Source organism: Aptenodytes patagonicus, chromosome 14 (assembly GCF_965638725.1).
Source record: "Aptenodytes patagonicus chromosome 14, bAptPat1.pri.cur, whole genome shotgun sequence".
In the NCBI taxonomy this organism is placed as follows: domain Eukaryota; kingdom Metazoa; phylum Chordata; class Aves; order Sphenisciformes; family Spheniscidae; genus Aptenodytes; species Aptenodytes patagonicus.
The window spans coordinates 17,393,896-17,499,195 of NC_134962.1; the positions used below are offsets into that span (position 1 = coordinate 17,393,896).

Below are 105,300 nucleotides of genomic sequence, written 5' to 3' on the forward strand. Positions count from 1 at the left end.
GGGGGATGCCCGCACCGTGACGGAGGAGGAAGGATGAGCAGTCTCACCGTCGGCTAGGGAATGAATTCTTTTTTGTTTGCTTGTAAGTGCACGAATTAAGAGTCGCGGGTTGTAAGTTATGAAACCTCAAGGCTTGAGTGGTGAATAAGTGAATTCACGTAATAGACTAGTCCGGGCAAAGGGGACTGAGCCCTGTTTGTCGTGTGTGTTTGTTGTGTTTCTTCATGAGCTCATGAAATAAAGTTCCATTCACAGAGTATGCCGTCCTGTAAACGGGACGTTTTCTCTCCCATGCCAGTTTTTCTTCAACTGCTTGCAAGTCTGTCCCGTTCATGCTGCAAAACAGGGAGAAAAAGAGCCCACAATTCCATCTCTGTATGCTTGGTTTTCGTACTAGCTTTGAACTCCTGCTCCAGTGGCAGTCAAGGGCTGACGTTTGAGCTTTTAGCAGGAAGTTCTAGCTGTTCAGTTGGTTTCCCCGTGCGACGGACCTTTCCTACTGTCGCTGCCGTCCCACCCTTCTTGCCCCAGCGTCCCCATACCCCCCCCACGCGAGGCTCCGTTTCCTCCCGCGCCTTCTCTCCCAGACGCTACAGGGAGCGCTTTTTGCCCCCAACGTTCTCCCGGGCCGTTAACAGTCCCTGAGCAGAACTCGCTGGAGCAAAGCGCTGCCGGGGCGGCCTCTCCCCCGCGGCAGCACCGCAGCCCGGCGCGGCACCGTCAGCGAGGAGCGAGAAGGGAACCGCTGCCCCAGAGCGGCCCGAGCGAGCCCGGCTCTCCCGCCCCGCGGCCCGGCTCCCGGCCGCGCCCGGCGGGCAGGGTGAGCCGCTGCGCCCGCCCCGGCAGGCGCCAGGCCGCGGCCCGGGGCCGCCTGAGCGCGGTCCGCCGGGGCAGGCCGCGGAGCAGCCCCCGACGCGGGGCCCGTCAGGCGGCGGAGCCCCGCGGGCGGCGGGCCCGGCTGGAGAGCGGGGGCATGGCGGCGCGGAGCCAGGCCTCCCTGCGGCGCCGGCTGCAGAGCTCGCAGGAGGCGCAGCACCGCCAAGCGGTGCTGGTGCGGAAGCTGCAGGCGAAGGTGAGGAGCGGGGGCGCCTGCCCGGGGGGAGCTGCCCGGGGCCGGGCCGCGGTGGCGGGGCCGGGCCGCCCGCGCCGCGCGGAGAGGGGACTCGGCGGCGGAGATCTCGGGGGGCGAACGCGCGGCCCCAACGGGGCCCTCCCCGGAGCTGCTGCGGGCGGGACGGCGCCGAGCCCGGAGCTCGGGGGAGGCGCCGGGGGCCGCCCGGCTCCGCCCGGCCCGGCCCGGCCCGGCCCGGCCCGGCGTGCTGGGCGCCTCGCCCTGCCGCTGTCACCCCCCCGAGCCTCTCGTTGGGTCTTTTTCGCACTTGGGTAAAGATGCCTGGCTTGCAAACGCCTTTGTTTGGCCCCGTTAGCAGGGGGCTGTCCCAGAGGTAGGGCTCGAGCCGGCGGGGGTGGTTTTGGGCGGCCCCGGGCAGAGGCAGGCAGCTCTGAGCAGTGGCTGAGCAGGACTGTGGTCAGAACTAACTTCACCTGCTCAATATTGAAAAGCGATTTTGAAAAGTCATTTCTCTAGCTGCAGGGACCCACTGGGCTTTTAGCCCGTTGGAAATACTCATTTGGGGTACGTGGTGGCCATAGGCCGGGCATGGCTGGCTAAGTCTGTCTCATCATTCTGCTTGCCATCGCTGTCTTAGGATGAGCAGATAGTACTATGTGTGAAAGAAACCCTGTCTCACTTTCTTTAATACTAGGGAAAGTGAAGCTTCCCTATACCGTAAGGACTTCTTGTGGACTGTATCAGCAGCACTGTGAAATGTACTGTGCTTGGGCTGTAAAGACTTAGAGAAAAGCTAATGCAGGAGGAGCCGAGCCTCTTACAAGCTGCATTGGCTCATCTTCATTCTGTCTGTCCATCTAGGTGCTGCAGTACCGGACTTGGTGTCGAGAGTTGGAGCAGCAAGTGGAAGCAGGAGGGGTGAGTGTGTGCGGGTTGCTACCTAAAGACAGTGTATGTAGCATTCGTTAACGCAGACAAAGAAAAGCTCCCCAAAGCAATGACAGAGGAAGACAAGATTTTGCTACCTGAGGGTAGCATATATCTTTATGGGAAAGGTGGTACGACACTGCAAAGACACCACTGCAAGGACACATATATATAATCACAAAGCAAATACAATAACCAACAACCTTTCAGCTCACAGTCCTATACTCAGTCCTACATACCACCTTTAAAGAAGCGCTGTAAGTTTGCCCGTCCGTGTTTTGTCCGGTTGCCATTCTTAGAGCAGCCAGGAGTCCCAGAAATGCCAGTCCAGACAACGCTATCAAGAAGGATTTCAGTTTTGTGAAAGAGTGCTTTATTGCTGGAGTAACATTTTGTCCTAGGTCTCAGGAGAGGGCTGTACTGCCTGTTACATTATATGGCTGTCTCCGAAAAAGAATCGGTTGAAACGTAGCATTTTGGAAGGCAAGAATGCTGGCGTTCAACATACAGAGCTGGCTCTGTGCTTTTCTTTCTGCTTCACGGCTAAAGTAGACCTAGGAAACGAAGGGCAGGAGAGCATTCCCAGGCTCCAAGTCGAAGTGAGCGCTTGCGGTCATGAGCCTAGGATACCTAGGTGTGAGAGTGCAACAGTGGGAGACTGAGGAGAGCTGCTCACATTGAGTAACACCCTTCCCCTCCCTTCCTCTCCCTAGTCACGACACTGTTGTGCCTGGAAGAAGCCACGAGCTCCTGAGATACCCAACAAATGGAGGGGAAAGCGATGGATGCTAACAGTAGTGAAGGGAACACAAGAATTTGACTAAACATTTCCTTTCTTCTTAAGGGATCCCTTCCAGGCAGGTGGGAAGCCACAGAAGACCACAGCCTGGAGAAAGCACTGCTTCAGGTGGAAGAGGAGCAGCAAAGGTACCCGGAAGAAGCGTTCCCTCGTACTTGGTATCCTGGATGCTCATGGAAGTGAGGGAGAACCTGTCAGTGCTACCTAGCCTCCCCGAGGGAAGCGGCTGGCCAAGCTGCTTTGAAAGGAGAGAGGTCCACAATCTGTTTTCTGTGGTGCAGTAATAGTGTTGTGTGCTGAATGGCTCTGTTTTGAGCGGGGGGTTATTCCGGGTGACCTCCAACGGTCCCTTTCCAGCCTAAATTATTCCGTGGCTCAGTAGGTGAGCGACTCAGGACAATGCTAGAGAAAGGTGACGCATCCGGAGATCAGCAGCAGGAAGGGGAGGCAAGACGTTCACTGTGGGCATCATCAGCGTTGACGAGGAAGGGGAAACCAAAATTGTAGATGGAAGTTGAAGGCTTAAAGCAAAGAGAAGCAAATGAGTTTGCCATGACAGAGAGATCTTAGTTAATCCTAGAAAGCACTTCTACTGCCTCTCAGTTTGACAACAAAGTCAGTGTTGAGGGAGCTGGAAAATCACGGGGATGCTGCTTGTGGATAGCAGTTGTTCAGTGACCTGATTGCTGTTTCTCCCTTTCCAAGGTGTGAGAATCTGGCAGAAGTGAACGCTCTCCTGCGGGAGCACCTCGATAGAGCGAATGAGGTTAATTCAGCTCTTAAAGAAGATGTTGGAAAGCTGACGGCGGACTGGATGAGGGCCCGTCAGGAGCTGGAATTGAAGGAGAGTGAATGGCGCAACGAACGTGAGGTAGGGATAGGCTACAGGAACGTCAGATGTGCTGCCAGGGTGGAGTGAGAATGCATTTTATTTCTGGCACAGAGAACTTGCTGTGTGAAGTTGTGGCTCTGTTGAGGATGTATTGGTGTTGACGGGCAGAAGGCAGTGGTGTGAGATGGAGGAGTGTCAGCAAATTGTGGTGATGGAAGATGCCCACCTGCTGTGACCATACTGCTCGGTCTTAAAGGCAAACGCTTGCTGTTGCTGGGCACTGCAGGGCAGTCACACAGGACCGCTCATCTTTTTAATAGTTCTTAAATCTCCGTCTAGAGCAGTGGAGACCGGAGAGGTCTGTGTGTTTTCGGATTCAGAGTAGCCAACCGAAGAACAAGACAGGCCTCCCTTACCAGCGGCCTGCTGTAAGCAAATCTGACACTGGTCTTGGAGGGGCTTGTTTTTGTCTTCCTCCACCAAGACTGTTAGACACCTCTGCAAGGCGAGGGGATGAATCATGATCAGTTTGCTCTGCTGATATCCACTCCTGCAGGAGAAGCGTGGATGTTCCCTTCTTCGAAGTCAGGTGGCAGGTCTACTGAGGATGCTTCTGTGGTGCCTCTTCAGCCCTTGATGCCCCTGTTGCAATAGTTATTAAAGGAGACCTGGTGACGGTGGTTGTACTCTCTCCTATCTGAAAGACTTGTACAGTGACAGTGAAGGCTCAGTTGGCATTTCTTTCTGTCTTTGCATGTTTAGCTTTATGACAACTGCTTGAGGGGTGAACATAACCGTCTACTCAGCCTGTGGCGTCAGGTGGTAACCTTCCGCCATCATTTCCTGGGAATGAAGACTGCCACTGACCGGTGAGTAGAAGTTAAGGCTAGATGTCTTGCAGACAAAAGTGTAGCTTCCCTTCACACCCGCTTTTTGAGCCTCGATGTTACGTTAGTTGCGGCTAACGGTATGATTTCTCCTTTGACAGTCTGAAGCAATGCCGTTAAGCATGCTTTAGGCTATTTTCAGAATCATTTTGTTTGATGCTGGTTTTCAGATAAAACTGTGGGGCTTGGGCTATAATCAATGCAGGGGCCCTAAACAGATGAACTTGACTATGGTGATGTTTGGGCGTATTGACACAGACACGGGCATATATGGAGACATTGGAAGCGACTCACCAAAGCTATGCGTGCAGCGTGTAGAGCAGTCCATTTAAAAGAATGACTGAAATCTGCCTTAAGTCTCACGGAGTTTCTTTTCCCACTGCTCCTGATGGGAAGATCACTCCTGAATATATCTATTATTTTTCTTCTCATTTCCAGCTTACATTTATTCTGGTCAGTTTGTATCCGCTTATTCCTGTACCAGCATCGTTGAGAGAAAGAATCGCTCCTCCACCCTGTTACTGCGTTTATCCAATTTATTTTGCTTCGTTTGATACCTCTTTTTGTGATTGTTTTCTTGTTCTTGGGCTCTCTGAGGTTCCTTTCTCACAGTTGCCTTCTACACAAGCAAAAATAGTGTAGCCTTAATAGTACCTTCTTCTGGTGTCAGCTTGCAATTTCAAACTCTGGGTTACTGTCAGCCGTTTACCTTATTTGATTATAAGCTTTCCTTAATGTGAGAGTGTGCCTGACCTACTATTTAATTCTTGTATTGTTTGTGGGTTTTGTTACAACATTCTAGGCTTATTCTTACACCACCTTCCTGAAACGTTTATTATGTAGCTATTGTCACGAGCCTCTTAGCAGTGCAAGTGCTGATAATAATGGGTCGCTTAGGGCTGATCCCTTAGGTGTAAAAGCCGGGGACCTTGGTAAAATTCCTTACATCTGTTAATGATAATTAGAGTATGTTGATAAGAGAGAGCAGGAGCAACAATTAGTAAGAGTAATTAGAGGACCTTGAAGCCTTCTGGCTGTGCCATACATGTCTTCTTATCTCTGAGGAGAAAACAGGCTCATTCCTCAGCTACCCAGTAGACTCATTGCTCAACTGTCAAGATGAGTCCTGATCCCAAAGTGTCAGATGAATGACAAAGATGTCATCTTTCCTGCCAGCTTTTACTGTTGCGCAATTACGTGCTTCAGAAGTGAGTCAGCTGATAAAGATGGTGGTGTGAAGATTAGCTCTCTCTTTATTCTTCTTCAGAGATTTGTCAGAGCTGAAGGCAGAGCAAATGAGGCTTTCTGGAGCTATACTTGTAAACTGCTCCCGTCTAAACTCTGGCATACACCTCTGGGAGTCCATCGCTCTGGGCAGACCTGTCCTGAAGGATCAGGCACAGCAGCAAGCGGAACAGGAAATAAGCCAGAAGACTCAGGAAGTGATGTGCTTACAAGTCAGGGGGGACCTGGAGAAGAAGGAGCTTCAGGACAGGTAAAGGTGTTTTAAACTTTGCTGTTACCAACAACGTCTTTTGTGGCTGCTTCCTGGATTCTTAGATGGGCTGTGTTCACATTTAAAGCACACCCATTCTGCACAGCCCTGTTTCTGTCCCCAGTCAAACCACTGCCTTCAACAGAAAGGGTAGAAAAAACCGTCTGACTGACTGAGTAAGACAAGACTGGAAAAGAGATTGCATATTACAATGTTTTTGCTGTTAACTGGTTCTCGGTGAGAAATTAAGACCAGTATAAAGGGAGCTCTGTCTCTTGTACAGCCCTTTTGCTATCCAGAACTGTGCTAAAGGGAGTTGGGAGGAATTTGCCCAGGGCCATCATAAGCAATGTAGCACCTCTGTACTGACAAGTCCTCCTTGCAAGACTGAGTGCGGAAGGCCTTTGGGGCAAGAAGTGCCATTTTGCAGCATCAGGCTTTTTAACCTGTAGAGATGAACGCTGCCTTTGCTGTATTTTCTGGGTTGAACTTTCTCTGCTATGCTTCTGGGAGCTGCGTAGCTCTTTAACAGGTGATGGTGTGCAATGCTTTTGGAATGGCACGTGGACCTTCTCTTCTCAGGGTGATGGAGCTCTCGGCCTTGCTTGTACAGCCTCAGAAGCAGAACGAGGAGAAGGAGAAGACCGTGAAAACGCTTAACGACACTGTCGAGATTCTAGTATGTTTTACCTTTACCTGGGAGATAGCCCAGTGTTTGCTCTCCAGCCTTAGCACAAAGAGGTGTGGCTTGCTCAAGAGAAGGAGCGGTAAAGATGCTAGCTGTATGGGAACATCGGGCGCACTGCCAAAATATTCCCTGTGTGTTTGGCACACGTGGAGTCAGTCCAGGTGCAGGCAGTGGCAGGGGAGCTGCAGACAATTCAGGTGTCTTCCTCAGGGGGGTTGCACCAATGCAACCAATTCTGCCTGTGACTTTAAGTCTCTCGGGATCAAGGTTCCTTGGAATGGACGGCTTCATAGCAGCCTATAAAAACTAGCTGTTGGTCTTTCTCTTCTTAGTTTTAGCAAAGAAGAAATTGAATAGATATGGGAAGGAATACACTGGAATCACCAGGGCTGAGGCTTATCGGCGTGACAATGCTACTGAGGATGGGAATGCTACAGAGGGGAGCAGCTCTTCCCTGCCCACCCTTTCCTTATTCTGTTCTCAGGAAGCAAGTTGGTTAGAGAAAGAATATGAAGCTGCATTGACTACGAGAGCCAAAGAAGAGAATCTTTCCCTCCAGAAGCTGATAAAAGACATAACTGAGGTGAGTACAGAGTTGGGACCACATCCCCGTAAATTTGACTTAAAAGTACTTGAGGAAGGCAACAGACTAACCCAGGGAACAGATAGAGATGTTGATTACTGTCTATGTTAACTGCTACTGGCTGTCTAATTTTTATACCACTTTTCTGACATAAAACCTGTTATAACTTCCGAGTTGGCTGTCCTGTGACACTTCAGCTGAGTCGCTAGAACTTTCAGTGCCTTTGCCTTCGGCGTCCCGCTAAGGTCTCTCTTGGACTGTGCTTTCTGAGTTGGCTACGTGACATTTGTATTCCAGTGTTGCTTGGAGGCTTCCCGCACCCTCCTTGAGCAATGACGCTGTTGTTCTTCAGATTTTTATAAAAGGTCACTGACTCAATCGATGCACTTGCCAGCTCTGCTCCTTCACTCTACATTCACTGACCCCAGAATCGCAACTGGTCTAAGTGTTTAGGGGTAGCTTTAACTTAGTCCTAAACTTCGCTCTGTGGAGGGGGGCTTAGTCGTCAGATCTTTTACGCAGCCTCTCACAAAGTCAGTTCTTTCCCCTTAGTTAGTCATTTTTATCCTCTTGTGCTACTGCTCAGAGTAATTATAAACATTAGCTTTTTCACTGCTGTTTTCCAGTAGTCATCAGCTTCCTTCTTCCCTGGGCAGCGTTACTGTTTCCTTTCATTGCTGTTTCCCGTGTTGATCTGGTGCTTGTGTATGTGGCTCTAACAAGCTGACGGAGACCAAAATCATTCCTGAGAGCTTCAAGAAACTGAGCGTTCAGGCAGCCTCCAGCCACTTCACACTTGTTTCTTCGTGTTTATAGTAGCTGTATTCAGAAACCCAACCCCTGGAGTACTTGTGGCCACGGGGACAAAACTTCTTTGTTGACTGAAGAAATGAGAGAATTGAGTTTTTAACGACTCCAGGGTGAAGTGGGGGGAAAAGGAGAAATAGATAAAGAAAACCAAGAGTAACAGCTTGATGTGGGCTTTCAGGTGGTGTTAGATGACAGTGACAGCACGGTCAGCATTATCTGCACTGACAGTTCCCAGCATGCAGAGTCCAGCAACGTCCTCCCTTGTCTGAGCTCCGTTGATGCAGAGCATGCCTTTGTATTGGTTCAGGAAGCACTGGCAAGGAGGCGAGGAGCAAGGCAGGTGAGAATTTCTGCTTGTCTTCACCACTGGCCACAGGCTCAGCTGCTAATGCCTCACTTAGCTTGAAACCTTTCCGTTTCCTTAGCCAGTTTCTTTCTAGCCTTCCCACTCTTGGTACCGTATTGCCTTGCCAGTCTCGCCAGCTCTGTGTCCTAGTGCTTTTCTCTCCTTGATCCCCACCCCCTCATCACAGCTTTTGCCTTCAGGTGAGCTGTCTCTCTGCTTGCTTCTTCTCCCAGCTACCTGGAGCCATCTTCCCTGCTTCTTATTGCTTGTTTGTGCTCTTTCCCTGCCCATTCCTTGCAGGCCCTAAAAGAAGAGCTTTCGGCCAGGCAGGACTCTATCAATTTCCTGCAGCACCAGCACAGGCAGCAGGAAGAGCAGTGCAGGAAGCTGCAGCAAAGGCTTGAGCAACTGGAGGAGGAATGCAAGACGTCCAGCAGCCACCGGCAGCACCTCCACTCTCTGGTAGAAGCACTCAGAAGGTGAGTGTTTCCTCCTTCTCCTGCGTTCTAGAGGCAATCTGCTTCCAGTTCTGGGAGTTCAGCGGCGTTATGGGCAAAGAACTCGCCTGCCCTACCACGTGTATGCCTCTGTTGGGCACTTTAGCATCCTCCTGTCGCTGCTTTTCATGCTCTGTTGTGAATCCTAAGGCTGTCTTGGCGATACAGAGCGGTGTTGGAATACAGGACGCCTCCCTCTCAACATGCTGCATCTGTGAATTCCGTTCTTTCCTAGCCGCCGCTTCTCACTGAACGAAGGCAAAAGCCTGCTTTCCTTTCTCTTTCCCTCTTCAGTTGCCTTGTGAGGGGAAGAGCAAGTTCTTCTTTACCGTGCTCCCCACAACTCCATCCTGGAATGACGAAAATGGGGCCCGTGACTCTTCAGGCCTCTTCATTCTTCTAACTGAGCCTTGTCTCTGCAGTGACTGTGCAAACCTCGAGAAAACCAGGGAAGAGCTACAGCACCAGCTTGAAGTAACGGAGCAAGAAGCCTCGCGTCTGCGTCAAAGTAACACTGAACTGCAGCTGAAGGAAGATTCGGCGCAGGGGGAGAAGGTGGAGCAGCAACGGACGATGGAGAGAGCGCGTCGTGACCAGGAGCTCCTGTGAGCGTTAAAGCTTTCTCTGGGCAGGGGTGGGCGTTGCTGGACTTTAGGAGGCCCACTGTAAAAGAATGAATTCTGCATGCTCATCATTTGTAGCATAGAAAGGTGAAGGGAGCACGTGGGCAGGTCTGGCTACCTACTGACCTACAGCATAGCTGCCTCCTTGTACTTTCTTTATGACCCTTTAAAAAAAGCATTCCAAACCCGACCGGAGTAGTTGATGACAGGCATAAGCGGAAACAAGAGAGGTTTGGACTGGATTTCAGGAGAACAAAAAATTGAACCATGAAGGCAATCATGCAGCAGAACAGGTTGCTCAGAGAGGTTGTGCAGATTCCATCCCTGGAAATTTGGAAGACCCAACTGGATAGAGCCTTGAGCAACCTGGACTGATCCCACAGCCGACCCCAGCTGCTTTGAGCTGAAGACTGGGCTAGAGGCGTCCTGGGGTCCCTGCCAGCCTGAATCATCCTGTGATCCTATGGTTATTGCATTGGAAATTCACGCACATCTCCTCCCCCAGTAGATTGCAGGCTCTGTCATTGTTTCGCTGCTGAAGGCAAGAGCAATTGTGGGAATATTAATCTGGACTTAAAAAGTCTGTCTTACCCAAAGAACAACTTTGGAAAGTCTTGTATCCGATGTACCAAAAAGGAGAGAGAGAACCATCAGGCAGGAAGCCGTTCAGTTGAGAGTACCTGAACTTTTTGGAAACGTTCTGTGATTTCTGGAAGCTTGTTTCACTTTCTCAATGACGAATGTTTCACCTGCATCAATGACAGAGAGTGATGCAGCTCTAGTCAGGAAATTGCAGCATTCTTTAGGTGTAAATAGAAAGCTGTTGGAAATCATTCTAACTGTCATATCTGGGACATAGTATGTGCTCTTGGTTTTGGAAATGAGAATGTTTTTACATTAAAAGCTTGTTTGTCTTTCCCCTTCTCATAGACTGAAGGACTTGGCTGCACTTGAAGGAAAACATTCACTATTACAGAGTGAGTTGGTAGCCGCGAGAGAGACACTGGAGGAATCGCACCTTCAGAGGGATCTGCTGAAGCAAGAGAAACATGAGCTTGCCATGGCACTGGAGAAGGTGTGGTCACCTTATTCCTAGGTAGCACCTGTGGGAGAGGGAGTTGTGATAGCAGGACCACCACAGATGCTGTTTCTGGCAGTAGAAGACAGGGAAAATGTTGTCCTCCTTCTTGGAAAATGGTGATCAGACCACACAGGCTCTTTGGGGTAGTTAGTCCCCACGTGCTTACTGGGAGCGCGGAACTGGGAGTATGTCAGAGACACACAGGGGATGTGGAGTTGCTGCTTGAAGTCAGGGGTTTTCCTGCCTTTGTTGTCATGCTGTTCTTTTGTCTCTCCAGGCAGAGCGGTCGGTAGCAGAGTTGACAGGGGCTCAGAATAAGCTGAGTGCTGAAATAGCTGAACTACGTGTTGCAACAGCGAACACGAGCGGTATCAATGAAGCTCTTGCACTGGATAAAGCGCAACTGAACAAACTTGTGCTGCAGGTGAGCAGAGTTGCCAAAGATCTTGCCAGGTGTTCGTCTCCAGCTGCTGCTTCTGCTCAGGCTTCTTGCCTTCCGACAGTATGACTGACTGAGTATGGAAATGTTGGTCTTTTTCCTGTCCGAGCCAAACCTTCTTCATAGTAACTCTTACTGTATTTTATTTCCTCTGTGCCTCTGTGATTGTAGCTGGAGCAAGAGAATGAAGTTCTGTCAGGAAAAGTGGACGGGATGGAGAGAGCAAAGATCTCTGACCAGGAGAAGCTGAACTTGTGTAGAAGAACAAATGAAGAGCTCTGTGCCGAGAAAGCCCACCTGGAGCAGCTGCTGAAGAAAGCAGAGGAGCAACAGGAGGGGCTGCGGGTACAGCTGACGGTACTGGCAGAGGAGAAGGAAGAAACCCAAGAGAAACTCAGTCAGGTGAGACCAAAACCGTGGTGCTTCTGGGTGGGCATTTGGCTGCTTGGCTCAGTGAAGCTGTTATCTGTTGGATTCTGCAGTGTTTTTGTCAAGGAGACGCTTGGTAGTGCTGGAGGTCAGAAGGCTTTGTTTGCTTCTTTTTGGAAACGTGTTGATGGCCTTCAGAGCTGTTCTGCAATTCTCCGAGCTGTCCTCTGCTTCTACAGATTCTTTTGATCCACCTGTCTGTGTTGGTCTCTTTTTTGGCTTTTGATAAGCTGCAGAGAGATGATTGTGTTGCCCGTGAATCTGAGCGGGGCTACTGCTCTCACATGTGGCAAAAGAAACAAACTGTGTAGCTCTGAATCCTTTTTCTGAGGCAAGAACAGGGCTGCATGTTTCTATTTATGCTTTTTGTTGTGAAGTCTGCAACTTTCAAAACTCCCATTTGTTTGAGCCTAGAGAGCGGGACAAAGCTGCAAGTCAGTGTCTGCTGTCTTGTATTGCTAAGAATGGGAATGACATCTTGAAATTGTTGAAATTGTATTTTAAGACATACATGCAACTTTGTGGCTGGAAAGCTGCCTGGGGGAAAAGACCTGGGGGTGTTGGTCAACAGCCGGCTGACTATGAGCCGGTAGTGTGCCCAGGTGGCCAAGAAGGCCAATGGCATCCTGGCTTGGATCAGAAATAGCGTGGCCAGCAGGACTAGGGAAGTGATCGTCCCCGTGTACGCGGGGCGCTGGTGAGGCCGCACCTCGAATACTGTGTTCAGTTTTGGGTCCCTCACTGCAAGAAAGACATTGAGGTCTGGAGCGTGTCCAGAGAAGGGCAACGAAGCTGGTGAAGGGTCTAGAGCACAAGTCTTCTGAGGAGCGGCTGAGGGCACTGGGGTTGTTTAGCCTGGAGAAAAGGAGGCTCAGGGGAGACCTTATCGCTCTCTACAACTACCTGAAAGGAGGTTGTAGCGAGGTGGGGGTCGGTCTCTTCTCCCAAGTAACAAGCGACAGGACGAGAGGCAATGGCCTCAAGTTGCGCCAGGGGAGGTTTAGACTGGATATTCGGAAATATTTCTTCACCGAAAGGCTTATCAAGCGTTGGAACAGGCTGCCCAGGGAAGTGGTTGAGTCCCCATCCCTGGAGGTATTTAAAAGACATGTAGATGTGGCGCTTAGGGACATGGTTTAGTGGTGGACTTGGCAGTGTTAGGTTTACGGTTGGACTCGATGATCTTAAAGGTCTTTTCCAACCTAGACGATTCTATGATTCTATGAATTGTTAGAGCCTCTTTAGGCTTTGAGGAAGAAGATGAGAAATAGGTGATCGCGCAAGACTCTTCACGCTGGACTAACTGATTTCGGTACCCTGGCAAAAGAGCTGGGGAGGATCATGTCACTGTAGGAGACTAGGGAGTTTGTCATCATTTAAATGTCAGTTTCATAATGTACAATCTTGGGTATTATGGGATAACTTTGAGAGAATTGTTTGTTTCTGATGGTCTGTTCTCTGTTAGATAGTCTTAGTTTTGGAGTACGTGGTATGTTTGGCAAATGCACAGCAGAGGTGTTATACTGAAGAAAGGAGCTAAAAAATCATGGTTAATCTTCAAGCTTGAATACCAGCAAGGTATATTAGACACCTTCTTTGTGTAAGACAAGTAAACAGTATTGTTGACATGAACTACTGTACAAACAGAGTCTACCATCTCTCTGGCCACGTCAGCCAGACTTTCATAAATCACTAAATGACACTGCTGACCGCAAGGGCTGTTTCCCTGCCAAGCGTCACCTCATTGCATCCAACTGCTTTACACGCTGCAGTAGGTGACACTTTGATCTTTTTTTTTCTAGAAGGAGAAACCATGTGTGTTTTCACTTTCTTCAGCGAGCAAAGTTGCTTTTGCTCAGCCTTTCCTGAAAATTTCCAGCACTGGAATAGATTCTAATAGAGTTTTAGTTTGCAAGGTTCTGGAGTTCTGGAAAAGGCAGTATTTTTGCATGAAAACACGTAGTCCGGGGTATGTACGTTTGTCGTGAAGGAGCTGTCTGGTCCCAGGCAACCCAGTATGGCCTTACTCATCACTGTCAAGTTAACAGTGCCAGTGCCTTTTGGCAGCCCAGGGTATTAGCGCGGTATACAGCAGGTGCTCTTAAGCTTTCAGCCCACAGTACAGGAGCTCTTTCTCCTCGAGCTGATTCAGAAGTGGCACTGGCTGGCTCTGCAGAGAACTCCAGAGAAAGGCCTCTAACTGTATTTTGTCCCGCTTTCAGGTTTACCGCCAGCAAGAGTCGGCTAGCAGTGGTCTGGAGCAGTTGCGCCAGGAGTCCTCTCGCCAAGGGCATGCACTGGCCAAGGTGTCCAAAGAGAAGGAATTGCTGGTGCGTGAGAAGGCTGCCCTAGAGGTGCGACTGGCAGCCATGGAGCAGGACAGACGAGGCCTTTCAGAGCAGCTGGCAGAGGCCAGGTAAAGGCAGGGAGGACACCCTAGGCAGGACCTTATTCAATGTCTGTAGTTATAAAGGTGGTAATCGTTGCATGAGGATTTATTGCATCCTGTGTGCTTTTCAGATGTTTTCACCTTCCATGGACAGAAAATGGAAGAATCTCGAGGGGGAAAAAAAAAAGTATACCTTGATTTGAATGTTATTTTTCTGACAGGTAAAGCTAGCAAAGCTCTCCTGAGCCTTGCGCTCATGTTTATGCCCCGTTGCACATTCCTGTGTGAAGTCCAAAGCCAGCCAACTTGGCTCTGAATTGAGTAATCGTTAAACCATGCAGATGTTTCCTGAAACCTGAAGTTTCTCCCTGGTTTTGGTTTCTTGTTCTGCATTTGAACATAGATCTTTCCTTGTCAAGAGGTTTGACATGGGATCGTCAGAATTCAAGGCTATTACATACGGACGTTGTGAGGAGGACACTGCCATTTAGGGTGAAGCTCGAGGCTCACGCTGAAAATCTCGAGGGCCTTCTGTTTCTAAGCTAACTCTTGTTAAGTGTGGTGCAGGACCTCGAGTTGGTTACACCAGCAGCAGGGAAACCTCTTGTGAATTCTCGACAGTCTTCGGGGATTCTTGCCCATCACTGATGTCTGGGTCCTGTACTCCTCACCACGTGTCGTTTAGAGACAGATGCCATGGCGAAGTTATACAGGGAAGGAACAAGATTCTCTGCTTCTGCTGTATCAGGTTTCTAAGACCAAATGTGACAAGTTCTGCTTTTCCAAAAAGAAGAAAAAAAGCATCGAGACGTTTGTCCTCCTCTTAGGTGTTTTTTAGAAGACTCCTGAACTTGCAGAGCTGTACAAATGATGTTTCACAGATTGTTTGGCATGCTTCTTGACTTTTACACTTTACCACTCCAGAGTATGTTGTTAGCGAGGCTGATAAACACCATTTTGACTCAGTGTGTTTCCTGAGAGCTGCTGCTTCTTCTGAGCTCCAGCTTCTCTTATTTGATCCAGCTGAATTATGTTTGGTCAATTACTGGGCTGTTATTAAGTGATTAGATGTTCAGTTCCTTTTTTTTTTAGAAAAAAGAGGGATCAATTATTTTGTTAGAAAGAGATAAACTAGTTATGAAGAACCTTTGGCAATAGATAACGAAAAAATCAGCAACTATTCTTGCCAGATGTTGTTCTCAAGAGCCTTTTGTTGTCACGGTTTTGGACTCTACCTTTTCTGTTCTGTTTTAGAGACTGACTTCTATTTGTCCTTAAAACGGGGCACATTTACCTTGGACTGCCAGAGATGGGCGTAATCAGAAATAGTGCTTGTTCTCCTTCTTGCAGATAGAGCCTCCATTGTCCATCAAAGCAGGGAAATCCTTCTGTTGTGGGTTTTATTGTTGTACCACTCAGGTGCCCCTTTACCTTGAAGGATGTTATCCTGGTTGCATGCCTGTACTCGGGAGGCAGCGCTGTGTATTGTAGGAACGTGGCACACAGGACGCTGTGTTAGGTCAGGGAGGTAACTGCAGCTCCTGGTTCCAGAATCCTGTGTGTCATACGCACCAGTTGGTTGAAGTCTATGGATGTAACAATTTGCATCTGCAGTACTACAACTTCCCTTTTAAAGAGCGACAAGTCATTTGGGCTACTGCTTACTTAGTTAGCAACGCTTAAACAAAGGGAGCAAGTGTTTCTCTTGAACTTCCAGCAGTTTAAACTAAAGGATACCTGTCTCTCCCTTCATATAGTTCCTGTTCAGATAAAATCTCGTTCTGATTTCTTCCAAATGCTGCTACAAGCATGAGACTTTACCCTCTCATCTGATGTATTTCTGGAGTCCCTTTTAAATATAGGGAGTCTGGAAAATTACCTACCTATACCTACAGTATGAACAGCACTAAAAAGTCACGAGTCAGCCGGGGAAATACTCTTGTTCTGTCCCCCTGCAGAGCAACTTGGAAGGGCTGAGGAGATAAGGGCTGTGAGCAGAGGCTGGGCTTTTCCTTGCTGGCACAGACTTTGTGGGCACAGCTACTTGTGTGTCACAGCAATTTAAGATTTGGCTGTTGAGATCAAATTCGGCTGGGCTTTCTGTGTTATGCTAGGTCATGAAGAAAGCCTGGACATTCCCTCGGAGGGGCCCGCATTGCTATTTTAAACGGTAGAAATATGTTTTCTGTATACAAGTTTCCGTGCAACCCATTTTCCGTACTCAGGTGTAGGGATCTTGAACGACTTCTTACTGGAATAACTCCCTGTGGGCGTCAGGAGCAAGAAACTCATTTCCCTCCGTATTCACAACTTGCAGGTCAGTGAAGGAGACCCTGGAATCCAGCCTGTTTGAGGCTCAGCAGCACTTATCGCAGCTGGAGATCGCCAGGAGTCAGCTTGAAATCCAACTTCACACAGTCACGCAGGCCAAGGAGGTGATACAAGGTGAGAGCCTCCTGCGCTTTGTTTCTGGTGATCCCCCTACCTAGGGAAGGTGGTATAAAAAATAGCTCTCTGTCCGCAGTGCTTCTGAGGAGTGAAGGAGATGGAGGCAGATCCCTCCTGCACTGAAATTCAAACGGCTTAAGGTCAGTAAAGTCAGAACCATTGTTTGTGTAGACTCTGAATCTTGCCATTTGTCGTGTTTGCAGGGGAAGTGAAGTGCCTTCAATGTGAGCTGGAAGCAGAGAGATCTCTCGTGAAGCAGGAACGGGAAAACATGGCGCAACAGCTCTTGCGGACAGAACAGCAGTATAACAGTACCCTCAAACTTTGCGAAACTGATCATGAAGTGGAAATAAACAAGCTCCTGCAAGACCTGGTAGGAAACAATATGCTTCTGAATTCTTCAAGCAAGCTTTGTGGGCTGACTTTAGAAGACGACTAGCCCGAGCGTGTGAAATGGCAGCAATCCTCTGTCATAGGCCACACGTTGGTAGGCCAGGCAGCAGAGCCAATGGCTCGTACTTGAAGGCACGTGAAGACCCACAGGACTATGCTGGGACAGTAAATGCAGCCACAGATGCAGTGTGGGCCTAAGACGAGTTCAACAGAAGGTTGGACGGTCCCCACCCAAAGCGTGGCAGCCAAGGGGTAGGATCTTACCAGACTCCCGTCTACCATGAAGTAGACTCCTAACATTGCTGCCAACTGCAGTCACGGAAACTTTGTTCCTTTCTTTCTGTCCTTTCACGGTTGACAGAGGTATTATCTTTGGGCTTGAAGCTTATGGAACAGGCCCCTTGTTCCTGGTACTTCAGTTCGTGGCCTGTCTTGTGACTAGGGCATCAGGGTACTGGTCTCTTCCTCACCCTGCAGTCCATCTGCACCTTTTCACTGATGAAAAGGGAGGTGAGCTTTGAAAATAGAGACTCTGAGAATAGATAGAAATCCTGAGGAGAGAGGTGCTAGGAAACAGGCAGCCATCAGAGAGGGGAAGGTAACATCTCCTTCTCTTCCACCTGCTGACCCTCCTTTTAAGTTCCTTGACAGGACACAATATATGGAGGGCACAAAGCCGCCACTGTGCACTGTTCAGGTCGGGGGTTGTGGGGGAGGGATGAAGCTTCACATTTTTTTGAGGAGCTTGGCTGGGACTTCATCTTGAAGTCTTTTCCTCCACTCATCAGGCAAGCGAGCGGGAAGGGCACCATTCAGAGCTGCAGGAGATGCTGGAGCAATGGGAAAAGGAGAAGGCAGAGACAGGAAGGGAGCACGAGAAGAAGCTGTTTGATATGAAGCAGAAAGTTGCTACCGTGCACGCTCAACAAGAAGAGGAACGAACCAGAGTCGAAAACGCCAAGCAAGAGGTAAAGGCTGTGAAAGGAGAATTTGTGTGGTTCTTTGCAAAGCTAGAGCTGTGGGAGATGACTGGATATCGGGCTGTGTGGAGCATGCCCTACATGTTTTCTACATTGAATTTGGTGAGGTGAAAGGCGTGCAGGGCTACCTTTGGGACTAGGAATGAGACCTCTCATAGGAAGCCAGGCAGAAATGTCACCTTTCATTTTAGATTTTTGTGCTGCTATTGTATTCTGGTTTTTCTAAGAGTTACCTCAGAGTATCTTCACTGTTCTCTTAACGGTCTTCTTTTGACGTTTACTGATACGTGTTTATAGCCTTAACTCCATTAAAGACCAAACTGAGTTTGTAGGACTGAATCCCCATGAGGATGGGCTTTTTGTTTGGGGAGGACGGGGAGGGGCGCAGCAGGATTGTTGACAAAAGAAAAATCTTTTTAAAGACTCCTCTGAAATATTTCTGGGCAGTAAAACAGAGGTGTCTTCCGGGCTGTGTTTTAAGTCACTTGCTGGTAAGCTATTTTGTGCCCAGGTCTCCTGTGCCAGAGCAACCCTGCGATACGCTGAGAGTCCTCCTTGTGTCCTACCCAAAGTCCTCTTTATGGAGGCTGCCTAGGGACAGCAGTACCCCCAGCTGTGTCTACAGGTATTGAAATGACAGGGCGGCGCTCAGAGATGACAGTGTGTCCCTGTACTGTCAGTACTTCTTTGGTAAAGTCTACTGAATACCTTAAAACCGAAGTAATTTTCACCAAACCTCACTCAGAGTACATGAGTTTTCTGAAAGAGCTGCTAGCTTCAGCCCTCTGGCAGCCTTGTGTTTTCTCTACCGCTAAGTAGGTGCAGAAGTCGCTACTGAAAGACAAACAGGACACAGCGCAGGACGAGGGATACCCTCACCAGCAAGGCGAGACACTTGAGAACTGCCACACATTCTCCTGTTAGATGACTAAGAGTTTGTTGGAGATTCAGTCGCAGATGGACCGTGGATGGACCATGTTTATACTGCCAATCTCACTTAGGAAGCTGTGTCTCCAAGTGGGCAGATAATGACCTAGGAGACCAGCAGCACAGTGCTTTGAGACCGTGTGAGCCCATGGGTCTTTGAGTCTTGCCACACAAATTTTGTATGGGAAGTTTAAACCCGTCTTCTCTTTGTTTCTGTGCAGGTCCTGCTAGAAAAGGAGCGTGAGAAGAATGCTTTATTAGAGACGCTACTCCAAACGCAGGGAGAGCTAACAGAAGCCTGCCAGCAGCTAGAGCAGCTCAGGCAGGACCTGAAAAAGCAGCAAGAGAATGGGCAGGTAAGTCGTTGACTAGTAGGGTAGGTTGAAAGAACAGGCAGTTGGCAATTGGACGTAAGCTGAGAGAGAGGCTGAGGGCCAGGTAACAGAGTGAGGGCAGTAACAAGGAAATAAAACCTAAGTCCTGGGACTGAGGAGGCAAGGACTACTGCAGGCACTGAAAGCACAGAGCCTGGTAAGCTCCAGAGATCAGCAACAGGAAGGGTGGGTTACAGTGGAACCAGAGCTGGGTAGAAAAGCAGAAAGAAGTGGCTGAATGAATGTGATTTTGAGACAGAAAGAGGAAAAAGCTGAACCCGATGGCAGGTCCCAGTAACTTGCTCTCCGTTTGTGTTTACAGAACATCACAGAAAAGCTGCAAGCAGAGCTGCAGCAAACTCGGAGTAAGATCAAGGCAGTGGAGAAGAGGCACAAGGAAGAAATCAAAACCATCAAAGAGGAAAAGAATGTTCTTCTTCAGCAGAGGGATGCTCTGCAAAAACAGGTGACTGAGACAGCAGTAGATACTCTGGTCATCAAACAGGCGGTCTCTCCCCTTCTTGCCTTTCCATTGCAGAGCAGGCTGATGGGGTAGTCCCTCTGACTGCCATCATACTGTGGTCTCCAGCTCAGCTGGTCTGAAGGAGGCTTACTGGTCAGCTGAATCTCAGCTGCTGCCCTGGCCAGATGGGCTGCTCCTTTTGCCTGTTTGCCAGCAATCATCAGAGTGGATTTCTGCTGGCCTGTTACTGCTAGCCTTGTTTTTTAAGGTGGTTTTTCAGATGAACATGGTGACGCACTTAGATTGTTAAACAAGCTGGCTGTATCCATTGTGAATCTGGTACTCTCACGATAGGGTGAAATTTAAAGTTGTCCTTTCCCTTTCCTCACAGTATATGATATGGCTGACGGCGACAAGCTGTAGTCTTTGACTGCTTTGTTATGTTTTACTTGAGGTGGAAGAGTTGACGTCTCAGCTAGCAGCCTCCGAAGGGTCTCTAAAGGAGGAGGCTATGACTCTACATCAAGAGGTGGCGTCTTTGGAAAGGAAACTCGAGAGCACTGAGAAGCAAAGAAAGGATGTCCTGGTGAGGCTGGCAGATGCTGTGAAGGGCCATTTCTTACATATTTTTTGGCCTTCTGTTAGTCATTCTAAGGAGCAACTTTTTTTTGTGGTTTAACTTTTCCAATTGCATTCTCCTGAATAAGTAGGAAAAGATGCCGTAGTCATATACGACTCAGTTACGAATCAGGGTGCTTATTTTCCTCAATTCTGAAGGTTTCTGCCCTTGAAGCTTTAGTCAAAGTAATTTTCAAACTTGTCTCTATTTACATTGCATGGTTTGGGCAATTATTTGTGTCCAAAATTTCTAAACACCTGGATCTGGAAAAAGGGGTGAGAAGACAAAGTTTGCTAATAATAGAAAGCTGTTCAACATTGCCCGTCTGAGAGCAGACAGCGGGGGGAAAAATGAGACATTTGAGAAACAAAAGTGCTGATCCAGCTAAATATGTATGTCTGCAAGGGGAAAACTAGTCCTGATTTGAAACACGGAATGACAGACTGTGACCTGACCATTACTCCTTCGAGAGGGGGACAGTGGCCTTCTAGAGGATGGCACCACGAAAATTCTACGCAGTAGAGGTCCAGGGGGGGAAGTAAATGAAACGTTGGGGTTGTTCTCAAAGAAAAAAAAGGGAAATCACATGTTGGGGTTGTTCTCTCTTCCCTTCCTAATAGAGAGAACATCATCGTGCCACTGCCTAAATCATGCTTAGTCTGGACTTGAAATCCTGGCTGCAGTTCTGGCAGCTCCTCCCCAAAAGAACACCCTAGAGCCAGCAGAGGTTCAGCGAAGGGCAAAAGGGAAGATGGGACCGGCTGAGTAAGCTGGGAAAGACGCAGCCTAAAGAGTGGCGCAGGAAAGGTCTACAACATCCTGAGAGGCAGGGAGAGAGGGGGCAGCGGTCGTTCACTCTCTTGTCCAAGAGATGAACGAGAGCCATCTGATGAAGGTAGTGAGAGCCACGCTGCAAGCAAATGACAGGAGGTGGTATATTTACAGCAGAGCAGACCTGTTGAACTCCTTGACGAAGGGTGTTGTAAATACAGCAGGTCTATATGGGGTCAGGAGGAGACTGAGAAAGTTCTCACAAGCTGGAACAGTGCTGGGGTTGGGGAGGGGAGGTATCACGTAAGTCCACCCAACTCTTAGGCTTTCTTCCCTGGGTGTGCACTTACAGGCACCGTTACATACGGGAGACTAGCCTAGACAGTTGAGCCAGTGCAGCTGTTCCTACATGGTCGGTATTTTCCCACTCCTCCATTTACAATGACTCCAAAAATCAGTTATGGACAGAGTTTGATAGATACAGTACAGTTCTCAAATCTTTTTTGAGTGACAGTAGAAAATTTACATCGAACAGGGAAACCAACTGGAGAGCTCGAATTTTCTACTAAAAGCTCCAACTTCAGCCCTTGACTGCCACTGGAGCAGGAGTTCCAATCTAGTATGACAACCAAACATATATAGATGGAATTATTGAACCTCTTCCTCCCTGTTCTGCAGCATGACCGGGACAGACTGCAAGCACTTAAAGAAAAACTGGTATGGGAGAGAAGACTCCTTCAGGAATCAGTCACAGCCTCCGAGACCCGAGCAAATACAGCAACAGATATGAATCACTGCCTTGAACAAGAACTCCAAACTACACTGTCTATCTTAAAAATTAAAAATGAGGAAGTGGAAACGCAGTGGGAGAAAATCCAGACGCTACAGAAAGAGGCAGCAGAGGTAAAAGCTTTGCAGGAGAATCTCACTCGTATGACTGCCATCCTGTCAGAGAGGGAGGGAGAAATGAAGTTATACCAGGAACAGATGAGAATGCTGGAAAAGCAGAAAGAAATGCATAAAACTACTCTCGATCAGGGTATTAAGGACATAACAGAGAAAGAACAGAAGACAGGATCCCAGCAAGAACAGATACAGGAGCTGGAGAAGCAGCAAGAAAAACAAAGGATTGCTGTAAGCAAAATGAACAAAGACCTGGAAGAGAGAGACCGGGAGATCAGATCCCAGCGAGAACAGATACGGGAGCTGGAGAAGCAGCGAGAAATGCAGAGGACTGCTGTCAGCAAGATGAGCAAGGCGCTGGAGGAGAGGGACCAGGAGATCAAATTCCAGGAGGGGAAGATAACGATTCTGGAACAACACGGTACCTCACAAGTGAGAAATCTGCTCGTGGATCTTGATCATATGAAAGGGAACTTGAAGGAGAAAAACATAGAGCTTATGTCTCTGACCCAGCAGATCCAAGAACTGGAAAAGGAGAGAGAACAGGTGAAATCTCTGCACGCAAGCCTTGAACACCTGAGGGCAGTTCTTAAGGACAGAGAGAGTGAGTGTGCTTCTCAAAGGGAGCAGTTCAGGCTCTTCCAGCAGTACAAGGATCAGCGAGAGGGGCACCTGCAAGAGCTTCATGGTAAAGTAGAAAAGATGACACTTGCTTTATCTAAAAAAGATCAAGAGCTTGAGTCACAACAAAAGCAAATCCAGGAAGCTGAAGAAGTCATGGAAATGCAGTTAAGAACTGTCCGTGACCAACTGGAGCAGACCTTAGAAACCTTGAAAGAAAAGGACAGGCTCATAGACATCCAAAAGCAACAAACACGGAACTATGAGGAAAAAACAGAAGAACGGATGAATGTCTTACAGAGAGACTTAGAACACGCTAAGGCAATACTGAAAGAAAAGGATTTCATGATTGAATCTCAGAAGGAAGTGATTGAGACCTTCCAAAACCAAGAACAGGACTCTGCACAGCAGAAGGAAATTCTGCATCATCTTCAAGTGGCACTAAAGGAACAAGAGCAAGAAATTTTATCCCTTAGAAAACAATGTGAGGCATGCAAGGAAAAGGAGGAGAAGCGTGAAGCTGAGCAAACAAATCTTCAAGCAACAAAACTGACTCTGAAAGAAAGAGAAGAAAAGATAGAGGCTCTGGAGGAGGCTATCTCTAAGCTTCAAGAGCAAAAGGAGGAGGCAGCGATGCAGACTAAAGCCATACTGCAAAAACTAGAATATGCTGAACCTTCTCGAGAAGCTAGAGATCAAGAGAGGGTGTCTTTGCAAGAGCATGCCCAGGACCTTCGAGAGCAGAAGGAGTTAGAAGGCAAGCAGGCCAAGAGCCTACAGCAGGATCTAGACGAAATGAGCCACGCAGTGAAGAACCACCGCTTGGAGTGCCTCAGGCAGACAGAGCAAATGAACACGTTCCAGCCTGGTGAAGAAAGCATGAAAGTAGCACTAACATCATGCCAGAAGCAAGTGAATCTGCTTGAGGAAGCGGTGAGGAAGAGAGATGAAGACAATGAAACTCTTCTGCAAAAACTCCAGCGCCAAGAAGAAGAACTGAAGACCTTGCAGAATCTCCAGCTTAGGCTAACCAAGAAGAATGAAGAGGTTAGACACCACAGAGAGCAAGAGAAGCTCCTGGAAGCAGCCTTGCCTGAGAGGGAACGAGAGACCAAGGCTCAAGGTGGGCAAGAAGAGTTAGAAGAGGAAATAAGAGGTCTTCGGGAAGATCTCCAGCACGTTCGGCAGACTCTGACAAAGAAGGATGCAGAGATCAAGTACCAGAGAGGCAGAGTCAGGTATTTAGAGGAGACTCTGACAGGCAGAGAACAGGAGCTTAGGAGGCAGAGTGAACTCCTGAAACAACTAACATCAGCTTTGCGATGGGAAGATGAAGGCGAGACCCTAAAGAAACAAATCCAGAAACTCCAGAACTGGGAGGCAGAGGAAGCAGAGAAGAGGAAAGTTCTCCAGGAGAGAGACCGTCTCTTGAAAAGGCAGGAGGAGCTAACCCAGCAGCTGGAAGATGAGAGGAAAGCAAAGGGGGAAGAATTGGAGCGTGTGGTGGCTATTTTGAAGCGGAATGAAAGCGGAGAAATCGAATGGAAAGAGAAGGCACAAGCACTGACTCTTGCCCTTACCAGGAGTGAAATGGCCAATGGGACTCCGAGGGAAGAAATAGCCATCCTGCAGAGTATGGTTTCAGAGAGGGACAAGGACCGGTTTCATCTTCAGGTAGGCACTGTGGCTGATCATCAGTCAACTAAAATGTCTGTGAAGGATTCTAAAGACGTTTTCCATAAAGATATGGGAATATATATTCCCATACATATATGACCTGCTTGGCCAAAGAAACCACGATTGCGGCCAGCAGGCTTGCCTGTCTTTCTAGCTCCGTCCAGAGCCCATTCACCTGCCAGAATGTTTTCTGTCAAGCCCAGAACTACTGGAAGAGCTACAGAGCTTGCCGTTAAAATTAAAGCAAGTCCAAAGGTTGGGGGTGGGTAATTGGTTCTCTCCTATCTAGGCAAGCTTAGCCAACGTCTCGCGGTTAGGATTTGGCATGGAAAGGAAAGGGCACAGTTGACCAGACTAATGCACTAAACTTAGTAGAATTTTGTAACGATGGCTGAACAGCAGCTGCACTGATGGCGCTTAGAGGATGCTTTCAGAGACGTCGATTTCTGAGGTACAGCTTTTCCGGTGTATTGAAAAGAATGGAATTCGTACCGTTGCCTGATGAGGTTAAAGGCTTCACTGCACATGCAGGATGTACTTGTGCCGCAGTCCAAAAAGCACGAAGGCAAAGTTGTGTGGATTTCTCCAAGGTGATCTGACTCGGGTACTGCTAGTGGAACAGCTGCAACAGCCTGTGCTGCAAACTTGCCTGGGACTCTGCCAATACTTTTAGCATTACGTTAGTCCACAGGCATGTAGAAACTGCTACTAATAAAATACTGTATTTATGCACTATACAGTTGTACATGACTTGAGAAATATTACTGCCAGCCTGATCAGGATGATGACGGGTATTGTGATCTGTTGATGGGAAGCAGACAAGGGCAGGGAGCATGAAAACAATGGGAGATTGCAGTTGCATCCGTATAGATCAGGTATGCAACAGCATTAGATCAGGTAATGCGCTTGCATCCGTATAGATCGGTATAGTGCTGATATCAAGACTACATTTATAGATGCTGTCAGAGAGCGCTTCAAGGAGCACTTGATGAACTCATCAAGAAACCCACGAGGGGGGAGGTGGCTCTTGACTAGGTTCAGAGCAGTGCACAGGGCTTGGTTGATAATGGGATTTTTTCAAAGAGCAGTTCTGTAATGATGATGTAACAGGTAAAGGGAATAGAGAACAAAACCTTGGCATTTTATCACTGCAGAAACGCATGCTTCACCCACATGTTGTTTGGTTGTCCGAGGACAGAGCGTAGAACTACAGATAGGAGGATATACAGTGAAGGTCAAAGAGGATGACCAAAGATGTTAGATAGCTTCCCTAAGAGCAACATGTCGATGTGGAAGTCTTCATGACGGACAAGAAATGGCTGAGAGAGAGGGAGCTGGAAATACTACAGACCTTTGTGAAAGCATGAAGTGGCTGAATAGGAAACGAATGTTTCCAGTCTCTCTCGGGAGGAGAAGAAGGGACTTGGCACTGTCCATTCCTGAGTCCGGTCACTCTCCCCGACGTGTTGGTTCTGGCCCTCCTAACCTTTATGTGGCACCAGCTCACGTAATCTCCTCTCTGAACACCCAGCAGGCTATCGCAGAAGGGGAGCAGCTATCGTGGCTCTCGGAGAAGAGACTCCTGTCGCAGCGGCTGGAATGTCTGCAGCGAGCAGTTGCAAGGCTGGAACATGAGAAGACGGAGCTGAAGCAACTCAACGCTGAGCTCAGGAGGACTCTTGAGCAGGTAAAACAGGCTCTCATTGCCTCTGCAAAGCCTCACGGTCCTCTGGAACACAACACGTTTCCACAGGCAGCCCTTCGGGGTCCTCTGTTTGTCTCCTTCCCTCTCCCACTTTCCCCTGTGGACACACACTTTTGTATTCTCTCTCTCTTCTGGCACCCCGCTGCCTTCACAAAGGCACATTCACTCCGGAACCACCCTTCTTGCCCCAGCGTCCCCGTACACACCCATTTGACTCTCTTGTGTCAGGAACTGTTTCCTCTTGCGCTTTCTCTTCCATAGTCTACATCGAGTGCTTTTTGCCGCCAACGTTCTCTGGTGCAATTAACGGTCTCTGAGCAGACATCTCCTTGCCATGACGTCCAGAGGTCCTTTTGCTCCTTGTTTGGTGGCAGGTTTCTGTGACCCTTTCTCCTGTCCAACGTGCAGGTGGAACGCGAACGGAGGAGACTGAAGAGAGATCACGGTGGTCGGTCACTGCCAGATGCATGCGGCTTTTCTCTCTCTGAGTCTGACCAGCACAAGATGCCTGCTTCTAGACAGGTGAGAACAGAATCTTACTTGGTGGGAGGAGGCTCTGGCCACACGGAGCAACGATGGCAAATCCCAGTGGCAGCAGCCCCCCAGTATAGACCTAATAGAAGTCAAATATAGACCATGGCCCTGACCAAACTGGAGGCAAAAAAAAGAAATCCTTGCATTTTCTTCACAGGAGGAGTCTCACGCTCGCTGCAGTCGATTAGCTGAGTTACAGAACCAGGTGAGGAGTAGGAAAGCTCTCATCAAAAGCCACTGTGGCTGTACTGATGGGCACAACTTTGCATGATGCCACAGCCCAAGTTTTGTTTGGCTGTCAGGAAGTGAGTACACCAGGCAGTGTCTACACCAGGTAGTACCAGTTAGACACACCTCTTGGCCACGGCCAAACAACATCATTCACCTAGGTCTAGTCTCTGACTTGCCTAAAGGGCAAGTGGGAGAAGGATTGGAGGAAATTCAGAAAACTGGCACTTGCCTGAAAGTAGAGACTATTCTAAGGATGTTCCCCTTGAGCTTACTCATCTTGTTGACTGTTTCCATTTTCCCTTGACTCCGTTAACAGTGGAGCTTGCATCATATCAGAGCTCCGGGGATCTGAGGCAGTGCCAGAGCTTATAGCCTTCAGGCAATCGTTAGTGTCATACTGCTATGCTGTGCTAATCGTGATCCCAGTATCGGACCGAGTCAGAGACCTAAGCACTGTATGGACATGGGTTTTGTCAGTGCAAGAACGTACATTCCAGCTACTGAAGCCTATTGCATCCTTTGACAGTGGTCTTGGCAGTAGCAGCAGTCGCCAGACGTCTCTTCCGTGTACTTTTATGGGTCTGGTACACCCTGGTCTCCCTGAGGAGGCGAATCTTCACAGGCGCTCAGGGCGAAATGCATATAATATTTGTATCGGTAGACTACATGATGCTTAGCTCCGGCAAGTGAGCTGAGAATACTGCTGAAGCCATCAAGGTATATCTTAAGGATGTTTTCACCAGGAAGCCTCAGTGTCCGAAGTTCTGTTGCTACAGATAACTAACTGAACCCCCTTCCCCTTGTGACTGACTGTTGCGTCTGCCTGCACCGTGGACCCACTTCAGCAGTTCAGCAGGAAAACGGAGGTGCTCTGCTCAAAGAATAGTCCTCACCTGGCTGGTTAGGGCACTCCTCTGGGCCTGGGAAACAGCAGAACTGGAACTTGATCTCCCACTTCCTGGGAGATGCTCGTAGCAGCAGCTGGCCACTTCTCCCACTCATACCTCTGGGTTACCTACCAGAGCGTGGGAGGGTTTTTCAGGCTTGCAAGCCCAGTTTCACAAAGGTGCCCTTATTATTTCAGACAGAAGGTCAGATCTGTCCCTCTCTTCAGTGGTGGTGGTCCCCAGCCTATGCACAGAGTTTGTTGTGAAGTCCCTTTGATGTCTTACTTTCCATGTGCATCTCCTCCACTCCAGAGCAGGCAGAGGGCAACATGCCAGAGCTGCTGTGGCTGCACTGCACTGCAAACCTAACAGGAGGTGAGAGCAGCTGGGTCTCTCCCACCAAAAAGCCCAGCAGGCAGAGCTCCGTGTTGTCAGGAAAGAATAGAATCTGAGGAGTTTCAAGGCCTCAGCAGTCCTGTAAGGCTCATTTCCCCCCTGGGCTTTGTTCATCAGGTTATGCTCTGCTCCTCTGTGAAATGCTCTGAAGTTAGGAAAAATGAGAGTCTGCTCCCTTTTCATGTGCTAGCTGTCACGTTTTTAAGCTGGATCGCAACAGAACAGTTCTTCAGTACCTTGTGTAACCAGTAGCCCTCCTGCTGAGGAAAAAGCACGTGGAACTAAGGTGTCGGTAGCCCGAATCTCTCTTTTGAGAAAAAGAGTTGGGTTACTAAACCCTGTAGGAACCTCTCTCCTTAATATACATGTAATGTCTCGGTGTTGTACACGTGAATGGTATGCCAGAAAGAAACTCGGAACTGTTGATAATCTGAGTTTGGTTCAGGGTGACTCTGGGAACCTGTTACTTCCCATTCCACAACGACAAAGTGTTTGTCAGGGCTGGAGTTAGCGGGTGCGTCTTCCCCGACGTCCGCAGATGGTCCTAACAGCGTGGGCTTGCCTGAGCTCGGCCTTTTGCCTCTTTCAGGTGTCCCTTCTGCAGACGCAGCTGGCACAGGAGCGAAAATACAAGCAGGACTATATTGAGTGCTGCGCCAAGACTAGCCAGGAGCTGTCAGACCTTCACCAAGAGCTGTCTTACTCCTTAGCAGCTGTGGTCAGGGAGCCCAGAGCTGCTGTTCTGGAAGCAGAGACTCGGAAGCTGGATCGGTCTCTGAACCTTCATTTCCTGTAGAGGAACAGCTGCAGCATCACGGGGCTCCTGTCTTGTGCCCTTCCCGGAAATGTATTATGTTTTGCTGTGGGAAATGGGGGCGCATTTGTTCTGTTTGCATTTGGAAGCATTTCCTAGCGGCAGTGATTTTTAAGATTTTTTTAAATAAAAGCAGTTTTGCAGGATCGCACTATTTCAGTAAGAAAAAGCAAGTGGTAGGTATATATGTGGCTTAGGAAAAGATTATACTAGTTGTTTACGTGCGCAAGTAAGCTATTACGAGCTGTTGTCTGATTTAACCTCTCGAGTTCATAGCCGGTCCCTGTGATGACAGAGGGAAAAGGAGGTGTTAACAAAATGAAGGGGTGAAGAGTACACGCCAGGGATCGAAGGTGGGGCAAGAGAGTGGGTTTTCCTTCCTTCCTTCCTTCCCTCCTTCCTTCTTTCCTTCTTTCCTTCCTTCCCTTCTTCCCTCCTTCCTTCCTCACAGAAAGCGCCGGTACTCTCCCGAGATGATTTGCTTTCCGCTTTGTTGCTGCAACAGCCAGCCTGAGGGAGAGCTCGGTGGTTCTCAAAAGGACATTAGTAACAAACTCCAGACCTTCCAAAGACGGAGGCAATGGATGGGGCGGGGAGGATGTCAAACCAAGTGAAAAGTGCTCTCTGCCCGCAGCTTCGCCTGGGTGTCACGCCCTTTCCAGCTAACCGATGTCGGCACAGTCAGCGTCTCTCGGGTGTCCTTCAGAGGCCTGGGGGCCGTTGCCAGGGAGGGTCAGAAGAGGGCGGGGCGGCAGCGAGGACCTTCCCGCCCCGGAGGAGACCGGGAGCCCCAGCCCCTTGGCCGGCTTCGGGCGGGGGCGGTGCCGGCCCAGCGCCTGAAGGCGGGTTTGGTTCCGGGCCGCACGGCACCATGGACTCGCTGTGGCGGTTGAAGCGGTTCGATGCCTTCCCCAAGGCCCTGGAAGACTTTTGGGTCAGGACGTGCGGGGGCGCGCTGGGTGAGCGGGCGCGCTGAGGGCGGCCGGGGGCCGGCGGGCGGGCCCGGGCCTTGCTGTGGGGCGGTGGCCGGCCAGGGGACCTTGTGGGCCGGCGCTCGGCGGCAGGGGGCAGCGGCTCGGGGTGGCGGCGGGCGGGCTGAGGCGGGGCTGAGGCGAGACGGGCGGGCGGCCGCGACCGGCGGGGCTGACGGCGGTTCTCGCCTCCCCGGCAGTGAGGGTTGTCAGCGGGCTCATCATGGTGGTGCCTTTGTTCTCGGACCTGCAGTACTACCTCACCAAAGAGGCGAGTAGCGGCGGCGGGGTGGGCCCGGTCCACTGGTGCTGCCTCCTGCCCGCGGTGCCCCAGTGGAGAGGCGGCCCTGCGGCCCGGGGCGGCCTGCCGTGCCTCCGCACCCCCGCCGAGCTCCCGCCTCCTCCTCCGGGCTGGCCACGCAGCAGCTTCACCGGCTGCGGATCTGTTGGGGTTTTTTTGTTTGCCCCGGCTGGTCGCCTTGACGATGGGAGCGGGCTGCCCTCCCCCGAAAGCCGCTTGGCGCAAAGGTTGGCTTGCGGCCTCCTGTAGCGCTGTCGCAGGAGAGCGTCTCAAGATCTCTTCTTGCTGTCTCCGCCGTCTACAAGCAGGCAATACGAAGAAAAGAAAGCAACCGCAGGAACCCCCGTCCCCACCCCAAATTTTAAGATTCCCAAATTACTCTCTTTTTTTGAAGTCTTACAAATGGCAAGTGCTTAGCTACCATGGAAGGTGTGGGAGGCAGCAGCAGCTCAGGTGTCTCGCAAATCCCACCTCTTAAAAGTCAGCTCGTGAGGCAGAGCAGTCGAGGGAAAGAGGCCCTTTGATTTCCTTCCAAGTGAAACAGGAGACTCTGTTTTTTCTTTGTTCCTAGGTTCATCCGGAATTGTACGTTGGCAAATCAAGGGGAGAGAAACTGAAGGTCGACCTAGATGTTATTTTTCCACGTACGCCTTGTGCTTGTGAGTCAGACTTCTGAATATTTGGGATAACTTTCATCCTTGCCGAGGGCCCGAGAGGCTCCGCGTGCCTGGTGCTTCCGAGTGCTGCACTGCTGCTTGGGCCACGGACAGGGAGGCATTGGTGATCCCTTGAGGTTAGGCAGTGATTCCAGCCAGGCCCGCTGGGCGCTTAAACCAGCGCTTCCAGCCAGGCAGTAGTATTTTTCTAGATTATAAATGAGGATAAGCTATAAACCCACTTACACTTCTGTATGGTGTTGTACTTTGTCAGAGGGCGCAGTAATACTGAAAAAGCTGACACGGAGTTCACTTGGGACTCAAGATTTGACTGTATTGTTGTTGGAAAGCTTTAGTCTCCTTTGGAAGTTACTGGACAAGGGATAGCTCTTCTGTGATTTTTGTGCTTAAATTCTGACTGTAATGCCAATGGCACGTGGTAACCTTTCTCCAAAATTTTTAAAATCAGAATGAGCGTTAATAATCTGATTAGCTTTTAACTAAATTCAAAATAAAGTTGCAGGATGAAGCGATTGAAAATTGTGCAAATCTTACTGTGTATTACTGCTGTGCACGTTGTCCGACTGTCCACCAATCTGCCCTCCCTCTTGTTCTGTTGTAGTAATTCCTTTGGGTAATGCATTGGGCTCTAAATGTAGTGAGTCTGACTTCCTTCTGACCACCCAAGAGATTGCTGGTCTTTGCCTTCTTCGCATTTAAAAGGGCGTGGGAAGGCCGGAGAGACTGGAAGCCTCTGCTGTTTTGTGCAGAGAAGCTGTGAGTCTTACAAGAGAGCGTGTAGCCAGCAAGTGCATCGTGGCGCTTCGACACCAGGCCGAGACCACAGACCTTCTCAATCTTCTTTGTGAAAAGGGATCACGAGGAAATGTGCTGATGTTGAAGGGGGAAGGGTGAGGGGGTAGAGGTGGGAGGCAGCTTTCAACCAATTTTAAGCTTAACTCCTGAAGCGGTGTTTGTGAAAATGGTTATGGGCTTTGAGGGGTTGGGTTTTGGTTTTTTGCCTTACATGTGTTTACCTTTCAGGGTAATGATTTCTGTGGCAGCTGGAAACAGTCCTTCCTGTACACCAAACCAAACCCCGTATTTGGAGGGATCATTTAGGGTGCTGCAATGTGCATCTTACTCCCCATACGTCACTTGGCCCCAGCCATACACACTCTTCCAGTTTGGCACGTTCTTATCTCCCCTGGCTGAAAAGATCACTGGTTGAAGGCTTCCTCAGCCTGCCTCGGGCCATAACAAATGTGCGTTTATAGACCACTTCCCTTGCTCGTGGGTTTCAGATTTGAGCATCGATGCCACGGACGTAGCAGGGGAGCAGCAGCTGGATGTGGAGCACAATCTGTTTAAGCAACGTTTGGATAAAGCTGGCAATCGTGCGACTCCAGAGGCCGAGAGACACAGTAAGACGCTATTCTGCCTTTCTTGGATGGATGCTCTGGTAGTCTTCCCATCACTGTATGCCCGTTCTGACTTTCACGGGAACGAGTGACAGCTGAAAAGCATTTAAACACCATAAACTCTTGAAGAGTTTATAGCACCCAAATCTTTTAAGCTGGCGGATCAGACAAACTCCTATTACGCTTGCTACTTTTGCGAGGCAAATCTTTGCCTAGTCCCTCTGAAATTATGACAGGGACTCATGGGTGCGTTTCAGGAGTAAAGCTGCTGAGTTATTAGCGGTCTTTTATGACTAGAAATCAAGCAGCTGTTCTGGCAAAACTTGGCTTTGGTTGTATCTTTAAATCACAGTGGGCTGACAAACGGGACGACGTGGTTAGAGGAAAGAGCCTCTCTCCAGGGAAGGCTCCAGTGACTCGACCCTTAAGCCTAAACTTGCACCTTACTGCATTTACTTTGTGTGTGGTAATGCATACCTGATAAATACATTTTAGTGGATTTATCGGTTGCGAGTTGTAGTAAGTGGTCCTTGGCTACATAAACCTCTCCTCTACATTATTTGCGTATTATGACTCATTGTTGTACTTCGATACAAACGATTCTGGCAAAGTGTTGCAGTCTAACAGTAATACTGTCCTGACTTTTCCTTTCCAAAACATGAGCTCCTTATTACCTTTTCTGGGAGAGAGTGTAGTTCTGTGTATCAGCATAAACTAAATGTTTTGATTTGTATCACTCGGATTTAACTTTTCTGTTGTTGAAGTTGAAAGGCTAAACTAAGCCAAGAGCTGAACAATACCCGTAGGTACGCGGGTTTCTCCAGTTGTCATGGGAATGTGGTGATAGTGTTCTTACTGCTGTGTCACTTGGCAGCCTTTCTGTATTCACAGGTTGTGGCATTACAGATTTAATGTCTGGGCACAAAAACTATCTAAAATTTTGTGTAACAGGTCCTGTATCAGTCGCGATGTGCTGATTGGGTCTACTTTAGACAATGTTTTAACAAAGCCTTTATGCAAGTAACATCTGGTCGATGCTCCAGGAAGGCTTACAGATAGCCAGTTCTTTCTGTGGAGGGTGTTCTTGAGATGACAAACGCTACTCTGTTAATTGGTCTTATTTGACACCTCAGCAGGCTCTATGCCTACCATTTCAGGTGGGCTTTGGGTGCGGGATGCACAGCTTCAACACAAAATCGTTGCATTCATGTGTAGAACAGTTATTGTGCGTAGAACAAAACAAGAGTACAAGACAGCATTTCTAGACATGCCTCATCACTTTGAATCCTCTTTTGTCTTAGAGCTGGGGAAAGAAGAAGGAGAAGAAGTGTTTGATCCAAATTCTTGGGATGCTGATTGTTGCGAGGGCTGTTATGGGGCAGAGTCAGAGGACATTCGGTAACCTTTACACCTTTTCATATCTTCTTAGCACTTGAATTTGCACTGTTATGTTGCATGCACCTTTTTCTTTTTTTTTTCAAATGTCTGCGAAGGTCTGTGCAACGAAATCCTCCCGGGCACGTGTTCAGAGAATGATGAGAACTGTTGTGGTTTCGGTATGTCTTTGGAAGCTGCACTCGTGATTGTTAAGAACGTGCAGTGCAGAGTTAGGTTGTCTACATTGTCTACGTGCCTGTTTAATAAGGGCAGTGCAAATTGCACTGCCTTTGCAGTAGCACAAAGATTGTATCTCAGGACACTGTATCTTTTCTGGGATTATATGGTGTCCAGAGGGGAGCTGTGTAAATTATTTCACTGTTACGTGAGCTGTCTTGGAATAAAACCTGGTTATGGCCTTGCCTTCTCACTCCTGCTGCAGGCTCTGCATCCTTACAGGAGCAAAGACCAGACATTCATCGCTCACACAAACAACGGGTGTCGCTTGGTGTTTCTCATTTGTCCTACCTGCAAATTCCTCTAAGAATGGATCTGTGATAGTCCATAGGTTCTGGACTATCCTTCACTGCTATTGTCTCTTTAGTAACTTGGTCTATCCTGTCTGTCAAGTTGGGTCCTTCCCCAGAGGTGTTTCCATCTTGAGGGATTCATGATTCCAGCCTCCAACTTCTTGTTTGGCCCAGCAAAACACGGAACCGAGAAAGAAAACTGGTTTTTCCAGTGACCAAGGTGTTATCCAGAGGTAGAAAAGTAAGGAAGAAAGTTTGCCATTAACCCTCCCTCCCATTTTGACGGTCTTGGCCTAAAAACAGAGAAAAGGAGGAACAGAAACAGGCAGATGCTTTGTTCACACGGGGAGTTCCAAACTACTCGGAACTGTGGGACACTGATGTCGTTTTTGGAGCAAATTTCTTTGCCAAGGAGTGATGTGACTGTCTAAATGGACAGGCAGAGCCCTTTTCAGACTCAAGAACTGCATTCAAACAGCTTGCATCCTCATGCCAAACTCTCGAAAAGTACATCAAGAAGCTTGAGCTCCTTCAGGAGCATTAGACCAGCTTTCAAGGTCCAGTCCCTGATGTTTGCTTTATTGCTTTGTTGAAGAAGAATCCGCCAAGGATTCAAGTCCTGAGCTGGAGCATCTCTTTCTAGCGATAGAGATGGTAAGATGGTGCTTGTGCTTTTGCAGGTGTTGTAATACTTGTGACGACGTCAGAGAAGCATACAGGCGGCGAGGCTGGGCCTTCAAGAAGCCGGATACCATAGAGCAGTGCAAGAGGGAAGGGTTTAGCCAGCAAATGCAAGAGCAGAAGAACGAGGGCTGCCAGGTGTATGGTTTCCTAGAGGTCAACAAGGTGAGAGATGGGTTTTGCTGTAAACGTGCTGCATGATGGTGAGGACTGTGAAAAGGCAGAGTTCCTCTCCTTTTCCAGCTTTAGGTGTTCACGGCACTGTAATATGATAACCCCTGGCCTCAGCAGGGTACTTGTGCCTGTAAGGGGGTTCAATAGGAGAGTCAGGAAAAGCAGCGGGAAGGGGATAATCCTGTGTTTCGTTGTGCGGGCTGGTAGGAAGCACGCTGGCTGGAGAAGCTTAGTTTTTCCTGCCGTCCAGCTAGTGAGTCTTTTTGCCAAGGTTTCTGGAGGAGGAGAGGCAGCTTCTTTGAGGTTAGATTGTCCCACCTGCCCGTCTAGTCTTAAAACAGAGGCCACCAGTGGATGCTGGAGATAACAGTAGTCAACAGCTTGCCAGCAGAGGTGCTGGAGGGAGTGAAATGTTATCTTCTTTAGAAAAACAGTGGAAGCAAGACTATTTGAGTTGGTTGTCAAAGCTGGAAATGCTCAGAGGAGTGTTTTTTTTGCAACTGGTGTATGGAACAGTAGTAGGAGGTATACCAAATAACTATGTAACTACCCTGTCATTTGAAGGGTTACTAAACCCAGAACACTTGGACGTGCAAATTACGTACCCAGGTACCTTCTAGAAGTCAGGCCCAGGCTAATTTTTTTTTTTTAATTCAAGCTCTGTTTTTTTTACATATTTGTGTACTCTTCCTGGAGACTACAGTCTTTATTTCTGGAAAGTCAACCTTTTACTCACGAAGCCAGACACTGTGATTTGAGCATTATCATGGGTACCAAACCGTTATGGGACCCTCTGTCACAAAGCGTGATGAGCACGAAAGATTCCAAGGGGAATGCTGGAGGTAGCAAGGGTCCAAGGGTGGGTGTCACTGGGGAAATTTTTGGGGACCATGGTTATGCACTCGGAATTCTGCACATCTCCATTCTCATCAGGTCTGCAGTTAACACAAGCAATAGGTTTGCACGGACATTGAATGCCTCACGTAGCACGTGAGTTTGGGCCATTCAGATCTTCCAGGGGAGAGCGTGTATGATTGCTAGTAGGCGTCAGTGAGGATTGGCACCTAATATCCGTATCCCTTTCAAATTCCAGGATGAAGTTTGAACAACCTTTTTCTTTTTGGGTTTGGTTTGGTTTTGTTGGCTTAGTGCTTTATTTTTGCATGCAGCTTATTTTCACGGATGTATACACTGGATCACGGTTGTGTATTGTATTAAGGGTTTTTTTTTACCCTGCTCACTCTCCCCCTCAATTACTTTCTCCACTCCTTTTCCGTGATACTGTTTTGTATTTCCTGCAGCAACAGTCAGTTCCCTCCCAGTAGAGTTAATTCCTCCTTCTTCCCATTTTTATGTCCACTAAAATAATTTGCATAAAACAGTTATTATCAACATCAGTATGTAGTTATGGCTTTCCACATGACTGCCTGTGAGGAACAGGGGAAATTCATACCTCTTTTAGGACAACATCTGCTGATATTGTCACCTATGAAAATGAGTTGCTTGGTGTCTGTCTTGTTTAAACAAAAATCTAAAAATCCAAGCACCAGCACGACTGCTTTAGTTATATAGATTGAGACCTTTTAATGAAGGACTACTATCTCCTGCAGGTAGCTGGAAATTTCCACTTTGCACCGGGAAAAAGTTTCCAACGGTCTCATGTACATGGTATTTTCTTTTCCTTTTTATTGTGGCCTTTAGCTTCCAAGCGTATCTGACCGTTTTCTTTGAATATCTTTGCATTGCTATCCATAACAGTAGCAGGACTGCTTCAGTGGGGAGGACGTTGTTGAAGTTTTGTTACAGAGGTTTAGAACCATCGTGAACAAATAGGAAACCGGTTTCTGGAGGTGCCGCCGCGCGGGTGTGGGAGAACTTGGAGGAGAATGAGAGACTGCCCAGAAACGGTCTCACTTGTTCCATAAAACTTTGCTGCTCTGTTGTAAAACGACCTCGAGTAAGGTGTTCAGTCCAGGACCTGAATATCAGTATCTCTGGAAGGGATATTTTGGAGAGTATCTCAGGAGAATTTTAAAGCAGTTCAGAACTTCTCAGAGTAACGTGTAAGTTGTAAGGGACTTCCGCAAGCATCTATATAAATGCACAGTGGCCAGAGTAATAGTGGTAGTTTATGCCTTGTATCTTTAACGGGAACTTGATTAAAAAGACTTGTGGTTTAATGGAATGTTTGCAGTTCCCTTGATCAAGTCTTTGAAGCGTGAAGTTTGTAGTAAAGGCTTCAGAAAGAGCTTTAGTTTCAGCCTGATTTTTTTCCCCTTCCTCTCACTCACTCCAGTTTAACATGTACCACTGAGGCAAAGGTCGGGAGGAGAATGTGAATGTGCTTTGTGAGAGTAGCTGGTGTATTTGGAGAAAAACTAGCAAGCTTTTGAGCAGTTTCTAAAGATGAAATGAAGAAGCACTGTTGTGCAAAAACCTTGCCTGCTTTTCCCCACAGTATTAGTTGTCCTAATGAAATATTTCACTCCTTCCCGCAGAACTTGCTTTATGTGCTTAAACTAGCATGACAACAGCAACCTTACTACAGCCAGGATTTACAACTTCACAGCATGTATCTACGTTAACGAGAAGCATCTCTGCATTGCACCTGTTCTCTGCAATAGGCGTGAATGCAAGCTGGCCGTCCTGAGAGCAAGTACTTTGTGTACATGGAGGAGGGGGTGAGGTCAGGATAGCTCTCTAATTGCGTGTGCCCCGGAAGTCTTGCACAACTGAATTGAAAAATGAAGGGCTTACACTGGGGAAAATACAGGTAAAAACCAGAAGGGACTATATAGTAACTGCAGACCTTTTGGAGGCAGAGTTAGGAATATTAGTGTTTTGAGGACAGTGAAAAGGAGCAGGAGGAGGGATGATGGGCAGACAAACTTTCCGCTTTCTGGGAATTCTGTCACGTTAAATAGTGAGGAATAAAGGCTCCTAATACTTTTCTCCATGTGCAACTGTTTTCGGCTCTCGGGATCTCCGGCATCTGTTACGGTCTATTGAGAGTCCTCAGTGGCTCTCTTTTCAGGTACTTTTCCCATCTCGCCATGAACCCATGTAAACAGTTTGCATTTACAACACCCTGTTGCAAGGCGTTCAGCAGGCCTGCTCTGCTGTAAGAAAAAACACCTCCCCTCCCTTGCTTGCTCCCATTAGCTGTATCTGATGGCCCTTGTTCCTCTGTTGGAAAAGAGTGAATGGTCGCTGCCCGGGCTCTCTCCCTGCCTCTCAGGATGTCGTAGACGTTTCCTGGGCCAGCCTACAGGCCATGCCTTTCCCCCGCTGAAGAGTCCCAGCTTACGCAGATGGTCCTTTGTGGAAGCCATTTGACCCCTGAGCTTCCTTGCTAGATTTCTCTGAACCTCTTTCAGTTCAGCTCTGTCTGGAGGTACAAGACTGCACCCAGGATTAAGATCCAGGCTAAGCATGATGTAGGCAGTGGCATAATGATTTTCTTCCTTTTGTTCTCTCTTGCTTTCCTAGTTATTTGTAACATTTGATCCCCCCTCCCCCCCCCCCCCCCCCCCCGCTTTTTTTGTTTTGTCCAACCTTTTCCTGGGCAATGTTTTCATGGCACCAACCAACAACCGAGGAGTCTTCCCTGACCCCCGAGGGAAATGGACAGCTCAGAGCCTGGTCTTTTTTTTGTACGTGAAGCTGAGACTGTTTTCTGCCTCAGTATAACCTTTCCTCGTAATCTTTTTTTTTTTTTTTTTTTTAATTTACAGAAAGAAGGCCTGAGAAAGGGAAGGTGAAGGAGCAGGGGAAAGTGTCCGCCCCCATCTCCCCCACAGATTGGTTCCCCGAGGAGAAAAGGTAAAAGGTGTAATTATTAATAGTTTCCGAAAAGTGGCTCCTGAGGTACGGAGATGACGGCAATGCCGAGTCCAAGTGTATGAAAGTACAAATACAAAAATCAGTCTCACGACCAAAAATCTTATCACATCATAAACCAGTAGTGTTACGCAGTGCAGCAAAATGATATCCTTGACCCAGCTCCCAGAGGTGATAAACAGCCCAACAGGGAACATATACAGCAAGTAAGGTGTTACATAACACAACTTGGAGAGCAAGCACGACAACTTTGAGAGTAAATCAATCAACATTGTGACCAATGGCGACCGTTAAACCAAGGTAATGAATGCTTATAACAAGTTTGCCTTAACACGCTCTGGTCTGTCATTATTTCAGTCCTTCGTGCCCCACGTTGGGCGCCAAAAGGACTGTTGTGGTTTAACCCGGCAGGCAGCTAAACACCACACAGCCGTTCGCTCACTGCCCCCCACCCAGTGGCATCAGGGAGAGAATCGGGAATAAGAAGTAAAATTCACGGGTTGAGATAAAGACGTTTAACAGGACAGAAAAGGAAGGGAAAATAATGATAATGATAATAATGATAAAAGAGTATACAAAATAAGTGATGCATAATGCAGTTGCTCACCACCCGCCGACCGATGCCCAGCCAGTTCCCGAGCAGCAGTCGCCGCCCCCCGGCTAACTCCCCCCAGTTTATATACATCACATGGTATGGAATATCCCTTTGGCCAGTTTGGGTCAGCTGTCCTGGCTGTGCCCCCTCCCAGCTTCTCACTGGCAGGGCATGAGAAGCTGAAAAGTCCTTGACTAGTGTAAGCACTACTTAGCAACAACTAAAACATCGGCGTGTTATCAACATTATTCTCATCCTAAATCCAAAACGCAGCACTGTACCAGCCACTAGGAAGAAAATTAACTCTATCGCAGCTGAAACCAGGACACCCCTTTAGTTACAGATAAAGATCTTGACCAGTATTGGTCAAAGCTCTGTGAGCTCCCCTGGAAGTATCCCGTTTGGATGATAATTCCACATAAGAACGTCTGTGCATGTGATTTTTGATCCCTTTAATAAGGTCTACGTTAATGCTCAGTCCTATTAATACGCTTAACAGAATGTCACGCAGGATAAAGTTGAAAGTCTAAGAGAAGACTGAATATTCCAAACTGTTATCATCATAAACCACATTAACGTTCCAATAAAAATAATAATTTCACTAGACCTATTTGGCACAAAGCTGTGATGACTCACAGTATTTTTGCTCCTGCCTTCTATTCCCTACTGACTTGAATCGGTAGAGAATGGGGGGGTGAGCAAGAATGTCAGTACTACGGAAAGTTCCCTTGCACCCCTCTCCTTGCCTCATGTTGGAGTAGCTGTACCACGTTTGTACAACTGATGGTTAGTCGCGAGTCCGTACTTATGGTGCTATTCAAATACTGAAGCTAGCACACCAGCCTTTCAGTTTCTTGCGCTGTTACTCTCTCCTTATCCTGAGGGTTACTGTTGTTTAATAGATCTCCAGCTAGGGAATCTGCACAGGCGTCTTTGTGACAGTGCGAAGGGTCCTATTCAGAAGCACTTTGTAAATGTGACCGTAAATGTAACTCTGATCTGAGCTTCTGAACTTTTGCCGTGTGCTTGGTGTTAACATCTTCAAAACTGTAACTTCTCTCCTGGGTAGAAGCAAGTTGAAATTGCTTTTTTCAGAAAGTAGAATAAGAAGTAAGAGGAGACACGGGGCTAACACACATGCAAACCAGAACCAGCACTGCATAAGGTGCAATTATATTTCTGTTTAGTTATGTTAGCTTTAGTTGCGTGTAGCTCAGTCTTCGTGTCCTTTTTATTTTGTTTGAGTAGCTGCCCTAGGATAGATGTGTCCCGGAGGAAGTCTTATTTTTCAGGGATTATTCATTTCTTGTTGGGGCTTCCTTTTCCATACACAGTTCTCTCTCCTTGCCTATGCTTGTGTTCTTGCATACTCATATTTTGTCCCCAGAAATCATTTGCCTGAAATAATGCTTTATAGATTCTAATACTCATCATAAGGTGAGGTTTGACAGCACCAGCTGAATGTGAGAGGAATACAGGTAAAAGGCAGGGAGCAGCCTCGCCCAGAGGAGTTCATCCCATTTCTCACATCCATGAGCCTTGATTCTTTGTCTTTGGCTTGGCAGAAGTCCTTCCATTAAGACAGAGAAGACCAGAGGTCCTGTTTAGACTAGGAAAAAAAAGATGGAAGTTACATACAAGTTTGCTAACATTAACTAAATTCAGTTACCTTCCTAATCAGGAGAATGCTAATGGGTAGCCACCGAAATCAGATTATCAGCAATTGCTCTCCAATTTTTTTCACTTTTAAATACTGTGCGAGTGGGTAAGCCTCGTGAAGGTCCTTCTTAAGAGTTACTGAACGTCAGGTTTTCTTAGTTACCAACCACGTTTGGATATTCTGAGTTATTTATTGGCAATATGGTACGTATATGTGTTTTAAGGCAGACCCGTATATTGACTAATGGGAATCAAAGTTTTGAAACAGGTAGCCTATGAATCTCATGCTCGTAAGAGATGCAAGTGTGTTATCTCATTGTAGGGTAACATCTGCTGAAGTAAGATTCAAACCGCATTTCATTTGTGTTTGGCATTCTAAATGTCCTCAGGGTTTTTCATAGAAAATCAAGCCCCTAAGATCTCAGGCTTTCTCAGAAAAAAATGCATTACCCAAATCTTATGTGACCCCAGAATTATTTCTTAAATATCCTTATACCATGGTAATCTTTACGCCCAAAGGACCTCTGATGGTCTCCTGATAATCTTTTTTTTGCAAAGTGTCGGACATTTCACTTGTTTTAACACACGTTCTCCTCCCTGTCTTTATGCAATATTCATGTGTCTGAAGGAACAAGAAACACTGGAAATGCTGAAAAACTGAAACTGTGTTTAAAAAAAAAAAAAGTTTGTCCACTTGTAAGAAAAAAGTTATTTTGTCCTTTCTACTTTTTGTTTCTGCCTGCATGAATGTTAAATCCCCGTGAGATTTATTTCGCTTCACTTACTGTTGTTTGCGTGGATGTTTTTCTATGCTTTTATGTAACCTTTGGTCTCATGTTCTTTTGATGTTGGTTCTGTATTTATACATATGTACCCATCCTAGATGAAAGTTGTTGTGCACAGTCATTAAATACGAATTTGCTTTCCTTTTGGTTTGTCATAATCCCCAGGCCCGGAAGGAAACGTAATTTGGAAACTGAGGGAGGGTGTTTTTCTGTCTTTAGATAACTGAAGAGAAAGGTCAGGCTCTGCTGGGTTAATTCAATTTTTATCCATCCATATTGACAGTTCCAGTATACCTAACTGGAAGACTCAAGAATTGATAATGTTTGACTCCTGTTGTGTCTATAAAAGACAGACTTCTACTGTGCTTTCCCTCTTGGCTGGTTCCTGAGTAAGGAGATGCTGTGTTCTTCTCAGCTGACCATTGGAGGCTGAGCACTTTATTACTAGAGGTATTTCTGCAGCACAGACTTTGCTCATATTTTATCTCAGTTCTCGTCATTATTAGATGTTTTAGAATGTGTTGCTATTCATTCCTCATCTCAGGTCACAGAAATTGTTCTCTTTTGTCTCTCCAGGCAGAGCGGTCGGTAGCAGAGTTGACAGGGGCTCAGCTTATTAGCTGAGTGCTGAAATAGCTGAACTACGTGTTGCAACAGCGAACACGAGCGGTATCAGTGAAGCTCTTGCACTGGATAAAGCGCAACTGAACAAACTTGTGCTGCAGGTGAGCAGAGTTGCCAAAGATCTTGCCAGGTGTTCGTCTCCAGCTGCTGCTTCTGCTCAGGCTTCTTGCCTTCCGACAGTATGACTGACTGAGTATGGAAATGTTGGTCTTTTTCCTGTCCAAGCCAAACCTTCTTCATAGTAACTCTTACTGTATTTTATTTCCTCTGTGCCTCTGTGATTGTAGCTGGAGCAAGAGAATGAAGTTCTGTCAGGAAAAGTGGACGGGATGGAGAGAGCAAAGATCTCTGACCAGGAGAAGCTGAACTTGTGTAGAAGAACAAATGAAGAGCTCTGTGCCGAGAAAGCCCACCTGGAGCAGCTGCTGAAGAAAGCAGAGGAGCAACAGGACATCATTGCAAGGAGATTTCTGCTCAGAGCCTGAGCAGTGTTTTGGAGAAATAAGTGTATTGAAGAAATAAAACCAGACAACAAGTCTTTGTATACAGTACAGAAACTGACAGGAACAACCTAATGTGGAGGGCTGTGTGGAGACTGACGAGGCATGCTGTGATGGAGTGCTTTGGAAAAGGAAGACATTTTACCTGCTCCTCAGGTTCACCTCAGGTTCACCGTAGGCTTTTCCAGGCCTACGACTCACCCCATCCACACAAGCCAGCACCGGTTTTGTCCCACCTTCTGCTGCTTCTGCTGGGGAACCTGCTGGTGAACGCTGTCCTCTGCACTTTTATCTTACTTCAGGACTCGTGCTTGAAGCAAGCCCCCTGCCACAGTTCACCTGGTACAGCAGGTCCCCGACTTGGCTCCTGCTGAGGCCTTTTGTTGTACGCTGGTCCTGTTACCTCAGGTCATCGCTTCTGGGGGATCTGGCAGTTGAATGCAACGGCTGTCTCTCAGGAGACTGATGGTCCAGAGATATTAGTGCCAAGTTAACGTTCAGAGACCGATCCAGCTTCCGAGTCTCTGCTTCCAGAACAGCAGCTCTGGGCTCCCTGACCACAGCTGCTAACGAGTAAGACAGCTCTTGGTGAAGGTCTGACAGCTCCTGGCTGGTCTTGGCACAGCACTCAATATAGCCCTGCTTGTATTTTCGCTCCTGTGCGAACCTCCTGACAACCCTCACTGCCGGGGAGGCGAGAACTGCCGTCAGCCCCGCCGGTCGCGGCCGCCCGCCCGTCTCGCCTCAGCCCCGCCTCAGCCCGCCCGCCGCCACCCCGAGCCGCTGCCCCCCGCCGCCGAGCGCCGGCCCACAAGGTCCCCTGGCCGGCCACCGCCCCACAGCAAGGCCCGGGCCCGCCCGCCAGCCCCCGGCTGCCCTCAGCGCGCCCGCTCACCCAGCGCAGCACCAACCCAGCAGTGCAGCACTCGGAAGCACCAGGCACGCTGAGCCTCTCGGGCCCTCGGCAAGGATGAAAATTATCCCAAATATTCAGAAGTCTGACTCACAAGCACAAGGTGTACGTGGAAAAATAACATCTAGGTCGACCTTCAGTTTCTCTCCCCTTGATTTGCCAACGTACAATTCCGGATGAACCTAGGAACAAAGAAAAAACAGAGTCTCCTGTTTCACTTGGAAGGAAATCAAAGGGCCTCTTTCCCTCGACTGCTCTGCCTCACGAGCTGACTTTTAAGAGGTGGGATTTGCGAGACACCTGAGCTGCTGCTGCCTCCCACACCTTCCATGGTAGCTAAGCACTTGCCATTTGTAAGACTTCAAAAAAAGAGAGTAATTTGGGAATCTTAAAATTTGGGGTGGGGACGGGGGTTCCTGCGGTTGCTTTCTTTTCTTCGTATTGCCTGCTTGTAGATGGCGGAGACAGCAAGAAGAGATCTTGAGACGCTCTCCTGCGACAGCGCTACAGGAGGCCGCAAGCCAACCTTTGCGCCAAGCGGCTTTCGGGGGAGGGCAGCCCGCTCCCATCATCAAGGCGACCAGCCGGGGCAAACAAAAAAACCCCAACAGATCCGCAGCCGGTGAAGCTGCTGCGTGGCCAGCCCGGAGGAGGAGGCGGGAGCTCGGTGGGGGTGCGGAGGCACGGCAGGCCGCCCCGGGCCGCAGGGCCGCCTCTCCACTGGGGCACCGCGGGCAGGAGGCAGCACCAGTGGACCGGGCCCACCCCGCCGCCGCTACTCGCCTCTTTGGTGAGGTAGTACTGCAGGTCCGAGAACAAAGGCACCACCATGATGAGCCCGCTGACAACCCTCACTGCCGGGGAGGCGAGAACCGCCGTCAGCCCCGCCGGTCGCGGCCGCCCGCCCGTCTCGCCTCAGCCCCGCCTCAGCCCGCCCGCCGCCACCCCGAGCCGCTGCCCCCCGCCGCCGAGCGCCGGCCCACAAGGTCCCCTGGCCGGCCACCGCCCCACAGCAAGGCCCGGGCCCGCCCGCCGGCCCCCGGCCGCCCTCAGCGCGCCCGCTCACCCAGCGCGCCCCCGCACGTCCTGACCCAAAAGTCTTCCAGGGCCTTGGGGAAGGCATCGAACCGCTTCAACCGCCACAGCGAGTCCATGGTGCCGTGCGGCCCGGAACCAAACCCGCCTTCAGGCGCCGGGCCGGCACCGCCCCCGCCCGAAGCCGGCCAAGGGGCTGGGGCTCCCGGTCTCCTCCGGGGCGGGAAGGTCCTCGCTGCCGCCCCGCCCTCTTCTGACCCTCCCTGGCAACGGCCCCCGGGCCTCTGAAGGACACCCGAGAGACGCTGACTGTGCCGACATCGGTTAGCTGGAAAGGGCGTGACACCCAGGCGAAGCTGCGGGCAGAGAGCACTTTTCACTCGGTTTGACATCCTCCCCGCCCCATCCATTGCCTCCGTCTTTGGAAGGTCTGGAGTTTGTTACTAATGTCCTTTTGAGAACCACCGAGCTCTCCCTCAGGCTGGCTGTTGCAGCAACAAAGCGGAAAGCAAATCATCTCGGGAGAGTACCGGCGCTTTCTGTGAGGAAGGAAGGAGGGAAGAAGGGAAGGAAGGAAAGAAGGAAAGAAGGAAGGAGGGAAGGAAGGAAGGAAGGAAAACCCACTCTCTTGCCCCACCTTCGATCCCTGGCGTGTACTCTTCACCCCTTCATTTTGTTAACACCTCCTTTTCCCTCTGTCATCACAGGGACCGGCTATGAACTCGAGAGGTTAAATCAGACAACAGCTCGTAATAGCTTACTTGCGCACGTAAACAACTAGTATAATCTTTTCCTAAGCCACATATATACCTACCACTTGCTTTTTCTTACTGAAATAGTGCGATCCTGCAAAACTGCTTTTATTTAAAAAAATCTTAAAAATCACTGCCGCTAGGAAATGCTTCCAAATGCAAACAGAACAAATGCGCCCCCATTTCCCACAGCAAAACATAATACATTTCCGGGAAGGGCACAAGACAGGAGCCCCGTGATGCTGCAGCTGTTCCTCTACAGGAAATGAAGGTTCAGAGACCGATCCAGCTTCCGAGTCTCTGCTTCCAGAACAGCAGCTCTGGGCTCCCTGACCACAGCTGCTAAGGAGTAAGACAGCTCTTGGTGAAGGTCTGACAGCTCCTGGCTGGTCTTGGCGCAGCACTCAATATAGTCCTGCTTGTATTTTCGCTCCTGTGCCAGCTGCGTCTGCAGAAGGGACACCTGAAAGAGGCAAAAGGCCGAGCTCAGGCAAGCCCACGCTGTTAGGACCATCTGCGGACGTCGGGGAAGACGCACCCGCTAACTCCAGCCCTGACAAACACTTTGTCGTTGTGGAATGGGAAGTAACAGGTTCCCAGAGTCACCCTGAACCAAACTCAGATTATCAACAGTTCCGAGTTTCTTTCTGGCATACCATTCACGTGTACAACACCGAGACATTACATGTATATTAAGGAGAGAGGTTCCTACAGGGTTTAGTAACCCAACTCTTTTTCTCAAAAGAGAGATTCGGGCTACCGACACCTTAGTTCCACGTGCTTTTTCCTCAGCAGGAGGGCTACTGGTTACACAAGGTACTGAAGAACTGTTCTGTTGCGATCCAGCTTAAAAACGTGACAGCTAGCACATGAAAAGGGAGCAGACTCTCATTTTTCCTAACTTCAGAGCATTTCACAGAGGAGCAGAGCATAACCTGATGAACAAAGCCCAGGGGGGAAATGAGCCTTACAGGACTGCTGAGGCCTTGAAACTCCTCAGATTCTATTCTTTCCTGACAACACGGAGCTCTGCCTGCTGGGCTTTTTGGTGGGAGAGACCCAGCTGCTCTCACCTCCTGTTAGGTTTGCAGTGCAGTGCAGCCACAGCAGCTCTGGCATGTTGCCCTCTGCCTGCTCTGGAGTGGAGGAGATGCACATGGAAAGTAAGACATCAAAGGGACTTCACAACAAACTCTGTGCATAGGCTGGGGACCACCACCACTGAAGAGAGGGACAGATCTGACCTTCTGTCTGAAATAATAAGGGCACCTTTGTGAAACTGGGCTTGCAAGCCTGAAAAACCCTCCCACGCTCTGGTAGGTAACCCAGAGGTATGAGTGGGAGAAGTGGCCAGCTGCTGCTACGAGCATCTCCCAGGAAGTGGGAGATCAAGTTCCAGTTCTGCTGTTTCCCAGGCCCAGAGGAGTGCCCTAACCAGCCAGGTGAGGACTATTCTTTGAGCAGAGCACCTCCGTTTTCCTGCTGAACTGCTGAAGTGGGTCCACGGTGCAGGCAGACGCAACAGTCAGTCACAAGGGGAAGGGGGTTCAGTTAGTTATCTGTAGCAACAGAACTTCGGACACTGAGGCTTCCTGGTGAAAACATCCTTAAGATATACCTTGATGGCTTCAGCAGTATTCTCAGCTCACTTGCCGGAGCTAAGCATCATGTAGTCTACCGATACAAATATTATATGCATTTCGCCCTGAGCGCCTGTGAAGATTCGCCTCCTCAGGGAGACCAGGGTGTACCAGACCCATAAAAGTACACGGAAGAGACGTCTGGCGACTGCTGCTACTGCCAAGACCACTGTCAAAGGATGCAATAGGCTTCAGTAGCTGGAATGTACGTTCTTGCACTGACAAAACCCATGTCCATACAGTGCTTAGGTCTCTGACTCGGTCCGATACTGGGATCACGATTAGCACAGCATAGCAGTATGACACTAACGATTGCCTGAAGGCTATAAGCTCTGGCACTGCCTCAGATCCCCGGAGCTCTGATATGATGCAAGCTCCACTGTTAACGGAGTCAAGGGAAAATGGAAACAGTCAACAAGATGAGTAAGCTCAAGGGGAACATCCTTAGAATAGTCTCTACTTTCAGGCGAGTGCCAGTTTTCTGAATTTCCTCCAATCCTTCTCCCACTTGCCCTTTAGGCAAGTCAGAGACTAGACCTAGGTGAATGATGTTGTTTGGCCGTGGCCAAGAGGTGTGTCTAACTGGTACTACCTGGTGTAGACACTGCCTGGTGTACTCACTTCCTGACAGCCAAACAAAACTTGGGCTGTGGCATCATGCAAAGTTGTGCCCATCAGTACAGCCACAGTGGCTTTTGATGAGAGCTTTCCTACTCCTCACCTGTTTCTGTAACTCAGCTAATCGACTGCAGCGAGCGTGAGACTCCTCCTGTGAAGAAAATGCAAGGATTTCTTTTTTTTGCCTCCAGTTTGGTCAGGGCCATGGTCTATATTTGACTTCTATTAGGTCTATACTGGGGGGCTGCTGCCACTGGGATTTGCCATCGTTGCTCCGTATGGCCAGAGCCTCCTCCCACCAAGTAAGATTCTGTTCTCACCTGTCTAGAAGCAGGCATCTTGTGCTGGTCAGACTCGGAGAGAGAAAAGCCGCATGCATCTGGCAGTGACCGACCACCGTGATCTCTCTTCAGTCTCCTCCGTTCACGTTCCACCTGCACGTTGGACAGGAGAAAGGGTCACAGAAACCTGCCACCAAACAAGGAGCAAAAGGACCTCTGGACGTCATGGCAAGGAGATGTCTGCTCAGAGACCGTTAATTGCACCAGAGAACGTTGGCGGCAAAAAGCACTCGATGTAGACTATGGAAGAGAAAGCGCAAGAGGAAACAGTTCCTGACACAAGAGAGTCAAATGGGTGTGTACGGGGACGCTGGGGCAAGAAGGGTGGTTCCGGAGTGAATGTGCCTTTGTGAAGGCAGCGGGGTGCCAGAAGAGAGAGAGAATACAAAAGTGTGTGTCCACAGGGGAAAGTGGGAGAGGGAAGGAGACAAACAGAGGACCCCAAAGTGCTGCCTGTGGAAACGTGTTGTGTTCCAGAGGACCGTGAGGCTTTGCAGAGGCAATGAGAGCCTGTTTTACCTGCTCAAGAGTCCTCCTGAGCTCAGCGTTGAGTTGCTTCAGCTCCGTCTTCTCATGTTCCAGCCTTGCAACTGCTCGCTGCAGACATTCCAGCCGCTGCGACAGGAGTCTCTTCTCCGAGAGCCACGATAGCTGCTCCCCTTCTGCGATAGCCTGCTGGGTGTTCAGAGAGGAGATTACGTGAGCTGGTGCCACATAAAGGTTAGGAGGGCCAGAACCAACACGTCGGGGAGAGTGACCGGACTCAGGAATGGACAGTGCCAAGTCCCTTCTTCTCCTCCCGAGAGAGACTGGAAACATTCGTTTCCTATTCAGCCACTTCATGCTTTCACAAAGGTCTGTAGTATTTCCAGCTCCCTCTCTCTCAGCCATTTCTTGTCCGTCATGAAGACTTCCACATCGACATGTTGCTCTTAGGGAAGCTATCTAACATCTTTGGTCATCCTCTTTGACCTTCACTGTATATCCTCCTATCTGTAGTTCTACGCTCTGTCCTCGGACAACCAAACAACATGTGGGTGAAGCATGCGTTTCTGCAGTGATAAAATGCCAAGGTTTTGTTCTCTATTCCCTTTACCTGTTACATCATCATTACAGAACTGCTCTTTGAAAAAATCCCATTATCAACCAAGCCCTGTGCACTGCTCTGAACCTAGTCAAGAGCCACCTCCCCCCTCGTGGGTTTCTTGATGAGTTCATCAAGTGCTCCTTGAAGCGCTCTCTGACAGCATCTATAAATGTAGTCTTGATATCAGCACTATACCGATCTATACGGATGCAAGCGCATTACCTGATCTAATGCTGTTGCATACCTGATTGTCGTGCCATTTGCCAAAGCAGAGGGAAGGAGCAGTCACTCAATGTGAGGGATCAGCAGACTTCATTTATTAGAATACAATCATCACACTTTATAGGTTCCTTAATTAGCTCATACATATTACAAAAGCCAAGCTCCTTATTGGTTAGTAGCCTAAATGCCAGCCTTTACATACACATCTTGTTTCTCCCAACATTTACATACACATCTTGTTTCTCCCAACACCCTGTTTCCTCCAGCTGCCGTTCCCTTTTGCTAACCACAACTTTCTTGTCGGCTTTATGCCGGAGTAAACAAGGTCAGTGTGTCCTTGCACTTTATTAGTTCTCACACCAGCTGTTTTCGCCACTTCTTGAGATCCTGCTGACTTATCAATTCTATGTTGACATGCCTCTGCTCAGCCAGCCAGTCTCCCACAATTCCCCCGTTTTTATTTTGGGCTAGCCAAGCGTCACTAGATATACGTGTTATTAATCGTTTAATACAAGACAAAGCACAACTAAACAACAATAATCCTATAATCACTATTATTAGTATTAATATTAGGCTCTGAATTATTCCCTTTAACCACCCTCCTAGGCCTAGCCAATTAGTTAGCCCTTCTCATTGGTAGCTGCCGGCTGGTCTCGCCGATCTGTGCCTCCTCCTTATCCTGGGTGTTGTTCCGCTGTTGTTGTTCATCACGTAGTGAGGCTCCTTCTTCTGCTCAGGGAAGGATGGTCAAGGTCACCAGCCGTTTTTGTCAGCATATCCCTGCTACTGTTAAAAACATGGGTTGCTCATGGATACTAGATCGTGCCCCTGCTGTACCATCCACTCCTCCTCAATTCCCCCTTCTTGTTTTTGAGCAACCCAGACTTGATTAACAATTTTCATAATTGCTTTCTTCACACAGCTAAAAATTATACAAGAGCATATACTTATTACTAATATAACAATTAAAATGCATAAGCTTTCTTTTATTAAACTTATTATCCAAGATGGCAGTTCCCCAAATATATTCTTAAGCCAGGTATCAAATAACCCGTGATCTTGTTGAATATTCTTGGTGTGGTCCTTTAACCATTGTAGCTGTTTGTGGATTGACTCCCCATGGTCAGACAGATTCATACAACACATCCCTTCAAAATCCTCACACCCATGTCCTTGTGCTAATAACAGAAAGTCAATAGCAGCTCTATTCTGTAAAATTGCATGATGGAAGCTATCCTGATCTGCAAGTAATTTTTCAATAAGCTCTGTTGTCATATCAGCCTGCTTTTTAGCCCAACAAGCTAATTTCCCTACCTCATTTAGGGCCCTCGCAGCTGCAGCGCCTGGTACAAATAGTGAAAGGAAGACCTTTTCGGTGTCGCTAGGTAGAATTACGTCATCACGACAGTCTGGGGAAAGACCCGTGGCGGCTCTTTTTCGTCTTTGTTGCTGCTCTTTTCTTGTTACGGTTTTCCACCAATTTTCTCCCGGAGCCAGCAGGGTCAATTTTCCTAAGTAGCATGGCCCTCCTACAGCATTTGCTGGGATACCCTGCCAGGCCCTGTCCCCACATATTAAAAATACCTGTGGGGGCAACGCCTTTGGGGTACCATTGTTCCAGATCCCTATTCCTCCCTTTGTTTCCGCTCCAGCTGCTCCTAAAGCATAGCTGTTACCACTGTCATTGGTACCACAAAAATCGCCCGCATCCTGATACTTGTAGTAAGATGCGTGAGAGGTGACATTAGTCCACCCTGTCCAATTTCTTGCCTGGTAGAAGTGGATACCCGTCTGTAGGGGTCCCCCAAATATAAAACATGTTTGAATCCAATTTTTAGATGTATTTCCAACTCGCATCGACCCTAATAATTCCAACTCCTGGGGATTCCAGGGTAGCGAGTGATTTAATCCTTTTATCAAGTTAGCACTACAGTTGCTAGTTGCAGTCACATTAGTACAACTGCCAGTACTGAACCTGGCAAAGTCACCTTCCTTATATCCAGGCATACCTAACAAACAAGTCCTAAACGGCTCAGTTGCTGAGGCGAGGGAAAGGCAAAACGCGGGCTGCCCTGTTTTATTTGCCCAGGTTACCCACATATTTTCCCTTGGGTTAATGCGATGTATAGTTGCTGACCCTGGGATTATTAAGATTAGCCCAATTACGATCACATCTGCCTGGCTCAACATTTTCTCTTCTAGGTGAATTGCCTTTTTTTTTTTTTTTTTTTTTTTTTTTTTTTTTTAATATTTTTTTATTTTTTATACAAACAATAATCAATTTGGCAGTTTCGTGAACTGTATTTCGTGTCCAGTGGTTATTAATATTCTATACAGCACTATTTCTTTCAGATAGCAAGTTTCAGATCACCTTTGTGCGCGCGTGCACCGGGCCCACCACTTCTTATCACAATGGTAACACTGACACAATACTCACGGTACACACTGTAGGCACTCTTTGTTTTTGTTTTTTTTGTTTGTTGGGTTTTTTTTTCTTTTTTTTTTTTTCTCTCTCTCTTTTTTTTTCTCTCTCTTTTTTTTTTTTTCTCTCTCTTTTTTTTTTTTTTTTTTTTTTTTTTTTTTTTTTTTTTTCTTCACATATCGCCCCCCACAAGCGATCGACAAAATGACTATACGCTTCAGTGGCACCTTGCTGTACAGAACTAAAGGATGGAGTGGACGAACCGGGTAAGGCTAAAAAGGCATCTAGCACCAGTTTGGCAGACAACTGCAACAAAGCAATAGGAAAAAACAACTGAGCATTAATATCATTAAACCTTCCCGTCCCCGTTATCATTTCCACGGTAATCCCATAGAGGGGATCCCCCTGCGTTTGATGCTGTGCCGCAGCACTTGCCGCCCGCCGTGACCATTCCGACCCCCACAACAAATACTGCGTAGGTGACAATAAAAGCCGCATAAGGTTTTGGCAGTCAGCAGGGCACATCAGGTCAGCCGAAAAGATCCAGATTACAATTTGACGTGAAGCTTCTGATTTTATCCCATACTGGGACACAGTGTTTTTTGCTTGCTGAAGGATTTTCCAATCGTGAGGTGCCCACTTATTGCCGTTATTCTCTTGCAGCACAGGAAAAGCACTCGCCCCCAAGCTGGATACCGCTTGCCACTGCCCGTCCAGCATAGCGTCTCTAGCCACTTCGCTCCAGCGTCTGGGCTGAACCGTCGCTGGTGGTCCAGAGAGGCAAGGGGGTAGGGATTCCCCTGATGCCCCGGACAGGTGTTCTATTCCTCCCCTCTGGGCTGTAATTGTTAAGTCCTGTAACTGTTGCACCACCTTCTTCAGGAGCTCATTAGTCCCAGCCATACTCTGTTCTTTGCTGTCACCCTGTGGTGGAGTAGACGCACCTGAAGAGACTCCTAGAGGCGGGGCTGTTGGCCACGGAGGGGTTAACGGAACCAGCCGCTCCTCCTCTCCGGGTCGTCGCTCTTCCGCCACCGTCTCAGGTGAAAGAGGGGCCCCGTTACCGCTAGTTTCTGCATCTTTGCAGTCCGTAAGCGGAGGGTACGTTTCAAGCAGTTCAGAAGCGCCGTCACCCCCCAGAACACTATACTTGGCTTCCAAGGCAGTTCGTTTGGGGGTACCCGACATACCTCGGACTGCCGACGGCCCAAAGAACCGAAACAGTCCAGATGTTGTATTCTTCGGTCTATCAGGCAAGGGTTCTGGGGCTAGCATTTGAGTGGCTGCACAAGCCACCTTTCTTTCAGCTTTCATGGCTTTTAAAGTCTCTGACACAGACCTCCATAGTTCCCGCACTGTTTTAATCTCCTTCTTTGACTTTTCATCCCCCGTGATAGTCTGCTCCCACATAGTATTGCCAAGCTCTCGCCACTCAAGGTCAGAAAAAATAGTTTGACTGTCCTTAAAATGTCCCCAACGTTGTCCTAATCAACGCACATAATTGTTTTACCGTTGTCTCGATCCCTCTCTTGGAGAGGATGCTTACGAGCAACACAGCTGCCGCCTCTGTTTCCATGATAGCGGTCGCTCACTGGGAGGCAGTTGGCCAGACTGCTCCGTTATCAGTCCGTATTAGAATCTGAAAAAATTCCCCGGGCTACCCCATACTCTAACAGGTCAGTGAGTTCCTTCTTTAAATCTACCCCTTCTGTGCCCCGCTTCTCTAAGAAGCATTTGAGCAAGTTATACGCCGCTTGCCTGTTCATACCTTTAAAGAGCGCTCTATTGCAGCCTTTGCAGACTTCGGCGGCGCGTAGCTGGCGGGACAGCCTCTTTAGGTGCTCCCGGGTGCGGGGACGAATATCCCTTTCACCTCCTGCGCTGCTTACAGGACCGCACTTTAGTTCTCTACTGGCCGTGGCTTCCGGACTCCGCTATCGGGTCGCCGGGTCCCTTGTTCGGGCGCCAAATGTCGTGCCATTTGCCAAAGCAGAGGGAAGGAGCAGTCACTCAATGTGAGGGATCAGCAGACTTCATTTATTAGAATACAATCATCACACTTTATAGGTTCCTTAATTAGCTCATACATATTACAAAAGCCAAGCTCCTTATTGGTTAGTAGCCTAAATGCCAGCCTTTACATACACATCTTGTTTCTCCCAACATTTACATACACATCTTGTTTCTCCCAACACCCTGTTTCCTCCAGCTGCCGTTCCCTTTTGCTAACCACAACTTTCTTGTCGGCTTTATGCCGGAGTAAACAAGGTCAGTGTGTCCTTGCACTTTATTAGTTCTCACACCAGCTGTTTTCGCCACTTCTTGAGATCCTGCTGACTTATCAATTCTATGTTGACATGCCTCTGCTCAGCCAGCCAGTCTCCCACACCTGATCTATACGGATGCAACTGCAATCTCCCATTGTTTTCATGCTCCCTGCCCTTGTCTGCTTCCCATCAACAGATCACAATACCCGTCATCATCCTGATCAGGCTGGCAGTAATATTTCTCAAGTCATGTACAACTGTATAGTGCATAAATACAGTATTTTATTAGTAGCAGTTTCTACATGCCTGTGGACTAACGTAATGCTAAAAGTATTGGCAGAGTCCCAGGCAAGTTTGCAGCACAGGCTGTTGCAGCTGTTCCACTAGCAGTACCCGAGTCAGATCACCTTGGAGAAATCCACACAACTTTGCCTTCGTGCTTTTTGGACTGCGGCACAAGTACATCCTGCATGTGCAGTGAAGCCTTTAACCTCATCAGGCAACGGTACGAATTCCATTCTTTTCAATACACCGGAAAAGCTGTACCTCAGAAATCGACGTCTCTGAAAGCATCCTCTAAGCGCCATCAGTGCAGCTGCTGTTCAGCCATCGTTACAAAATTCTACTAAGTTTAGTGCATTAGTCTGGTCAACTGTGCCCTTTCCTTTCCATGCCAAATCCTAACCGCGAGACGTTGGCTAAGCTTGCCTAGATAGGAGAGAACCAATTACCCACCCCCAACCTTTGGACTTGCTTTAATTTTAACGGCAAGCTCTGTAGCTCTTCCAGTAGTTCTGGGCTTGACAGAAAACATTCTGGCAGGTGAATGGGCTCTGGACGGAGCTAGAAAGACAGGCAAGCCTGCTGGCCGCAATCGTGGTTTCTTTGGCCAAGCAGGTCATATATGTATGGGAATATATATTCCCATATCTTTATGGAAAACGTCTTTAGAATCCTTCACAGACATTTTAGTTGACTGATGATCAGCCACAGTGCCTACCTGAAGATGAAACCGGTCCTTGTCCCTCTCTGAAACCATACTCTGCAGGATGGCTATTTCTTCCCTCGGAGTCCCATTGGCCATTTCACTCCTGGTAAGGGCAAGAGTCAGTGCTTGTGCCTTCTCTTTCCATTCGATTTCTCCGCTTTCATTCCGCTTCAAAATAGCCACCACACGCTCCAATTCTTCCCCCTTTGCTTTCCTCTCATCTTCCAGCTGCTGGGTTAGCTCCTCCTGCCTTTTCAAGAGACGGTCTCTCTCCTGGAGAACTTTCCTCTTCTCTGCTTCCTCTGCCTCCCAGTTCTGGAGTTTCTGGATTTGTTTCTTTAGGGTCTCGCCTTCATCTTCCCATCGCAAAGCTGATGTTAGTTGTTTCAGGAGTTCACTCTGCCTCCTAAGCTCCTGTTCTCTGCCTGTCAGAGTCTCCTCTAAATACCTGACTCTGCCTCTCTGGTACTTGATCTCTGCATCCTTCTTTGTCAGAGTCTGCCGAACGTGCTGGAGATCTTCCCGAAGACCTCTTATTTCCTCTTCTAACTCTTCTTGCCCACCTTGAGCCTTGGTCTCTCGTTCCCTCTCAGGCAAGGCTGCTTCCAGGAGCTTCTCTTGCTCTCTGTGGTGTCTAACCTCTTCATTCTTCTTGGTTAGCCTAAGCTGGAGATTCTGCAAGGTCTTCAGTTCTTCTTCTTGGCGCTGGAGTTTTTGCAGAAGAGTTTCATTGTCTTCATCTCTCTTCCTCACCGCTTCCTCAAGCAGATTCACTTGCTTCTGGCATGATGTTAGTGCTACTTTCATGCTTTCTTCACCAGGCTGGAACGTGTTCATTTGCTCTGTCTGCCTGAGGCACTCCAAGCGGTGGTTCTTCACTGCGTGGCTCATTTCGTCTAGATCCTGCTGTAGGCTCTTGGCCTGCTTGCCTTCTAACTCCTTCTGCTCTCGAAGGTCCTGGGCATGCTCTTGCAAAGACACCCTCTCTTGATCTCTAGCTTCTCGAGAAGGTTCAGCATATTCTAGTTTTTGCAGTATGGCTTTAGTCTGCATCGCTGCCTCCTCCTTTTGCTCTTGAAGCTTAGAGATAGCCTCCTCCAGAGCCTCTATCTTTTCTTCTCTTTCTTTCAGAGTCAGTTTTGTTGCTTGAAGATTTGTTTGCTCAGCTTCACGCTTCTCCTCCTTTTCCTTGCATGCCTCACATTGTTTTCTAAGGGATAAAATTTCTTGCTCTTGTTCCTTTAGTGCCACTTGAAGATGATGCAGAATTTCCTTCTGCTGTGCAGAGTCCTGTTCTTGGTTTTGGAAGGTCTCAATCACTTCCTTCTGAGATTCAATCATGAAATCCTTTTCTTTCAGTATTGCCTTAGCGTGTTCTAAGTCTCTCTGTAAGACATTCATCCGTTCTTCTGTTTTTTCCTCATAGTTCCGTGTTTGTTGCTTTTGGATGTCTATGAGCCTGTCCTTTTCTTTCAAGGTTTCTAAGGTCTGCTCCAGTTGGTCACGGACAGTTCTTAACTGCATTTCCATGACTTCTTCAGCTTCCTGGATTTGCTTTTGTTGTGACTCAAGCTCTTGATCTTTTTTAGATAAAGCAAGTGTCATCTTTTCTACTTTACCATGAAGCTCTTGCAGGTGCCCCTCTCGCTGATCCTTGTACTGCTGGAAGAGCCTGAACTGCTCCCTTTGAGAAGCACACTCACTCTCTCTGTCCTTAAGAACTGCCCTCAGGTGTTCAAGGCTTGCGTGCAGAGATTTCACCTGTTCTCTCTCCTTTTCCAGTTCTTGGATCTGCTGGGTCAGAGACATAAGCTCTATGTTTTTCTCCTTCAAGTTCCCTTTCATATGATCAAGATCCACGAGCAGATTTCTCACTTGTGAGGTACCGTGTTGTTCCAGAATCGTTATCTTCCCCTCCTGGAATTTGATCTCCTGGTCCCTCTCCTCCAGCGCCTTGCTCATCTTGCTGACAGCAGTCCTCTGCATTTCTCGCTGCTTCTCCAGCTCCCGTATCTGTTCTCGCTGGGATCTGATCTCCCGGTCTCTCTCTTCCAGGTCTTTGTTCATTTTGCTTACAGCAATCCTTTGTTTTTCTTGCTGCTTCTCCAGCTCCCGTATCTGTTCTCGCTGGGATCTGATCTCCCGGTCTCTCTCTTCCAGGTCTTTGTTCATTTTGCTTACAGCAATCCTTTGTTTTTCTTGCTGCTTCTCCAGCTCCTGTATCTGTTCTTGCTGGGATCCTGTCTTCTGTTCTTTCTCTGTTATGTCCTTAATAACCTGATCGAGAGTAGTTTTATGCATTTCTTTCTGCTTTTCCAGCATTCTCATCTGTTCCTGGTATAACTTCATTTCTCCCTCCCTCTCTGACAGGATGGCAGTCATACGAGTGAGATTCTCCTGCAAAGCTTTTACCTCTGCTGCCTCTTTCTGTAGCGTCTGGATTTTCTCCCACTGCGTTTCCACTTCCTCATTTTTAATTTTTAAGATAGACAGTGTAGTTTGGAGTTCTTGTTCAAGGCAGTGATTCATATCTGTTGCTGTATTTGCTCGGGTCTCGGAGGCTGTGACTGATTCCTGAAGGAGTCTTCTCTCCCATACCAGTTTTTCTTTAAGTGCTTGCAGTCTGTCCCGGTCATGCTGCAGAACAGGGAGGAAGAGGTTCAATAATTCCATCTATATATGTTTGGTTGTCATACTAGATTGGAACTCCTGCTCCAGTGGCAGTCAAGGGCTGAAGTTGGAGCTTTTAGTAGAAAATTCGAGCTCTCCAGTTGGTTTCCCTGTTCGATGTAAATTTTCTACTGTCACTCAAAAAAGATTTGAGAACTGTACTGTATCTATCAAACTCTGTCCATAACTGATTTTTGGAGTCATTGTAAATGGAGGAGTGGGAAAATACCGACCATGTAGGAACAGCTGCACTGGCTCAACTGTCTAGGCTAGTCTCCCGTATGTAACGGTGCCTGTAAGTGCACACCCAGGGAAGAAAGCCTAAGAGTTGGGTGGACTTACGTGATACCTCCCCTCCCCAACCCCAGCACTGTTCCAGCTTGTGAGAACTTTCTCAGTCTCCTCCTGACCCCATATAGACCTGCTGTATTTACAACACCCTTCGTCAAGGAGTTCAACAGGTCTGCTCTGCTGTAAATATACCACCTCCTGTCATTTGCTTGCAGCGTGGCTCTCACTACCTTCATCAGATGGCTCTCGTTCATCTCTTGGACAAGAGAGTGAACGACCGCTGCCCCCTCTCTCCCTGCCTCTCAGGATGTTGTAGACCTTTCCTGCGCCACTCTTTAGGCTGCGTCTTTCCCAGCTTACTCAGCCGGTCCCATCTTCCCTTTTGCCCTTCGCTGAACCTCTGCTGGCTCTAGGGTGTTCTTTTGGGGAGGAGCTGCCAGAACTGCAGCCAGGATTTCAAGTCCAGACTAAGCATGATTTAGGCAGTGGCACGATGATGTTCTCTCTATTAGGAAGGGAAGAGAGAACAACCCCAACATGTGATTTCCCTTTTTTTTCTTTGAGAACAACCCCAACGTTTCATTTACTTTCCCCCCCCCGCCCCCCCGGACCTCTACTGCGTAGAATTTTCGTGGTGCCATCCTCTAGAAGGCCACTGTCCCCCTCTCGAAGGAGTAATGGTCAGGTCACAGTCTGTCATTCCGTGTTTCAAATCAGGACTAGTTTTCCCCTTGCAGACATACATATTTAGCTGGATCAGCACTTTTGTTTCTCAAATGTCTCATTTTTCCCCCCGCTGTCTGCTCTCAGACGGGCAATGTTGAACAGCTTTCTATTATTAGCAAACTTTGTCTTCTCACCCCTTTTTCCAGATCCAGGTGTTTAGAAATTTTGGACACAAATAATTGCCCAAACCATGCAATGTAAATAGAGACAAGTTTGAAAATTACTTTGACTAAAGCTTCAAGGGCAGAAACCTTCAGAATTGAGGAAAATAAGCACCCTGATTCGTAACTGAGTCGTATATGACTACGGCATCTTTTCCTACTTATTCAGGAGAATGCAATTGGAAAAGTTAAACCACAAAAAAAAGTTGCTCCTTAGAATGACTAACAGAAGGCCAAAAAATATGTAAGAAATGGCCCTTCACAGCATCTGCCAGCCTCACCAGGACATCCTTTCTTTGCTTCTCAGTGCTCTCGAGTTTCCTTTCCAAAGACGCCACCTCTTGATGTAGAGTCATAGCCTCCTCCTTTAGAGACCCTTCGGAGGCTGCTAGCTGAGACGTCAACTCTTCCACCTCAAGTAAAACATAACAAAGCAGTCAAAGACTACAGCTTGTCGCCGTCAGCCATATCATATACTGTGAGGAAAGGGAAAGGACAACTTTAAATTTCACCCTATTGTGAGAGTACCAGATTCACAATGGATACAGCCAGCTTGTTTAACAATCTAAGTGCGTCACCATGTTCATCTGAAAAACCACCTTAAAAAACAAGGCTAGCAGTAACAGGCCAGCAGAAATCCACTCTGATGATTGCTGGCAAACAGGCAAAAGGAGCAGCCCATCTGGCCAGGGCAGCAGCTGAGATTCAGCTGACCAGTAAGCCTCCTTCAGACCAGCTGAGCTGGAGACCACAGTATGATGGCAGTCAGAGGGACTACCCCATCAGCCTGCTCTGCAATGGAAAGGCAAGAAGGGGAGAGACCGCCTGTTTGATGACCAGAGTATCTACTGCTGTCTCAGTCACCTGTTTTTGCAGAGCATCCCTCTGCTGAAGAAGAACATTCTTTTCCTCTTTGATGGTTTTGATTTCTTCCTTGTGCCTCTTCTCCACTGCCTTGATCTTACTCCGAGTTTGCTGCAGCTCTGCTTGCAGCTTTTCTGTGATGTTCTGTAAACACAAACGGAGAGCAAGTTACTGGGACCTGCCATCGGGTTCAGCTTTTTCCTCTTTCTGTCTCAAAATCACATTCATTCAGCCACTTCTTTCTGCTTTTCTACCCAGCTCTGGTTCCACTGTAACCCACCCTTCCTGTTGCTGATCTCTGGAGCTTACCAGGCTCTGTGCTTTCAGTGCCTGCAGTAGTCCTTGCCTCCTCAGTCCCAGGACTTACGTTTTATTTCCTTGTTACTGCCCTCACTCTGTTACCTGGCCCTCAGCCTCTCTCTCAGCTTACGTCCAATTGCCAACTGCCTGTTCTTTCAACCTACCCTACTAGTCAACGACTTACCTGCCCATTCTCTTGCTGCTTTTTCAGGTCCTGCCTGAGCTGCTCTAGCTGCTGGCAGGCTTCTGTTAGCTCTCCCTGCGTTTGGAGTAGCGTCTCTAATAAAGCATTCTTCTCACGCTCCTTTTCTAGCAGGACCTGCACAGAAACAAAGAGAAGACGGGTTTAAACTTCCCATACAAAATTTGTGTGGCAAGACTCAAAGACCCATGGGCTCACACGGTCTCAAAGCACTGTGCTGCTGGTCTCCTAGGTCATTATCTGCCCACTTGGAGACACAGCTTCCTAAGTGAGATTGGCAGTATAAACATGGTCCATCCACGGTCCATCTGCGACTGAATCTCCAACAAACTCTTAGTCATCTAACAGGAGAATGTGTGGCAGTTCTCAAGTGTCTCGCCTTGCTGGTGAGGGTATCCCTCGTCTTGCGCTGTGTCCTGTTTGTCTTTCAGTAGCGACTTCTGCACCTACTTAGCGGTAGAGAAAACACAAGGCTGCCAGAGGGCTGAAGCTAGCAGCTCTTTCAGAAAACTCATGTACTCTGAGTGAGGTTTGGTGAAAATTACTTCGGTTTTAAGGTATTCAGTAGACTTTACCAAAGAAGTACTGACAGTACAGGGACACACTGTCATCTCTGAGCGCCGCCCTGTCATTTCAATACCTGTAGACACAGCTGGGGGTACTGCTGTCCCTAGGCAGCCTCCATAAAGAGGACTTTGGGTAGGACACAAGGAGGACTCTCAGCGTATCGCAGGGTTGCTCTGGCACAGGAGACCTGGGCACAAAATAGCTTACCAGCAAGTGACTTAAAACACAGCCCGGAAGACACCTCTGTTTTACAGCTCAGAAATATTTCAGAGGAGTCTTTAAAAAGATTTTTCTTTTGTCAACAATCCTGCTGCGCCCCTCCCCGTCCTCCCCAAACAAAAAGCCCATCTTCATGGGGATTCAGTCCTACAAACTCAGTTTGGTCTTTAATGGAGTTAAGGCTATAAACACGTATCAGTAAACGTCAAAAGAAGACCGTTAAGAGAACAGTGAAGATACTCTGAGGTAACTCTTAGAAAAACCAGAATACAATAGCAGCACAAAAATCTAAAATGAAAGGTGACATTTCTGCCTGGCTTCCTATGAGAGGTCTCATTCCTAGTCCCAAAGGTAGCCCTGCACGCCTTTCACCTCACCAAATTCAATGTAGAAAACATGTAGGGCATGCTCCACACAGCCCGATATCCAGTCATCTCCCACAGCTCTAGCTTTGCAAAGAACCACACAAATTCTCCTTTCACAGCCTTTACCTCTTGCTTGGCGTTTTCGACTCTGGTTCGTTCCTCTTCTTGTTGAGCGTGCACGGTAGCAACTTTCTGCTTCATATCAAACAGCTTCTTCTCGTGCTCCCTTCCTGTCTCTGCCTTCTCCTTTTCCCATTGCTCCAGCATCTCCTGCAGCTCTGAATGGTGCCCTTCCCGCTCGCTTGCCTGATGAGTGGAGGAAAAGACTTCAAGATGAAGTCCCAGCCAAGCTCCTCAAAAAAATGTGAAGCTTCATCCCTCCCCCACAACCCCCGACCTGAACAGTGCACAGTGGCGGCTTTGTGCCCTCCATATATTGTGTCCTGTCAAGGAACTTAAAAGGAGGGTCAGCAGGTGGAAGAGAAGGAGATGTTACCTTCCCCTCTCTGATGGCTGCCTGTTTCCTAGCACCTCTCTCCTCAGGATTTCTATCTATTCTCAGAGTCTCTATTTTCAAAGCTCACCTCCCTTTTCATCAGTGAAAAGGTGCAGATGGACTGCAGGGTGAGGAAGAGACCAGTACCCTGATGCCCTAGTCACAAGACAGGCCACGAACTGAAGTACCAGGAACAAGGGGCCTGTTCCATAAGCTTCGAGCCCAAAGATAATACCTCTGTCAACCGTGAAAGGACAGAAAGAAAGGAACAAAGTTTCCGTGACTGCAGTTGGCAGCAATGTTAGGAGTCTACTTCATGGTAGACGGGAGTCTGGTAAGATCCTACCCCTTGGCTGCCACGCTTTGGGTGGGGACCGTCCAACCTTCTGTTGAACTCGTCTTAGGCCCACACTGCATCTGTGGCTGCATTTACTGTCCCAGCATAGTCCTGTGGGTCTTCACGTGCCTTCAAGTACGAGCCATTGGCTCTGCTGCCTGGCCTACCAACGTGTGGCCTATGACAGAGGATTGCTGCCATTTCACACGCTCGGGCTAGTCGTCTTCTAAAGTCAGCCCACAAAGCTTGCTTGAAGAATTCAGAAGCATATTGTTTCCTACCAGGTCTTGCAGGAGCTTGTTTATTTCCACTTCATGATCAGTTTCGCAAAGTTTGAGGGTACTGTTATACTGCTGTTCTGTCCGCAAGAGCTGTTGCGCCATGTTTTCCCGTTCCTGCTTCACGAGAGATCTCTCTGCTTCCAGCTCACATTGAAGGCACTTCACTTCCCCTGCAAACACGACAAATGGCAAGATTCAGAGTCTACACAAACAATGGTTCTGACTTTACTGACCTTAAGCCGTTTGAATTTCAGTGCAGGAGGGATCTGCCTCCATCTCCTTCACTCCTCAGAAGCACTGCGGACAGAGAGCTATTTTTTATACCACCTTCCCTAGGTAGGGGGATCACCAGAAACAAAGCGCAGGAGGCTCTCACCTTGTATCACCTCCTTGGCCTGCGTGACTGTGTGAAGTTGGATCTCAAGCTGACTCCTGGCGATCTCCAGCTGCGATAAGTGCTGCTGAGCCTCAAACAGGCTGGATTCCAGGGTCTCCTTCACTGACCTGCAAGTTGTGAATACGGAGGGAAATGAGTTTCTTGCTCCTGACGCCCACAGGGAGTTATTCCAGTAAGAAGTCGTTCAAGATCCCTACACCTGAGTACGGAAAATGGGTTGCACAGAAACTTGTATACAGAAAACATATTTCTACCGTTTAAAATAGCAATGCGGGCCCCTCCGAGGGAATGTCCAGGCTTTCTTCATGACCTAGCATAACACAGAAAGCCCAGCCGAATTTGATCTCAACAGCCAAATCTTAAATTGCTGTGACACACAGGTAGCTGTGCCCACAAAGTCTGTGCCAGCAAGGAAAAGCCCAGCCTCTGCTCACAGCCCTTATCTCCTCAGCCCTTCCAAGTTGCTCTGCAGGGGGACAGAACAAGAGTATTTCCCCGGCTGACTCGTGACTTTTTAGTGCTGTTCATACTGTAGGTATAGGTAGGTAATTTTCCAGACTCCCTATATTTAAAAGGGACTCCAGAAATACATCAGATGAGAGGGTAAAGTCTCATGCTTGTAGCAGCATTTGGAAGAAATCAGAACGAGATTTTATCTGAACAGGAACTATATGAAGGGAGAGACAGGTATCCTTTAGTTTAAACTGCTGGAAGTTCAAGAGAAACACTTGCTCCCTTTGTTTAAGCGTTGCTAACTAAGTAAGCAGTAGCCCAAATGACTTGTCGCTCTTTAAAAGGGAAGTTGTAGTACTGCAGATGCAAATTGTTACATCCATAGACTTCAACCAACTGGTGCGTATGACACACAGGATTCTGGAACCAGGAGCTGCAGTTACCTCCCTGACCTAACACAGCGTCCTGTGTGCCACGTTCCTACAATACACAGCGCTGCCTCCCGAGTACAGGCATGCAACCAGGATAACATCCTTCAAGGTAAAGGGGCACCTGAGTGGTACAACAATAAAACCCACAACAGAAGGATTTCCCTGCTTTGATGGACAATGGAGGCTCTATCTGCAAGAAGGAGAACAAGCACTATTTCTGATTACGCCCATCTCTGGCAGTCCAAGGTAAATGTGCCCCGTTTTAAGGACAAATAGAAGTCAGTCTCTAAAACAGAACAGAAAAGGTAGAGTCCAAAACCGTGACAACAAAAGGCTCTTGAGAACAACATCTGGCAAGAATAGTTGCTGATTTTTTCGTTATCTATTGCCAAAGGTTCTTCATAACTAGTTTATCTCTTTCTAACAAAATAATTGATCCCTCTTTTTTCTAAAAAAAAAAGGAACTGAACATCTAATCACTTAATAACAGCCCAGTAATTGACCAAACATAATTCAGCTGGATCAAATAAGAGAAGCTGGAGCTCAGAAGAAGCAGCAGCTCTCAGGAAACACACTGAGTCAAAATGGTGTTTATCAGCCTCGCTAACAACATACTCTGGAGTGGTAAAGTGTAAAAGTCAAGAAGCATGCCAAACAATCTGTGAAACATCATTTGTACAGCTCTGCAAGTTCAGGAGTCTTCTAAAAAACACCTAAGAGGAGGACAAACGTCTCGATGCTTTTTTTCTTCTTTTTGGAAAAGCAGAACTTGTCACATTTGGTCTTAGAAACCTGATACAGCAGAAGCAGAGAATCTTGTTCCTTCCCTGTATAACTTCGCCATGGCATCTGTCTCTAAACGACACGTGGTGAGGAGTACAGGACCCAGACATCAGTGATGGGCAAGAATCCCCGAAGACTGTCGAGAATTCACAAGAGGTTTCCCTGCTGCTGGTGTAACCAACTCGAGGTCCTGCACCACACTTAACAAGAGTTAGCTTAGAAACAGAAGGCCCTCGAGATTTTCAGCGTGAGCCTCGAGCTTCACCCTAAATGGCAGTGTCCTCCTCACAACGTCCGTATGTAATAGCCTTGAATTCTGACGATCCCATGTCAAACTACTTGACAAGGAAAGATCTATGTTCAAATGCAGAACAAGAAACCAAAACCAGGGAGAAACTTCAGGTTTCAGGAAACATCTGCATGGTTTAACGATTACTCAATTCAGAGCCAAGTTGGCTGGCTTTGGACTTCACACAGGAATGTGCAACGGGGCATAAACATGAGCGCAAGGCTCAGGAGAGCTTTGCTAGCTTTACCTGTCAGAAAAATAACATTCAAATCAAGGTATACTTTTTTTTTTCCCCCTCGAGATTCTTCCATTTTCTGTCCATGGAAGGTGAAAACATCTGAAAAGCACACAGGATGCAATAAATCCTCATGCAACGATTACCACCTTTATAACTACAGACATTGAATAAGGTCCTGCCTAGGGTGTCCTCCCTGCCTTTACCTGGCCTCTGCCAGCTGCTCTGAAAGGCCTCGTCTGTCCTGCTCCATGGCTGCCAGTCGCACCTCTAGGGCAGCCTTCTCACGCACCAGCAATTCCTTCTCTTTGGACACCTTGGCCAGTGCATACCCTTGGCGAGAGGACTCCTGGCGCAACTGCTCCAGACCACTGCTAGCCGACTCTTGCTGGCGGTAAACCTGAAAGCGGGACAAAATACAGTTAGAGGCCTTTCTCTGGAGTTCTCTGCAGAGCCAGCCAGTGCCACTTCTGAATCAGCTCGAGGAGAAAGAGCTCCTGTACTGTGGGCTGAAAGCTTAAGAGCACCTGCTGTATACCGCACTAATACCCTGGGCTGCCAAAAGGCACTGGCACTGTTAACTTGACAGTGATGAGTAAGGCCATACTGGGTTGCCTGGGACCAGACAGCTCCTTCACGACAAACGTACATACCCCGGACTACGTGTTTTCATGCAAAAATACTGCCTTTTCCAGAACTCCAGAACCTTGCAAACTAAAACTCTATTAGAATCTATTCCAGTGCTGGAAATTTTCAGGAAAGGCTGAGCAAAAGCAACTTTGCTCGCTGAAGAAAGTGAAAACACACATGGTTTCTCCTTCTAGAAAAAAAAAGATCAAAGTGTCACCTACTGCAGCGTGTAAAGCAGTTGGATGCAATGAGGTGACGCTTGGCAGGGAAACAGCCCTTGCGGTCAGCAGTGTCATTTAGTGATTTATGAAAGTCTGGCTGACGTGGCCAGAGAGATGGTAGACTCTGTTTGTACAGTAGTTCATGTCAACAATACTGTTTACTTGTCTTACACAAAGAAGGTGTCTAATATACCTTGCTGGTATTCAAGCTTGAAGATTAACCATGATTTTTTAGCTCCTTTCTTCAGTATAACACCTCTGCTGTGCATTTGCCAAACATACCACGTACTCCAAAACTAAGACTATCTAACAGAGAACAGTCCATCAGAAACAAACAATTCTCTCAAAGTTATCCCATAATACCCAAGATTGTACATTATGAAACTGACATTTAAATGATGACAAACTCCCTAGTCTCCTACAGTGACATGATCCTCCCTAGCTCTTTTGCCAGGGTACCGAAATCAGTTAGTCCAGCGTGAAGAGTCTTGCGCGATCACCTATTTCTCATCTTCTTCCTCAAAGCCTAAAGAGGCTCTAACAATTCATAGAATCATAGAATCGTCTAGGTTGGAAAAGACCTTTAAGATCATCGAGTCCAACCGTAAACCTAACACTGCCAAGTCCACCACTAAACCATGTCCCTAAGCGCCACATCTACATGTCTTTTAAATACCTGCAGGGATGGGGACTCAACCACTTCCCTGGGCAGCCTGTTCCAATGCTTGATAAGCCTTTCGGTGAAGAAATATTTCCGAATATCCAGTCTAAACCTCCCCTGGCGCAACTTGAGGCCATTGCCTCTCGTCCTATCGCTTGTTACTTGGGAAAAGGGACCGACCCCCACCTCGCTACAACCTCCTTTCAGGTAGTTGTAGAGAGCGATAAGGTCTCCCCTGAGCCTCCTTTTCTCCAGGCTAAACAACCCCAGTGCCCTCAGCCGCTCCTCAGAAGACTTGTTCTCCAGACCCTTCACCAGCTTCGTTGCCCTTCTCTGGACACGCTCCAGACCTCAATGTCTTTCTTGCAGTGAGGGACCCAAAACTGAACACAGTATTCGAGGTGCGGCCTCACCAGCGCCCCGCGTACACGGGGACGATCACTTCCCTAGTCCTGCTGGCCACGCTATTTCTGATCCAAGCCAGGATGCCATTGGCCTTCTTGGCCACCTGGGCACACTACCGGCTCATAGTCAGCCGGCTGTTGACCAACACCCCCAGGTCTTTTCCCCCAGGCAGCTTTCCAGCCACAAAGTTGCATGTATGTCTTAAAATACAATTTCAACAATTTCAAGATGTCATTCCCATTCTTAGCAATACAAGACAGCAGACACTGACTTGCAGCTTTGTCCCGCTCTCTAGGCTCAAACAAATGGGAGTTTTGAAAGTTGCAGACTTCACAACAAAAAGCATAAATAGAAACATGCAGCCCTGTTCTTGCCTCAGAAAAAGGATTCAGAGCTACACAGTTTGTTTCTTTTGCCACATGTGAGAGCAGTAGCCCCGCTCAGATTCACGGGCAACACAATCATCTCTCTGCAGCTTATCAAAAGCCAAAAAAGAGACCAACACAGACAGGTGGATCAAAAGAATCTGTAGAAGCAGAGGACAGCTCGGAGAATTGCAGAACAGCTCTGAAGGCCATCAACACGTTTCCAAAAAGAAGCAAACAAAGCCTTCTGACCTCCAGCACTACCAAGCGTCTCCTTGACAAAAACACTGCAGAATCCAACAGATAACAGCTTCACTGAGCCAAGCAGCCAAATGCCCACCCAGAAGCACCACGGTTTTGGTCTCACCTGACTGAGTTTCTCTTGGGTTTCTTCCTTCTCCTCTGCCAGTACCGTCAGCTGTACCCGCAGCCCCTCCTGTTGCTCCTCTGCTTTCTTCAGCAGCTGCTCCAGGTGGGCTTTCTCGGCACAGAGCTCTTCATTTGTTCTTCTACACAAGTTCAGCTTCTCCTGGTCAGAGATCTTTGCTCTCTCCATCCCGTCCACTTTTCCTGACAGAACTTCATTCTCTTGCTCCAGCTACAATCACAGAGGCACAGAGGAAATAAAATACAGTAAGAGTTACTATGAAGAAGGTTTGGCTCGGACAGGAAAAAGACCAACATTTCCATACTCAGTCAGTCATACTGTCGGAAGGCAAGAAGCCTGAGCAGAAGCAGCAGCTGGAGACGAACACCTGGCAAGATCTTTGGCAACTCTGCTCACCTGCAGCACAAGTTTGTTCAGTTGCGCTTTATCCAGTGCAAGAGCTTCATTGATACCGCTCGTGTTCGCTGTTGCAACACGTAGTTCAGCTATTTCAGCACTCAGCTTATTCTGAGCCCCTGTCAACTCTGCTACCGACCGCTCTGCCTGGAGAGACAAAAGAACAGCATGACAACAAAGGCAGGAAAACCCCTGACTTCAAGCAGCAACTCCACATCCCCTGTGTGTCTCTGACATACTCCCAGTTCCGCGCTCCCAGTAAGCACGTGGGGACTAACTACCCCAAAGAGCCTGTGTGGTCTGATCACCATTTTCCAAGAAGGAGGACAACATTTTCCCTGTCTTCTACTGCCAGAAACAGCATCTGTGGTGGTCCTGCTATCACAACTCCCTCTCCCACAGGTGCTACCTAGGAATAAGGTGACCACACCTTCTCCAGTGCCATGGCAAGCTCATGTTTCTCTTGCTTCAGCAGATCCCTCTGAAGGTGCGATTCCTCCAGTGTCTCTCTCGCGGCTACCAACTCACTCTGTAATAGTGAATGTTTTCCTTCAAGTGCAGCCAAGTCCTTCAGTCTATGAGAAGGGGAAAGACAAACAAGCTTTTAATGTAAAAACATTCTCATTTCCAAAACCAAGAGCACATACTATGTCCCAGATATGACAGTTAGAATGATTTCCAACAGCTTTCTATTTACACCTAAAGAATGCTGCAATTTCCTGACTAGAGCTGCATCACTCTCTGTCATTGATGCAGGTGAAACATTCGTCATTGAGAAAGTGAAACAAGCTTCCAGAAATCACAGAACGTTTCCAAAAAGTTCAGGTACTCTCAACTGAACGGCTTCCTGCCTGATGGTTCTCTCTCTCCTTTTTGGTACATCGGATACAAGACTTTCCAAAGTTGTTCTTTGGGTAAGACAGACTTTTTAAGTCCAGATTAATATTCCCACAATTGCTCTTGCCTTCAGCAGCGAAACAATGACAGAGCCTGCAATCTACTGGGGGAGGAGATGTGCGTGAATTTCCAATGCAATAACCATAGGATCACAGGATGATTCAGGCTGGCAGGGACCCCAGGACGCCTCTAGCCCAGTCTTCAGCTCAAAGCAGCTGGGGTCGGCTGTGGGATCAGTCCAGGTTGCTCAAGGCTCTATCCAGTTGGGTCTTCCAAATTTCCAGGGATGGAATCTGCACAACCTCTCTGAGCAACCTGTTCTGCTGCATGATTGCCTTCATGGTTCAATTTTTTGTTCTCCTGAAATCCAGTCCAAACCTCTCTTGTTTCCGCTTATGCCTGTCATCAACTACTCCGGTCGGGTTTGGAATGCTTTTTTTAAAGGGTCATAAAGAAAGTACAAGGAGGCAGCTATGCTGTAGGTCAGTAGGTAGCCAGACCTGCCCACGTGCTCCCTTCACCTTTCTATGCTACAAATGATGAGCATGCAGAATTCATTCTTTTACAGTGGGCCTCCTAAAGTCCAGCAACGCCCACCCCTGCCCAGAGAAAGCTTTAACGCTCACAGGAGCTCCTGGTCACGACGCGCTCTCTCCATCGTCCGTTGCTGCTCCACCTTCTCCCCCTGCGCCGAATCTTCCTTCAGCTGCAGTTCAGTGTTACTTTGACGCAGACGCGAGGCTTCTTGCTCCGTTACTTCAAGCTGGTGCTGTAGCTCTTCCCTGGTTTTCTCGAGGTTTGCACAGTCACTGCAGAGACAAGGCTCAGTTAGAAGAATGAAGAGGCCTGAAGAGTCACGGGCCCCATTTTCGTCATTCCAGGATGGAGTTGTGGGGAGCACGGTAAAGAAGAACTTGCTCTTCCCCTCACAAGGCAACTGAAGAGGGAAAGAGAAAGGAAAGCAGGCTTTTGCCTTCGTTCAGTGAGAAGCGGCGGCTAGGAAAGAACGGAATTCACAGATGCAGCATGTTGAGAGGGAGGCGTCCTGTATTCCAACACCGCTCTGTATCGCCAAGACAGCCTTAGGATTCACAACAGAGCATGAAAAGCAGCGACAGGAGGATGCTAAAGTGCCCAACAGAGGCATACACGTGGTAGGGCAGGCGAGTTCTTTGCCCATAACGCCGCTGAACTCCCAGAACTGGAAGCAGATTGCCTCTAGAACGCAGGAGAAGGAGGAAACACTCACCTTCTGAGTGCTTCTACCAGAGAGTGGAGGTGCTGCCGGTGGCTGCTGGACGTCTTGCATTCCTCCTCCAGTTGCTCAAGCCTTTGCTGCAGCTTCCTGCACTGCTCTTCCTGCTGCCTGTGCTGGTGCTGCAGGAAATTGATAGAGTCCTGCCTGGCCGAAAGCTCTTCTTTTAGGGCCTGCAAGGAATGGGCAGGGAAAGAGCACAAACAAGCAATAAGAAGCAGGGAAGATGGCTCCAGGTAGCTGGGAGAAGAAGCAAGCAGAGAGACAGCTCACCTGAAGGCAAAAGCTGTGATGAGGGGGTGGGGATCAAGGAGAGAAAAGCACTAGGACACAGAGCTGGCGAGACTGGCAAGGCAATACAGTACCAAGAGTGGGAAGGCTAGAAAGAAACTGGCTAAGGAAACGGAAAGGTTTCAAGCTAAGTGAGGCATTAGCAGCTGAGCCTGTGGCCAGTGGTGAAGACAAGCAGAAATTCTCACCTGCCTTGCTCCTCGCCTCCTTGCCAGTGCTTCCTGAACCAATACAAAGGCATGCTCTGCATCAACGGAGCTCAGACAAGGGAGGACGTTGCTGGACTCTGCATGCTGGGAACTGTCAGTGCAGATAATGCTGACCGTGCTGTCACTGTCATCTAACACCACCTGAAAGCCCACATCAAGCTGTTACTCTTGGTTTTCTTTATCTATTTCTCCTTTTCCCCCCACTTCACCCTGGAGTCGTTAAAAACTCAATTCTCTCATTTCTTCAGTCAACAAAGAAGTTTTGTCCCCGTGGCCACAAGTACTCCAGGGGTTTCTGAATACAGCTACTATAAACACGAAGAAACAAGTGTGAAGTGGCTGGAGGCTGCCTGAACGCTCAGTTTCTTGAAGCTCTCAGGAATGATTTTGGTCTCCGTCAGCTTCTTAGAGCCACATACACAAGCACCAGATCAACACGGGAAACAGCAATGAAAGGAAACAGTAACGCTGCCCAGGGAAGAAGGAAGCTGATGACTACTGGAAAACAGCAGTGAAAAAGCTAATGTTTATAATTACTCTGAGCAGTAGCACAAGAGGATAAAAATGACTAACTAAGGGGAAAGAACTGACTTTGTGAGAGGCTGCGTAAAAGATCTGACGACTAAGCCCCCCTCCACAGAGCGAAGTTTAGGACTAAGTTAAAGCTACCCCTAAACACTTAGACCAGTTGCGATTCTGGGGTCAGTGAATGTAGAGTGAAGGAGCAGAGCTGGCAAGTGCATCGATTGAGTCAGTGACCTTTTATAAAAATCTGAAGAACAACAGCGTCATTGCTCAAGGAGGGTGCGGGAAGCCTCCAAGCAACACTGGAATACAAATGTCACGTAGCCAACTCAGAAAGCACAGTCCAAGAGAGACCTTAGCGGGACGCCGAAGGCAAAGGCACTGAAAGTTCTAGCGACTCAGCTGAAGTGTCACAGGACAGCCAACTCGGAAGTTATAACAGGTTTTATGTCAGAAAAGTGGTATAAAAATTAGACAGCCAGTAGCAGTTAACATAGACAGTAATCAACATCTCTATCTGTTCCCTGGGTTAGTCTGTTGCCTTCCTCAAGTACTTTTAAGTCAAATTTACAGGGATGTGGTCCCAACTCTGTACTCACCTCAGTTATGTCTTTTATCAGCTTCTGGAGGGAAAGATTCTCTTCTTTGGCTCTCGTAGTCAATGCAGCTTCATATTCTTTCTCTAACCAACTTGCTTCCTGAGAACAGAATAAGGAAAGGGTGGGCAGGGAAGAGCTGCTCCCCTCTGTAGCATTCCCATCCTCAGTAGCATTGTCACGCCGATAAGCCTCAGCCCTGGTGATTCCAGTGTATTCCTTCCCATATCTATTCAATTTCTTCTTTGCTAAAACTAAGAAGAGAAAGACCAACAGCTAGTTTTTATAGGCTGCTATGAAGCCGTCCATTCCAAGGAACCTTGATCCCGAGAGACTTAAAGTCACAGGCAGAATTGGTTGCATTGGTGCAACCCCCCTGAGGAAGACACCTGAATTGTCTGCAGCTCCCCTGCCACTGCCTGCACCTGGACTGACTCCACGTGTGCCAAACACACAAGGAATATTTTGGCAGTGCGCCCGATGTTCCCATACAGCTAGCATCTTTACCGCTCCTTCTCTTGAGCAAGCCACACCTCTTTGTGCTAAGGCTGGAGAGCAAACACTGGGCTATCTCCCAGGTAAAGGTAAAACATACTAGAATCTCGACAGTGTCGTTAAGCGTTTTCACGGTCTTCTCCTTCTCCTCGTTCTGCTTCTGAGACTGTACAAGCAAGGCCGAGAGCTCCATCACCCTGAGAAGAGAAGGTCCACGTGCCATTCCAAAAGCATTGCACACCATCACCTGTTAAAGAGCTACGCAGCTCCCAGAAGCATAGCAGAGAAAGTTCAACCCAGAAAATACAGCAAAGGCAGCGTTCATCTCTACAGGTTAAAAAGCCTGATGCTGCAAAATGGCACTTCTTGCCCCAAAGGCCTTCCGCACTCAGTCTTGCAAGGAGGACTTGTCAGTACAGAGGTGCTACATTGCTTATGATGGCCCTGGGCAAATTCCTCCCAACTCCCTTTAGCACAGTTCTGGATAGCAAAAGGGCTGTACAAGAGACAGAGCTCCCTTTATACTGGTCTTAACTTCTCACCGAGAACCAGTTAACAGCAAAAACATTGTAATATGCAATCTCTTTTCCAGTCTTGTCTTACTCAGTCAGTCAGACGGTTTTTTCTACCCTTTCTGTTGAAGGCAGTGGTTTGACTGGGGACAGAAACAGGGCTGTGCAGAATGGGTGTGCTTTAAATGTGAACACAGCCCATCTAAGAATCCAGGAAGCAGCCACAAAAGACGTTGTTGGTAACAGCAAAGTTTAAAACACCTTTACCTGTCCTGAAGCTCCTTCTTCTCCAGGTCCCCCCTGACTTGTAAGCACATCACTTCCTGAGTCTTCTGGCTTATTTCCTGTTCCGCTTGCTGCTGTGCCTGATCCTTCAGGACAGGTCTGCCCAGAGCGATGGACTCCCAGAGGTGTATGCCAGAGTTTAGACGGGAGCAGTTTACAAGTATAGCTCCAGAAAGCCTCATTTGCTCTGCCTTCAGCTCTGACAAATCTCTGAAGAAGAATAAAGAGAGAGCTAATCTTCACACCACCATCTTTATCAGCTGACTCACTTCTGAAGCACGTAATTGCGCAACAGTAAAAGCTGGCAGGAAAGATGACATCTTTGTCATTCATCTGACACTTTGGGATCAGGACTCATCTTGACAGTTGAGCAATGAGTCTACTGGGTAGCTGAGGAATGAGCCTGTTTTCTCCTCAGAGATAAGAAGACATGTATGGCACAGCCAGAAGGCTTCAAGGTCCTCTAATTACTCTTACTAATTGTTGCTCCTGCTCTCTCTTATCAACATACTCTAATTATCATTAACAGATGTAAGGAATTTTACCAAGGTCCCCGGCTTTTACACCTAAGGGATCAGCCCTAAGCGACCCATTATTATCAGCACTTGCACTGCTAAGAGGCTCGTGACAATAGCTACATAATAAACGTTTCAGGAAGGTGGTGTAAGAATAAGCCTAGAATGTTGTAACAAAACCCACAAACAATACAAGAATTAAATAGTAGGTCAGGCACACTCTCACATTAAGGAAAGCTTATAATCAAATAAGGTAAACGGCTGACAGTAACCCAGAGTTTGAAATTGCAAGCTGACACCAGAAGAAGGTACTATTAAGGCTACACTATTTTTGCTTGTGTAGAAGGCAACTGTGAGAAAGGAACCTCAGAGAGCCCAAGAACAAGAAAACAATCACAAAAAGAGGTATCAAACGAAGCAAAATAAATTGGATAAACGCAGTAACAGGGTGGAGGAGCTATTCTTTCTCTCAACGATGCTGGTACAGGAATAAGCGGATACAAACTGACCAGAATAAATGTAAGCTGGAAATGAGAAGAAAAATAATAGATATATTCAGGAGTGATCTTCCCATCAGGAGCAGTGGGAAAAGAAACTCCGTGAGACTTAAGGCAGATTTCAGTCATTCTTTTAAATGGACTGCTCTACACGCTGCACGCATAGCTTTGGTGAGTCGCTTCCAATGTCTCCATATATGCCCGTGTCTGTGTCAATACGCCCAAACATCACCATAGTCAAGTTCATCTGTTTAGGGCCCCTGCATTGATTATAGCCCAAGCCCCACAGTTTTATCTGAAAACCAGCATCAAACAAAATGATTCTGAAAATAGCCTAAAGCATGCTTAACGGCATTGCTTCAGACTGTCAAAGGAGAAATCATACCGTTAGCCGCAACTAACGTAACATCGAGGCTCAAAAAGCGGGTGTGAAGGGAAGCTACACTTTTGTCTGCAAGACATCTAGCCTTAACTTCTACTCACCGGTCAGTGGCAGTCTTCATTCCCAGGAAATGATGGCGGAAGGTTACCACCTGACGCCACAGGCTGAGTAGACGGTTATGTTCACCCCTCAAGCAGTTGTCATAAAGCTAAACATGCAAAGACAGAAAGAAATGCCAACTGAGCCTTCACTGTCACTGTACAAGTCTTTCAGATAGGAGAGAGTACAACCACCGTCACCAGGTCTCCTTTAATAACTATTGCAACAGGGGCATCAAGGGCTGAAGAGGCACCACAGAAGCATCCTCAGTAGACCCGCCACCTGACTTCGAAGAAGGGAACATCCACGCTTCTCCTGCAGGAGTGGATATCAGCAGAGCAAACTGATCATGATTCATCACCTCGCCTTGCAGAGGTGTCTAACAGTCTTGGTGGAGGAAGACAAAAACAAGCCCCTCCAAGACCAGTGTCAGATTTGCTTACAGCAGGCCGCTGGTAAGGGAGGCCTGTCTTGTTCTTCGGTTGGCTACTCTGAATCCGAAAACACACAGACCTCTCCGGTCTCCACTGCTCTAGACGGAGATTTAAGAACTATTAAAAAGATGAGCGGTCCTGTGTGACTGCCCTGCAGTGCCCAGCAACAGCAAGCGTTTGCCTTTAAGACCGAGCAGTATGGTCACAGCAGGTGGGCATCTTCCATCACCACAATTTGCTGACACTCCTCCATCTCACACCCCTGCCTTCTGCCCGTCAACACCAATACATCCTCAACAGAGCCACAACTTCACACAGCAAGTTCTCTGTGCCAGAAATAAAATGCATTCTCACTCCACCCTGGCAGCACATCTGACGTTCCTGTAGCCTATCCCTACCTCACGTTCGTTGCGCCATTCACTCTCCTTCAATTCCAGCTCCTGACGGGCCCTCATCCAGTCCGCCGTCAGCTTTCCAACATCTTCTTTAAGAGCTGAATTAACCTCATTCGCTCTATCGAGGTGCTCCCGCAGGAGAGCGTTCACTTCTGCCAGATTCTCACACCTTGGAAAGGGAGAAACAGCAATCAGGTCACTGAACAACTGCTATCCACAAGCAGCATCCCCGTGATTTTCCAGCTCCCTCAACACTGACTTTGTTGTCAAACTGAGAGGCAGTAGAAGTGCTTTCTAGGATTAACTAAGATCTCTCTGTCATGGCAAACTCATTTGCTTCTCTTTGCTTTAAGCCTTCAACTTCCATCTACAATTTTGGTTTCCCCTTCCTCGTCAACGCTGATGATGCCCACAGTGAACGTCTTGCCTCCCCTTCCTGCTGCTGATCTCCGGATGCGTCACCTTTCTCTAGCATTGTCCTGAGTCGCTCACCTACTGAGCCACGGAATAATTTAGGCTGGAAAGGGACCGTTGGAGGTCACCCGGAATAACCCCCCGCTCAAAACAGAGCCATTCAGCACACAACACTATTACTGCACCACAGAAAACAGATTGTGGACCTCTCTCCTTTCAAAGCAGCTTGGCCAGCCGCTTCCCTCGGGGAGGCTAGGTAGCACTGACAGGTTCTCCCTCACTTCCATGAGCATCCAGGATACCAAGTACGAGGGAACGCTTCTTCCGGGTACCTTTGCTGCTCCTCTTCCACCTGAAGCAGTGCTTTCTCCAGGCTGTGGTCTTCTGTGGCTTCCCACCTGCCTGGAAGGGATCCCTTAAGAAGAAAGGAAATGTTTAGTCAAATTCTTGTGTTCCCTTCACTACTGTTAGCATCCATCGCTTTCCCCTCCATTTGTTGGGTATCTCAGGAGCTCGTGGCTTCTTCCAGGCACAACAGTGTCGTGACTAGGGAGAGGAAGGGAGGGGAAGGGTGTTACTCAATGTGAGCAGCTCTCCTCAGTCTCCCACTGTTGCACTCTCACACCTAGGTATCCTAGGCTCATGACCGCAAGCGCTCACTTCGACTTGGAGCCTGGGAATGCTCTCCTGCCCTTCGTTTCCTAGGTCTACTTTAGCCGTGAAGCAGAAAGAAAAGCACAGAGCCAGCTCTGTATGTTGAACGCCAGCATTCTTGCCTTCCAAAATGCTACGTTTCAACCGATTCTTTTTCGGAGACAGCCATATAATGTAACAGGCAGTACAGCCCTCTCCTGAGACCTAGGACAAAATGTTACTCCAGCAATAAAGCACTCTTTCACAAAACTGAAATCCTTCTTGATAGCGTTGTCTGGACTGGCATTTCTGGGACTCCTGGCTGCTCTAAGAATGGCAACCGGACAAAACACAGACGGGCAAACTTACAGCGCTTCTTTAAAGGTGGTATGTAGGACTGAGTATAGGACTGTGAGCTGAAAGGTTGTTGGTTATTGTATTTGCTTTGTGATTATATATATGTGTCCTTGCAGTGGTGTCTTTGCAGTGTCGTACCACCTTTCCCATAAAGATATATGCTACCCTCAGGTAGCAAAATCTTGTCTTCCTCTGTCATTGCTTTGGGGAGCTTTTCTTTGTCTGCGTTAACGAATGCTACATACACTGTCTTTAGGTAGCAACCCGCACACACTCACCCCTCCTGCTTCCACTTGCTGCTCCAACTCTCGACACCAAGTCCGGTACTGCAGCACCTAGATGGACAGACAGAATGAAGAGGAGCCAATGCAGCTTGTAAGAGGCTCGGCTCCTCCTGCATTAGCTTTTCTCTAAGTCTTTACAGCCCAAGCACAGTACATTTCACAGTGCTGCTGATACAGTCCACAAGAAGTCCTTACGGTATAGGGAAGCTTCACTTTCCCTAGTATTAAAGAAAGTGAGACAGGGTTTCTTTCACACATAGTACTATCTGCTCATCCTAAGACAGCGATGGCAAGCAGAATGATGAGACAGACTTAGCCAGCCATGCCCGGCCTATGGCCACCACGTACCCCAAATGAGTATTTCCAACGGGCTAAAAGCCCAGTGGGTCCCTGCAGCTAGAGAAATGACTTTTCAAAATCGCTTTTCAATATTGAGCAGGTGAAGTTAGTTCTGACCACAGTCCTGCTCAGCCACTGCTCAGAGCTGCCTGCCTCTGCCCGGGGCCGCCCAAAACCACCCCCGCCGGCTCGAGCCCTACCTCTGGGACAGCCCCCTGCTAACGGGGCCAAACAAAGGCGTTTGCAAGCCAGGCATCTTTACCCAAGTGCGAAAAAGACCCAACCAGAGGCTCGGGGGGGTGACAGCGGCAGGGCGAGGCGCCCAGCACGCCGGGCCGGGCCGGGCCGGGCCGGGCGGAGCCGGGCGGCCCCCGGCGCCTCCCCCGAGCTCCGGGCTCGGCGCCGTCCCGCCCGCAGCAGCTCCGGGGAGGGCCCCGTTGGGGCCGCGCGTTCGCCCCCCGAGATCTCCGCCGCCGAGTCCCCTCTCCGCGCGGCGCGGGCGGCCCGGCCCCGCCACCGCGGCCCGGCCCCGGGCAGCTCCCCCCGGGCAGGCGCCCCCGCTCCTCACCTTCGCCTGCAGCTTCCGCACCAGCACCGCTTGGCGGTGCTGCGCCTCCTGCGAGCTCTGCAGCCGGCGCCGCAGGGAGGCCTGGCTCCGCGCCGCCATGCCCCCGCTCTCCAGCCGGGCCCGCCGCCCGCGGGGCTCCGCCGCCTGACGGGCCCCGCGTCGGGGGCTGCTCCGCGGCCTGCCCCGGCGGACCGCGCTCAGGCGGCCCCGGGCCGCGGCCTGGCGCCTGCCGGGGCGGGCGCAGCGGCTCACCCTGCCCGCCGGGCGCGGCCGGGAGCCGGGCCGCGGGGCGGGAGAGCCGGGCTCGCTCGGGCCGCTCTGGGGCAGCGGTTCCCTTCTCGCTCCTCGCTGACGGTGCCGCGCCGGGCTGCGGTGCTGCCGCGGGGGAGAGGCCGCCCCGGCAGCGCTTTGCTCCAGCGAGTTCTGCTCAGGGACTGTTAACGGCCCGGGAGAACGTTGGGGGCAAAAAGCGCTCCCTGTAGCGTCTGGGAGAGAAGGCGCGGGAGGAAACGGAGCCTCGCGTGGGGGGGGTATGGGGACGCTGGGGCAAGAAGGGTGGGACGGCAGCGACAGTAGGAAAGGTCCGTCGCACGGGGAAACCAACTGAACAGCTAGAACTTCCTGCTAAAAGCTCAAACGTCAGCCCTTGACTGCCACTGGAGCAGGAGTTCAAAGCTAGTACGAAAACCAAGCATACAGAGATGGAATTGTGGGCTCTTTTTCTCCCTGTTTTGCAGCATGAACGGGACAGACTTGCAAGCAGTTGAAGAAAAACTGGCATGGGAGAGAAAACGTCCCGTTTACAGGACGGCATACTCTGTGAATGGAACTTTATTTCATGAGCTCATGAAGAAACACAACAAACACACACGACAAACAGGGCTCAGTCCCCTTTGCCCGGACTAGTCTATTACGTGAATTCACTTATTCACCACTCAAGCCTTGAGGTTTCATAACTTACAACCCGCGACTCTTAATTCGTGCACTTACAAGCAAACAAAAAAGAATTCATTCCCTAGCCGACGGTGAGACTGCTCATCCTTCCTCCTCCGTCACGGTGCGGGCATCCCCCGTATCACTCTGGGAAGCACGAAAGCGTCAGCAGTCCAGCTGCTGTTGGATCCGCTTCAAAGGCTTTTTGGGTAAGCTGATGTTTTAAACCCTCCAGCTAGGAAGCTTGGTCTCTCCCATTTCCAAACGGCAGCAGATTCTGACAGAATGTCATACCAGTGATGTCCAACAGTTTGTTCAATTTCGGTTGTGATTCTGACAATCCAGTCAGTATCGTGTTTGATAACAATAGTCACTTGGTTTCGGTATGTAATAGCTGTTTCACAGCTGGTGATTGAGGATTCCAGTTCTTCAATTTGAGAGTATACAGTGTCCCGTATTGGTCCTAAGGGTACGGACCACGTTGTAGGCAAGAATTCCACCAGCGTTGATACGAGGTTTGCTTTATGGTTTCTATAAAGTTGTCCACAAGTTTTAGTGCTGTGACGTTTCAGAGAGGGACAAGGACCGGTTTCGTCTTCAGATAGGCACGATGATTGATCATCAGTCAACTAAAATTTCTATAAAGGATTCTAATGATGTTTCCCATAAAGATACGCAAATATATATATTCCCATAAATATATGTATGACCTGTTTGGCCAAAGAAACCATGATTGCGGCTGCCATAAGGAGCAAGTGGTGGGTTCTCGGCAGATTAATTCACTTGGTATTCTGTAGGAAGCCATAATCAAAGTAAAGGTAGTTATAGAATTTTGGTTTCCTAGGGGATCCTGATTGGTTTGAGTCATCTAACTTGGGTCCAAGCCTTCCTGGTTTACCTAAACAACCAGATCCAGCACATACCAACCCTTTTACAGGAAATAATTACATGATTAAGATTTATTTGTAGATTATACTGCCCTATTGACACAACTACCTGGGTAATACTGGATATGCGGAGAAAGGGCATTCAAGTATTTACCCGCAACCTGAGCTGAAAAGTGTATGCTAGGTGCATTAATACCATCCGCACAGGTTAGAAGCAGTATCTATTCTGCCTCTGTAGCTCTTAGCTACCGGTATATATGAGAAAAAGCGTTACAACCCTCTGATAGAGTGTGGCACTGAGTTCCACCTGCCTGTAAGAGCTTTTATCCCATGGTTAGGAGTTGTTGAACTACAAAGAGCTATTGCAAATGTGTCAATAGAATTAGAAAAAAGCCACTAATGAAACTGCGGATAGTATTATAATGCTAAAGGAAAAAATCAAATTATTATCACAAATGGTTAATACAGAATCGATTAGCCATAGACTACCTATTAGCAGCACAGGACGGAGTATGTGCATTATTGAATAACGGCTGCTGGGTTTATGTAAATCCAGACCAGAAAAATGAAACTGATAAAAACAAGATAAAGACACATTTAAAAGTATTACATGAATTAAGACAGGCATCTCCCCTAAATCTATTTGGGTGGTTAACCTCTTGGCCCCCAGACTTGGGTATAGGACTATGAGCTAAAAGGTTTTTGGTTATTGTATTTGCTTTGTGATTATGTATGTGTCTTTGCAGTGTTGTATCTACCTTATGCGCTCAACTTAGTACTAAAATAATGGATAATATAATGTGACACTGACGGTTAGAAGACAAGGAGGGACTGTTAAGAAAATCCCCTTTCCTACCTATTATAACAATCAGTCTTTATAGTATGAAAGTGTTCATATGTATTAGTTGTCAGTATGCATTATGTTGTATTATATACATATTAATATGTATTACGTTGTTAATATATATTCACCTTACACACTGTAATGCAATGAGGTAGTGGAGTTTTACTGGAGACTTTGGTCATGCTTAAGTAAAACAAACTAAAGGGCAGCCCGGCCCTGGAAGGAAGGACTTTGCTTCTTGGAAGCTTAGAGCTGTCCGTGAAGGATAAAGGATACCCCTGGACAACCAAGGTAGCACCCCAACCCCTGTGAAACATCTTTGAAACCCTCCAAGCATCATCTGGCATCATAGATCAGTAACTCCAGAAAGACTGACTCCATGGATGTCTGGATCAATAGACAAGCAGCAAGAATGCTGCAAAACTGGAGTTGCTTTGCCAAGTTTTACGATGATTACTAATCGGTAGCGCGGGTGTTAGTGATTAGTCAAGTTGTCTTGTACCTGAACATTTGAAGGGTGTAAGAACCCTGTATAAAACCACCTTCAGGGTCCCCCAGTTTGGCTGGGACACAGGAATAAATATTTACCCTTGTAATTCTATACTTTGTGTCCTCGCCTCTCTCCTCAGTCAGCATGGGCCAGTTGTGAATTTTCATGACAGTAGGCACTGCTCAGCAATAACTAAAACATAGGTGTGTTATCAATACTGTTGTCATTACCAATCCAAAACATAGCACCATACAAGCTACCATGAAGAAAATTAATTCTATGCCAGCCAAAACCAGCACACACAGGCACCGTTATAATTAAAGGCACGTACACACGTTCAATTGCAGATACAGGCATAAAATATATATAATTACAGATACAATTAGAGTCACAGACACCATAACACGCACAATTATAGATGCAAGAAAAGTCACACAAATGATTACACATACAATTGCAGATACAATTACAGATAAAGATACAATTACACGTACAATTGCAGATACAAGCATACATTCCATTACACCTACAACTACAGCTACTGCTCGTGATACCGTTACCAACAGAGGTGCCATTAAACAGGTGCTGATCCAAATGCAATTGAAGATACACATACAGGTACCAGTACAGACGCAGATACAGGTACAATTAGACATGCAGGTACCCATGTAGATACCACTACAGATACTGATACCAACATAGGCAGGGACACTGATACTGGAACCATTAGAGATGCTATTGCAGATGCAGATGCCGTTGTAGATGCCACAGCAGACGCAGATACCACCGCAGATACCCCTGCAGAAACACATACAATCTCAGATGCAATTGCAGATGGAGGTGCCATTGGAGATCCAGGTGCCACTCCAGATCATAGAATCATAAAATCATAGAATGGTTTGGGTTGGAAGGGACCTTTAAAGGTCACCTAGTCCAACCCCCACCCTGCAATGAGCAGGGACATCTTCAACTAGATCAGGTTGCTCAGAGCCCCGTCCAACCTGACCTTGAATGTTTCCAGGGATGGGGCATCTACCACTTCTCCGAGCAACCCGTTCCGGTGTTTCACCACCCTCATCATAAAAAGATTTCTTCCTTATACCTAGTCTAAATCTACCCTCTTTTAGTTTAAAACCATTACCCCTTGTCCTATCACTGCAGGCCCTACCAAAAAGTCTGTCCCCATCTTTCTTATGAGTCCCCTTTAAGTACTGAAAGGCCGCAATAAGGTCTCCCCGGAGCCTTCTCTTCTCGAGGCTGAACAACCCCAACTCTCTCAGCCTTTCCTCATAGGAGAGGTGTTCCATTCTTCTGACCATGTTTGTGGCCTTCCTCTGGACCTGCTCCAACAGGTCCATGTCTTTCCTGTACTGAGATACCCTGCATGTGCCATTGCAGATGTAGACAAAATTGGAGATGCAGATACCCTTGCAGGTAGAGACAGAATTGTTGATGCAGATACCATTTCAGAGGAAGGTTATCTTTGTAGACGCCGTTGCAGCTGCAGATAAAATTCAAGATGCAAATGCAGATGGAGATACCTTTGCAGATGCAGATAGCATGGCAGATGAAGACACCGGTGCAGCTATGCTTGCAGATGCACAGAAAATTGCAGATGCCCGTACAGGTGCAGATACCATTGCAGATGGAGATATCATTGCAGATACTGATACAGGTACACTTACAGAAACCATTACAAGTACATGTGCAGATACAGATACCATTACTGATATACAGTTACAGGTACAGTTATGGATACATACAGAATACGAGACATAGATGCTGGTACCGTCAGAAATACAGGTACTTGGTACCATCACAGACACCATCACAGATACTGATATAATTACAGACACAGATATCAATTAAGTATGCAGATACAACTGCAGTTACAGGAAAGAAGTATAAAGAATTGACGATACCATTACAGACTCCATTGCTGATGCTGTAGCAGATACACACACCATTGCGGATGTCGATGCCACAGCAGGTGCAGATACCATTGCAAAGACCATTCCGGATCACATTGCAGATGCAGATGAAATTTCAGGTGGAACTATAGATGGAGATGCCATTGAAGATGCTGGTGCCACTGCAGATGCGATTGCCAATGAAGATACCTTTGAAGATGCTGATGCCATTGCAGACACCGTTGCAGAAGCAGATGCCACTGCAGATGCCACTGCAGATACAGAGGGCCTTGCAGGTGCAGATACCCGTGCAAATGCAGAAGTAGTTGCTAATGACATTGCGCATGCAGACAGCATTGCAGACGTAGGTATCATGCAAATGCCATTGCAGTTGTAGGACATGCTCAATACCGTTGAAGGTGCCCTTGAAGATACCGCAGCAAATGCCATTGAAGATACCACGCCAGATGCAGATACCGCTGCAGATGCCACTGCAGATGGAGATACCATTGCAGATACTATTGTAGATGCGGAGGCCATTCCAGATGGAGGTACTGCTGCAGATGCAGATACCATTGGAGGTGGTGTTGCAGATGCAGAGACAGTAGAAGAAGAACATTCGATTGGAGATAGATACCACTAAAGATACCTTTGCAGATGCCATTCCAGCTGCAGATGCCATTCCAGATGCCATTCAAGATGCAAATACTATTCCAGATGGCATTACAGAATGAGTTCACATTGCGGAAACCATTGCAGATACATTATCAATGCAGATACAGTTGCAGGTACCATTAGAGACACAGATACTGGCACCATCAGAAATACAGGTACTGGTACCATCAGAGAGACCGCTATAATTACAGACATGGACTCACATGGAATTGCAGATACAATTGCAGATGCAGGCACAAAATAAATACAACTCCAGATACAGACACAATTGCACATACAATTCATGATACAAGTACAGTCACAGATAGAAGGACGCATTCAATTGCACAAACGGCAGCAGATACAGCAAGTGATACCATTACTGACTGAGGTACCATGACAGACAGAGGAACCATACACATAAAGGCATTGATACAAACACAGCTACCATTACACAGAGGTGTGCTGTTACAGGTAGAGGTACAGATAAATTTACAGATAACTACACAGCCAGTCACAGATAGGGATATGGATGAGGATACAGAGGTGAATACCATCACAGATACCTTTGCAGATGCACAATCCATTTCTCATAGCACTGCAGATGCAGAAACCAATGCTAGTAGCATTGCAGATGCAGATGCCGCTGCAGATTGAGATACCATTACAGATGCCAAAACAACCGCAGATACCTTTGAAGAAGCCAATTCAAGTGCAGGTGCAGATACCGGTGCAGATGCCATTGCAGATGCCATTCCAGGTGCAAGTACCAACAGAGATAGCGTTGCAGGTGAACATACTATTGCAGATGGAGATACCATTGGAGGTGCAGATACCATTGCTGATACCACTACAGATGCCACTGCAGATGCAGGCACCCTTGCAGACGCAGACACCGTTGCAGATGTCATTGCAGATGCAGATATCATGGCAGATACCACTGCGGATGAAGATACCATTGCGGATACCACTTTACACTCAAAGACCGTTGCATGCACCACTGCAGATAGCATTACTGGCACCATTTCAGATGCAGACACCGTCGCAGATGGAGGTACCGTTACCGATGCAGATGCCGTGGCAGATAGCATTACAGATGCAGGGACCATAGCAGATGCAGAGGATATTGCAGATGCTATTGCATTTCACGTACCTGTGCAGATACTTTTGAAGATGCGTCTACTGTTGCAGATGCCATTCCAGGTGGAAATGCAATTGCAGGCAACATTGCAGGTGAACATATGATTGCAGATGGAGGTGCCGTTGGAGAGCCCCGTCCAACCTGACCTTGAATGTTTCCAGGGATGGGGCATCCACCACCTCTCTGGGCAACCTGTTCCAGTGTTTCACCACCCTCAGCGTAAAAAATGTCTTCCTTATCTCTAGTCTAAATCTACCCCCCTTTAGTTTAAAGCCATTCCCCCTTGTCCTGTCGCAACAGGCCCTGCTAAAAAGTTTGCCCCCATCTTTTTTATAAGCCCCCTTTAAGTACTGACAGGCTGCAATAAGGTCTCCCCGGAGCCTTCTCTTCTCGAGGCTGAACAACCCCAACTCTCTCAGCCTTTCTTCATAGGAGAGGTGTTCCGTCCCCCTGATCATTTTCGTGGCCCTCTTCTGGACCCGCTCCAACAGGTCTTTCTTATGCTGAGGGCTCCAGAGCTGGACACAGTACTCCAGGTGGGGTCTCACCAGAGCACAGCAGAGGGGCAGAACCACCTCCCTAGACCTCCTGGCCACGCTGCTTTTGATGCAGCCCAGGATACGATCGGCCTTCTGGGCTGCGAGCGCACATTGCTGGCTCATGTCCAGCTTTTCATCCACCAGTACCCGCAAGTCCTTCTCGGCAGGGCTGCTCTCAATCCCTTCATCCCCCAGCCTGTATTGATACCGGGGGTTGCCCCGACCCAGGTGCAGGACCTTGCACTTGGCCTTGTTAAACCTCATGGGGTTCACACGGGCCCACTTCTTGAGCTTGTCCAGGTCCCGCTGGATGGCATCCCGCCCCTCAGGCGTGTCGACCGCACCACTCAGCTTGGTGTCATCTGCAAACTTGCTGAGGGTACACTCGATCCCACTGTCTATGTCCCTGACGAAGCTATTAAATAGTACTGGTCCCAGGATGGACCCCTGTGGGACACCACTCGTCACCAATCTCCATCTGGACATTGAGCCGTTGACCACTACCCTCTGGACGCGACCATCTAACCAATTCCTCACCCACCGGCCAGTCCACCCATCAAATCCATACCTCTCCAGTTTAGAGAGAAGGATGTTGTGGGGGACCGTGTCAAAGGCCTTACAGAGGTCCAGATGGACGACATCTGTAGCCCTTCCCGTGTCCACTGATGTGGTCGCTCCATCATAGAAGGCCACTAGGTTAGTCAGGCAGGCCTTGCCCTTGGTGAAGCCATGCTGGCTGTCTCAAATCACCTCCCTGTCCTCCATGTGCCTTAGCATAGCTTCCAGGAGGATCTGTTCCATGATCTTCCCAGGCACAGACGTGAGACTGACAGGCCTGTAGTTCCCCGGGTCTTCCTTTTTTCCCTTTTTAAAAGTGGGGGTTACTTTTCCAGTCAGTTGGAACTTCACCGGACTGCCATGACTTCTCAACTGTGATGGACAGTGGCTTAGCAACTTCATCCGCCGGTTCCTTCAGGACCCGTGGATGGATCTCATCGGGTCCCATGGACTTGTGCACCTTCAGGTGCCTTAGATGGTCTCGAACCTGATGTTCTCCCACAGTTGGCGGCTCTTCATTCTCCCAGTCCCCGCCTTTGTCTTCTGCTTTGTCTCTCTTGGCTTGGGCGGTGAGGCTCAAGCACTTGCCGGTAAAGACCGAGGCAAAAAAGTCATTGAGCACCTCTACCTTCTCCATGTCCCGGGTAACCAGGTCTCCCATTTCATTCCGGAGAGGGTCCACATTTTCCCTTGTCTTCCTTTTATCCCCGACGTACCTATAGAATCTTTTCTTGTTGCCCTTGATGTCCCTGGCCAGATTTAATTCCATCAGGGCTTTAGCTTTCCTAACCTGATCCCTGGCTGCTCAGACAATTTCTCTGTATTCCTCCCAGGCTACCTGTCCTTGCTTCCACCCTCTGTAGGCTTCCTTTTTGTGTTTGAGTTTGTCCAGGAGCTCCTTGTTCATCCACGCAGGCCTCCTGGCGTTTTTGCCTGACTTCCTCTTTGTTGGGATGCATCGCTCCTGAGCTTGAAGGAGGTGATCCTTGAACATTAACAAGCTTTCTTGGGCCCCTCTTCCCTCCAAGGCTTTGTCCCATGGCACTCTACCAAGCAGACCCCTGAAGAGGCCAAAGTCTGCTCTCCTGAAGTCCAGGGTAGTGAGCTTGCTGTGCACCCTCCTCGGTGCCCTCAGTATCTTGAACTCCACCATTTCATGGTCACTGCAGCCCAGGCTGCCCTTGAGCTTCCCCACCAGCCCCTCCTTGTTGGTGAGAACAAGGTCCAGCATAGCACCTCTCCTCGTTGGCTCCTCTACCACTTGGAGAAGGAAGTTATCATCGACGCATTCCAGGAGCCTCCCGGATTGCTTATGCCCTGCCGTGTTGTCCCTCCAACAGATATCGGGGTGGTTGAAGTCCCCCATGCGGAGCAGGGCTTGTGAGCGTGAGGCTGCTCCTATCTGTCTATAGAGGGCCTCATCCGCTCGGTCTGCCTGGTCAGGTGGCCTGTAGCAGGCCCCCGCTGTAACGTCACTTGTCCCTCCCTTCCCTTTAATTCTGACCCATAAATATACCCTTGGATGATGATACCCTTGAGATGCTACTGCAGATGTAGACCAAATTGGAGATGCAGACACCATTGCAGATACAATTGCAGACGCAGGCAGCAATGCTGCTGCAGATACAATTGCAGCAGAATTTCTCATTGCAGAGGCTATTGATGATGCAGATAATGTTGCTGATGCCATAGCGGATGCAGATACCATTGTGGATGCTAGACACCATTTCAGATGCAGATACCACTGCAAATGGCACTGCAGATTCAAATACCGTTGCAAAAACCATTGCATAGACCTTTGCAGATGCATATACCTTTCCTTATAATGTCACACATGCCATATGACACATAATGTCACCAAAGCCAATACCATTGCAGGTGCAGATGCCATTTCAGATGCAGATACCATTGTAGAACCCACTGTAGACGCCACTGCTGATGCAAAGTCAGATGCACGTAACAACAGGAGATGCAGAGGCCACTGCAGGTGCTCATAGCATTACAAACGCCTTGCCGATGCAGAGGTCACTGCAGATATCAATAATGTTACACATACCAATGCTGATACAATTATCGTTACAGATGTAATTACCAGTACTCTTACAGATCCTGATACAGTACAGATAGCGACAGCAATAGTGTTACGCACATTCCAAGACCAATAATGCTACAGATACCATTAGAGATACCGTTGCAGGTAGAGCTAGAATTACTCGTACGCATCCAGAAACCAAACACACGTACACATACAAAAAACATTGCGAGTACCTGTGCAGATACAGATACCATTACTGATACAGTGACAGGTACAATTACAGATACAGATACCGTTAGATACCATTAGAGACACAGACAGCGGTACCATCACAGCTACAGGTACAAGTACCGTCACCCATACCATCACAGAAACCCTTAGAATTACATTCTCCCACTGACTTGTAGATACAGTTGCAGGTACAGGCACAAAATCTGCAAAGTTCCAGATACAATGACAGATGAAGATACAATTAACCGTACTTTCACAGGTACGAGTACGATCGCAGACACCATTACACCTACAATTGCAGATACAGTTGCGAGTACAGATTTAATTACACATGCAGCTACAGATACAAGTAGAGTCCATTGGAGGTACCATTAGAGATCGAGGTACCATCACACATAAAGCTATTGATACAAATACAGTTGTGGCTGCAGGTACCGGTACCAGGACAGATGCGGATATAAATACTGGTACAGATGCAGGCACTCATATAGATAGGGTTACAGACACCAACACCAAAACAGACAGAGACACCAATACTGAGACCTGCAGCTGCATCTGAAATTGTATCTGCATCTGCCATTGTATCTTCAATGGTAGCTGCATCTCCTATGGCATCTGTAATGGCATCTGCACTTGTCCCTGCATCTGCAATGATTCCTGCAATGGTACCAGCCTCTGCATCTGCAGTGGCATCTGCAAGGTCATCTGCATCTGCAATGGTGTCTGACATGGCACCTGCAGCTCCAGTGGTGTCTGTAACGGTATCTACATCGGCAATGGTATCCTCATCTGTAATAGCATCTGCTATTCATCCTGGTAGGTGGCAGGAGGAGGAGACACCACGGGCCACAGGGGAGAGGAGAGACCTGGCAATGCCCCTCCAGCCTGCCTAGCAGCAGCTCCAGCTGAAGGGACCTCACCAGCCCCCGCCCCAGCCATGACCTCACTGCTGGCCCCCAGCCTGCCCTCCAACCTACCTCTCCTCTCCCCCACCCCGGCCCCAGCTCTCTGCTCTCTACACTGTCACTGGCAGTGAGGGGCTCAGTGCCACACGTCTTAATGTGCACATTAATCCACATTCTTAATAATCCATAATCTTAATCCACAACGACTCTGTCAATGTTTGCTTTGTTCCGATGGGGTGGAATAAAAAAAGAAAAATAAAATAAAAAGAAGGCAAGAATATTATGCAGAACACCTTATATTCCAAGTTTTTGTAAGCAAGTTGTAGACAGGTGCAGATGCCACTGCAGATGCAGATACCATTGCAGCTGCCGTTGCAGATACAATTTCAGATGCAGATACCATTACAGATTAAGATACCGTGGCAGAGGCAAATGCCACTGCAGATGAAGAATACCATTGCAGAGGCAGATGCCACTATAGATTAAGATACCATTGGAGGTATTGTAGCACTTACCATTATGACAAACGTTTTCTATTCCAAGATTTTTTTAACTTGCATCCAAGCTCTGTCCTCCCCTGAAGCTTTTTCTCCATCTTCTACACCATCTCCTTCTGCCATCAGCCACAGAAGGAAGTCTGTCTCAGTAGGTTGAGTAACTGGACCAGAAGAAAGCAAGACAATGTGTTCTTGTATTAAGGATGAAGGGATTCATTTTCATTTTGTTACAATTATTAGGGATGACCATCCTTGCTAATAGAAATTCCCTTTGCAACAACCAAATGACATCTCTCAGGAGAAGTTAGCTGTTTTAACTCTTGACTGTTTTCTGACTTCCCCCACCTTTATGGAGCTGGACTAGAGCCCCCTCAGCCTCAGCAATTGTTCTGGAGTTAAGCAACAGTAACATCGAGTTTATAATGTTGTCTCGTTTCTGCCTTGCTCTGTTATAGCTTAAGAAAGATGCAGAAAGACTCAAAACCGTGACCTCTTTGGCCAGCCAAAATACATTTGTTACAATACAGATTTCTCCTCCATGGCCTACTTGTGCTGACCAGCAACTTAGTTCACAGGAATATGAAAGCAGCTCTTCTCAGGAAAAAAAACAACCACCACACAACAACCCCCCCCCTCCCCCCATGGAATCATAAAATCATTAAGGTTGGAAAAGACCTCTAAGATCATCGAGTCCAACCGTCGACCCAACACCACCCTGCCCACTAAACCATGTCCCTAAGCGTCGCATCTACACGTCTTCTAAATACCTCCAGGGATGGGGACTCAACCACTTCCCTGGGCAGCCTGTTCCAATGTTTCACCACTCTTTCAGTAAAGAAATTTTTCCTCACGTCCAGTCTAAACCTCCCCTGGCGCAACTTGAGGCCATTGCCTCTCGTCCTGTCGCTTGTTACTTGGGAGAAGAGACCGACCCCCACCTCGCTACAACCTCCTTTGTAGAGAGCGATGAGGTCTCCCCTGAGCCTCCTTTTCTCCAGGCTGAACAACCCCAGTGCCCTCAGCCGCTCCTCAGAAGACTTGTTCTCCAGACCCTTCACCAGCTTCGTCGCCCTTCTCTGGACACGCTCCAGCACCTCGACGTCCTTCTTGTAGTGAGGGGCCCAAAACTGAACACAGTATTCGAGGGGCGAAAAAACCCAATAAGAAAAAACCCCAAAACCCAATAAGAAAACTACAGATTACCAGAAATGTTAGTTTTCAAACTGGCATTGTTTGAAAACAAAAACACTCTGTCTAGCAACAAATGTAAAGGAATAAGTAAATTAAGTTTCCTTTTAGTACATAAAATTAAAAAAAACCAAGCCCGTCAACTGCGTTTTATGGCTATTGTGCATGTTACATTGCTATGTTCACATATAAAAAGAGGGGTAGAAACCTCTATTAACTGGGTCAGAGGGATAGTCATTCTCACAAAGATGGTTCCAGATTGACTTAACAATATCAGCCACGAGATGCTGAGCAAATGCCCCAGCTGCAGTTTTCTTGGGGGGGGGCCTCCTGTTTCTGCAGCGCTTGCATCTACACATTCAGCCTCTTGCTGGTACATCTTTGACCTGGATTTGGAAGAGTGATCCACATAAAATCAAGACCCCTCCAGTCTCTGTTTATGTAAAAAACCAAAACGTTCCTATGAGGAAGGGTTTGAAAGCAGGCTCATATTCTACCTATAGAGTAGCAAAATCCCAGTGGGCTAGAGGGAAACTTCTTCCTTGGCGTACCGGTTTTCTTTTTGGTAAGTAAGTCTGTAAGGCAAGTCTTATGATGGGCCAAACTAACCCTCTCTTGCTGCCTCAGCATGCACTAATCTAATGACACATTGCTTTACTGGGCTTGCAGATAAAGCTGACGGTTAGCCTTGGGCCAAGCTGACAGTTTTCCTGGATTTTCTGCACTTTTCAGCATTCATGTTTTATATCCTGTTTGTTTTAAGTGAAGACTGAAAAAAGAAATGGGTAAGATTGATGAATGGTGAATAATTATTGTTCTAAAAGTGGATACTTATTATTATAATGGTGACATTTTTTTATTATGAATAAGATTATATTATTATAAAGAAATACCATTTTAAAGAAAAAGGCTTGCCTTTTCTGTTGACTACTGATTGGGTGGAATTCCCAGTCTTGAGGGATGTGGTCCAGGTGAAGAGTCGAGTCAGGGACCCTGAATTTTAGGAGAGCAAGCTTTCAGTTGTTTGAGGACTTAGTGGCTGGGATCCCCAGGACACCGCCCTCAGAGGAATGGAGCTGAACAGAGCTGGCAGCTCTTTAAGGACATCTTTCTTAGAGCACAAAAGCTCTTGATTCCCATTTGTAAAAAATCAGGCAAGAAAGGCAGGAGACCGGCGTGGCTCAGTGTCGTGGTTTAACCCCAGCCAGCAACTAAGCACCACACAGCCGCTCACTCACCCCCCCGCCCCAGTGGAATGAGGGAGAGAATCGGAAGAGCAAAAGTGAGAAAACTCGTGGGTTGAGATAAAGACAGTTGAATAGGTAAAGCAAAAGCCACACGTGCAAGCAAAGCAAAATAATGAACTCATTCACTACTTCCCATCAGCAGGCAGGTGTTCAGCCATCTCCAGGAAAGCAAGGCTCCATCACGCATAGCAGTTACTTGGGAAGACCTCCCAGTCAAACTAAAGTGTACGAAGGAAAAACACAGGCAGTGGAACCAGGGATGCTGCCCACATGTGTAGGGATGGGATCAGGGAAGCTAGGGCACAGTTGGAGCTGAATTTGACAAGGGATGTGAAGAATTATAAGGGCTTCTACAGATGCGTTGGCCAGAAAAGGAAGATTAAAGAAAATGTATCCCCTGCCACCACCCCAATAAATAAGACTAGTGACAACCAACAAGGTGAGGGCTGCGGTAGAATTTCTTTTGCCTCAGTTTTCACTGGCAGTCACTACTCCCACCTCTGTCAACTCCCCAAACCTCAAGGCAGGGACTGGGGGAACAAAGTCCCTCCCATTGTAAGAGAAGATCAGAAAACCACCTGAGGAACCTGAACCTACTTAACTCCATGGGATCCAATGAGATGCATCCCAGGGTCCTGAAGGAATTGGCTGATATAGTTGCCAAGTCACTCTCCCTCGTATTTGAAAAGTTGTGGCAGTCAGGCAAAGTCCCCAGTCACTGGAGAAAAGGGACGCCCATTTTTAAAAGTGGTAATAAGGAGGACCCTGGGAACTACCGACCAGTCAGCCTCACCTCCGTGCCCAGTGGGATCATGGAACAGATCCTCCTGGAAGATATGTCAGAACATATGGAGGGGAGGGAGGTGATTAGAGAAAGCCAGCATGGCTTCGCCAAGGGCAAATTGTGCCCGACTAATCTAGTGGCCTTCTACAATGGTGTGACTGCGTCAGTGTACGAGGGAAGAGCTACGGATGTCATCTACCTAGACTTCATTAAGGCCTTTGATACAGCGCCCCCCCCTCCCCGCCCCCAACTGTATTGCCGCTAAATTGGAGAGATACGGGATTGATGCATGGACTGCTAGATGGATCAGGAATTGGCTGGATGGCTGAATCCAAAGAGTTACAGTCAGCGGCTCAATGTTGTCACGCCCCTCCTGCGGGAAGGGGAGAGTGACTAAGATCCGCAAATCCCCTCGGTGTGGATTAAGGTGAAATAACACCCAAGGTCCAAAAACAAACTCCAACTTTAATGGCACAAACACTTCTATAAGCATCAACCCTCTATGTCTTAATATACAACACAAGCTAAGCGGCTTTGTGGTGAGTTGAGGTAGGCCTTGTATTACTTAACAACATCAAGAACAGAGAGCAAGAAGGAGAAGGAGGAGAGAGAAAGAGAAAGAGAGAGCTGAGCAGCAGGAGAGAGGTAGAGGGAGAGAGACAAAGAACTCACCAGTCCTGGATCCAGCGTCAGACCTGCCAACGGGGGGCGGGGGGCGGTGCGGAGAGTGCCCCAAGGGGGCCCACGTGCGCCCCTATTTGTTGGCTCCAGCCCAAGGTTTCTAGAGTCTTCTCTCACCCCAGCTCCAGGAGTGGTTGAGACATTAGTCAGTCAAGGAGAGTGACACCGGGCCCCTCCCCGTGGCTGGCTTCTGGAGCTTTCTCTTGGGGCATTGTCTGTGCTTACAGCACAGTCATGTGAGCCTCGTCCCTTACACCACCCCGTGGCTCAACCACTCCGAGGTCCTCTTTGATGGTGGTGATCTGAACATAGCGCAGAGAGGAAGAGATAGAAGAGAAGGAGCGGCGAATCAGGCACCTCATTACAGCAAAGCCGATAGCTAGACCGATTAATATTGACAAAAACATTACTAAGGCTTCTACTATCCAATCCCACCATCCCGTAAGTCCGAGGCTTTTGAGCAAAGTTGAAATCCATGAGGCTGGGTTCCAATTCCCCGTCCAATCACTCGGCAACATTGATTGGAACAAGTCTCCTGTCTTGGCTGTGATTTCCTGCATCCTCTGACGGGCTTCCTCGATCGTGGTCGTAGCATTGTGTATGGTAACGCAGCATTCTCCAGCCGTATGGTTTAGTACTCCACACACACCTTGTTCTTTAACTAGCAGCATGTCCAAGGCTAAGCGGTTTTGCAAGGCCATCTTCGACACCTGCTGAACCTGTAAGTTCAATTCTCCAAAAGCGTGTGAGGTCCAATTACTTAAAACATGCATTTGCCAGGTTAAATTTGCTAACACAAACTGGTGTCTTTTAGGAGTTACATATGGGGTAAATATATTTTCTAACATCAGAGATGTTGTCATGCCCCAAGTATAATAGTCAGGTATTGGGACCCCATGCACTGCCCACTCAGGTGCAGATTGGGGTTTTTGAGTATCTCGTTTCTTTCGGTTGTACCCAGAATTAATAAAATCAAATGTTTTGGAAGGGCACATTGATGGAATCCCGATGGCACAGCGTAAACCTGCCATTTCATGTACATGTAGGTGTGAGTACGTCTTCCCATTTGAACATGCCCAAAAGGTACCTTGAGGGGCTGGATATTTAGCAGTGGAGCATGTTGATGGGTCGTGAGGTTCGGCTAGTTTGGCTTCCCCTTCCCATGCAAGATTCCACTTCGTTTCGTGGGTGAGTGTAACTCCACATTTTAACGCAGTTTCTTGATTGATAATGTTTCCATAACACGTGGGATCTCCAGGCTTAAATCCTGGTACTGAGAAACCCCAACAAATGCACATATCTCGGATAAAGGTTCGTAGTTCTGGTACATACCAGGTTTCTATTGGATCTCATGATAACGAATCACAGCTAATTGTTCGTGAGCAGTTCATTAGAGGAGTATCCTCATAGGGTAGGGGATCTACTTCTCGCGTATCAACTATACTATCTGGGCTGGATAGGAAATGCTTAAAGGACCAAGCATATTCATAACGAGAACGATCATGGTGGGCGTAGCCACCCCATTTGGTAGGAATTTGAATACACCAACCAGGGGAAAACCGGACATTATATTCGTGGTCTAGGGGTTCACTGTGAGGCGGGGAGTCCCACCACCGTACCAAATTACAGGGGATCTCCACCTCTCGGGGACACCATGTCCATTCCAGTACACGATTGCAAGGGATCTTCACTTCCTGGGGACATAATGTCCAGTTCTTTCGGGCTGCGAAGGCAGCGCTTGTAGTTCCCTTACAAAGTTGTTGCTTCCAACAGGTAGCATTCCACATGTCTCTCCAGGTCCTGTTAATTGGAAACAGGTAGGCCACTGGAGAGGGTGTATACCACGTTGTCCCGCTATATTCTTGGAATGGGAATGGATCTGCTCCCCACAAACATTTTCCTTTCCCATGTGGATTTTGGATGCACTTTTGGTTTAGTATCTCTAGCTTTGAATTTAGAATTCGTGAAAAATTTAACCAGATAATGGCAAATTTAAATCCCGCTGACGCGGATGTGGGGAGGTCCACACAAAGACCTTGGTCTGTTCGATTCCAGATTCGGGTAAAGCCAGTAATCAACTCCCATGCCAAGTTAGGTTGGTTATTCAAACTCCCAGCTGGTTGAAACAAGATTGTACATTCACAAAGTAAGAATATAAACTTCTCCCACACCATCTCTCTCTAGTAAAGAAACAGAGCAAGCTTAGTAAAATCAGACAAACAATGCAAAGAATGACCCACTCAACAACCGAAAGCTTAAGTCCCACGGTGGGCTTCTGACAACCTGCAAAATATATTCATAAAGATGAACAATGATTAATAGGATGGAACAATCCATCGGGTATGGATTCGGTGACCCTTCCCATGTGCGTCGGTGGCCACCCAGGTATAGAGATTTAGCGGCTTTTTTAAAGTTAAAGGCACCGCTCCCACCGTCGGTAGGTCCACCAGGACGGGTTGTCCTGGATAATGGAGCAGATTCACCGGGTCTTTAGCCTCCCTTTTTCCAGGGAGTATGGACGGAGGCTTGGGGCAGAATGCGGTGAGTCGTGGGCACCCGTTAATTCCCCAGCGGCTATTAACTTTATATACTGCATCTGATAGTCGCTGTGCCCACCCAGGTTCATGCGGTTTCAGAGCTCGCTTTAAGAGTCCGTTGGTGCGCTCGACAATGCCGTTTGCCTGGGGGTAGTATGGGGTGTGGAAGATCCACTGTATTCCTTCGCTTCGTGCCCACTCTTGAACCACCCCGGCAGTAAAGTGGCTTCCATTATCCGATTGGATCGATTGGGGTTTAGGTAGATAACTGAACCATAACTTTAAACCTTTTACAGTATTATCTCCCGTCGCTCATCGTACTGCTTCTGCTTGGGTCAATCCCGACACCACTTCAACTCCTACTAGTACATATGGTTTTCCTTCAGAGATCCGAAATGGACCAATGTAGTCCACCTGCCAAGTGTCCCACAACCCTTTATTATCTCTTATGTGCAGAGGTGGGTCCTTAAGGGGGTTGTGCTCCCCTAATCGGGTGCGACATAAGCTGCACACGGAAATAATAGTGTTACACAGCTCTCTGGTTACAGACCACCCTCTGCTAATTGCTTCCCTAAATAGGTCTTTACTTCCCGAATGGCCTCATTTTACATGTAACCATTCCAACAGGTGTTCCCATTTTTCCCCCTCACCTTCTATGGCCATTCCTGCTAAACGGGTTAATGAGTCCACCTGATTATTCAGAAGGTGAGCTGGGTGATTCCCAGCTTGGTGTGCGGCAACCCACCCTACTAGAAAGGGTTTCTGCTTGGCGATATTTAGGATTTCTTCCCATTTTTCTCGTTGCCACACTGGTACCCGATTGACCTCCCACTGATTCTGTTCCCAAAACGGGAGCCATTTGGTGCATCCCTTGAATACAGCATATGAGTCTCTGTAAATAAACACCGGGCCCCTCCCCGTGGCTGGCTTCTGGAGCTTTCTCTTGGGGCATTGTCTGTGCTTACAGCACAGTCATGTGAGCCTCGTCCCTTACAAATGTCCAAATGGAAACTCGTAACTTCTGGTGTCCCTCAGGGGTCTGTACTGCGACCAACATTATTTAGTATCTTCATCAGTGACATAGACTTAAGTGCACCCTCAGCAAGTTTGCAGCTGACACCAAGCTGAGTAGTGCAGTTGATATGCTTGAGGGAAGGGATACCATCCAGAGGGACCTTGACAAGCTGGAGGAGTGGGTTCATGCAAAGCTCATGAAGTTCAACGAGGCCGAAAGTGCAAGGTCCTGCGCCTTGGTCGGAGCAATCCCCACTGTCAGTAGGGACGGGGGGATAAATGGATTGAGAGCAGCCCTGTGGAGAAGGGCTTGAGGATACTGGTGGACAAAATTTGAACATGAGACTGCACTGCGCGCTTGCAGCCCAGAAAGCCAGTCATATCCTGGGCTGCATCAAAAGAAGCGTGACCAGCAGGTCGAGGGAGGTGATTGTCTCCCTCTGCTCCACCCTCGTGAGACCCCACCTGGAGTACTGCATCCAGCTCTGGGGTCTCCAGCACAAGACAGACATGGACCTGTTAGAGTGGGTCCAGAGAAGGGCCACAAAAATGACGGAGGGCTGGAACACATCTACTATGAAGAAAGGCTGAGAGAGTGTTGTTTTTTATCCGAGAGAAGAGAAGGCTGCAGGGACACTGTACTGTGGCCTTTCAGTATATAAGGGGGCTTATAAAGAAACATGCAGAGAGACTTTTTACCAGGGCCTGTAGTGACAGAGCAAGGGCCAATGGTTTTAAACTGAAAGAGGTTAGGGTTAGATTGGACATAAGGAAGAAATGTTTTACAATGATGGTGGTGAGGCACCGGAACAGGTTGCCCAGAGAAGCTGTGGACGCCCCATCACTGGAAGTGTTCAAAGTCAGGTTGGAAAGGTCTTTGAGCAACCTGATCTAGTGAAAGATATCCCTGCCCAGGATTCGGGGGGAGGGGACGACACACAGACGGAGTAGACTAGAAGACCTTTCCAGCCCAAACCGTTCTATGTTTGTATCATTTTTGCTCCCTACTGAGGGAGGACAAAACACTCCGGGAGATGCCTGGGAGGAGTTCCAGGGAGCTACCGGGTATGGACCTGCCTCAAATGTACACAGAACTGCTCAGGTAGCTTCCTTGGAGAAGTCTGGGGCTGCTAGGTTTTCTCCCTTCTGAAGCAAACACAAGGCAATAGTTTTATGTTCCCGAGTTCATCCACGAATGTGGACTGCTGTCAGGACATGCTGTGCGGAACAGCCAACAGCTCTGGACTCATGACAGTACTGCAGCTGCGAGAGCTGGTTGTGTTAAGACTGCTGTAAGCAGGAGTCTGGACCTAGCCGTGTGGTGCCTGGTGATGGGTGCTGAATTGGGATGTCCCTTTGGCAGTGACAGGCTGGAAAGCTCTTGGAAAGGGAACATATTTTAAGGAGCAGAAATCAAGGGCCAAACTCCCCCAAAACCCTGCCAAAACCCTGCCAAAACCCAAAACCAGGGCAGGAGGGCAGGGACCAGTCGCCTCGGAAAGCTCATACACAGACATGGGAGCAGGGTTGGACCATTGGTGCAAGGGCAGCACAGGGTTATCGACTGCCAATTCGTCCAGGATGCTGATATTTCACTGCTTCTTCCTTAACTACACAAGGTCCCTTGATTTGAATCCCCCTTCATAACCTTGCTGAAGAGGGGACAGTTAAATGGTCCTGACCACACGGCTTCCTTGGTGAGGCCTTGTAATTTCCCTTGGACCCCAGGGCCAGAGCTTTTTTTAAGCTTAGCGGCTGAGAGGATATAACCTCTGCAAAAGCCCCTCCTGGTGCTCAGAGGGGAGGCCGTCCTGCATCCTCGGCTCTCCCCACATTTCCTGGGGCATGTGCTGGGTCAGCTGATCTGCGATGGAGCAAAAGTTCCTGGGGAAATCTCTGCTATCTCTAAAGTCATTAGACTGTGATTTTTTTGCATGCTCTCCACTTTGGCTGAAAACTGGAACTAAGTCTAGGTCTTAATTTGCCCTCCCCAAGTGACACAGGCAGGTGGTCTGGAAAAACACAACCCCTTTCCAGCTGGCACAGCAACTCCCCGATAACGAGACACATGCAGACACGGAGCTGAAACCTCCCCTTTGTCTGGGAGCTCTGGAAGCACGAGGATTTTCCTGCTTCAAGTAAATTTGCAGGCAGCAAGTCCTGGGCACGGTCAGCAATGCTCTGAGAGCTGCATCTTCCAGGCAGGTGCTAGTGGATCTCCACTCCTCACACGGGAGGATTTGTTATTGGGGGAATGAGCTCCCGCGATGGCCAGGAGGGCCGTGCTGTCCCTGGGCAGAGAAGCAGCTGCACAAAGTGCTGGAATGTAACCATCCCAGCTTACATTGGGAGCACAAGCGAAATTATTTCCAAGAGTCTCTAATTCCAGCTTTATATTCAACTGCATGAGGCAGAAATGCCTACGCTGAAAGTGCTTGTGCAGTCACCTGCCTGCCCTCACCACTCTCCATGCTCTGTGACTGAGCGCAACCGCAGCAGACAAGGTCATCCTCATCCTATTTGACTGCCGCAGCTGAGACAGGTGAAGCACTAAGACTCATACTGTGGGAGGTTTCAGATCTTCCTTGCCATAGTTTAGCATCAATGATGAGCTCCATTGGGTGTGATGGGAATGTCATCCCTAGGCTTGAAGTACTTTCTACAGCAGGAGAAATTATGTCAGGCTGCTCTTTATTAAGAGCCAGAACCTATGTGGTGGCATTCCTCCTCCCATTTCACTCACTTACAGGAAAAGCAGCATGCCGGGTGCATAGAGCAAATGACCCAACCAGATCTGAGGCAAGCACAAGCCAGTTAGCTTTTAGATGCTCTTCCCGATGCATTGGCAAGAAAAAAAGAGGACAGAAATACTGTAGCTTATGAAAAACGAGACACCTTTCCTTTCTGACCCTCTTCACTCAAATGAATTGGGGCTAGGAAGCAAAGGTTCAAGGCATCAGACTTTTTCCCGCACAAATAATGCTTCGTACATGAACAGTCGTCTTCATTTGAAAGTATTTACAGGACCATGCTTTTTTTTTTAATTTCGTATTCAAAATTCTGTAACTTGGTGAAAGAAGAAACAGTAGTTTTATTTCCTGTGATTGCTTAATAGCAAGGCCTAGAGGTGACAGCTTTTGAAGTGCTGCGCTTTAGTCCTGCTCATGCTAACTTGCACAACTCCAAGGCACGTGCATGTGCTCAGCAGTCGGCCAAGAGCAGAAAAATTGGTTTGAGAATCAGGACAAGCAGTATGACAGTTAGGACAAAAGCCTAGAGTTAGCCTGGAGCTGTAGGCTCGGCAGGGGAAAGACAGGGGTTTCCTGGCTGTGCGAGGATGCTGACTCACAGCTGATGCTTCAGAAAAAAGGTTCTGAGGAGGAGGAGGAGGAAAAAGAGGAGGAGTACGAAGCAGGAAGAGGAGGAGGAAAAGGAACTGGAGGAGGAGGACAATGAAAAGAAGTAACAGGAGGAGAAGAAGGAGGTACCAGGAGGAGAAGAAGAATGAGAAAAAAGAAGGAACAGGAGAAGGAGGAACAGGGAACGGAAGGACAGGAACAGAAAGAGGATAAAGAGGACAAACAGGAGGAATATGAAAAGAAAGAGGAGGAGGAGGAGGAGGAGAAAGAGGAGGAGGACAAGTAGGAGGTAGAACAGGAGGAAAACATGGAATAGGAGTAGGAAGAGCAAGAGAAGGAAGAGGAGGAGGAGGCAGTTGAATAGGAGGAGGTGGAAGAGGAGAAGGAAGAGAATGGAGGAACAGGAATGTTAGGAGGGAAGAGGAGGAAAAGTAGAAAGAAGACAAGAAAAAGGAGAAGGAGGTGGTAGAGGAGAAGAATGAACAGGAGAAGAAGAAGAAGAAGGAGGAGGAAAACAAGAAATGGAGTATGAAGAGGAGGAGAAACAGGAAGAGGAGAAACAGGAGGAATAGGAACAGGAGAAGGAGTAACAAGAGGAGGAGGAACGAGAGCAGGAAAAGGAGAAGCAAGGAAGAAGGTGAGGATGTACAAGGAAAAGGAACAAGAGGGGAAGTAGGACGTGGAGGAGGAGGAGGAAAAGAATTAAAAGGAGAAAGAAGAAAAGGAGGAACAGGAAGATGAATAGGAGAAGCAGGAGGAAAATGAAGAGGAGAAGGACAAGGAAGACAAGGAGTAGGAGGGCAACCATGAACAAGAGGAGGAACAAGAGGACTAGGAGAAACAAGAGGAGGAGGAGGAGCAAGAGGAAAAGGAGGAACAGGAGGAGGAACAGAGGAACAAGAGGAGAAGGAGGATGAAGACAAGGAGGAGGAACAGGAAGAGGAGCAGCAGAGGGAGGAGGAGGAACAGGAGGAGAACAAGGAAAACAGGAGGACGGGGAACATGAGCAGAAACAGGAACTGGAACAGAAAAAGGAGGACTAGCAGGGCAAGAGAAGGATGGAAAGGAGGATGAAGAAGAGGATGGGGTGGAAGAGGAAGAAGAGCAAGTGGAGGAGGAGAACAACAAAAAGAACTTGACTACTGGGGGTCGGTAGTCAAGGGCATAAGGGCCCAGGTGGTGTTCTCAGCCCTTCTGGTGAGGGGAAAGGTTGTGAGGAGCAGGGCAGTCATAGGACAAGCCAGTAATTGGCTGCAGAACTGTTGTCAGTGACAGGGGTTTGGGTTCTGTGACCATGGGACCCATTTGCAGGTCAGCATCTGCTGGGGCGAGATGGGATCCACCTCACTAAGCAGAGCAAAGCTGTTTTTGCCAACATGATGACTGACCTCATCAGGAGGGCTTTAAACTGAGAACGAGGGGAGGCAGAGAGCAACCAGCAGTCCTGTGAAGGAGTGACAGAGAGGATCACTGAGCAAAGGGCAGGGGGTGATATGATTGGATCATGAAATCTACAAATGGGGCTTAAGTGGGTCACTCCAGCACTTGCTCGTAAGCAAGAAAGTGCCTACAAGGCACCACAATGGAGCAATCCCCCATACCTTCTCCAGGAACTCAACATGCTGGGGTGCCTTTCTAAAGCACCTGTACATTAATGCACACAGTATGGGGAATGAACATGAGGAATTAGAGATCTGTGTGCACTTGCAGGATAGTGGAGACACGGTTGGATGGCTCCCATGACTGGAGTGTTGCAATGGAGGCATATAAGGCTCTTTAGGAAGGACATACTCGAAAGACGAGGAGAGGGAGTTTCCCTTCATGTGAGAGAGCAGCTGGAGTGCATGGAGCTCTCCCTGGGGATGCATGAGGAGCCAGCTGAGAGCTTATGGGTTAGGATTAAAGAGAGGACAGGTAAAGCTGACATTATAGTGTGTGTCTGACCTGACTGGGAAGAACAAGTGGATCACGTCCTCCGTAAACACATAGGAGCAGCTTGAAATTTGCAGGCCCTGGTCCTCATGGGGGACTTCAACCACCCCAATACTTGCTGGAGGGAAAACAATGCAGGATATAAGCAATCCAGGAGGTTCCTGGAGTGCACTGATGATAAAGTCCTCCTCCAAGTGACAGAGGAGCCAAAAAGGAGAGGTGCTTTGCTGGATCTCATCTTCACCAACAAGGAGAGGCTAGCTGGGGATGTGAAGGTCAATGGAAGCCTTGGTTGCAGTGACCATGAGATGGTGGAGTTGAGGATCCTGAGGGCAGGGAGGAGAGTGAAAAGCAAGCTCACAACCCTGGACTTCAGGAGAGCAGACTTTGGACTCTTCAAAGATCTGCTTGGAAGAGTCCCATAGGATAAGGCCCTGGAGGGAAGGGGAGGTCCAGGAAAGCTGGCCAATATTCAAGGATCACCTAGTCCAAGCTCAAGAGAGCTGCATCCCAACAACTATGAAGTCAGGCAAAAATGCCAGGAGGCCTGCATGGGTGAACAAGGACCTGCTGGGAAAACTGAAACACAAAAAAGGAAGTGTTAAGAGGGTTGAAGCAAGGACAGGTAACCTGGGAGGAATACAGAAACATTGTCTGAGCATCCAGAGACAAAAGTAGGAAAGCTAAAGCCCAAATGGAATTGAATCTGGCCAGGGATGACAAAGGCAGCAAGAAGCACATGGGAGACAAAAGGCAGACAAGGGAGAATGTGGGCCCCTTGCTCAACAAGCCAGGGGGCCTGCTTACACAGGACATGGAAAAAGCTGAGGTACTGAATGCCTTCTTTGCCTCAGGCTTTACTAGCAAGGTTGGCCTTCAGGAATCCCAGGTCCCAGAGACAAGGGGAGAAGTCAGGAGAAAGGAAGGCGTAGCCTTGGTGCAATAATGGGAATACTTGGGAATACTTAAGCAAACTAGACATACATAAGTCCATGGGCCATGGTGGGACATACCCATGTACCCATGAGCTGATGTCATTGCAAGGCCACACTCTCTACAACCTAACCCTTACCTACCCCTCTCCTCGTCGGAATCCAGCTCCAAAATGGTCACCCACCACCTAGGGCTCCCACACAGAAGTTCCCAAAATGGAAAGATATCGTTGGCCCTAGACTTCCCTTTTCAGCCCCTTCATAGTCCCACCAACACCAGGGCTCTGCACTTGCACTGGCACATAACCCTAACCCTCACCTACCTGCCCACTGCAGCTGGAGCCCAGCTCCAAACTGAAAGCCAGCACCAAGGCTCCCAAAGAAAAGTTGCCAGGATGGCAAGCTGTGGGTGGCCCTCACCTTTCTTGCCATACAGTTTCTAGGCCATAAAGCTTCAGACACTACCTCAGTAGATGTCTGAATCGTTTCCTTTTTTTGGGACACAGCTGCATGCCTGGTAGCTTCTTGGGAATCCTCCCAGGCATCTCGAACAGTTTTAGGTATATTTGGAGACAGCCCTGGTTCGCAGACCCTGACTACTCCTTTGCTGGCATTTCAAGACATTTATTTCTGATGGAAGCAGAGGCATACTCTGCAGCTTTCTGGCACTCGTCCCATGCACCGCTGGAGTACATGTCCTTCCCTGGAGACAGCTAAAGTTCTTTGGAAGAAGCCGTATACGATGCCTAAACAGTTAACTGAAGAGTTTTCTTCATGTTAGAGGCAGGTCCATGCCTGGTAACAACCTAGGACTCCTCCCAGGCATCTCCAGGTTCATTTGGGTTTCTTCTGGAGAGAGGTGAATTCCCAGGGAGCAGTCCCCGACTCTTTTAAGGCAGCTAGCTACCCGAAGACCGTCTTGTATGTTGGGGGAGGTCCATGCCATCCGTTACTCTGGAAATTCTCACAGGCAGCTCCACGAGTGTTACTTTCCTCTGCAGACAGCTGAATTTCGTAGATAGCAGCACCAGACTCCTACAGAGAAAACACCTGAGGAGTTTTGTCGATGTTACAGGAAGGTTGATGACGGGTAGACCTTCTGGTCCTCTTGCAGGCAGCTTGGGAATGTTTTAGCCTCCCCTGGACACAGCTGAATTCTACAGGGAGCAGCCCCAGACTCCTCCAGGGAAGACACCTGAGGAGTTTTATGTATCTTCAGACAAGTGAATTCCCAGGTAGCAGCCCCCCACATCTTCCAAGGTACCTTCACAAAGAGCATTGAGTATGTTGGGGAAAGGTCTCTTCCTGGTACGACAATGAACTTACACAGGAATCTACAGGAGTGCATTGGCATTCTATTGTGACAGAAGAATTCCCAGAGACTAGATTCTGAATCTTCTAATGGGCTATAAAAGCGCTGCCAAGGGAAAGTGAGGGCCAGCAACAGCTTTCAATCCCAGCACCATTCATGTGGGAGCACTAGCTACACATTTTCAATTTCGCAGCAGGGCTCTGGCAAACGTGACAGGGAACGTCCGCACAGCGACATGGCTACAAACCGCAGAGCGCCAGCGCTTGTGGGGCTGTGGAAGGGCTGCCAAGGGAAGGTGATGGCCAGCAAGAGCTTTCCGTGCTGGCCCCTTGCGTGTGGGAGCAGTGGCTGGACGTGTTGAATTTGGGAGCTGGGCTCTGGCTGTGCTGAGAGGGAACGTCCGCACAGTGATGTGGCTAGGAAGCTCAGAGCAGCAGAGTTTCTGGTGCTGTGGAAGGGCTCCGTAGGGAAGGTGATGGCCTGCCACAGCTTTCGGTGCTGGCCCCTTGCGTGTGGGAGCAGTGGCTGGACGTGTT

At 48.3% G+C, this 105,300-nt stretch overlaps 3 protein-coding genes and 2 long non-coding RNA genes across 6 annotated transcripts; 3 read left to right on the forward strand and 2 right to left on the reverse strand.

The window, feature by feature from the left end:
- Window positions 1–940: 940 nt before the first annotated feature.
- LOC143167044 (uncharacterized) lies at window positions 941–28,794 on the forward strand. Of its 2 annotated transcripts, XM_076352052.1 has the most exons (26): window positions 941–1,072; window positions 1,934–1,990; window positions 2,844–2,926; window positions 3,504–3,669; window positions 4,393–4,499; window positions 5,785–6,012; window positions 6,595–6,691; window positions 7,185–7,283; window positions 8,272–8,433; window positions 8,740–8,918; window positions 9,359–9,541; window positions 10,490–10,634; window positions 10,918–11,064; window positions 11,251–11,481; window positions 13,731–13,924; window positions 16,215–16,342; window positions 16,549–16,718; window positions 17,527–17,706; window positions 18,867–19,001; window positions 19,342–19,485; window positions 19,937–20,068; window positions 21,551–24,070; window positions 25,605–25,760; window positions 26,187–26,300; window positions 26,470–26,517; window positions 28,416–28,794. In XM_076352052.1, exons 1-26 carry the CDS (start codon window positions 974–976, stop codon window positions 28,620–28,622), a joined length of 6,111 nt encoding a protein of 2,036 aa, XP_076208167.1. In that variant the 5' UTR covers window positions 941–973; the 3' UTR covers window positions 28,623–28,794. The 2 variants fall into 2 exon arrangements, with proteins under 2 accessions (XP_076208167.1, XP_076208168.1); XM_076352053.1 differs by lacking the exon at window positions 26,470–26,517.
- Window positions 28,795–29,482: 688 nt separating this feature from the next.
- Window positions 29,483–37,523, forward strand: LOC143167051 (endoplasmic reticulum-Golgi intermediate compartment protein 3-like). The gene is made up of 6 exons (XM_076352081.1): window positions 29,483–29,574; window positions 30,484–30,571; window positions 31,873–31,992; window positions 33,291–33,387; window positions 34,577–34,742; window positions 37,250–37,523. The coding sequence occupies exons 1-6, from the start codon at window positions 29,512–29,514 to the stop codon at window positions 37,277–37,279; spliced, it is 564 nt and encodes a 187-aa protein (XP_076208196.1). The 5' UTR covers window positions 29,483–29,511; the 3' UTR covers window positions 37,280–37,523.
- Window positions 37,524–39,621: 2,098 nt separating this feature from the next.
- LOC143167063 (uncharacterized) lies at window positions 39,622–41,886 on the reverse strand. The gene is made up of 2 exons (XR_012996486.1): window positions 41,631–41,886; window positions 39,622–40,795 (listed from the first exon to the last, which is right to left on the reverse strand). It is a non-coding gene; the product is annotated as an uncharacterized LOC143167063 (long non-coding RNA).
- Window positions 41,887–41,897: 11 nt separating this feature from the next.
- LOC143167061 (uncharacterized) lies at window positions 41,898–43,303 on the forward strand. Its single transcript, XR_012996484.1, has 3 exons — window positions 41,898–42,080; window positions 42,207–42,355; window positions 42,542–43,303. It is a non-coding gene; the product is annotated as an uncharacterized LOC143167061 (long non-coding RNA).
- A 1,413-nt stretch (window positions 43,304–44,716) lies between these two features.
- On the reverse strand, window positions 44,717–78,286 carry LOC143167068 (uncharacterized). Its single transcript, XM_076352112.1, has 26 exons — window positions 78,155–78,286; window positions 77,242–77,298; window positions 76,306–76,388; window positions 75,563–75,728; window positions 74,733–74,839; window positions 73,220–73,447; window positions 72,541–72,637; window positions 71,949–72,047; window positions 70,804–70,965; window positions 70,319–70,497; window positions 69,696–69,878; window positions 68,603–68,747; window positions 68,173–68,319; window positions 67,756–67,986; window positions 65,313–65,506; window positions 62,895–63,022; window positions 62,519–62,688; window positions 61,531–61,710; window positions 60,236–60,370; window positions 59,752–59,895; window positions 59,169–59,300; window positions 55,052–57,676; window positions 48,573–48,728; window positions 48,033–48,146; window positions 47,816–47,863; window positions 44,717–44,986 (listed from the first exon to the last, which is right to left on the reverse strand). The coding sequence occupies exons 1-26, from the start codon at window positions 78,251–78,253 to the stop codon at window positions 44,717–44,719; spliced, it is 6,279 nt and encodes a 2,092-aa protein (XP_076208227.1). The 5' UTR covers window positions 78,254–78,286.
- Between the last annotated feature and the right edge of the window lie 27,014 nt (window positions 78,287–105,300).

Coding starts and splice junctions, on each gene's coding strand:
- LOC143167044 (XM_076352052.1), top strand. CDS start 974: ATGGCGGCGCGGAGCCAGGCCTCCCTGCGGCGCCGGCTGCAGAGCTCG. Junction 6,013..6,594: donor AAGAAGGAGCTTCAGGACAG/GTAAAGGTGTTT, acceptor TTCTCTTCTCAG/GGTGATGGAGCTCTCGGCCT. Junction 8,434..8,739: donor GGAGGCGAGGAGCAAGGCAG/GTGAGAATTTCT, acceptor CATTCCTTGCAG/GCCCTAAAAGAAGAGCTTTC.
- LOC143167051 (XM_076352081.1), top strand. CDS start 29,512: ATGGACTCGCTGTGGCGGTTGAAGCGGTTCGATGCCTTCCCCAAGGCC. Junction 30,572..31,872: donor TCCACGTACGCCTTGTGCTT/GTGAGTCAGACT, acceptor CGTGGGTTTCAG/ATTTGAGCATCGATGCCACG. Junction 34,743..37,249: donor GTTTCCTAGAGGTCAACAAG/GTGAGAGATGGG, acceptor TCCTTCCCGCAG/AACTTGCTTTATGTGCTTAA.
- LOC143167068 (XM_076352112.1), bottom strand. CDS start 78,253: ATGGCGGCGCGGAGCCAGGCCTCCCTGCGGCGCCGGCTGCAGAGCTCG. Junction 77,299..78,154: donor TGCGGAAGCTGCAGGCGAAG/GTGAGGAGCGGG, acceptor CTGTCCATCTAG/GTGCTGCAGTACCGGACTTG. Junction 48,147..48,572: donor TCAGGAGGACTCTTGAGCAG/GTAAAACAGGCT, acceptor TCCAACGTGCAG/GTGGAACGTGAACGGAGGAG.